Source organism: Anastrepha obliqua, chromosome 4 (assembly GCF_027943255.1).
Source record: "Anastrepha obliqua isolate idAnaObli1 chromosome 4, idAnaObli1_1.0, whole genome shotgun sequence".
NCBI lineage: Eukaryota > Metazoa > Arthropoda > Insecta > Diptera > Tephritidae > Anastrepha > Anastrepha obliqua.
In genome coordinates, this window is record NC_072895.1 from 51,762,996 (window position 1) to 51,897,761 (window position 134,766).

A 134,766-nucleotide genomic window follows, 5' to 3' on the forward strand; every position below is an offset into this window, starting at 1 on the left:
TCTTAGTGATTTTATTAAGGTGCATAAATCTAAGTTTAGCGATCGAAAAAAATATGGCACTCAATATTTTGACAAACTTTGACTGTCTATTTATTTTTCAATTTAAATTATTTTTTATAAAGACCGGTTAATTCTATCACACATATACGCTTGCGAGTATATACTTGGCGCCCTGTTTGCTGTTTGGCCAAGCTCCTACTCATATTTGTAGTGTGAGTCTTGCTGTTTTCCACAAATCCAGTTTTACTATGCGTAAGAATGGCAGATAGCTCTTTAAAAGGAGTTCTTTCATGGCAGAAATATACTCGAAGGTTTATCATTGAGATTTCATGCCCGAGTTTTCGAGTGATAGTTACGCACCAACCCATTCGACTAAGGCGGCCGCTTATAACAAATACACGAAATTCGTATAACAAATCTACAAAATGTTTTGTTAGCTAAAGAAAATACGGAACACCGTCAGATGCTGCATTTTATAGAACTAAAATTGAATGGGTCATAAACGTGCATGCTCTGAAATTTTTCTAAGAAATTTGATTAAAAATGTTGAAATTTTGATGAAGATATGTCGAATATTTATAAATTTGAAAGTTGGATTAATATGGCACTTATTATAGAATTAATTATATTTTGACAAAAGAAAAAAGGATAATATTGATTAAAAGAGGAATAAATAAATATTCAAAATTTTGAGGTGCCATATTTCTTTCGCAGACTGTGCTTGTAATTAAGAGGACAGACACCTGTAAAATCTCGAAACAAAAAGGTTTTTTCATAAAATGTAAATATAATCCTTTACGAATATGTCAAAAAATTTTTAGAACGTAAATTTAAGTATTTCTTATATCAACCGTCAACCGTGACGACTCTATTCTTTGCGTTCGAGCGCTGGGAGAGGTATAGTTACGTTGCCGACTTTAGACGCGTTTTTCTTAAAACTATATTTTTCGAATTGGCGTACACGATAACTCGAAAAGTTATTAACCGATCTCCCTGAAATTTTGCACACATCTTTTTTATGATATTCCTTTCTATGTGACTACAAGTTTAAGTATTTTTCGAAAAATAGTAGAAAAATTGGGCCCAAAATTCATTTTTTTAAGCATTTTATTCCGCGAACTTTTTTCTTTTTTGTTTAATTCATATAGAAATTATAACACTAATAAATAAAAAAAATTTTTGGTTTTTTGTATTCAGGCCACTGACGCCGATGCTACAATGCCCGCCGATTGAGAAGCTCCGCTGCGACTTCCTGGAAGAATTGAGTGTACATCCGTCATTTTAAATGATTAAAAAAACAAAAAAAAAATGTTTATATTATTTTAATGTATAAATAAACTGTATGCCAATTTTAAAAAAAATATATTGACTTCTTCATTTTAAATAATTTTAATGAAAATCAGGGAAAATATGGCCGTTTACAAGTATCTGTCGCCTTAACTGACCTAGAATTTTGTATGTATGTATTCGTCAAGCTTACGCAACCTCATTGGACATTTTTACAGCTATGCTATTAAATTGGGGAATTGCTAATAATTTCGTAAAGCCTAATAACATAACTTCTAACTAAATTTAAATGTCCATTTAATAAATCCATTTTCGTACAGCTTCTCTTCTTCTTCTTCTTCCAGCTAACTCCATTAAAATATCACACATCTGTAACAAATCGCTTTAATATAATTAACTGACTACAATTATACATCCGTACATATGCACGAGTACATACATTTTTTAAATATCTATAAATACTCACAACTTCTACGTATACAAAATCTCAATTTCACGTTTGCCATAAAAAAATTAAGAATGCTTAGGTTGCGTACAAGTCAAATGGGCTTAAAAAATAATTGTCTACATACATACGCATCTATGTATGTGTTTAGGTATATATTTACAAATAATTGCATTAAATTGTATTCGAGTTACATTGATTTTTAAAAGTGCTAAGCTACTGCTTGATTTTTGTAAATAGTGAGATTTGTCTGCAATAAATACATATACATACATACAAGTATATAATGTATGTATATTATCAGTGTATATTTGTAAGTAAAAATTTCAATTGTTAGTTAGTTATCAGTTAATTGCATAAGTTTGAGTTTAATTGTGTGAGCTTTGGAACTTGGAAGTGCGTTGTTTGTATTTTCATTAAATTGCTTAAGTTTTCGAAAAAACAACACTAAATTCATTTACTAATTACTTTAATGAATTAATTACTTTATCTACTCGATTTTATGTTCTATCATTATTTTTTTCTGATATTCTATAGTATTTTGTCTATGAACATTTGTTTAACCATCTAATTAATTTATACAAATTCCGCTAATTCGATTTTTTTACACCTTTACCGTAAGCCTTGTGGAGCTGTTGTTTCAAGTTCTCGCGACTCGCTTTGAACATGTTGCGCACGGAGCGTGTCGACACGTTGACAACATGTTGCGGCAGCATGGCGGCGCTACTGCCAGCTTCATTGGCTCGAATGTATTGCTGCGCCATCGACGAGTCCTGCAAATGTTGTAGCGCAGCTTCGCTGATATCTACATTAGCAATGGACTATGAGGCTTTGATTTTCTTCTTGGGATTATTGCGCGACTGATCGGTGGGTGCGGTGGGCGGCAGTTCGCGGTATTGATTCTGTAAAGAGAAAAGTGTGCAAATATTCGGAAACAATTCTAGTAAGATGCATCATTTTGAAACTTTTTTACTAAAACACAAATAAAAATAGTGCATACAAGGTAATTCGGCGTCGCTGAGTTCGAAACGTCACTTAGTTTTGGTTCTAAAGGCCACAATAAAAATTTAATGATCTTTTTTTTCGCGAAACCTTATACGGCGTGTCTATTCAAGGTGATATCAGTAGAACAGCTGATCTGACTTTTTTATATGGCTTGGCTTGAGGATTGCCAAAAATGAGATTTTTATTTACATTTTAATTTGAAAATTGTGTACGATTTTGTTTGCATTTTTCAATCCAATCATCAATAATGCTCTGAAAATAAATTATTTTTGCTCAAACGAGTTCAAACGCAAAAGCAAGAACAAAATATATTTAACTTTCTATCGACTGGAATAGATTAGCCGTGTAACCGTACTTAGTTTTTCCTTTCCTAGCCCGGAAAAGAAATTTTGCATGGAATTTTTGTTTTCATTATGTTACACTAAAATGTAGGTAAATGGGATTACTTTTTATGCAGTTAAATTAAATTAAAAAGTTAAAAAAAATATATCAAAAATATTTTACTTCTTTGTTTTGGAAAAATGTTATACTAAATAAAAATTAAATCAATTTTTTGAATAAAAAGTATAACTTTCACTTAAGACATCTCTTTTTTTAAATTTGTTTTAATTCATTTTTAATATGTGAGACTATTTTTCGCTAGTTAAAAAGTTCAGTTTTTTAGAAAACAAAATAAAAAAAAATTTTTTTATAATTTATCATAAATGAATGTTGTCAATGAGAAAAGATTAAATTATTTGCCATCTTACAAAAAATAAATTAAGAAGAAAAAACACTTGTTGTTTTTAGAAAAATGCCTTAGCAAAAAGGTTCTTATTTAAAATAAATTATTCGATTTTTTTAGAACATTTTTGGAACATTGTAAATTTTCGATTTTTTTCTTTTGTAAAGACGAAACATAACTAAAACATTAAAAATTGCATTAAAGTTGTACTTTAGAGTTAAAGAAATTGAAAGCCCTTGTTGCAGTAGTTTAATGCGATGCAAATTGGTTGACATTGTTGCTTAACATTTTAGCGTTTACTTTTATACACTAGTGCTCACATAATTAAGTGACTTTATTCCTTTACAAAACTTGTAAAATTTTTATAGAATTTTTTTTTGTTAAAGTGTTTTTTAGGTATATAGTTGCTAAATTCAAATCTTGTAAATTAAAAGTTCGAAACTTTGTTCAAAATTCACAAAAATTTAGCAAATCTGAAAGCATTTAGGTGAAAATATTCAACTTTTAAAATTTAGCATGCGAATATTGTTAAAAGATGAAGTGACTTAATAATGAAAGGGTGGCTATTATTTTTTTATTTAGTGTTATTTCGGTTTTATGCACATTTGTGGTTTTACTAGGTAGCTGTAATTGCCCAGAAATCTCTAAATTGGCAATGAGAAAAGCGCCCGCACCTTATATTGTACGTAGCACTTTGAAAGCGAAATAAACCAACAAAACAAAACAAAACATTTCTTAATATGGGAGGTTGAATTAGTTTTAAAGGTGACACACAGATGGCGCTATTTATCACTTTATCGCGTTGGCAATACTGAATATATATTCATGACAAAGCCTCATCCCTAGGCTTTGTTTATCAGTATCTCTCATTTCGCTGAAGTATAAACAACGCAGTGTTTTCGTGCTCCGAGTATGTCAACTTTCGTGCCGTCGAAACGCAATTTGCGGGAAGCTTTGCTTTTCTGCTTCAATTTGAAAAAAAATACAGCCCAAGCCCGTGAATTGCTGCAGGAGGCCTACCCAGACCATACTCCGTCGATTTCAACATGTGAGTACTGGTTTCGACGATTCAAAAGTGGTGATTTTCACACCGAAGACAAGGAGCGTCTTGGCCAGCCCAAAAAGTTCGAGGACGCGGAATTGGGGGCAAGAAGAGCTTGCTGAATCATTGGGCGTTGATAAATCAACCGTTTGCAAGCGTCTAAAAGCGATAGGAATGATCCAAAAGCAAGAACATTGGGTCCCGTACGAGTTGAAGCTGCGCGACGTCGAACGGCGATTTTTTACGTGCGAATTGCTGATCGAGAGACAAAATCGGAAGGGTTTTTTGCATCGGGTGGTGACTGGCGACGAAAAATGGATCCACTACGATAACCCAAAACGCAAAAAATCATGGGGTTTGCCCGGCCACGCATCAACGTCGACGGCCAAGCAAAATATTCACGGCAAGAAAATCATGCTCTGCATTTGGTGGGATCAGGTCGGCGTCGTATATTTTGAGCTGCTCCAACCAGGCGAAACAATCATGGGGGATCGTTACCGACTGCAATTGATGCGTTTAAGCCGGGCATTGAAAGAAAAACGGCCGGAAACGGTAAAAAGGCACGACAAGGTTATTTTGCAACATGACAACGCTCGGCCGCATGTTGCTCAACCTGTCAAAAAATACCTTGGAACGCTTGGCTGGGAAGTGTTACCCCACCCGCCGTATAGTCCAGACATAGCTCCCTCCGATTATCATTTGTTCCGGCATATGAGTCTCGATTTGGCGGACCAGCGGTTCTCCTCGTACGAGGCTACCAAAATATGGGTTCAGTCATGGATAGCCAAGCAGCGGCCAGAATTTTGGAGAAACGGCATCCGGAAATTGCCCGAAAGATGGGCGAAAGTTGTAGCTAGCGATGGCCAATACTTCGAATAAAATATTTTGTACCGTTTTTTCACAATAAAGCCCCAAATCTTCGAAAAAAACCTTTAAAACTAGTTCAACCTCCATAAATTTTCAAAAAATTCTAAATCTAAACGAAATTAACAGTAAAAAAGCTACACTTAGGAAAATAATGTTTTCAGAACATTTTTTTATAAGATCAAAAAAAATTGTAAGTTAAATTTTTAACTTTTCAGTGTAAGAAAACTTTTCAGTGTACATGTTTTTTTTTGTGAAAGGAAAAGTAGGGATTCGAACTCAGAAACTATGAATTATTTATTGAAAAAAAAATTAAAAAAAATATAAAACAAATATTTATGTTAAAATAAAAAAAACCGTTTTTAAACACAAAAAAAAGTTTGTTAAATTTTAATTTTTTAGTGCAATAAAACCTTTCCGTGCAAATTTCTTTCATTTAAGAAAAGTAAAAAGTTTAAAAGTTAAAGTTGAATGAACAAAAAACGTACGATAAGCCACGTTTTTGGATAAAATTTTAATTTTTCAGTGTAATAAAACTTTTACCGTGCAAATTCTTTACATCGTAAAAAAAATTCTTAAAAAAAAACGAAAAACTACATTTCTGGACCAATTAAAAACATTTAATTTTTTGTATATACAAATTCTTATTGAATGTTTTTATCTTAAATGAAAAATTCCGAAAACAACGTTTTTAGGCATTTTTAATATAAAAAAATTATGTTAAATTTTAATTTTTCAGTGTAATAAAACTTTTCCGTGCAAATTCTTTATGTCTTAAAAAAAAATCTTTAACTTAAAATGAACAAAAAAATGTACGGAAAACTGTGTTTCTGGATCAATAAAAAAAATTGAAAAATTTTATTTTCTAGCTTTTAATTTTTTTAAACTATTTTAGTGAAAATTAAAGAAATAACGATAAGCAACCTCTTTAAAATAAAAACAAGTTTTAATAATTAATTTTAATTTTTGACTGTAATAAACCCATTCGGTGCGAAGTATTTTTACCTTAAAAAACCAATTTCATAAAAAATTGTCTGTGTTAAATTTAAATTTTTCAGTGTAACAACATGTTTCGGTGAACTTTTTTATCTTAAGAAAGAATTCTATTGGTTAAAATGAAAAAATAATACGAAAAGACGTTTTAAGATAAAAAAATATATGTTAATTTTTTTAGAGTAATAAAAATTATCAGTGAAAATTTGTTGTCTTTGAAAGAAATTATTTAAGTTGAAATAAAAAAAACTTGCGAAATTACAATATGTATATTATTTAAGATAACATGCAATTATATTGTTAACTTGTTCAGTATAAAGAACTTCTCAGTGTAAATTTATATATTTTTCGGAGAAGTGCAGATTTGAACTCAGATATCCCAACCTACTTTATGTGCTATTTACTATTATTTTCACACTATTTTCATTTTCAAATATTCAAAGTTCAGAGTGGTATCTGTCGACAAACTTACAATTTGTTCATCATCTGGCACGCGTGATAGGAAATCCAGCAACTCGTTGTTGGGTATTGTATTTGGGCGTAAAATGCGGCGTGAGAATTTCATGATACCCCAGAAGAGCAGCAAGAAGCGTATGGGAATAAAATGTAAAACAACAATAGCGCCAGTCAGCAGCACCACTGCCAGCCACGTCAATTCCGGGACGGAAAAATTTAAAGTACTAAGTCGACATATTGCATAAAATAAAGAAAATTAAATTATTTTCAAATCGATATTACTGTAATGATTCATTGCAATTTAATTGCATGCAAAAAATACTTAAAACTCATACTTTTTAGTGCTTTCGCCCAACGAGGCCAGATAACCAATGGTATTTTGCACTGTCTGCGATACTTCCTGTATGGTTTGCAGACGCTCCTTAATCGATTTCTTCCCCTCCTTCTCCTTATCATCGTCATCATCCTCATCGTAATCGTAATCATAGTACCCAGCGGCAGGATCATTGCTCGTACCGGTGATCATGCGCACCAGCCAGTTTCTGTAAAGCAGCAAAGGCGTAAAGGCTTATGAATTTGTAAAATATTTCAATGAATGCTGCGTAAACACACTTGACTATGATGAGCAACAACACTAATGGCATGGTTGCCAAATTGCCATAGACGCATGCCAATATCCATAGAGTAAAAGCAATCGCCGAACGCAACGGTGACTCCCATTCGAAACAGCTTCTGTGAATGCAAAGAGTTTGAAAAATTAATGAAGAGTTTAGTAAAAATGCCAGATGTGCTTAAAAATTGTGTGCTTCTCCTTTCTTTTTTATTTACATATATATATGTACATATGTGCAAATGTGTTTCAAAATAATAAATGTGTTTTCTTCTCATTGCTTACTGTACATAACGCGCCGCGTCCAAGATATTCATTATGATCACTTTCAGCCGGTTCACGTTACGCAGAAAAAGTTGCCGTTTGAATTTCGCTTCCTGCTGTATGAGTTTCTCCTCTTTCGGCTGCAATATGCGGCAAACGGCGCGTACATCATTCCAAATAACAGTCATCTCAAGGCAGATCTGTGGTTAAGATTTTTTAAGAAAACTATTAAATTGATTGTAAAAAATTAGTTCAATTAAATTAAGATTTAAGTGTGCATAGGAGGGAAGTAGAAAAATCACGGCTGGAGTGATTGGAAAGAGTATGAAAGTGTTTTTATTTAGGACTGCTTTTCAGTTCAATAAAACTATTTATAAGTACGAAATTTCTGTAAAATTGGGAGATTGTGATATCACCAGATAAGCAAGTCTGTTGAGAGGAAATATGAATAATAAAGAAAATTTATTGATTAAGTTACTCACTAAGCGAAGAAGAATACCAGAGACAATTATGGAAGAAATGTATTTTCTTTATAAATAATATGACAGCATGCAGTACTTTCAAGTAATACAGAAAGTCAACGCTCAGATTGAATGATTTATGAGACGTCTTCAAGCTTTGTTGAAAGAATTTATTAGTTTATTTTAGGAGAAATGCGCTCGAATACGAAACAAATCGCAGAAATGGTTGCACTATCCTTTATTAATACTTTAAACATCATCTACAATCATTCTAGTATGTCTAAGGCTAGCGCAAAATTAGTGCCAATAATCTTAACACCTCTTCAGAAGCAATAGTTCGCCAAGTATTCGCACGAGCTTTTGAATCTGCAGACGACACCTAGAGCCAATGCTATGAATCTGGTCCGAAGTAGGCCTCCACGTTGCGGCAGATTAGAGTTGCAGCACAGCGTAAGAAGTTCAAGGTATTCCAATCAGTTAGGAAGAAGATGAATACAGCTTTTTGAACTCCGAAAGAATTCAGTTATGAGAAAATGTCACGCTATACTTGTATAAATACCTTTACTAACAAATGATGATGGGTGCAGATTCAGCCCCCTTAGCTTAATGGATGTATGTATATTCTAAGAAATGAGGAAACAGTTTCAAAGAACGAAATTTTCTGACAATGAATAAGCGAAAAAAGTTATTTTTTTTGGTTGTAATTAATAATTTTTATAAGATTTTTCAAAAGTGTATTAGACTTTTCCTTTCACTGCGGCACAGATTCTTTACGCCACCCCCTACTCATTGGCCTTCCTTCATATGCACAGCCTGTATCACTAGAATAGGTATAGAACTTTTCTTAAAGCAGACTTATCATTACTTATAGGTTTCAGAAAATGTTTGCTTATAGGAAAGATTAAAACAATAGAAAATCCACAAAAGTTTGCAACAACACTTTTAATCAAATGCTTTAGTATAGGCTGGGTATGCAATTTTATAGCCCATGAAATTTTAGTATTTAAAGTGTGTGTTTAAAGTCACTCGAAAATCGCATATATTTTTGACTATTTTTGGCAAGGCTATAAGATGTTGCGCTAATAATTATGAAAGACGAAGCCTCCTATAGGAACTTTGTTGAATGCTTGTCAGGAGAGTCGTATTTTTATTTCCAAGAAGGGTTAAAATTATAAAATTTAGGTTAGAAGTGCAAGTAATTTTTTGAAAAACTGAAGTTCAAAACGATTTGAAATAAAGTTTCTGTACTCAGTTTTTCTCAGTAGATTTTAACCAGGATGTTGTACTTTGTTTTTTTGCACCAGATTCTAACTGCCTGACTCCTAATTAAATTGGAAATTTTGACCAGCGGTAATGAAAGGTCATTAAAAAGTTCAAATAAGGGGTTAATATGGGTCTTTAAATAGATATCTTTATATGGTTTTTGTGGAACAATGGACTATGTTTTCATAAAAAAATTATCGAAATTAAATAAGAAACAAATAAATTGTAAAAATATTTTATTATATATCAATAACTGTGCTGTAGCTATTTATTGCACTGTACATACACATATATATTTCCGCCGTAGCCGAATGGGTTGGTACGTGATTACCATTCGGAATCCAGAGAGATCGTAGGTTCGAGTCTCGGGGAAACACCAAAATGAAGAAAAAGTTTTTGCTAATAGCGGTCGCCCCATAGCAGGCAATGGCAAACCTCCGAGTGTATTTCTGCCATGAAAAAGCTCCTCATAAAAAATATCTGCCGTTCCGAGTCGGCTTGAAACTGTAAGTCCCTCCATTTGTGGAACAACAAATACGAGGGGGAGCGCGGCCAATTATATATGTATGTATATATAATCTATTTCATTATGAGTAGTAACAGATTTTCCACTCAAGTGCATAAGCTTACGATAACTACAGCGAAAAATTCGATATTAGGAAGAAATTGTTAGAAATTAGGAAGAAACTGGTACCAACTACTGTTGTAATTGGAACAACTTACGTTGTCAGCAATGTTATTGAAATTAAAAAAAAAACTAAAAATAATCTTCCAAGATAATCTTCAATATAAAAAAATCAGCTTCCAAGAAAGTTCGTAAAAAATATTATATAAAATTATGTTCGTAAAGGCTATTTGAAAATATTGGTGTGGTCTGTCTATAAAATATTTAATTAACCTTATTAAACAATATTTGAAATAAATAGACTCACTTGTGGTGATAGTCCCTTAGCGCGAACGCACAGATTTTTATCCTTCAGCGTATACCAGCGCTTCACGCCATTTTTGATTCGAAGTAATGGTATGACTAATTTGCCGAGAAATTCTACACGATGATCACGATCTTCATCATACACGGTGATTTCAAGTACTTGGGTGATGTCCTTTACGTTGCTGGGAATAAAAATAGTAAGATTTGCCAAATGTACGATTTGAATATAGAATAATAAACCAGGCATTGGAAGGCATACTGGCAATTAATATAAACGTATGGCAATGAAGGAGGTTCAATGGTCTTAACATAATTCGGTCGCAGCGCCCATCTGAACCCTAAAGCCACAGACCGCTCAAAATACCACTCTCAGTTGGGGCAAGTGAGAAGAGAAGGTTAGTGTGGCTTCATATGCAGCTGATATGTAAATTCTGAATAGACAGAAGTTTAGCCAGTTAAAATATGAAAAACGTAAAGGTATAACAGTGTGTCTCACGAGTCAACTGGAGCTCTTTATGTTTCTATGGAACTCATGTTTTGATTGGCCTCCGATTGTGGACGAAAGTTGGTAAAAGTGGAGGTTGTCTCTGGTTGAATGTCGTGAAAGGCCTATCGACATAAGAGCCGGGCCAGGAGTTGTCGAAAGTACTTCTGGCTCTCGTCAATAACCTCAAAGAATTATCTTATGATATATTTGGAAAGGAGTTTTACTTCTAGGAAATGTCTGAACTTAGGGGCGTAACTTGCTTCACTAGGTAAGTGATGCTCTGGGTTCATCAACAGGAAACTTGTTTTTGTCATCCCTGTTAACAGATTCAGATATATCCCACACTTTCATTTATTTGTGTTTGTCCCAAGTACGATCGCTTTTTTTTGAACAATATACTGCACGCTGAGAGCGTTTAAAATCGGGAACCTGCAACTCCTGTACTTAATATAGCTTAATTATTATGAGCTTTATTTAAAAGGCTTAAGTTTAAATATTATTTTCTGAGTTTTATTATATTGTTCGTAAAATATAATCATATTTCGAGTTATATTTCTTTGATCAAAAATAAAACTCATTTTGTATGTATACGGTGAGTTGTGGTGATTAGTGAATGTGCTGTGAGTTTAGGTGAGGTGCGTTCAAGTTGTTAATTGAGGTGCGTTTAGGTGGGCATAGTGTGGCGTTTTGAGTTTCTCAATTTGCCAAAAATATTAAACTTAAAACTAATTTTTATATCTCAAGAAATGAATTATTTTCGATCAATAATTTAAAACTAAAAACATGATCCTTATTTTGGACGAAAAATCTGAAACTAAAAACATGATGGTTATTTGAAATAAATTGCTTCACATTATTGGAGACTTGAGCTTATTTTCATTGAAAATTTTAAAATAATGGTAATTTTCGATTCCTGGCTTAGAGCGAACAGATTTTGCGTGTCGCGCTTCCCTATTTTAGACGTTCTCTGCTGCAGCTAAAGGCTAGTAAATTCACTCCCCCATAAGGAAAAACTTTGAATTTTCTTATAAATTAAATTAAGTTATATATGTTTGTAGGCATACAGGGTCTGCCTCGGAATACTATTTTTTAAATGATATATTACGTATCAGCCTACAACATTTTTAGAAGTATTAGAAAGCATTCTTCACCTGCTTCGATTCGTCGTTGCCAATGCTGCAATCAATTAATGAAGGCGACCTCTATGGAAAACTATGTTTCTTTCTCTACTTTTAATAAAGGGTGATTTTTTAGGTATTATCTTTTTAAACAGTTGGTTTAAACAGCTGACGCACGTTTCGTGTTTTGTCTCATTGTCAAACATCTTCAGTTTGGTCTATAATTTTACTATGAATCGTCTTACAAACGAACAACGCTTGCTAATCATTGAATTTATTATTAAATGCGTATTCTGTTAAGAAAGTTTAAAGTCGAAAAATTGTGTTCAGCGACGAAGCTCATTTTTGGATCAAGCAGAATTGTCGGTTTTGGCGTGAAGATCGGCCAGGAGAATTGCAAGAGCTACCAATGTATCCAGAAAAGGTCAGAGTTTGGGGCGGTTTATGGGCTGGAGGTATCATTGGACCATACTTCTTCAAAGATGCTGCGAATCGTAACGTAACATGCCACACAGCAGGCGTAACAATGGACTTGTTGAGAGGCGAGTTCGGTGAGCATTTTATTTCACGTTCGGGACGTGTCAATTGGCCACCCAGATCGTGCGATATAACGCCTTTAGATTATTTATTATTTTTTGTGGGGCTATGTTAAGGCTAATGTCTATTCAGACAAGCCTGCTTCAATTAACGTATTGGAAGACAACATTACAGCATTTATATGTGAGACCGGCCGAAACATTGGAAACAGTATGCCAAAATTGTACTAAGCGGATGGACCATTTGAAGCGCAGTCGCTGTCAACATGTGCATAATCTTCAAACGTTAAATTATATGGACTGTACTATCGATTTAAATAAAAATGTCATGCATTTTTCTGAATTTTATGTGTGTTTTTTGAAAATCACCCTTTACTTTCAGCGTCATCTGCCGATTTCCTTTCAGGGTTCCTTTGATTACTGGGAACAAAAGAAAGTCAGCTGGAGCCAGAGCGGAGATAAATGGCGGCTCCGGTAGCCAGCGCTTGCCAGCTACTAAAAGTAATTGCGGAAACTTTTCGGACACACCTTGTATTCATTAATTCAAGGCATTCTTCTATTATATAAGGTAATACTTTTAAATTGTAGTAAAATACTTAGTTCTGTTAATTATTTCCTAAGATTCGATCCTTACAAACTACATGAAATTATCTCCGTGGCAGTGCCGTGTATGAATATGCACAAATCCAAGAAGTTCTACTCTACTTACAAAGTAAATATCTTATTCCATGTCGGCGTCAACGTCTTGTATTCCGTTTGTGTCTGCAAACGCGCATTTCCCAGCTCGAGCACACAAAATGGATCGGACTTGCCACCAATGTCGGCTGCCGCCAAACCTATCGCACCGAAAACTTTCACCGTCAGATGACCAACATCGCGCAAATTCTGAAAACAACGATGCCAACGATAACGATCACGCATAATTTTCATCTCGCGCGGATCCTCTTTGTACGCCTTGAGATCGGTTATGGTTTCTAGAGCAGTGGTGCCACTTATCGTCAACATAAGAAACACTTCGCCGGAACAGTCTTCAAAGGCACGCCAGATGCAATGCGTGGTTTCACGCTGGAATACACTCAAATCGATGTTGACCTTGCCGTAGAGTGCATTGCGATTCCACAGTGAGATTTCAAGATTTTGATCCTCATCGAAGAGATGCAAATCGAATTGCTCCAACCAACGTTCGGTCCAGGAAGACTTGCTTTTGTACTTCTCATTGCCGAGTCTAAACGACGGTGGTGGTGGTGCGGTTGATTAGATTAAAAAAAGGGAGATAATGAATGTTGTTATAGTATATTGGAAAATGATGGCGGTAAATAAATTGTATTTTTAATTTACCTTTTTTAGTTATTGCAAATATTTTTTTAAGACAATGCAAATATTTGGTAATCTCATTATTGGTTAAGTGCGCATGGCTAACTCACCTGAATTTAATATGTATGTCGGTGAGTTTGCTGCCATCGTCGGCCAATGGCAGATCTTTGGCTTTGACCAACAATATCGTGACGACCGAGCTCCAGATTTGTGATTTCAAACGCTTCGATGACTCGGCCAATTTGGTGTTACGCTGGAAGTGCTGCAAACAAAAGGAGTAGGAGTTGCAAAAACTTTGTTAGCCATCAGACGTTCAAGATGTTATGGATTGTTGTGAAAAATTGTGCGCGTAACCAAAATTAATGAATCGCTTGTTCAGCACAAAGATCGACGGCAACAAGGTCACTAGTCAGAGTTTTGTCAACAGCTAACAAGAAAAAAAAAAACAAAAACTGATCAAATGAATCATTAACGCTTACAGCTGGCAGTTTGACCGACTAACTGACTAACCGACTACCAGCTGTCTCGTCATAGCTTTCCCTCCATGTGCCGTCCCTCGTTCGTATTTGTACCTCCATTATCTCGCCAAACTCCATTTGTAGTCGCTGCCGCACAATGGTTCGTTTGCGACGAAGCCGTTGTAACAACATCTCCGACGTGCATTTAACAAACGGCTTGTTTTTTTGGCTGTTGCTTCTCTTAAGTTTGTCCGCTGACCGAATTGCATTGTCTTTCCCGATTTTGACGCTATTCGAGCTGCAATTGAAGGTGACGCTCTTTTCCGCGCTGCTATTACCACTGCTGTCTGTCCGATTGCGCTCCATTACAGACTATCAACAATAGGCAAGGCACAGAAGTAAAAAAAAATAAACGGATGCAAAAAAAGCACACAAAAAGTAGCAGCTTTTGGGAAGATAATTTTAAAACACACAAACTTCGTTTAACAATTTTTTCCTCGTTCTTTTTCTAAAACTTTTCCGGCATTTGTTACTATTTTGCAAAGCGCTACAACTTGTACCGACGTCTGTATGCTTGCGCGCAACACTAATTTCAAGCAGAACTCATTTGCTCGCTTAGTCAGCCGCTCAGGCGGCGAAGATAAAGCTTTGCCTTACAACGGCGGTTAATTCATACTCTGGCGATAATTCATACGATACAATCATACCCTACAGGAAAAGTGACTGCATTGATACTCTAGTAAGAAGAGTAGATGTAACAAGCAAGGAATGTTATTATGAAAATCTTTATAATTTATATAGCATTTACACTCTATGGAGTGTCTTAATTCGAGATATGTATGAGGGGTAGGAAAGGAGTTTTTTTTTTACTTCACACTACAGTGCACTCGCGATAACTCGAACTAATTAAAACAGGCGCTGTTCGATTTATCGAATTTGTTCGACTTATCAATTGAGTGTGCTATGTTAAAAAAACAGTCATCGATATCGATTTTTTTCAATTAAATTTATTTATTTATTTACATATGGATATGAACATGAATATGTTTAAAATAATTAATTCGTTTCAATATTTTTCATCAAATATTTGGCAGTCTTTGTGTCAGTTACACAAAAAAAGTCAGCTTTAACAGAAAAGTTAGGCCGAAAAGAAAGTTGTAATGTGTGTTTGTCTTTTCTTGCCTGCAGCAATGTTGAAGAGTGTTAACCTTTGCGGGCTTACTTGTTCAGTTGTGGCCCACTGAATTACCTTATTGATAGAGCTAACTGCCTCCTCAGATGATATCCGCTTACATGTCTCAGTTGTGTTGTTAAACTCAGACTCAGAATCACTAGTTTCAATTATTACTTCTGTGTCGGTAAATTCGGCACCATCATTCCATTTGTTAACATCATAAAGCGTAAATTCGACCTGTAAATTATGTTTTTCATGTTATGTTCTTTCAAGATGAGTCCACTTATTGGGTAATTCTTTTTTCTTTGGGACAGAAACCATTTGTATAAAGCGGCTTTCATTTTAGGAAACTCAGAAGCTTTTAAAGTTCTCCTCTTCCCAGGACCCAAAATCGTGTTGTTTACTGCTTTTAAAATTGCCTTGTCTTTCTTTTTTATGAGACTTATGGTGGACTTGGCTACCCCATATTCCTTCGCTAGAGAAGTAACACTACATCCACGTTTAATTTTGTTAAGGACTTCAGCCCTCTCTTTTAATGTTAAACACTTCAACCTTTTACGATCCATTACTCACATGCACTGATACACTACAAATGACAAATTTAAAGCAATTTGGTCAATGCAAGATGTTGTTCCCAGAAAACTAACGGGATATTAACGTCGAAATATTCATATGGACAATACACTAGTATACATATAATTTATATACATATACTATTACGTATGTATGTATGTATGTACAAAATGTACATGTTTGAAAAGAATGTGTGTACAAATAAATTTGTTTTTTTTGTTCGAGTTATAGCGCTTTAATATTGTTCGAGTTACAAACTAGTCAATAGGGAAAAAAATGTGTTCGAGTTAGCACGTCGTTCGACTTAGCGGCTATTCGAGTTACCGCGAGTGCACTGTATTTGGTATTCAAAACAACTGTTAAGACTAAGTTTCAGTCAAATTGTGAGATTGGGAGAGGCTAGGTGGCCTAATCTAAAAAAAATAAAAAAAAAACTGAAAATAGAAAGGACGAACTATGGACAAAATTGAGTTCGTTAAGTTCTTTACTGAGCAAAAAAATCTACCATGGACAATTACAGAAATATGCAATCCATCTCCAGTCTTATTAGGAATTAGGAATTAGGAAAAACAATGACTTTTGTGAGCGATTCCATGATAAGTATTCCAAGTATTTTGAATATTGTCGTAAAATTTTCTGAAAATTTGATAGTTTGGAGGAAAAATTTCGAAAACAAATAATTTTCAGATTTATTCAATGTTAGATATTTTGGTACAGAGATTTTTAAGGTCTTCGATTCATTTTAGCATTTAACCTTTTTTTTATTTATATTTTCATGATAAAACATTCTTTTTAAAAATTTTGGTTTGCCACCAATTTAATTTTTTTGTTAAAAGTGTTTATATATTTATGTAACTCGCATTGTAATATAACTCGCAAATTTATGGGAATTCCACTATGAAACTTTCAGGAATTACTAAGCATAGTCCCAGCTATTAATGAAAAAACAAACAAAAAATTTGAGGGTAAATGTTTTTCAAAATTAAAAAAAAAAAATTTTTTTTGCCCAACAGTTTTTAACCAAAAAATATTTTTTTTTCAAAATTTTTGTTTTGGCCAAATAGTTTTTAAAAAAAATAATTTTACAACATTTAGTTTTTTCTAATAGCGGTCGTCCCTCGGTAGGCAATGGCATGCCCCCGAGTGTATTTTTGCCATGAAAAAATTCTCTCATATGGAATTATTAGCTACCCTTTAATTGTAGGTGGGATATTTATAAGTCTTTACAATAAGAAAACTGAAATGTTTTTTTAAAGAAAACATAAGAAAAAGTTGGTATGGATATATTTTAGTTTTTTCTCGGCAATGGGCGCTTTCTCAAGAGCACATATGCCAATGACTACTAGCTTAGAAACACTTAATTCATAAGTTAAGGATTTTATTTATTAAATATTTGGGAATGTAGTTAAATCGTTGAAATTCAGTTACCACTAAACTGATTAAAATTTTGTTTCAGCACACTTTTTCTGACCTAGCAAATTTTTTTATAAATAATTGTTTTCCCTGCAGGGTATTTGCTCGTGCATAAATTTTAAAATATGTGACAACATACATATGTACACATTCGTACATAAGTCAACATTTACATACATGTATACAAAGCAATAACAATGGGAGTTATAATAATTACGCGCTCGTATCTTGAAAGCGAAGAGTCATGCAATGGGTTTTTTTTGTTTATTTCCTTTTGTACTTTCCTATGAAAATTGTAAAATTACACAAAAGAGCACAAATTCCCTCCAGCCAATGTAAGAGCGCCCCTTTACCCTTGAATTCCTCAATTCTGGGCAACTTATTGTGAACATCGTCATGTTTTTACTATTTTAACAAGGGGTGGTCGTTGTACGCGACTGCACTCAGGCGAGATATATCGACAAGAGCACCTGAGTTCGATCCCCTCTGCAACAAATGAAAGAATTTTTTTTGGAATTTTTCAGTTTTTTCGTAGTGTATTTGATGGAGGGGGTCAAAATAAAATTTTTTTAAGAAAGATAGGCCATTTAATATCGTTCAATCGATTCAATGTGAAATAAATATGTGAAACAAGTAATGCTCTAATATTTTTGAGTACTCGGTGTGATCTGAAGCAAAAATAATTAAACTTGCCTGTCAAATACTCTGCTAATTGCGAACTATCTGCTCATCGTTCAATTTTACGCTCATATTTTTTTCGAAAATATATGTATGTTTATACATTTAAGAACTTCTCACTCCATATGTCTTTTCTGGCGAGGTGTAGTACATATGCACCTATTTACACCAGTAGAAAAAAAACCACACCCCTCTTGTGTTTATAAATTTTGACACCTCTTTTTAAATTTATTTTTAACTAATTTTCAATAAAAATATAGTTCATCCCTTAACGAACGCCATATAAATTAAAATTCCAAACTTTGTGCAAATTCGAAAATTTCCTACCTTTTAATAAAAATTTCCAGGAAACCTTATCTAGTTGATTTCGCTGTGTCCAATATCCTCCTCGTCGAAAAATTTGCAGGAAGTTGCACTTTAGTGTGGGCAATCAGACCTCAAGAGAGCTACATACAATAAAGGGTGATCAGATTGGAGATACTTTTTCCAATAAGGATTTTTTGACAGATTACGCCTTTCTACTGCCAAACTAAATGCATGCTCTTTTCAGTATTCATTGACATTTCATCACTAAAGACTTACGCCTCAACAATGTTTACAAATCGTGCTATTGTATTACGAAAATCAAAGCTCTGTGAAAAATGTTCATTACGCTCAGGTCAACTTATGGTATTCAGCGATGAGGCCCATTTTTGGATTAATGGCTACGTCAATAAACACAATTGCCGTATTTGGGCTGAAGAGCAGTCCAAATCCGTTCAAGAACGGCCTCTACAATCATTGAAAACAACCCTTTAGTGCGGCCTATGGGCTGGATGAATCATCGACCCATATTTCTTCAAAGACGAGTCTAGCGCCATCGTAACAGGGAATGGCGAAAGCTATCGATAAAGGACCTTTTGATAACGGAAATTGAGGCCTGTGATTTCCACAATATATGGTTCCAACAAGATGGCGCTACTTCCCATACAGCCATACGGCCCGTCAAGCAATTGATTTACTGCGTCGTCGTTTCGGTGAACATTTTATCTCTCGTCTCGGACCGGTGGTTTGGCACCAAGATCGTGTAATATTATACCCTTGAACTTCTACTTGTGGGGGTATGTAAACTCTGAAAGCTTTTTGAATAAACCAACTTCTATTGAGGTATTGGAAGCCAACATTACTAAAGTTATTCACGAGATACTGACTGAAGTCCTCCAACGAGTCATTCCAAATTGTCGTTTACGGATGGCCGAATTACGGTGCAGGCGCGGACAACATTTTAAAGGGATTATCTAAAAAAAAAATAAACGTCGTGAAGGATTCTACATAAAACTAATACCCAATGCCCAATCAATATAAATTTTCGTTGTTTCATTTCAATTTAAAACCCGATACCCTATATTTTTTATCTTTTATAAGACTAAAATTCACAAAATATATGGATGTCGATATCGCTGCGAAGCTCAGGTTAGCTCCTCGCTATCTTTACCATCTCTCTCCCTAAGGTCATCACAACTAAATTCGGATGACTAAAGGCTAAATATTTTTTCCGTAGATATTAATGGGCAGAGCCCACAAGCGTGATCTCTGCCAGCGACTGAAATCAAAAAGTATTTTGTATAAAGTCAAACACTTTTGCAAGGCAAGCGCCAAAAAGTACTAAGAAGTAGTGCTTAAGTGGCTATAAATAAGTTGATATTTCAATAGGCTAATGATGCGAAGTACTTGAGAGAAATCGAAGCAGTTTTTTATGTCGAAAGTGTGGGTAAGAAATTTATAAACCGTTAAAAACGATAGAACTGCATTCAAGATTCAAGCAGTTAACCAGCAGTTTTCCTGAAAAAGGATGCAGATATTGTGAAATTCCTAAGGATACTTGAAAAGTTTAACAGCCAGTAAGCAGATTAGCAGTAGGGAATAATAAAGAATAATAAATACTAAACACCAAGAAAAACCCTTTCCACACATGTATTGCACTTAAAAAAAAATGTACTTTATTTTCCCTAAATAAACCAGTCTGCTCGCAAAATACAAAATACAAAACAAAAAAACTTAAAAAAATTGAATTCAAAATTTGTAGACTTCTGTTATACATTTAATGCAGTCTTCAAATTTTAAAATGTTTGCTCGATATTTGCCGTATTTGTTGCAAACGCTCATGTTACCTTCGGTTTGTCAAGCCATAAGAACCGACTATTTAGCGCATTCAGTGTCTGCCACTAAGAATCGTACATCGTTTTTTGCTGTTTGGCCGAGGTCCTCCTCCTATTTGTGGCGTGCGTATTGATGTTGTTCCACAAATGGAAGGACCTACAGCTTCAAGCCGACTCCGAATGCCAGATATTTTTTATGAAGAGCTTTTCATGGTAGAAATCCACTCAGACGTTTGGATTGCCTGCCGAGGGGCGACCGCTATTAGAAAAAGTGTTTTCTCCATTTTGGCGTTTCACTGAGTTTCCAAGGTACGTTCAAAATTTCAAAATTTAAACAAAATTACAAAACTTAAAAGAATTTAGTAAACCCTTAAAAGATAACGTGTTTTCCATATTTTGAAGGTAATATTTGCCGTGTCTACGAAGTTATTTTTACTCTGCATTTTTTTTTTAATGAAAAGTGTAGCACACGAGTTTGCTTCACAACTTTTAATGACAATAAAGCTTAGAAATAAAGTAAATAGCGCCCAATGGCAAGAAAATGGTGGAAAAAATGGAAAAGGAGCAACAGTATTACGATGAAAGTTACCCATTTAAAGTTAATATTTTTTAGAGTATTCAGTTTTGTAGATAATTTCAGCTTAGTAAAATATAGTGATTTGGCAGGAACAGTAAGATGCATCCGAACTACAAGTTCGCATATCTAAAATTTAAATAGAATTTTATGACAAATATTTTTGTGGAACATTTAAACCCACCTTGTTCCTCTTTCCCTTTTCCAGAAAAGAGATAAAAAACAGCCATTAAGTGGGGAGTTAGAGTGTTAAATGTTAAAATGTTGCGCAAAAATGTTCCCGGTTGTTTTTTTATTAAAGAACTGCTGTATACATCAGATAACTAAAATGTAGTGAATTCGTAAAAAAATTGCATGAATTGGAAATCTGACCCCCCTCAAAAGAATTCTTACGTAAACTTACAAATCGCCGATACAGGCATAGCTTTTTCTTCCCTCTTTTCTTCCCTCATGAACCAAGTAAATTTTGTTTTTGTGTTGCACAGTTTAAGTTAATAAAGAAACAGTTAATTGCGTACACATTGAAAAAAAAAAACTGTTCAATTTTCAATGAAACTCACTGTATGCACATATTTAAATACATATGTATGTATGTACGTGATATTTTAATTTTCTTTCTGCTCCCAGCTACTAAAACTCGCTCGACTCGCCTGGCCGATCGTAGTGTAAAGACAATTACTAAAGGAGATACAAATGTTCTTGTCTTTTTTCATACAAACATACATACATAGATACTTTTCCACCTGTAGCAAGCTGGATAATATAAGCAACACGCCAGCACGACCCTAAATATCGACTCATACAGTACGGCTGCAAATATTTATTTGTGCGGTTAGTCAATATTTTTTCGTGCAAATTTGTAGTTAAGATTTTGTTTATATACAATATTAGAGTTTCCCTGCTACGTATCTACCATATGCCGACGGGAAATAGCATGCGTAGCTGTATTTTGAAATATTCGAACTTAAATGGGAACATACAGTAGTAGACATAAAAATTCGTGCAATAAAGATGTTGCTCTATTCACAACAGGTATTTATTTATAATAAAATTGAACAATTATTTCACTGCCAAGAAATAGATTATAAACTGAGCATAATATCAGGTCAGTCCATAAGTACGTACTTCCAAACTCGTAAAATAATAAGTTCTGAATAATATTGTAACTTTATAGATCAGCTGCAGAAAAAGGTTCGTGAAAAGGACACAGTTTGTTAAAGAAAAAATTATTTTTCACAAGAGGATTTTGACAATGGCTAAATTCCATTAATTAAAGTTCGAACTCTTGGATCATCCCCCCTAGTGACTTCCAAATGTTTCCAGACCTAAAAAAATTCATGCGGGAAAACCGTTTTTCGTGAAATGTTGAGGTCATAACACCTGTGGAAGCACATTTTGCAGCCATTCCAGATTCTCACTTCAGGGTGAAGGAGATTATAAATTGGAATCTCGTTGGAATAAGTGAAGTGATGTTCAGGCTAACAGAAATAATGTATACTGAAGTGTATTTCAAATCATAAAATTGTATTTTTCTTTTCAAACCACAAAATTTATTATACAACGTAGTATTTGTGTGATAATATCTACCTCGATAAGCAAATATACCTAATCTTTTACGAGTAGTGGCATGCCCATCCAAGTGATCGAAGTATTTAAAAATTTCGTTGTCAATTTTTCAAAAAATTGGGTTATTTATATGCTTGAGAATAGTGAGAAATAAACAAAACAAAAAAAAAAATTTATAATTTTAAGATTTATTCAATGCTGAAAATTTTAGTATATGTTCTTTTCAAGTATTTGTTTTACATTATTTTTCTCTATTATTAAGGATAAAATATTAAAAAGAAACATTTTCTTGGGGAATGGTTTTGGAAAAAAAAATATTTTTTGCTTAAAATTTTTCTGAAAAAAAAAATTATTTATGTAATTTTCGGAAAACACAGTTTTTTTTATTTTATTTTTAATTATTTACTTTTTTTTGTTAATAGCTCATACTCAATAGATAATCCCTACAAGTTTCATAATTTAACTTTTTGAGTTATATTCAAATACGTACAGCGAAACAGTCAAACTATAAAAATTTGTCAAGTTTTTTCTGGTTGACTTTTTTTAATACCCAAACCTGCGAAAAAACAAATTTTTAGAAGAGTTGATGTGAATGTATAAAATATTTGTATCATTTTACATGGAATAGCTTTATTGAAATCGCCTTAATCACCGACTGCCACTTCCACCCTACCTACCTAGATCCCTATCAAACACACAATTGCCTGGTTAAATGCTAAATAATAATAATTACAATATTTATTGATTTGAGTTCAAATAAAAAATTAAACGTATACAAAGCATGTATGTCGCAACCAGTTTTGTTATTGCCAAGGCATACTTACTTTTTACTACAGTAAAAATATTTAATTGTTGCTTAGAAATATACTAGGTTTATGTTAGACATATGTGCAGTGTACAGCAGAAGTTTTGATACCCTACCACTTCGAAGATATTTTATAAAAAATATCACGAAAGTGTTTGAGTAGTTTATTATTTTATTAAAAATTAAATAAATCCAATTGCTCCTGTGTGAAATATAAGAAAATAGGTATGAAATAGAAACTATCTTATTCTGAAATAAGAAGGAGAAAACTATAGATAATCCGAAAATTCGTATAGCACAAGTGTTGATACTCTTGCAATAAAGTACTTATGTATGAAACAGTTTAATAACAATTTGAGCAAAATTACATTTAATATTAAGTAGGATGTCCTCGTAATCGAATAACCTCTTTTAGTTGGTCAGGCATTGAGTGAATCAAGTTTTTTGTATAATCCGAATTTTGCCATTCGACTTGGAGCAAGCTTTTAAGTTGATTTTTAGAACTTATGTTGTGTTTCCTTAATCGATTTTGCAAATGATCCCATAAATGCTCTATAGGGTTCATATGTGGGCTCTGTGAAGGCGTTGATAACAATTGCCCTACTTTATGTATGTATTAGCCACATCTTCACTATGTGCGCGGTGTGTTTGGGAGCGTTGTCCTGCTGGAAATAAAATCCACCACACCATCCCATTTTTCAGCGCTTTGTAACAAGTTTTCTTGAAGGTGTTTGAATTATTCTTATTTCATCAATAAAAACAAGATTGCCAACACCTGCCGTGATCATGCAGCCCCAAACCAAGACGCCTCCACCTCCATGCTTAGCCGAGTAAATTGTATTTTTTGGATTTAATTTTTCATTTCGCTTCCTCCACACTTTAGGTCGCCCATTATATGCGAAAATATTATATTTCGCCTCGTCGGAGAAAATTACTTTGTCCCAGAAGTCAAATTCTTTGAGTTGATAAGTTCAAGTAAATTCGAGCCTTTTATTTTTATTAGTATCACTGACAAAGGGTTTTTTCTAGCAACACATGCATTATAGTATATCCATTTCTCTTGATTGACCTTCAGACTGTATCCGATGAAACAATAGTGTTAGAGATGTTTGCAATATAGTAGCTATATTTGGAGCACTTTCGAAAGGATTTATTGTTATTGTTCTCTTGATAAGGTGTTCATATCCCTCAGTTAAAGTCCCAGGGTGGTCTGATTTCTGCTTATTTTCGTTCCTTTTCTCTTTTTTGAATATTTGTATTACATTTTGCACTGTTGTTTTACTCTTGTTGATGGTTTTCTCGATTTCTGAGCAAGATTTTCCATCTTACGGTTATTTCGGGCATTGGCTACTTCACAGTGCGAGCGTATTTCTTATTTATATTTAGATTTTTGCTTGCCGTTGTTGATGCAGCAGACGAAGTTGATTCTCTTATTTGATTACGAATGAGTACAAAGTGTATTGTTCGTATATAAATGAAGTTTTTCAGAATCTATAATAATGTGTGAAATTCCTTAATATTATACTTAGAAATGGTAGGGTATCAAGGTTTATGCTGTGCGCTGCATGTAGGTGTTTCAAATTGACCAGGGGTATGAAAAAACCTCAAATTTCATTTAGGCGCTAAATAAATCTGTCGAAAAATGCCAGGGTACACCAAATTTCAAAGTAACTTATGGAGACTTAAGTTATAGATTTTATATGACATGTATAAGGAAGATACGACCACCATTTTCGTATATTTAGTTTACATAGCCATTTCTGCGCACCAAATTTATTAATGATGTGGCTTATATTTACCGTTATAACTTGGTGCAACACAATAGAAATTTCAAGTCTTATACTATATATATCATAGAACTGAGTAATGTGGCAATACTATCTACCATTTTACAAGTGAATATCAGAATATTTAACGGAAGTATCAAGATTGGAACTTCAATGTCTGATTTTTCTGTGCACTCATATTTTATATGGGAGGAGAAAATAGTCATTTCGGGATTTATTAGAACTGTATTACATTGTCGATTTTTAACCTTTATGTTTCTGATTGAGAATACTACATTTTAGAAGGTACACTGATTTATTCCTTTTTCCATCTGGGCACTCTAATTTGCAAGCATATCATTCGTGAATACACTGCAGAGAAATTTAGTGATACTAAAATTACTCGCACGTGCTTCTAGTGGATTCAAAGAAAGAGAAAAACAAAGTAATTGCGCTCATTTTTTTTCATCTTTAAGCTAGTGGTGAAATTTACAGAACATTTTTCCGTGTTTCAAAAAAAGTACTAAATTTGGCAGAAAGTAAGCCTACCTAGTAAGCTTTGTATTTCGTTTGCGACAACAAAATTGTATTAGAGATGGCACTATTACTGCAATACAGCGGATATATACAGCTCGCGATAGATTATAGCACATCAATTTTTCGACCAGTTCTTGCTATTTTTGTGTGTATTTTTTTTTTTTGTTCTTTTGTTTTTTTGTTTATTTACTTTTGTTCGATATGACCATCTTTTGCCTTGAATAAGGCCTTGAGACGGTCCAGAAACGAATCGCAAGCTACCCGAATTTAACTTGCAAGTATTTTGGACCACTTGCGGCCAATGGCTTTTTTCAGCGCCTCGAGACTGGTGAATCTTTTAGTTCGGACCTTGCTCTCCAAAATGGCCTAAAGAGAAAAAGCCAACGGACTCGTGTCTGGTGAATTTTAGAGCCATTGAGCTCTTTTTGCTTCACTTGAGCTTTGTGAGACGGTGCCGGGTCCTATTGAAACGTCTATGGTCTGCCATCGACATTTTTGTCTGCCCACAGCTTCAAAGAAACCTCCAGAATACTTTACCGATAATATTTCGCATTTACCTTGAAGGCAGGCTCGATGAAAACGATTGGAGAGCGTCAATCTGCGATTACAGCGGCCCAAACCATTACCTGTGGCGGGTGCTGCCTCCTGGTGGTCAATCGATGACTCAAATTCTCGTATGAATGTTCGGTCAAATAAAGGCTGAGAATGGCAAACTGTGTTCACATTTCCGTTCCGTAAGGTTTGACAGGTCTACATTAATCGTTTAACGGCAGAAAAACGCTTCCAAGTTACGGAAATTTACTTTGAAAATAAGCAAATCCGCATCAAAAATTAATCCTCGGCATATTTCGCGCCGATCCAATGTGTGTGAAAGTTTTGCAGGATTGGTATTGTCTCTGATTGATTTTCACACGGCTTCACTTCAATTATTTGGTCGTTCAAATTACCTCAAAACTGGGGGGTTGGAGCCGACCTTTCCAGGTTTATCTACAGAATGCTTAGCGACAGAACGGTCATGGCAGAGTGGGGCGGCGTCTCTCTCCGCCGGCAGGTGAGCAGGGGCACGCCGCAAGGCGGGGTTCTCTCACCATTTCTCTGGTCTTGTTATCAATAACTTGCTGGAGGAGCTGGTGAGGAGGGGCTGAAGGGTGATTGCCTACGCGGATGATGTGGCATTAATTGTTAGAGGAAAGTTTATAGATACCCTGTACGATTTAATGCAGGGATATCTGAACGGAGTTGTTCGATGGGCAGCACACTGCAGCTTATTGGTGAATCCTCTTAAGACGAGGAAATATAAAATACCCCGAGCTCAACTCCCCTCGATGGGGGGTGCTCCGCTGGTGCTTTCTGCCTAGGTTGTACAACCCGCCTAGGGTTGTATTTTAGCTCTATAATACCATAATAAAGCCAATCTTGTTATATGGAACCATTGTCTGGGGAAACTCACTGGAGAGGTCGACATTAGTTAAAAAGCTAGAGAGAGTCCAGAGGTCTGCACTCATTCAGAAACTTTGAGTTCACCCCCTTGTCGACGGATCAGTGTGTGCCCTCGCTTAGACCAAGCGGAACTTTCTTTACCATATTCCCCCAAGGGAGGAGTGGACTGGGGGCAACACTTGAGGACAGGGCCTCGTCAACCTGTTCACGGATGGCTCGAAGCTGGACGGTAGGGTTGGAGGAGGAGTATTCTACAAAGCGCTCCCCATCAAACTCAAATTCAGGCTACCGGATCACTGCAGTGTGTTCCAAGCAGAGGTGGCCCCAATTAAAGAAGCAGCTGACTGGCTACTTACTTGCGTAATAACTGTTAAGAAGGTAAATATTTACTCCGATAGCGAAGCGGCAATTAGGGCCCTAGGCTCGATTATGGGGCATTCGAAGCTGGTCAGGGAATGCCTGGTCTCTCTCTCGATTGCATGAGAATTCTTCGACATAAAGATAATTTAGGTACCTGGTAAGAGTGACATTGCAGGAAACTGCGAAACCGACGAGCTGGCCAGACAAGGGACCTGTGAGGTAATGTGCCCGCGAAAGGAGAGGATCGGGATCCCCTTGACAACCTGCACTCTACTCCTGGAAGCATGGGCTTTGCACCAACTCATCGAGCGCTGGGCAAGTACACGAACGTGTAGGGTCGCGAAGTCCTTCTGGCCACTTTTGGATAGGAGGCGTTCGAGGGATATTCTGGGGATGACAAAATCTCATCTCTCAAATTTTGTGGGCATCTTCACGGGGCACTGCCCGCGAGGTATACATGCCGCGAGACTCGGAATTACTTCGAGTCCTTTTTGTGTCAGCTGTATGGAGGATGAGGTGGAATCATCTCAGCACCTGCTCCTTAGCTGCCCAGCTTTCGCGGGACTATGATTCAAGCATCTTGGTTATCACTTCTTTTCTGCGCCTGTTGATATAGCAGGTGTTGATAACAAAAATCTGATGAACTTTATCAGCAACATAAAGAGGTTAACACAACCGCAGGCTAGTCACCGTTCGTAGTCCACAAACACTCAACCTTCCCCATCCCTTTCCCTTTCTCCCCTTTTTCCTTCACCTCTTTTTCCTCTCTTGCAATGGTATCACAAAGGAGGAACCAAACTTCTTTCGTCCAAGTGGGCCCTACTCTCTGGGCAACCATCACTACCTAACCTAACCTAACCTACCTCAAAAATGCGGAAATATCTCTCGGAAACGTTAAATTTAATTTTTCCAAGGAGACTGGGCCAGTCGATAGTGCCAGAAGCAACATAAAGCATGAAATTATAAATTACGTATGCATTTTAAACCGAATAAATGTACTTTATAAAAATATATATAGATATTTAATGTCAGTGGGCCATAAGTTCACACTGAAGTTTTTGCAATATACAACTAAATAAAACATGGTCCCATAAACTAAATTACACAGAGTGCCTACTTATTAATTTTCTAGTGTCGGAAGCGTGATATAATTTTCCCTAAATACATGACACCCTTGACAGCGTCAAATTCAATGTCAAGGGAAACAACCAAATATCTACAAAAGCCTAGAGAAATTAATTTGTGTAAGTAAAACCGCAAATAAAAAATATGCTGACGTAAACTAAATTAATATTTTATGTTATAGTCGACCACCAATTCAATGAGAGGAGAAATATAAAAAATGTGATAAATCTAGACACACACAATGCGAAGTATGCACACAAAAACACACCTGTATGTACACAACAACAACACACATAGGTACTTAAAAGTACATGAAAACACAGGAACTTCGAAAATACGCCCACAATTGCTCGGAAAGTCACTCCCGCACTTAACACCATTTTCTGAGTGACTTATTTTTTGACAGCTCTGTGAATTGCTCTCACCAGTAGCATTTAAGTTTCTTCGCTGCTTAGCGAATTTTATTCTCACACGCATAATAAGAAAATACCAAAAACATCAAAAAAGTGATAAATCACTGTCTGAGGCGTCTCTCGCGGTTCGCGTCGCATTTCGCTTGCCTTCTTCCTGCTCACTTCGCTCACATATTCATTTTCACACCAATATAATTCCCACAGATAATCACTCACTTAGCTCGCACAATAAAATTTACTGACATTTCTTGTATTTTTTAATTTTTGTTAGCTTATTTTTTTTTTAATTTTTTTTTGTTTTTTGGATTTTCCCACATGCTCTTTTGCTGCTCATAGGCAAGTCTAATACGAATTTAATTGCAACTTACCATTTCCTTATCCTCTTGACTGCGTGGCCAAAGTGTTAGATTTACGAGTATTTCGCCCATCTGACGCTCTGGGTGATTCGTATCATGTAATGGCAGGCAGAGATCTTCTGCTTTACCCAATTCCAGTTGGGTTAAGTCTATTTGTGCGGAACCCATGAAATCATCCTGCAGGCCCCAATCGTAATCGAATACCTGCAGCGTTTTAGATTGAATAATTAATTGAATAGTTAAACATAAATACACATTGAATGGAATTGGAAAACTACTATGACATGATTTAGTGCTAGCGGGCATAAATTTGATATGATAATATTAATGATGAAATATGACTCCGGGATAAATTGTCTTAGCATTTAAGAAAATTCATTTGATGATATTTAATTTGTTAGTGCTAGTCGACCGCCGTAGCTGAATGGGTTTGTGCGGGACTGGCATTTGGTAGTGTCCAGGCACAAGACTCCGGGCATGAAACTGCAAACAATAAAACAAGTTTTTTTCCAATAGCAATAGTGAGTGTATTTCTGTCATGAAAAAGCTCCTGATAAAAAACTATCTGCCGCTTGGAAACGGCATAAAACTGTAGGCCCTAAATTTGTCGAACTACAGTAAGACGTACACCACATATTGGAGGAGCAGCTTGGCCAAACACCTATCAAAGGATGTAAGCGCCAATTACATATATGCATACAGGGTGTCCGTTGGCAAAATTAGGTTTAATCAGAACTAAGCTAAATTAAAAAAGAATTATTAAATTATTAAAAAAAACGAATTATTTAATAACTAAAGGGTTTTCAAATAAGAGGTGTTAGTTTGATATTCAAAGAAAAATGTTATTTTTTAATATAACTGATCGGATGTTTATTTTATTATAAAGAGGAAGGTATGCCATTAATAGTGGAAAATAACATCAGGCAAATGACCACCACGACCACGCTTACAGGACAATATACTTTTCATGAAATTTTCCATAACCGACATGCAAAATGGTTGCCCTATGTCCTCGATAGCCTCGCGAATTCCATCTTTGAGGTCTTGAATCGACCCTGGGCTGTTGGCGTAGACCTTCTCTTTCACGTGACCTCAAAGAAAAAAGTCACAAGGTGTTCAATCACAAGATTTCGGTGGTCAATTGTGATCACCTCTTCGAGAGATAACACGGTCCGGAAACTTTTCCCGTAACAGATCAATGGTTTCGTTGCTTGTGTGGCACGTAGAAAATAAACGTTGTCCAGATCAATACCATCTCGATAGCGCAATCCATTCGCCTGTAACACCTGTTATTGGAAAACCTTTTATTACAAAAAAAAAAAACAAAAAACAAGTGTGGATTTTTTTCTAATTATTTCTTCTTAATGTTGACCATTACGTCGGCTTTACTCTTGGAATCTGGCCTCTGTACTCCGTACCACCTATTGGACAAGTGATGTCGGGATGCCATTTACCTCGCGAACGATAACTTCTTTTAGCGTTGTATTGGACGCTGGGTTTGTTTCAGAGACTTTACTTTGGAGTTACCTCCAGAGAAAAAAGTCTATAGGAGTAAGATCGGGCGACCTGGATGGCCATAATATGTCACCGAAAGGGTTTAGTAGTCTGTTAGGGAAGAGATCACGCAGTATTGTCAAGTTCTTTACCCGTGTGCAGCGTGGCGCCATCTTACTGAAGCGGAAGGAAGGATGTTCTCTCATTATGGGCAGAAAATAATCGACCACAGAAATTGCTTGCGCTAGACTATTAAATAAAAAAATTATAGTCCAATTATTCCACAGCTGGGCACTGCACACCAACCGTCACATTGGGACTGTGAAGTGGGTGTTAATATTTTAATAGTGGACTCTGTCCCTCAGCTGACCAATAACGGAAATTTTATTTGTTTACACTAACATTTATGCTAAATGAAAATGCGCTTCATCACTCCAAAATTTTCTTCCAGTAATTTTTACGCAAATTCTAATCATTAGGCTTATGCGCTGGCATGACTTGGATTTGAAGGTGTGAAGTCTAAGATCCTCAATATTTCATGCACATTTGTTTTCGGAAGTCCCAGGGTAGCCAATCTCTTGCACATGAACTGACGCGGATTATCGTGGCGCGAGCTTGTAGCGACGATATTTTGTTCTTCCGCCAACTGTGACATCGTGAGAATAAGAAAGCTAATGCAACCCTCTCCCGATCATTTGCTTAGCGATTAGGGAGAAACCTTAAAAAATATTTTGCGACCGGGGGGGGGGGGGCGTGTCCCTGTATATCAGCTGCTTAATGCAACAGAGTTGTCTTAGAGCAACAGGGTTGCGGTATTGCAACAATGATAGAGTAGCATGAGGAATACCATACTTTCGGTATAGTAAAACTCGAGGGCGGTTCAATAAGTATCCGTGTTTGATAACAGAGAGCGTTTCTGAGAGAAGTTGGTATTACTAGTATCGTATGCTGCCATCTATCAAACGACGGCAAAACAAACTTCAGACTGATTGATAGGGTAGTTTAGATTTGGCAGCTATTCCAGTAAGACCTGTTTCGTGATTTTTGCTAGGATGGAAAAAAGACCAGTATCGTTAGGTAATTCGTTGGATGGATGCCAAAAAATGTGAGGAAATAAAATCAGTGTTGGATGCGATCTATGGGGACGCTTTGCCATCTATGGCCACTGTTAGATATTGGTTCAACGAATTTAAACGCGAGCTAACATTCGTTTTTGATGAGGAGCGACCAGAACGCGAGGTAGATGTCGTTACCCAGGAAATCATTCAAAAGTCCACGGCATCATTCTCGCTGATCGACGAACGAAAGTGCGCGAAATAACTGAGGCCGTAGGTGTGTCGACCGGAACAGCAATTAATATTTAACATCATAAGTTGGCGATGAAAAATTGTCGGCACGATGGGTGCCGCGATTGCTCATCGTGGGCAACAAGCAAATGCAGCTGTGAACTTAGAAGCAGTGTTTGGAGCAATTTAAGCAAAATCGGAAGGAATTTTTGCGTCGATTTGTCACCGTTGATAAAACCTGGATTCATTATTGCTCACTAGAAACTAAGCTACAATCAAAACAATGGATATCTCTCGCTGAATCTGCTCCAAAGAAGGAGAAGGCAGTTCCATCGGCCGAAAAGGTCATGGAGACGATTTTTTAGGATGCGAACAGCGAAAAGGGAAAAGTTATCACTTGACCATACTACAGTGAGTTATTGGACCGATTTCATAAAAAATTGAAACAGACACGGAAGCATTTGACAAAGAAGGTGTTTCACCTCGGTAACCTATCAGTACATCCATCCCGAATTGTCGCCGCCAAAATGCATGAATTGCTGCCGCACACCCGTATTCACCTGATCCGGCTCCTTGCGACTTTTTCTTGTTCCCTAACATAAAGAAATAGCTAGTGGGAAAAAAATTATTTCAAACGAGGAAGCCATACACTTGCCCGCGCCACCTAAATAGTCCAATCAAACCCATAAGTCGTTTCACATGTGACCAAAAAAGCTTATGAAAATGTCAGCGTCATCGGATGAAAGCTTTCGGAATCTACAGGGTGGGCCATATAGCGTTTGCTTTGTGAACCACCTATTTTTTGAGAATGGTAACACAAATGACATGTCAAATGTGTTCATAATTTACTTAAAGGTTTGACATTTTCGGAATGGGACGCTATACGCTTGAACAAAATTGGGAAATATTGAAAACCTATTTCCAAAGGGGTGTGTCTTCTTCTTTTTTTCTGATTTTTACATCGGTGGCTACGCCAATAAGCAAAATTGTCGGATTTGGGGCTCAGAAAATGCACACGTTACTGTAGAGAAGCAAATGCATCCACAAAAAGTCACTGTTTGGTGCGGATTTTGGTCTGGCGGCATCATCGGGCCACTTTTTTTCCAAAAAGAGCGAGCAGCCGCGGTTACAGTAAATGGCAAGCGTTACCGTGACATGCTCAACGAGTTGTTTCCAAAAATTGAAGAGGATGACATGGACGACATTTGGTTTGAACAGGACGGTGCAACTTGTCACACTGCCAAAGTTACACTCGAACTTTTGGCTACCGTTTTTGAAAACCGAATAATCAGCCGAAATTCCGATATCAATTGGCCACCTCGGAGCTGTGATTTAAGCCCGTTGGACTATTTTTTGTGAGGAGCCGTTAAGGACAAATGCTATGCGAACCATCCAGAGACGATTGATGCTTTAAAACACGAAATCGAAGTTGCGATTCATGAAATAGGAGCCCAAACAATCGAAAATGTGCTTAAAAATTGGGTTGATCGAATGGCCTACTGTAAAGCCAGTCGTGGCAGTCATTTGAACGATATTATTTTTCATTCATAAATGACAATGTTAATCTTCAAAATCAAAAAAAAAATTTTGATTCGCTTTTTGTTTATAGCCGATTCAAAAAGCAAATTTTACATGGCCCACTCTATATAAACCATAAACTTTCAAATTTATTTATTGGTATGCAAATTTTTTTATATAAATATAATTGGCGCATACACTATTTTTGGGTGCCTTTCTTGCCATTGCCTGCCAAGAGACCACCGCTATTAAAAAAATGTTTGCCTTAATTTTGGTGTTTCACCGAGATTCGAACCTACGTTCTCTGTGTGAATTCCGAACGTTAGTCACGCACCAACCCACTCGGCTACGGTGGCCGCAAATTTGATTACTTTTCCAATAATAATAATTCTTATTATTATTCTAATCCTTATTATTAACCTAAAATAACTAGAAGTGTTTTCAAATATGTAGAATGCATTACTCACCTTTATATTGATTGGCAGAAAAGGGTCTTCGATGGGTACAATGAACACTTCATCCCACACCGGATTCAGGTCCCGATGAATGGTACGTGATTTATGCAGGAGGCGACCGCCAACTTTGAACTTAACATAAGGATCACTTAGACCTACATAAATGGTTGAACATAAGAAAAGAAAGAGAAAAAAGAGCATAATTAGTTTTGTGGTTGGACAAAGCGTTAAGTTAAAGTGCTTACAGAAATAATTATTGAATTAAATTAGATGGCGATGGATGAATATTTGTTGGCGTTTGTATGCAAGTAGATGTGTATGTATGTATTGCAGTTGCATATTACTCACCATTTTTGTCCATGGCCATCAAGTCGCTGCCGCTCTTCAGATGAACGCGTAACTGAAAAAAGACGTACTGTCGTAATTGTGCTTCCTTTTTGCGGCGCAACTCTTCCGCCTGGCAAATAAGAACGTTAGTATTGTATGTTTGGAATTAGTAAGAAGACGGTGGCAATAGTTGTGAGCGAAATTAGTTTAGCTAAAGCAGTGAAAATCAGTCCGAAAGAAAGTGGAAATAATGCGCGTAACATAGAAATGCAAAGCAGATTAAATTTGAGATAGTGCCAGCAATGCAGATGCGGAATAATTAAGAATGGCAGGATGAAAGAGGAGAGGAGCCAGCATGAGAAAGATGATAGCATTTGTTGGCGAGTGTAGTTTGAAAATATGGTGTGTTATTGTGTGATAAGGGGAGAACAAAAATTTTAAATGTAGTTACAATAAAGTGGAAGAGGAAGGACAAAACATTTGCGAAATTAGCTATAATATTTTATTGAAAATTCGCTGGATTTGTTTAAATTTAATAAGTTGAATAAAAATCAAATAAAAAAATTTTTAAGTTGACTAAAAGGTTGAAAACAATTTTTTCTAGATTCATGAAAATAGCCTTGATAAGTTAAGATTTAAAAAATTTTGTTATAGTAATAAGTAATATTTGAAGTTTGATATGAAATTCGTGAATTGTAGTGTTGAGTGATCGAAGAATTTCGATTATATCCGTAAATTTTTCTGAAAATTTGCAGGCTTAAGCTTACAAGAGTATAAGGGGTTAGTGGTGATCAGAATTAAAAAAAATGATTTTTTTAAGTATAATATCTTAAAAATATTCTAAGAAAATTTGAAGTGAATCCGACAAATAATTTTCGAGTTATTCAACAATTAACAAAGGACACTCGGGCGCTTGATGGCAAAACTTTAAATGCGTTTCTCTCAAACCTATGTTTTTTGAACTGGTGATCACTGAAACTTAAAAACTGTTTGGTAGATAAAATAAAATGTATACTGCTTTTGAAAAACATAAAAAACTCGTGTCTGATCGAAGGATTTTTTTTTTTTTTTGCTGAGGCCGCCATATTGTTCATTTTGAAAAAAAAAGCTTCGATTAGGCACAAGATTATCTATTAATAAAAATAATTTCTCCAATAATAAAACTAGTAATCTCCAAGAATTTGTGATGATCACCGCAGGAAACTTCTGGAGAAACGAGCTAATAAAGGAATTGACTAGGAAACAAAAATTATTGAAAATCATCATTTTTTCGGGCATCTGAATACCTCTAACCCCTTGACCCATAGGAAACAAATACCCAAATAATTCGAATAAAAGAAGTCAAAAAATTTGAAAAAAAAGTTGTATAATTTTCAGATTTTTTCTATGTTGAAAATTTTGGTATGTAGTTGTATAAAATTAAATAACTTTGGTTGTTTTGAACAATTTTATTAATCTTTTTTTCATTTTTAAGGATAAATTATGGTTGGTTGGTTAAAGTGGTGATTCTTCCAAAATTCAACTAGCGCTTCCGCACCATTTTGTTGCCACATCCTCGTTACCAACTTCTTTAATGGTCGTTTGCAGCAAGACTATACCCAATCTGTGCGGTTTAGGAAGCTTATTAGGTTGTTGGCATTCACAGAGGAAATGGAAGAGTGTTTCCTTTTTCTCCGGTTGTTTACAACTGTGACAGTATGTGTTATGAGGAATGCCCATTGGCCAATTGGCAGCTTGTTCTCCGATAGAGCAGAAGCCAGTTATGACTGCCGTTAGTCTACAGGCGTTCCGTCGTTTCATGCTTATTAATGTCAACGATTGCTTGAGGTTGTAGGTAGGCCATAGCGTTCTACTAATTTTGCATTTCGTCTGGTCTTTACCTAATGGTGTGAATACCGATTCTGCAAGATCATTATTCATGGCAGATCCCCCTCTTACCAGTTCATCTGATTTGCGTTACCTTCCATGTTCCGATGTCCCGGCACCCAGATTAAGGTAACTTTATGGTTTACACTCAAGGTGGTGAGTCTTTTCCTACTTTTTTCCACCACTTTAGAGGTTGTTGTAGCCGAACCCAGTGCCTGGATTGCAACTTGGCTATCCGAAAGAATAGCGATATTGCCCTTAAAAGAGAAATCTGCGATTAGTACCCTACAAGCTTCCTGAATTGCCAGACATTGCTGGTATTATGGAGGCGCACAGATTTCTCAATTTTAAGAAAGTCCATTTTACTGACATCTGTCTAGACTGTAGTGCCGAAGTTGTTTAGAGAGAGTACCTTATTCTATTTTTCCTTAGATGGGAAAAGAGTGGCAAAATTCCTATTGAATGTTAGCGTCGGGACGATGTAGTCAGTCTTCACCGAGGTTAAGTGAGTTTGTCGCAAGACTGGCATGACCATAAGTTTTTTCTTTCCAGCGACCCGCTTCATTTAACCTAAGGCAAGGTTAGGTTAGGTTGATATGGTTGCCCAGGGAATGGGCACACTTGGACGAAGAAGGATTCGTCCTTTGTGATACCATTATGGAGGGGTGAGGCGGGAGAGAAAGACCGATGGGATACAGGGAGAGGGCGGGGAGAGGTGGTGCTGGGATAGTTAGGAGCGTGCGGATTACGAACGATGACTATGTTTGCGTCAACCGCTTTATGCTGCTGATGAAATTCATCAGATTTTTAATGTCAGCGCCAGCTATATCAGCAGGCGTGACAAAGAAGTAGGAGCCAAGATGCCTAGATCTTAGCCCCGCCAGAGCAGGGCAGCTAAGGAGAAGGTGCTGAGATGATTCCACCTCATCCTCCATACATCCAGCACAAAAGGGACTCGAGGTCATTCCAAGTCTCACAGCATGCATTCCTCGCGCATTGTGTCCTGTGTGCATACAAAATTTCTTTTTATTTTTTTGCAAATTTAAAAAAAAAAAGAATTTTTCTAAGTTTTGTTTTATTTAACTTAATTTTCGTTATTTGCTGATGCTGTGCTCAGTAATCCCAGTAAAGTTTCATTCTGGGTTTTTTTTTTACTTTTTGAGTTACAGACATAGGATTAAGTACGTACAGTGAACCAGTGACAAATCAATGCAAAATACTGCTCTAGTGAAGCGTTAGATATACGTCCGTTTGCGAACCGATCGAGGCATCCTTGCAACTAATGTATACATATACACGGTATTTTTCGTTGATTCGTTGTACGGATTCGAAAATAACTCGAAGAGTTATAGAAATCTCACTATGAAACTTTTATGGATTACTGAGATACCTAAATCTCAAATAATGATGGAAAAAATTAGAGAAAAGCTGAGGGGAAAGTTTTTCAAAAATTAAAAGAAAAAAATGGTTGCCATCTTCTTATACCCATAATCTTGGGGGGAAAATGATAAATAAAAAAATAAAATTATAAATAAAAAATATATACATAAAATTTTAAATAAAAACATTAAATATATTAAAAAAAAATTGTTTTAAAAAAATATATTAACATTTTTAATACATTTTATTTCAGAAAAAAAAAAAAATTTAAGTAACAGAGGTTATTTCACTCTAAGAAACTGCATCCCAAAATTTAAACATAGAATACATCTAAGTCATACATTTTTTTTTAATTCTTTCACTTAACATTTTATTCTACACTACCTACAAGTAAACCAATTTTCAGAAAAATTTACTGCAATTTTCAAAATACTTGCATCCCTTCACGTTGAATTGCTCTATTGTGGAACAGTAACTTAAATGCATGCAGCAGTGCTTTCTTTAAGTGAATATTCTGACTGACACTAAGTTTCCCTTCTTTCCTCATTTTCCATACTCACCTTCAGCGCTTCTATTGGATTCGGTGCTGCATAATCCTCCATTGTGGCACTTCCACCACCAACACCATTGCCACCAGTAGCACTTCCATTGCCGCTACCATTCTCAGGATGCTCCTCGATACGTCCCTCCATGGAGCCACCAAAGCGATGTACCATTTGTGCCATTCTCGCCGAAGCGCTAAAATCTTTCGCCAATGGTGAACCACCTATCGTCGTGGCACGATGTCGTGGACTTTGCGTAACTGAACTGCTCTCGGAACTATAATCAGCTGCATAGTCGGTGCTCTCTTCAAGAAAATCACTGGGCGATTTACGACCACTACGATCCTTACTCTTCGCGCGATTCCAACGATGTTTCAGCGTATTGAAAAAGCCATGCGTCTTATGGAAGACACCACCACTACTGCTGTGGCCCGATCCCGAACCGCCACCACTGTGCGCTGTGGCGGCGCTTTTGGCACGTTTCGGCGATGTGCGTGGCGAATCACGTTCACCGTGGCAGTCGTGTCCATTCAATTCCGTTGCGGATTTACTCAGATGACGGCCTAGCCGTTGTGTGAGCTGCGGTGAACCATGCGGTGTGGCACCCTGTGATACTTGACCGCCGTTATTCGTGTAGGTTTGGCTGTATTGACCGCTCCCGGTTGGTAAGTCTTCGCTGTAATGGATACGCGCTAAAAGTATATGAAAAAGAGGGGAAAAGTACAGATGTGTATATAAATAGATAAATGGGTATACGATGAAGGCATTTGAAGGTGCTGAATTATTTCGTAACAGGCCTGAAGCGTTTGTGGGAAAAGCAATAAATTGGAAAGGGCTAAATTGTTTGCTAAAATATATGCTTCTCACAAGAACCATCAGCCAGCCGTTCGGAGGCGACATTAAATAAGGCAAAAAGAACATAGAAAAACACTGTATACTATTTTTGATTGGTTTTGTTTTTTTGTTCGTTTTTCTTTGTTTTCTCATTTATACTTTTCAAAATTATGTCTCAAGCCTTTTGCACTCAATACAGGCTCAGTTCACACACAAAGCAACCAATGTAAATGCTTTACTTGCTTGTTATCTCAAATATAGTCGAGCCCCAGACCATTTTCTTTATTTTTGCTTTCGTTAGTGTGCATTCTCCACTCATAAACTCATAACTCCGTTCTGTGGTAAATTTCGTTTGTTAACTTTGGAGTGAGGAGCTAATTAAAATCGTATTGCAAAAGTGTGGTAAAAGTTGAAGTGAGATTTGCAAATTGCTGAAAAAATCTTAATATTTCCTGAATGTTTGTTTACCGCACGATCTATCGTTTTTCCCAAACGTCTGAAGTGACAGACAGAGAAAGAAGTGGTCGTCCTCGTATGGTCCGAACCAGTGCAGCCATAAAAGCCGTTCGAGAAAGAATTCGTAGAAATCCTCTCAGAAGGCAGAAAATCATGTCTAGGGAAACGAATGTACCAACCAGATCCATGTCAAGACTAATTAGAAATTACCTCAACATGAAAGCCTTTTGTCGACAGACTCGACAGATGCAAGCAGATTCTTCGGTGGCACGCGGTCAACGGCCATGAAAATATTGTTTTTACGGATGAGAAGAAAATTTTCACTATTGAAAAAGTTTTTAATATGCAAAACGACAAAATCTATATAAAAAATATTGTTCCAAAGGAGCACCGTGGCCACCATCCAGCCTCCGTAATGATTTGGTGGGGAGTGCCTTGTAAAAGCGTTTTTGTGAAAAAGGAGTTAAGATCGGGGCAAAAGTGCAGCAGGAGGATGTCCTAGCAGGCGTGATGCAACATTTGAGCAGTAAGAGAGTACTGGAGAGCGTTGGATCTTCCAGCAAGATTGGGTTCCAGCTCATAAAGCAAAAACCGTCCAGCAGTAGCTAAATTCAATATTCCTGGGTTAATAGCCGCTGAAGGTTGGCCCAGGTCTGAATCCATTAGGCTACAGTTTGTGATCAGAATTGGAGAACATGGCCTGTCGAAACCCTCACAGAAATTTGGGAGAGTTTCAAATAATCTTTGGTTCGAGCAGTGACGTAAATATCTATGGAAACCGGGTGTGCTGCAATAGCGGAATGGCTTAATCGTTTGAAGGCTTGGGTAAATGCAAATGGACACCATTTCAAATGAAAGTTTACACTTTTTTTTTAAATATTTACATTATTAAGTGAAACTGACTTCAATAAAAAAAAGTATTATTATTTCATATCTATAACGGACTTAACTTGTAACAGAACTAACATGCAAACGAAATTTCATATATCTGCATTGAAAATAATAAAAGCAGAGATAGGTTAGGTTAGGTTGGTATGGTTGCGCAAGAGTACACTTGGACGAAGAAAGATTCGTCCTTTGTGATACCAATATGAAGGAGGTGAGGTGAAAGAGAAATCAGAGAAAGAGCGTCAACTTGTCCCACAATATGCGTTGCCAACCTGTTTTTTTGTTTTAATACCGTATGTGTACAGTTAAAACACAGCATAATTTTAGGCTGACTGCTGAGCCTACAAGCTTCTGTATAAAGCTATTCGCAAATTAAGAAAAGGCTATTCAATCATATTACTGTGCTCATCGTGGTATATTCGTAGTTTCGGATCTCGTAGAGTGATGTCATTGAATCCAACAGTAGTTTAGAATTGTTGAGTATTGTAAAACTTAATGGCAACCTTATTCCAACATATTTTCGAATTAATGCTATTTCAAAGACCATTCTCTTGATACTTGCATTTTGATATTTGCTGGTATTCCGTTCAAAGCTAATGGCGAAACTGCGTGACAGAATTTTGCATTAATATGAAAGAAATTTTTTTTTTTTTCAATTATAAGCAAGATTATCGTTTATTTTCATTTCTGTAAGCCAGAGTCGAACTTCACTTGTTTTCGAACTTCAATTGCAGAACATGCTTGTTCACGTTTAAATACTGAATTGATCTGATAGACTATTGTTTCGATAGGCCCATTTCCCATCATTATAGGTATGTTAGCAAATTTTATGTATCTCACTCCATTTTGCAGTTTGGAAATTTCTTCGCAAGAGAAACGAAATCACAAACACGCACTCCATTTTTATTATGAAAATATGAAGCTATGTATTTTATCTACAAATTATCCTCTTTTGCTTCAAGCTTGTTTCTTTGGCGGCATTTCAATGCCTATTCAATCAAGTGCTTTTGTTACTCGAGTGCCCTTATACTTAAATACGGATAAACCTGTACTTGGAAATCTGCAATGGCGCTACATTTTTGTCTTGTAAGAATGTGCTTCTGTTCGAACTACTGCATACATACATATGTGCCAGTATCATTTGGTGCCCAACCAAAATGCAAAACAATTGCTTACACAAAAAAAAAAAAGAAAATAACCAAGAACGCTCTCACATTGACGTGGCTATGGCTTTTGTGAGAGAAACATATGCAACCTTCTCATTCATTTCGCTTATGCCTTGTAAAGCATTTGTTTTGTGCTTGAATGGCAAGGTAGCCCATTGGTTATAATTGTGTAGGTGTACATATACGAGACCACATACAAGTATGTAAATACAGTTTCGGACACTCTAATCTGGACAAGTGCGTTGCAGTCGAAAATACTAATTCTGAACCAGCTTAGTAACAACTTTCTTTGCAGCTGAAGATATCGGTTTTTTTGTATACTTTTCAATGGCAGCCTTGGTATCAGCATTACATTGGACATTTTGCAAACTTGCACTGGTTACGCTAGAACTAGTAGAATTTCTTCCATCAAAAGCCAGCTCATAAACTAGAAGTGGTTAAAGCAGTTTGAGAATAAAAGTTACCGTTATATTTCTCCAACTCTTGACAGACCTATTGCTATTATTTTTGTAACAATTCCCGTTATTACATTTTACTAACTTTGACTTGCGGAGGACGTTTGTTTTGGAAATTCGGGTTATAAATGTTGAATGAAATACTTGTAAGAATGAAAGGCCAACCGTTCAATGTTTACATTTTGACAATTTATTAGCGATTGATTTCAAAGCATAAAGAATATTACTATTGTAAACACATGGTACCCTTCTATGACAGCGATGTATGGCAACTATAAGCGGTTGTCATCATATTTTAAAATCGTCAACGGCAGTGAAGGAACGAACGACGAGCTCGACGGTCACTAACGCATCTACGTACATATTTAACGTTAGTTTATTTTTGTATATATTTTTTTTTGCTAAAGTATAATTTGAAAGTGAGTTTATTTTTGTTTCGACGTATCGTGGCCATATTTACATAAGTAGAAAAGTAATAAGTGCGAAATTGGAAAATATTTTAAAGGGCGATCAGATTGGAGGTACTTTTTCCAGTAGCGTGTTTTTGACATATCACACGTGACTACTATCAAGCTAAATACATCATTTTTTCAGTCCGAAGAGGAGAGAATATTGCGGCTGCAAATGGGAGTTTTGCCGAATACCCGGAAGAATCGATTCGGCACTGATCTTAACAACTTGCTCTATCTTATGGCACTACTTGGGCGTTTTTACGCAAAGATTGGGGTTTGAAAGCGTATAAAATAAAACCAGTCCGAGATTTGAAACCGGCCGATCTTCCAAAGCGTCATAATTTCAGATATTGGGCTCTTCAAAAACTTGCCGAAGAGCCGCATTTTGGGACCCGAATTTCGTTCAGTGATGTGACCCATTTTTGGCCTAATGGCTACGTCAAGAAACTGAATTGCCGCATTTGGGCTGAAGTACAGCCATTACATGCATTGAAAACAACCGTTTGGTGCGGCCTGTGGGCTGGAGGAATCCTCGATGTTTCTTTGCGCCTATCTACATACAGAATGCAATATGTTTGGCCTCGACAAATTTACTTGTTTGACCTTTTTCAACTATCAGAAAAATAGTAGAAATTTGCTGCATGAAGAAAAACCAATGTCTTTCAGTACCTTCTCAAGTCTGGCGTTCGAAACTCTGCCTGACTGCTTTAGGTCATACAATGCAATTAACATACAACTGTTGTCTTGCTCAAATATCTCAGATTGAATCATATAGATGCCATCTTCGAGCTTCCCGTTCAGGTACACCGTCGACACGTCGAGTTGAAAGGGTAACTCGTATTCGGCCTCTACAGCCAACACCATTTTTATTGTAGCATATTTCAATACAGGTGAGAAAATTTCGTTGCAACATTTTGCCCCTAATCTTGCTTTGCCACCATAAGAATTTGTTTTCCCTGCAAACATATCTTGTTCTTCATGCACGATACCCGAACAATACAGGCTTGCCCATATTCGAAGGATCTTCAGCCATTTCGATGACTCTTTGGCAATCGACTAGGCTTGTCCCCAGGCAACAATCTTTGCGTCAATTGAATCTTATACGGGAATAAATGCAAATCAATGCGGATAATTCGTTGTAAATTGGTCCGAGCAACACCCAACTGCTGAGAACGGCGATTTTGGGATGTCCTTGGTGACGCCTTGGTCGGTTTTGATTTGGCCTCTTTGGATTAAAAAGAGCATCACCAGTCGAAAACCTTTCGTACAAACGTTTAATGGTGTTCTTAGAAGGCGCACTTTTCACATTATTTAATTTTTTATACGCACGTTGAGTTTTCACAATTGACTTCTTTTGTTGAATGTAAATTTCAACAATTTGGGGCGCTCGCGTGGCGTGCACTGTTCTATGGTAAAAATGATGGGTCCGTCGAATATTAGCAACGCTTTATCATTATTTGAAAGTACACTTAGGCACTGAAAATGAATATTCTTCCCATATCTGTTATGCCACTTTATTGTATTAGGAGCACGCGATAAATTACACTAATGTATAGTTTCTTTTATTACGTTTGCATTATTTCATTTAAGGGCTTTAAAAATAATATAATTATCATCCTTCTCTAACCTTGCACCACTACACAACTATAAGCAAATGCTGCCCGAAAACGTTTTTCATCAATTTTCGGAATTCAAATATCAAATTCATATGTAAATCTGGTTCGTACAAACAGTTCGTTAACTTGAAGTTCCACCTTGCCGATTTAATCGTAGCATCGTCAATACCCTTCGCTTTTCATAATATTTTTCCAGTCCCAACTCAATATTTTCACTATGTGCTTATTCTGACGAATATGTTTCTGTCAATACGAGTACACATTGACAACGTCGCGCCGCAGTCACCATACACAAGAATTGCGCTGCTGCCCTTTTCCTACTGTGAAAACTGTAAGCGACGTCTACTTTCCTTCTTCTTCTTTGCACTTCACAGTTAAAGCACTTGAAGCTTCGCTTTCCCCTATTTTTACCGTTTTCGTTTGCTATACTTGTTCTTTCCCTTGCTATACACCTGTTAGCGTGTTATTTGTTCTTTTCGTAGTTTTTATTCTAATTTTCTCGAAACGCGAATGCTTATGGATTTTCGACGTCGTTGTTGCAGTGGCTGGACAACTAGATTTTTTTAAATCTTTGAGCACCTGCCATATTTGTGAAGCTGTTTTTTTATGTGATTCAGGGTCGTTGCCTCTACGCACCAATTATTTTTCCGATTTCTTTATTCTTTTTTTTTTACTAACCAATCTACCGTTTTGCTGCTGTTTCTTCCGGCTCACCCGACTCCACCGACCATAAATCTTGCAGGCTGCGTATTTGTAAAAAACAAGTGTCTTAGTTGTTCGCATCAAGCTTTTCAATATTTAAATACAACTGCGTTAGTTTAGTTCACTATCTTTCCACAAAGTTACTGCACAACCAAGCAGTGGCCTGGGCCCATAACCTGTTGAATGAATACCCGCAAGAATTAAAAGCCGGCCTATCAATGTTTACAGTTGGCAAACTATTAGCTATTGATTTCAAAGTATAAAGAGTATTAACATAATTAAAAAAGGGAGATCTTCTCGCCATACCAGAAGCAGGCGCGTAGACAGATAGACTAACCCGAATACCTGCAAAATAACTGCACAAACGTGGCCCAATTTCAACAAATCCAGAGCTGACGAGTTGTTAAGAAAACCACGAGAAGACATTTTCAGAATTACGTGAACAACAACCGGCCACTGACCTTTGGGAGACCAAAGGCCAACGATGGATGTAGAAGCTGCAATCAAGCAGAATCTAAAGAAACAGTCTTTCACTATCTGTGTGAGTGTCCCAGTCTGGGTGCTCAAAGGTGAATTCTGAATGGTTAACATGGGCAGATTCATAGTCTAAGCAAGATGGGTCAACTAATAAAAATCACTGGTTCTATAAGTGGTGCCTCAAACTGACATTTTTATGCAATTGGCTCTGGGCTGTTTCAATCAGAAAGTAACAAGTTCGAAAGTCGGAAATATGTAAGTGTTGGAATCATTTAACAATAAAGTTTCTGGAATATATTGGGTATGGGATTAAGTTTCCGTCCTTTCTTAGCTAAAGTTACGAATTATTTCAACAATTAAATAATACATGATATTATGTGAAGCATGTGCCATTGGAAGCTACAACTTTACTCCACCTTTCAGCCAGCATACGGATTCCTATGACGGAAAATTCGAGTTCTTTCGACTTGATCCATTCATTGAGCCAGTTTGCGATGCTCTCGTAGGAAATGAACCGTTCTCCAATAAGAGCTGACTGCATTGATCGGAACAGATGGTAATCGGAAGGTGCAATGTCTGGGGAGTACGGCGGGTGCGACAGGGTTCCATCTTCAGTCTCTTTAAATATTTCTGGTCCGATTTAGCAACGTGTAGCCTGGTGTTGTCATGCAGCAAAATCAGTTTGTCAGGCCTTTTTCTTTGAGAGCTCGATTCAAACGCATTAGCTGCAGTCGGTAATGATCGTCAGTGATGGTTTAAGGAGTTCATAATAGATGGCACTATTCTGATCTCACTAGATGCACAACATAACCTTTGAAGCATGAATATTTTTTTTTTTGCTGTCGATAGATTTGGTTCACCTGGCAGGCTCCAATTTTTTCGACCCTTAGGGTTATCATAATAGATCCATTTTTCATCGCTAGTGACGATGCGATACAGAAAACCTTTTTGCTTTCTGCCGTTCAAGAAGCATCTCAAACGACACCAAACATCTCTCAATATCCCTCTCCTTCAATTGATGTGGCCCCCAGTTACCTTCTTTCTGAACCATTCCCATCGCGTGCAAACATTTACCAATGGTTGATCTGTCAACATCAAACTCTTTAGACATATAATCAAGGGTTCGACATGCGTCTTCATCCAATGATTCATGTAGTTGAGGAACTTCGTATTTTTTCGGTGCCCCTTCCCGATCTTTATCACTCACGTCAAATTGCCACTTTGTGAGCGTCGAAACCACTCTTTACAAGTTGTACTTTATAGAGCGTGATTAGCGTAAATATTGATCAATACGAGTATACCACACGTTTCAGCTGCACTTTCCTTTAAAAGGTAATAATGAAGCTTGACTTCCCGCAAATACTGTTTTTTTCGGAATGAACGTAGACATTTTTGGCGGCAGATAAAAAAGGATCTTTACGCTTCAAACGAATATCAACTACTGCGATCGAGACCTCACATATACATACATACACCTTCAAATCACCAGTATATTACTAGAGCGAACACAAAAATAGTATCAGCACAGGCACCTCTTTAAACTGTTATTTGGTGGTACTTAAAATATTTGGTTTTGGGTTTTTTTTGCGAGTTCAAGCCCTTTATTAAAATAAAAGTATTAAGCAAAAGATACACGAAAAGTAATGCCTTCAGTAATGCATCTAAGCAGTGCAAATTTTTATGACCGCAACTGTATTTTCATAAGAAAGTAGTGACATCCACTCGACATACACACACATATGCATATTTACTCTTAGGTAATAACTGCTTTTATGATAATGATGTAGTTGTTCTTAGTGGCTTGGTCCAAAATTTACCTTTCGGCTTTAATTTCTAAAATGTGCAATTTTCTTACATTTTAGTATATTAGTTTCTACATTTTCTGAAATATCTATAATGGAAATTTAAAATAAACGACTTAAGTGTTCATTGCAAGAGTCCAGTGAAAAATCTATACTTGGAACATTTTTGTAGTACACTAATTTGTTATATTTATATATATTTGCGGATGCAAGGGGATACTATATTTATGCACATATACACACACATATATACAAATATTGTTACTAGAAAATGCTTCTTCTTCCACTTTCTAACTTGGCATGAGGCCAGCTTACATTCTAATGAGACTTGAGCATCGCTACAGAAATGACCTAAGAAGTGTTTACTTTTTAACAAATAATGCAGCGAATTCTTGAATTAGTAGGTATTTTAGTATGTGTTGGTTCTAAATTCTATAATTCCCTAGAACTGGGGGTTTTTAGCTTTAAATTCACAACTTCACAACTGAAAATTAGGAAAACACAGACAATTAACAATAAGAATGGCTTTATTGTTTTTCAAAATTGTCTCCTTGGAAGTCAATATACTTCTGCATTTGCTTGAACGCACTTTTGCACTCAGAAGTGGATACCTCCAAAGAGAGGAGTTTAAAAGTTTCAACAGCTTCTTCAGGCGTTGAAAAAAGTTGGTCTCGTATTTTATTTTTGATGTTGGGAAACTAAAAGAAATCATTAAGTGCCAAATTTGGACTGCAAAGCGGATAACTCATTAACTCGAGTTTTTGAGTGTTCAAAAACTCTCTGCCATCCGCCGATGCGTGAGAGCTTGCATTGGCTTGGTAAGATGATTCATCTTCGGCTTTCCTTAATTTTTGGAAAACTTCTGACAAACAAATGGCTGTCTAGCACTCAGAATTTAATATTTTTAGTTTCTATTTCTCTAGTAGTACAGTTGCGACTTGACCAAATTTACTGAAACAAATCGGCGACAATTTGCTTTGAGGTGCTTCTTCCACGAATAACTTTTATTGTATGAACCTCATCGTGGAACGCCCGGACTGTCGGTTGCTGTTTAGTTTTTGGCTTATCCAAGACTGCTCGCCTGCTACGATGTCACAGGTGTGGTTTGAACCTCTGCGGCTGAATTGTTTCAACATTTCTTTTCACCACCAATCGACATAAGTACGTTTTGGGCAATTGCCAAATTATGTGGTATCCAAAGAGAACAAATCTTATTGACGACCAATTGTTCATGCAATATTCAACGTGTGCTGATCCCACTAATGTGCGAGGATGCCTCTATCAGGCGATATGCCATATGACGATCTTGCGTTATCAATTGTATGCACAACATCGATTGTTTCTGAAAAGAGTCTTGAAAGAATCGGTGGGCGCATTGGAACTCGTTGTACCTTCGTTTCATTATACAGGGTGGGCCATATAGCGTTTGCTTTTTGAACCACCTATTTTTTTGAGAATGGTAACACAAATGACATGTCATAATTTACTTAAAGGTTTGACATTTACGAAATGGGACGCTATACGCTTGAACAAAATTGGGAAATATTGAAAACCTATTTCCAAAGTGGTGAGTCTTCTTCTTCTTCCGCGGTTACAGTAAATGGCGAGCGTTACTATGACATGCTCAATGAGTTGTTTCCAAAAATTGAAGAGGATGACATGGACGACATTTGGTTTCAACAGGACGGTGCAACTTGTCACACTGCCAAAGTTACATTCGAACTTTGGGCTACCGTTTTTGAATTCCTATATCAATTGGCTGCCTAAGAGCTGTGATTTAAGCCCGTTGGACTATGCCTTGTGGAGAGCCGTTAAGGACAAATGCTATGCGAACCATCCAGAGACGATTCTAATAGTGGTCGCCGCTCGGCAGGCAATGGCAAACCTCCGAGTGTTTTTTGGCATAAAAAAGCTCCTCATAAAAAAAAATTTACCATTTGTGGAACAATATCAAGACCTACACCACAAATTGGAAGAGAAGCTCGGCCAAGCACCTAACAGAAGTGTACGCGGCAACTATTTATATACAGTAGAGCGCCGATTATCCGAAACAATTGGTGCAGAGGGTGTTCGGATAATCGATTTTTCGGATAAACGAACATTTGCCAAATTCCAGTTCTTTGTTGAGGGTAGGGTAATAAAACATGTCATTGGATTAGGAATACATATTATGTATGTAATGCTTTTTAATGATACTCTAGAGTACAGTACATATTATGAATAGTCACATTTAAGTAGGGATTGAACACACGGTACATAAATACATATATCTAAACATTTTTTAATAGTAAAAAACTTATCTAAAAAAAAAGTCGAACATATATGTTTGCTTAAGTTTTGAGACTCGTTTTTTTGCCGCCAAATCCCTTAGGCGTTTTAAAGACTGCACAGAATCGCATTCGCCTTGGTGTCCCAACCATTTAATAGCAGTCTCAAATCATTTAAAGGCTTCTTCATTGGACGGACATTTTTCAGCTGAGACGATGTCATCACTAATTTCGTCTTCATCGTCGTCATCTTCAGGAACTTGCACCTGTGCTATTATATCGTCGTCTGTCAACAATTCGTAGCCAGGATCATCCTCGTCAAATTCTAGCCATTCATGCACGTTTTCTTGGTCACATTCTTCAAATCATGAAACCTCTTTCATCAGCTCAACCATTTCTGAAACAAAGTTTTCATTTGTTGGTTCTTCAGATGTAAGGCTAGCTTTGGATTCAACTGCCGGACAAAGCTTATTCCAGGATTTCTTTAGAATAGTCGCTTTGACATAAGCCCACGCTTCTGCTGCCATGTAAACAGCATCCTTCAACTTAATATCTTTGTAGATTTGAAGAATTGTTTTATCTTCGTCTTGGCCGATTAGTACACTACGAAGCAACGTTTTTCTGTTGTAACGTTGGAAGGCTTCGATCACCCCCTGGTCCGTAGGTTGAACGACTGAGGTAACATTGGGTGACAAGAAAATCACCTTAAATTTTCCATCTTCTCTCTCAAGTGAAAGGTTTGAGGGATGACTTGGAGCATTATCAATCACTAATAAAACATTTCCAGTGTCTCCAGTTTCTATCTGATGGTTTCTAACCTCTGGAATGAATACAGCGTCATACCACTCGATAAATACTTGAGTGTCCATCCTGAAATTAATGAGAGATTGTCCAAACAAAACTGTCGGCGTCGGATGCGCGTTCGTTTCGCGCACGATAACACCACCGACGCTGTTATATTTAGGAACTGCAATACTAACTTAAATTCATAAAGCGCGTGACAGAAAGCAAGTATGTACATATGTACAACGCTGTTAATACCTATGAATCATGTTCTAAATATAACATGCTATCGATGAAGACACGGAAAATGCCATCATGACGTTCCCTTGCGTCGCTCTCTGAGTCATTTCTATTAAACGTTTCTATTTCATTTGTACATACTTTTTTTTATTCTTTATATCCGAAAAAGGCGTCATGTTTCCTTTCGGTTAACCGACGTTTCGAATGACCGGCTTTCGGATAATCGACGCTTTACTGTATTCTTAACAACATTTTGAGGACACAAAAACGATGATATGATCCTGAAATAATATTGTTCTCTATTGGAAATAGTGGTGACATTATTCTATAGTAGAATTTTACGAGGACAATTTTTGTGGGACATTTTAACATTTTTCAAGGATCACTAAGTCTCAAATGACCATTTAAATAGACTATTTGAGGATTTCCAGAAAAATTTTGAGCATTTAAATCCATTATCATTTAATTCTAGTACAATAAAGGGCAACTATGAATTGGCTCAAAAATGCGCTGATTTTTGGAAATATTTTTTTTTATATGGAAGAAGATACTTAACACCGTCATGGGCACAATTTTATACGAAAGTTGAAAGGGGCTACAAAAGTGCGTACCCAGAATTTTATTTTTAATTGGACGAAAAAGCTTGAAATTTTTATGCAAATTTATTGAATTTTCTAAAATTTTGAGTTATAGGGTTTTTGTTGTAATATCAATCATATTTTTACAAAAAAAAATTATGCATCAATACTTATTTGTGAATTTTGTATTTCTACATATCATTAAAACACAGCAAGTATTACAGGGTGGTCGACCTAGCATTTGAAATTTAATTCGGATATAAATAAAAGACACTTGAATATTTTCCAATGAAATATTAGTGTGAAATCCGTTATTTCCTCGGCAAATGGCTATCGTGATCCATATTTCGTAAAGTATCGATGAATGAATTTAAAGTTTATGCTCGTTGTCAAGATGACATTTCACACTTGTTTCATTAAGTTGTGGGTTGCAGGGTGTGAACAATGGAAGTCAACAAAAAGAAAATTCGATATATTTTACACTTTTTCTTTGATAAAGGCGAAAATGCCAAGCCGCTAAAATTGTGAAAGGTGTTTATGGTGCCGATACTGCAACAGTTAATTATGGGCAATGCCGTTCAGGCATTTCTGATGTTCAAGAAAATGTCGAAAATATGGATAAAATCACAGAAATAATTAAAGTTGACCGCCCAGGAGCTAAATACCGACCATAAAACAGTTTTAATCCGTTTGTTTAAAAATTGTGCGCAAAAAAATGAATTTATTTTCCCCCAAGAGTAAACCTTCAACTACTTCAACGGCTGGCTTTACAGGAGCATGTATTGAGATACCGTTACTTGCAAGAATGATAGAAACAAGATTGCGCCCATTAGAGAGTGCGTGACGTCACATTGACTGAGTTGTGCAGTGTTGCCAACCATTGCTCCTCGCAATAAATTTAGCGCTTTTTATATATCAAAATGAGAACATTTTTAAGTTTGGTGTTTGTTTCTTATTTTTAATTTAAAGCTACCGAAACTATAAGTTAAAAAAACTATATTATTAAACCAAAGAAGGTTAAAAAAGGTCACTCTGAGAAGATTTTGTGCTAATGAAAATTTGTTGATTCTTATAAAATTTGATATTTTGAAAGTGTAAATTTAATTTTTTGCTCCTTTTAAGATTATGCAAGAATATTAAATGTTATTCGCTCAACTCTTCTTAACATTGAAAAGCTTTTTCTACATTTTAAAAAGCGTTCCAATTTACTTAATGCGAATTAAAACCAAAGAGGTGCTCAATCCTTAGTGGGACATATGGCATCAAGAGGTGTATTCATAGTTAAAATAAGCAAACAAATACAGAAAATACTGAAAAAACCATTTTTACAAAAAGAGTACCTTATCTTGTTACATAACCTCAAATATAGCAAAAATGTCGTTCTCTTGGCAAAAAACTCCTAAATTAAATTGTACATAACTATAATACATTACATACAAACTATACATTTATTTAAAAAACGCATATTTTAAAGACAATTTGTCACGCATACAAAGTTCTTTAAGCAGTTCAATAAAAATTTGGTATTTTAATCTCTTTAAATGGGCATTTTAGTGCGCTTTTATATCCAAAGCTAGCAAACACTGCAGTAGCGAGAGAGAGAGTTGACTGCTGAAAGGAGAAGAATACCAACAGTAACCGCAAGCGGGGGCAATGCGACCAGATGTTGAAAAAAAGTAAAGCTAAATAGAACTGAGTGAATTATTGAACTAATTAAAAAAAAAATGTATATTTTACAAAATTATAAAAATTACTTTTAATTAGAACAGGCTACAAAAATGTCATGAAGAAAGAACTAAAACTCCGAGACTGAATATTAATAAACATGCTAAATCAAGTTACGAAAATGGTAATATGGTCATACTGGTGCTAAAATGACGTAACCTCTCGCAACTTGTAAGCCTCTTATTAACGACGCATTAATCAGTTCTGCAAATCAATGGTGGATTAGCGTTAACACCTGTGAAAGGTGTTAAGGCTAAATCTACGTCTGTCCAAGAGTATTATAAAATTGAGTAGACTTCAAAATAGAACCTTAGTAGGGGCCCTCACACGGCATTGTCTCAGAGGAAATCATGCAAGGAGATTAGGCGTTTACACGCATGACTTCTGTCGTAGCTGCAGAAATGAGCAGGAGTTGGAAACAATTCAACACCTTCTTTGCACATGCCCAGCTCTAGCCAGAAGCAGGAACCGAAGTTTAACGAATATACGAATACTTCTTAACGAATAGAGATAATCTATAGATTTTAGGTATCAACAACCTTTTACGCTTTGTCAAAAGCTCAGGATGGTTCAATATGGAGAGGGAAGTGTAGCCCAGTCCCCGCGGCTTACAACGGACCTATCTCATGGTTTAAGTGACATCGTTGTCTCTATGTGCGATGTGGCTGGCTAAAGTAACGGTACCACGATAGGCACCATCTCATTATTCTTTCCATCCAGTGAATTTGACAGAATCAGCTGTTGAGTTAACGTTATGGAGCTTTATTCACATTGTCTTGCTTACAAGCAACTTTTTTCTTTCTCTCCTATTTTCCATTATTTTCATTGTTTCTACTGAGCTGACCTAACTTTTTACTTTTGCTTACAAAACTTCTCTTTTTTGCTGTTCTATTCATCGTTCTCTCACACCACTCATCAGAAATTCCATCAGGCCAAAGTTACGCTCATCTTTTCACTTCAATGAGCGCAATCTTGTACTCCTTCATTCCCTCAGACATAATTTATCTCATTAAGGTACATAGGTATATATCAATTAATTTGTATTGTTATTTATTATTCATGTATACTTTCTTTTCGTTTTTCCTTTCGCTACTAAAGCCATGCTTTTTACCTGGATGAATTTTGTTGGGCCTGCAGCAAGCACAAAACGCAGCAGGACATTTGAGTGTTTTTTTGGGTTTTTTAGGCAATACTTCGTCTGCCATACAAACGTTTGGATGTCAGCATTAAATGTAGATTTATTGGCAGACGCTATTATTTATTATTGCGTCTATGTGATTAGCATTGACTGCGGCACGACTATTAAGACGAAACATATTAGTTCGAATTTTTTTTTTTCATTTTTTATATGCTTTGAGTAACTTTTCATTTTGTATCTCTCACTTTGTAGGTTTTGGTTTTCTTATTATTGAAAAAGTTTATTCCCTCATAAAACAGTTCATTGTATTTTATGTCTCTGAAATGTCAAAGTTGGCCAATAACTTTTTTAAACTCTTGGCCACAAAGCTTTCAATTTATGTACGTTCGTGAAATGGCAGGAAACATTCTGGTGTTGTGGTTATATTTATTTGCTGTTTATATTTATGTTGTATATGTTTTGAGTTCGTTGCGCATTTCACAACAATAAATCCGTGCACTTACATGTAAGTAGGTATGTAAATATGAACTTTTTATTGGAATATGTGCAAATTGGAGACTGCAACCGAATCGTGCGTAGATACTTAAACAGCCCGCGAAGGAACTACAGCACCTTAACATGTTCACCAGTTTTGTTAATTTCTTGCTTTTTTGTTTTTGAAAGTACATTGTTTTTTTTTTATAAAAGCATCGCCATTGCCTAACAAAAATCATATATGTGCATATGTAGATATTGTAATAGGTCTATGGATAAGTTCGTGCGGTTTTACAACAGATGGCGTAACTTGATTATTATTCCATCGATCCACATTTCCAAACATTCATTGGAGAGCTACTGTCGTAAGGCACAAACGTCAGTATAAGTTTTTTATTTGAAGCGTAAACAACAATATTTTTACCACACTTGAAAATGTCGAATTTCGTGCCAAATAATGTGTTTTTGCGGGGAATTCTTCTTCATTATTTTAATATGAAGAAAAAAGCAGCCGAAAGTCATCGTATCTTGGTGGAAGTTTATGGTGAGCATGCTCTAGCTGACCGAACGTGCCAGAAGTGGTTTGCACGCTTTAAAAGTGGTGATTTTGGCCGCGCCGCCAAAGTTCATGGATACCGAATTGGAGGAATTGCTCGATCAAGATCCGGCTCAAACGCAAGAAGAGGTTGCAAAAACTTTGGGAGTTGATCAATCAACCATTTCCAAACGTTTAAAAGCCATGGGAATGATCCGAAATTCAAATTTCGAAAAAAAACCGCACGAACTTATTCATAGACTTATATATATCCAAATTTCAAACCACATACAAACCTTTTAGACAAATTTGGGTAGGCAGTTTTATAGTCTATTGATATTTATTACAATAAAGCTCAAGTTTAAAGTGGCCCAAAATTCTAGCTGATATTTGATAATTTTTCCCCTTACAGTGTTTCGTATTTTCTTCATATAAGCTGTGCACAACATTCTTTTTATTTGGAGAAAAAATTATCAAAAATCTACTAGAATTTAAAGTCACTTCAAAGTGCACTTTTTCATATTAAAATTTCTTAGTGTAAGCAGTAAAACAATCATTGGCCGAATGCGTATTTGACAATTTGTATGCGAAGTGATTTATATGTGATAGTAGTTTGCTTCCATTAAGGGGTTAGGGGTAGTCAGAATTTTCAAAAAATTTTATTTTTTTCCCATATTCTTACAATTGGATTTTTTTTTTGATATCTTAAAAATATTGTTTGAAAATTTGAAGTGAATCCGACAAATACTTATCGAGTTATTCAACAATTAACAAACTGCGCTCGGGTGCTCCGGAGCCGATAGCAAAACTTTAAATACATTTTTCTCAAAACTATATTTTTTGAACTGGTGATCATTGTAGCTTAAAAACCGCTTTGGTAGATTCGAATAAAATTTATACTGCTTTGGAAAACATAGGTTTTTTTTCAAAATTTCGATTTTTTTTAACAATTAATTGTCGGTTTTTTTTTTTGAAAATCTGAAAAATATTTCCTGCGGCCGCCTTTGGGTTTGCGCTATGTTACTGCAAAGTTGGTTCCAAAGGACCTGAATTTCATGTAAAGAGGTACCGCGTTGATATCGCCGAAGACTTGATTTCCAATGCTGAATCCGACCCACTCTCATCAAATGCGTCATTACTGGAGACGAAGCGTGGGTTTATGGGTACGAGATGCAAGCCAGACATTAGGTGATTTAGTGGAGGTTTCTAAGACTAAAATATCCTGGCCATTTTTAGTTAAAAAAGAAAGCGATGTTCACGATTTTTAGGGATTACACAATGATGTTTTGCCAAAAGGTGAGACAAATTATTAGGACTATTTTTTGGATGTTATGAGACGTTTACCTGAAGAAATACGTCAAAAAAAGAACGGATTTCTTAGAAAATAACTCTTGAATTTTGTACCATAATAACACAATCGCCAGTGCCCACATTCATCTGATATGATTCCCTCGGATTTTTTGCAGATCGAGTCAAAAAACCACTAACGTGTTTTAACGGGCGAAAGGAAGTAGTGGAAAACTCGAAAATGGCTTTTTTGTCTGTACCGATAATAGAGTTTCAGAAATGCCCATTAAATGAGAGCTGGATCAAACGCTGGTGTGCGTTGCAGTTGGTGGGGAGTACTTTGATGACGATAATATCACTTTTGAGGAATAAACTTTTATTTTGAATTTTCCGAATATATTCTGGGAACCTTTTGATCAACACAGTTAATCAAGGAAACTCCAATCTTCTCTTTGCATGGAGACAAATTCTCACGCGTGTGCCTGCCTAACCAACTCATTAGATTTGAAGTTTACTAAAATGTTTCTGTGACCTGGTTCAAATGTGAGCTTGGATCGAAATGTACAGATAAGGCCGTCAGTTGTTGCTAGTCAGCAGCTATTCGACTATTTCATTGATAGCAGCTACTTCTGCTTGGGCCGAACTATAGTGATCCTAATCTAAATTTAACCTTAGTGAGGAGTTGAGACCAACTTCGAACCATATCTGTAGATGCTGCTTTCTGCCTAATCCACCCTTGTGAGGGAACTGGATGCGAAAGACCCATTCGAGTCCACCATTAGTAAGCACTGATCAGTTGTTCCGGCGTTGCACTCGATGCTTTTGCTAATCCAAGAGTGACAATAGTTTGAGTCTAATTGAAAACTAATTTTTGGTTTTGAGTTGCGATTTTACTTTGGAAAACAAAGAATTTGATTAGTCGAAATAAGGAAATTATTTCTGTTGTGCGGATAAATTGAAATATTCAATAAAAAATTTGCATATTTAACCAGAAAGTGGACAGAATTATATTGAATGTGCAAAGGATATACTCTAAACTGTACAGTTGACTTTATTTCTTTGTATCTAAAATTTATTATTTATTGGCTTTGCTGTATTAAAAGGATTTGTGGTATTTTTTCGACAGTAAATTAAAATAGAAGCAATTCAAGCGGCGTAGGAAAGGGTTATCCTATTCACATGCCCTCTTAAACTTATTCACTTAACACCCCCCTCCCTCTGGGCTGTAACTCCCCTGTGACTCTGGGCCCAACCCATTGAAACAGCACGCTTCCTGGGCCTACCGTTAGATGAGTTAGATGAGCGATCGGTGATTGCAACTCACTGTCAGAACTTAGTAAACTGCTACAACAACAATAACAACAGAGATCTTAAGGGAAAAATAATGCTTAATATTTTTAGTAGGAGTCGTATCGTCAACTGGAGCTATTCAGAATATTGCGATTATTAGGGGAGTTTTCGGCTGATTCTGACCCTACCGGCGCTATCTGTGGTGTCGCACTCTTCGGTAAAAATATTTCTGAGACTACTCGTAATACTATTTGTATAGACCTTTATGTGTGTGTGCGTGCACTCATGAGAGTGGATGACCTTTCATGGAGGTCAGCGAGAGTTGTTAGTTACCTGAGTGAGGGGAAGAGGTTATGTTAATTCTAGGGTATGGGTGTGAGCACATTGACGGCGAGCATAATATATTTGTAACCATTAAACTAATAAATAAACATATTCGATTATTGTGTACAGATAATACAGGGTGGCTGATGAAAGCCGCTACAAAAAAAAAATTGAATAACTTTTTTTCTTTTTAAGTTATCTGTTCCATTTTTGTTTTAATTTGCAGATTGATCTTTAAAATTTATTAAAATGGATAACTGGGACACGCAAACAAAAATTTGGATAGTCCGCCGCTATAACGCACTGGAGTCCGTAGTTTTGGTACAGAGAGAGTACAGGCGGATGTTTGGCGGCAATCCCCCGAGCAGATGGACCATAATGAGACTGGTGAATAATTTTGCTGAGCAAGGAACAGTCGCAAGAAGGCCTTATCATCGAAACCCACCAGTTCGGACGGAGGAAACAATCGCTGCTGTAGCTGCAGCTATACAAAGCAATCCAAGGGTTTCAACAAGAAGCTTATCTGCTCAACTTGGTGTCAGCCGACAGTCTTTGCAAACAATAATGCACAAAGATTTAGACTTATTTCCCTACAAAATTCAAATGGTTAACAAACTGAATGCAGCAGACTTGCCGATTCGCTTGGAATTTTGCCAGAAGATCCTGCAAATGGTGGAAGAAGACCAAAACATTTTAAACTGCCTTTTCATGTCTGATGAGGCCCATTTCGATTTAAACGGCAATGTGAACAAACAAAATTGTCGAATATGGAGTACTTCTAACCCACAGATACTCCACGAGACGGAATTGCATCCTCTTCGCGTGACAGTGTGGTGTGCGGTTTCTTCACGCTGTATTGTCGGGCCTTATTTTTTTGAAGAAAATGGTCACACCGTTACGGTTACTCGAGACCGTTATTTGAAAATGCTGAAAGAATTTTTCTATCCAGAACTACGCCGAAAGAGAATTCCTTTCAACTCTGTGTGGTTTCAACAAGATGGGGCAACGTCTCACATAGCCCAGACTGTTATGACAGAGTTGCGACGAAAATTTCCCAATAAACTGATTTCAAGAAACTCCGAATTTCGTTGGCCCCCCAGGTCGCATGACCTTACTGCACCTGACTTTTTCTTGTGGGGTTTATGTAAACAAGAAGTTTATAAAACAAAGCCAACAAATTTGGATGAACTAAAACAATCCATTCGGGCAACAATTGCGGCTATTCCTGTCGCAACTCTCAAAGCAGCAATGAACCACTTTTTACTAAGATGCCGCACTTGTGTCAACGAGCATGGGGGGCATTTAAATTCAATTATTTTTAAAACTAGTTAAGCTACATTTAATAAAATTTAATGACCTTCAACTTGAAAAAAAAATAAATGAATTCCATGCACTAAAAAAAAAGTTATTTGAGTTTCTTAATGTAGCAAAATTCATCAGCCACCCTGTACAACAGGTGAGTTATTACACTATTCAATGTCTCGGCCGCGACGTTTGTTAATTGTAAATTGCGAAAATGCACTGCATTCAGTTTCCAATTTTTCTTGTCGGGGCTTGAGCTTCTTAAAGTAATTATTTTCCATTAGAAAGCTTTCTTATACGAAATTTTGGGGCAAAGCTGTCAAGCGACGATGCTAAAGAGAACCCAAATGTAAGTTTTCAGTTAGTTTTTTATATCTTCCTCTTGCTTTGCAGCTGGCTCGAAGTGTGGTGATATATAGGCAGTGTGAACATGAATGACCTGGGTTGGCCTGTGTTGGGAACAACTGCGATACGATAAACCAAACGATCGAGAGCACCAAAACAGCCAGTGAGTAAGCGCGAATGCTTAACCTTATCGGACGTCGCCAGGAGCGCATATACTTTCAATTCATTGATATTTGTATATTTACTATTAATTTTATTGTAGTTGTTAAGTAATTGATTATTGTTTTAAAGTAAATGAATATTATTTTCATGTACTTGGAGTAATCAAATTTTTGTTTTGCTTTGTAGTTTTCGTAAGTTTGATAAAAAAATATAATTTTGCTTTCTTTGCCCACCAGAACAATTATTTCACCATTCAAAGTACTCGCTAACAGCAAGGAAATGAAAAAAGTTTAAGCCAATATCGCAGTAGATGAAAACATTAAAATTCTTTAGAATTGAAATATATGTATAATATCTCGAATGCCCGAGTTGAGGATTTTAAATATTTATTTTTTATTTATATTACAATTTTCTGTGCAAAGTTTAGCAGCGAAGTAAAGAACTTTTACCAGTCAGTTTAATGATTTTTGAATACTCACAAATTTCTCGCACGCTTTGAGTAGTTTATAAATCATTCAAATACATACAGGGTGGGCCAAATAAGATCTACTAATGTTAAGCACAAATAACTTTTTTATTTTTTGACATATTTATTTTTCTCTTTTTGTAGGTTATAATTAAATTGTTGCATATTTATTAACGGAGCCTAAATATCCGCATATGTCGGATGAAGCGCATTTCCATTTAAATGGTTATGTTAACAAACAAAACTATAGATTGTGGGGCTCTGAAAATCCAAGGGTAACACACCAACATCAGTTGCACCCATCTAAATGTACTGTTTGGTGCGGTGTTATGGCCACTAGAGTTATTTCTTCAAAAATGAGCATGAAACGCCGGAATCGATTTCAGGAGCTTCTTACAGAACATTGATTGAAAACTTTTTGCGGCCAATGGCGGAGCAGTATCTTAATTTGTGGTTTCAACAAGATGAAGCAACTGCACATACTGCTGGGCAAACTATGGTCCTGGCGTGAAATTTTTGGCGAACGTCTGATTTCCAAAAATTCAGATTTCCATTGGCCCCCTCGTTTGCCAGATTTGACTGCGCCCGACTTCTTTTTATAGGGATATTTAAAAGACAAAGTGTATCTTAATAAACCAGAGACTATTAGATAGCTGAAGCAAAATATTCGAGACGAAATACTGAGCCTTCAATCAGAAACATTATGTGTGGTAATGGAAAACGCGTTAAAAAGAGCCAATCTTTGTATCGAGAAAAATGGTGGACATTTGTCTGATGTAAAATTTCATACATAATTTCCATAAAATATATTCAATGTATAAAAACAATTAACAAAAATAAATGATTATTGTAAAAGTTATTTGTGTTTAATATTAGTAAGTCTTATTTGGCCCACCCTGTATAAACCATGTTTGAAACTTGATTACTACTGACTACTGATTGTTTTTAATTTCAATATAATATCTCGAAGAAAATGCTCCATACCTACAACAGAAAAAAAATCAACACGATTTTTAAAGCACTTCAAACCATCACTTTATTATACTAAAATCGAAGAAAACTGCCTACTCAAAAATTTTATAAAGTTTCTATTTAAAATTCATTGAAGTTTTCTGATTCTGGAACCGAAAATTCACTTTTTGAAGTCTTTTATTGTTTACTACAACATTGCGCACATGTAGGCTTCCCTATTAAAATTCACTCAAACGTCCTGTACCTGTAAAACTTCACACTCTTTGATGCAAAACGCAAAACGTTCAAGTATCAAATCTTTTCACAAATTAGTCCCATAAACTATTTTGACATTCTTTGCAGCAAGTCAGAAATTTGTCAAAGTTGGCTTTTGCCTAAGAGTTAATGTATGCACATTGGCGCGCTAAAAATGATAACAGCGCACGCAGTGTTGAACCGTACGAGTGCTTCGAACCGGTTGCCAGCAAAGCGCCTAAAAGACTGCTTGCAATGTACACATAAAAGTGACGTGATGTTATGATGACGATGACGATGTACACGATGGAATGTGACATTGAGCACCCGCTGCGATTCCCACTAAACGCCTTGCCTCGTTGTCTGACAACTCAAATGTTGTCTGCGCTGTGTGTATGTTTCGATGTGACGAACAGCTTTCGCTCCAACAATAATTTATAACATATTTAATACAGATGTTCTCATTCATTCGAGTATATGTATGTATATGTATATAGTGCATATAATATATTGTAGCATAACTGTAGGCGTTGTATGTAGCTACTAGTGTGTTGGAGTAGCGGAAATTGATGCAAGTACTGCGTATTATAAATGCAAGTACATTCACACATTCACACACACATACATATATATAAAGGGTGGTTAAGTTTCAAGGGCCGGTGCTGATTTTAAATAAAATACAATTTTTTTAAGAAATTATTGTCATTTCCCTTTATTATGATAATATTGGTATGGCTCAATTAAGTATGGAGCAAAATATCGGCCAAATGGCCGCCGCGGCCTCGATCCGATACTCCAAATTTTTGATGACTCTGAGGCATAATTGAGGTTGTATGCCGTTAATGTGCCGAATTATCTCATCCTTTAGCTCTTGAATTGTTGCTGGCTTATCGACGTACACCTTTTCTTTCAAATAACCCCAAAGAAAGAAGTCCAACGGTGTCGTTGACGTTTAGGTATGGTTCACATTCAACATCGGGGTTTGAAATTTAACCACCCTTTATATATATGCTTAAATACTTCTCTGTACGCTTGCAGTTGGTGCGCAGTGCTCATCACAAAAGAAGCTGCGCTGCTCATAATGTCGTGCAGGGACACATTATTTTTGGCGTTGGTGTTAGCTGGTGCTGGTTAATGGGATCATCGCTGTGCCTTTCTCAAATGTGTACCTTGATGGTATGCGTGTTATTGTTGGTTGGTGAGTGCATTCACCGTTCACTGGATGTACCAATTTCGCAAAAGTACTCATACACGAGCCACACATGTATGGTTATATATAAGTATGTATATATACATATATATGTATAGTTATGTGAACAACTGCATATGCATACATGGGTTAAATATTTAACTACTTGTCGCCAGGCTGACTTCAATTATAAAATGCACCGGATGTGTGAAACTTTTACGACCGTAGTTTTGTAATTTTGCTATTCACACCTCAGAGCACCTGGTCGCATATGTGTATACATATATACATATGTAAGGTATGTATGCTTAAGTATTCAGAGTGAATATTCACATATACAGCCACAAAGTTCTATGTGAATTAAATAGCCTGCAGGAAATAATGACGTCTCCGACCAATGGGATAAGTGGGTTGTAAACTAAAAAAGCTGCGCTCAAAGTCGACTAGACTCAAATATCTTTTGATGTAGATGCCTGCTTAACATTTACCAACCTTTTGAACTACACCCAGTGACGGATTTACCGTATAAGCCATATATCAATACACTATAAGCCTTTCCTAATGGAAGTTGTTATGAAATGGGGCTAATCAAATTCCTTATCTGCATATTCGTAAGCTTCGCCTGCTTTGTCGTGCTATAGCTAGGCTGAGAATTTTCTTCGCCAAGGCAATACTATGTACTTATACGAGGGTTGCATTTCTATTTCCGACTTATGCTGTTGGAAAAAAGAACAATTTTATAGTTTTTGAAAAAGTACTCCGTGTTGATTAACATACCCTTGCATTGTTTTGAATAAATTAACGAAGCACTTTCTCCAGTCCCGTATTCAGGGCGTTTTTAAAATTGTGTGGGATCCAACGCGAAAACGCCTCTTTTACTATAAGCTGGTTATGCAAAATCTTATCGAAGCTAGTCTTTGCGGTAGGAAAAGCTGCAGAAATAGCACTAGCAAGGCCACCGAGCAACTCCAACATAAATATATACGTTGACAGTCAAGCGGCAATAGAGGCAATAAACTCATATGAGATTTCATCTAAAAACGTTCTTAAGATCAAGGAAGCCATAGAGAGACTGGCCGTAGACAGGCGATTACACATCTACTAGGTACCTGGACATAAGGGCATTGCAGGAAACGAAATTGTAGATGAGATTGCCAAAAGCGCTGTTTACATACCATTCGAACAAGAAAACGGCGTACTGAAACCTTTAAATACGATATACAATGGCATCGCTGCGAACCTGAAAATACGGATAGACAGGTGGTGGACTAATCTAGCCACTTGCAAAACCGCGAAAATCATGTGCACATAGAATGCAGATAAATACATTCGATTCGTACTATTTAGCTCTGTCCCGGAAAGAAAGCTGAACTATCGTAGGTATGCTGACACGCCACAATTTGCTAACGACGCACGCATACAAGATGGGAGTTACAAATAACGACAGCTACAGATTTTGCAATGAACTGGAAGAGAGGGAAACGGTAGTACACCTTCTATGTTCTTGCCCCGCATTAGCCAGAACCATATTAAAATGCTTAGGAGCTCTACAATATGAGAGGTTTGAATGCCTCTCCGGGCTAGAGCTTCAGAGTTTACTTAGATTCGAAAAAGATGCAAACGTATTACAAGATGTCTACTACAAAGAAACGTCTAGAAAGATCTAGCTCCATCTGGTAACACTAAGGGCCAATAGGTCTATGTGATGGTTTTCAGCCGCCCAGGTCAACCTAACCTAACCTTGTCATACTAATGCCCAAGGATGCCTAAATCTTGCGGTCTATCACAAGAGGATCTTGCGCAATAATTTCGCGTACAGCTCAGATATTTTCTAGCACAACAACTTTTTTTGAGCGACCTTTACGGAGTTCGTCGGTAAGCGAACAGCGACCACGCGTTTATGGTAAGATATGCCAAACTATGCCATGGAAATACCAGATGACATTTAACCAGTCTAGAAGTACCAAAGGCCAAAAATAAAAAGTGGCGCAAAATTAATCACCCTCTCGAAAGATTTATAGTTCTTGCAAATGGTTTCATACGTCAAGCATATTTGATATTAAAAATATTGTTTCACTTGATTTTATTGCGTGTAGCCAATAGAAGATTATAGAGGCTGTAATGAGCGAACTCAGTTTTTGTGCCACCCACGGCTTTCCACATGGTTTATCCATTGAACGACAACTTTTTATTGTTTTCATTTTTTTTTATTTGTGTTCTACCTATTCTGAAATATTATATCATATTCACTAGTATTATGAATATTATAAAATAAATAAAATACTACTACTACTAAACGCATATGGCGTTAAAGAAAATACAACCAGATGCCTTATTGCGTGCGGCGTTTTCACACCCCACCTTGCTACATATATAAAGACCGATTCACATTTACTCTATACATACAGGGTTGGCCATATTAAACTGACCCATGTGATTATTAAAAAAATATGGAAAAAGAAACATTTTTTTGTGTTTCATTGTGAAAAACATTTAATTTAGTTCAAGGAGATTCGTTTACATCACTTTTTGAATATGATATCGCGCAAGTGGTCGCCCTTAGCTCGTATAGCGTAATGTGCCCGTTTTTCGGCGTTTTCCATAGTTTTGGCCAGCGTCTCGGCCGATATGGCGGCTATTTCCCGTCGGATATTGGCCTTAAGTGCGCCTAGTGTCTTTGGCTTGTTGACGTAAACCTTAGATTTCAAATTACAGTAAAAAGTTATAGGGTTACTCAATGGGTCAGTTTAATATGGCCAACCCTGTACATTATCGTTTACTTCTTTGACTAAAAATTGTTATTATACTAGGCTTTTGCTGACAAGAAATGTTCCCTTATGTGATTGAAGTGGATTTTGCTTTGATTACGCGCCGTTATAAGCGATTAAGTACACGTGAAAACATCTAATAGTGAAAAATCATTGACAATCCTACGTAGTCAGAAACAAAGATAGTTTCAGTGTAGAAGTTATTATAAACAATGAGTGGTAGTGCCATAAAGAGGAACAAAGGTGCGTTGAGCATTGATGAAGCTTAAAGAAAATATAAGAAACTAATGTTAATGTTAATAATGTTCCCAGAAAATTCCGAATACAAAGCACAGCGCGGCGAATGCGTCTAAGTACGTGATTAAAATCATACGAGTATTGCGCTGTAAAATATTCAAACAATGTACGCGTTCGTTTACTGTACGAAAAAACGTTGACAAAATTTAAAAGCTTTGTTATATGCGCGTTTCCATGTTAAGTGATCCAGGTATTCGGACATTGTCGTCAGATTTTCTAAAACTATTTTTTATTTTTTTATTTGTAGGCTTAAGTACAGGGCCCGCCATCTATCGTTACGGATTTGAACTAGGTATTATTTGAAGAATGGTAACACTTAGCTGTCATCTGATTTGACAGAAAATTAGTTTTATTCTTCCGCTGAACGAAAATGGATGTGTACACGCTCAAAGAACGCTGGAAAATATTGCGACTTGAAAATCATGGTAATGTTGTAAAATGTGTACGAAAATTACGTACGGCAATGGGAAGAAGAAAAGCACCGAATGAAGCGTATGTGCGTTACTTTGCGAAAAAAGTAAGAGAAACTGGGTTGCTTATTGACAAACCAACGCGTGACCGACCAAAAACCGTGCGTACACCCGAAAATATTGCTGCTGTGTTCGTGAATCACCAGGAACATGAGTTCACCGTCGTTCTGAACAATTGGACATTTCGGAGACATCATTGACGAATTTTGCGTAAAGACCTTGGTATGACGCCGTACAAAGTCCAATTGGTTTGGCAGCTGAAGCAAACCGACCACCCAATGCGTTTTCGCTTCGCTTCATGGGCTTGGGATCGACTTGAAGAAGATTAAGACTTTTACCGAAAAATCATCTTTTCGGATGAAGCTCATTTCCATCTCGGCGGGTATGTTAATAAGCAAAATTGCCGCATTTGGGGCTCAGAAAACCCGCACGCACTCAAAGAAAAGCCGATGCATTCACAACGAGTCATTGTTTGGTGCGGATTTTGGTCGAGAGGCATCATTGGTCCATTTTTCTTCGAAAATGAGCGAGGAGTGGCCGTAACCGTCAATGGAGAGCGTTACCGGGCCATGTTGAACGAATTTTTGTTCCGAGAAATTGAAAAGGAGGATATTGGTGGCATTTGGTTCCAACAAGATGGCGCTACTTGCCACACAGCGAATGCTATGATCAATCTTTTGCGCACTGTCTTCGAAGATCGCATTATCAGCCGAAATTCTGATATCGCTTGGCCGCCTCGGAGCTGTGATTTGACGCCGTTGGGTTATTATCTTTGGGATGCCGTCAAAGACCAGTGTTATGCCAACAAGCCAGCAACAATTGATGCACTGAAGACCAACATATGCGATGTCATAGCTGAAATACAGCCGCATACAATAGAAAATGTGTTGAAAAATTGGACCGATCGTATGGGATGGTGCATGGCTAGCCGAGGCAGCCATATGAATGAAGTTGTGTTCCATCACTAACCGGAAGGATTGTACTTCAAAATAAAAAAAACAGTTTGGAAAAATATTGAGTAATTTCTTTTTTATAGCATTTTTAATTCCGTAAAGTTATATGGCGGACCCTGTATAATTAGGAGAAAACTGACTTTTTTTTTAATTTAACAACTTTGAGGTTTCTTTAATGCCGAAACTTTTGGTAAAGAGCATTGTGCTCTTCGTTGTTTGAATGTTTTGATTGAAAATTTTCATTAAGCATCAGTAGTTTTAACACGAAACTTTGGAAAATTGGAAAATAAATATTTCGTGCTATATAAAAAAATCAAATTAAAAAAAAAGCAAATGTTGCAAAATATGTAACTTTAGGGCAAACGCACTAAGTAAGCTGACTCGTGGTGTTTTTTGTTTGTTTTGGTTTCCTGTGGAGTGTTAAAAACTTAGTATTGACCGTTCTCAAATTTCAGACGAGATTGGATGGACATGAATGTACCAAAAGCGGGAAAATGTGATCAATTTTCAAATGATCCTAAACTTTTGAAAAATGTAGTTTTAGAAATTAACGGAAACACGATTAGCACTAAAAAAATGTGTGTGATGTGTTATTATGTAGGTAAAAACAGTAATGCCACAATTGACACAGATGTAAAACGCTTGTTTTTTAAACGCAGAATTCATTTCAAACATTTTGAACAAAGTTTTGAAGCAATGCAAAAAACAAAGGTTACTATAAATAAATAAAAAAAAACTTTATAAAAAACCTTCGAAAGCTAGTGAGCTTTATTTCAAACGTATTTATATTATTTTAGAAAATTATGTTTGAAATATCATGTGATATTCTTAGGTACTTTTACCTCATTTGCTTACTATGGGTTATTGGAAGCAAACTACTTACACATATAAGTCACGTATCATTCTCAAATAAGCACGTTGTGAATGGCTGGCTGCGGTGTACGCTGTGGTAAGGAGTTCTATTACGGGGTTATATACAGTAACAAGGTCAAAAAAGCAATTTTTCCAGAATTTTTTCTGAGAAAACTTTTTAATTTATTGATCTAAAAATTTTGTACACATATTATGTTATCTTTTAAATGTACTTAGTATTAGTAAAAATATTTATTTGGAAAGGAGCTACAGCTGATCTTCGAAGGCTCCTCTCAAAAAAGACGTTTTGCGGTGACCACTATATCTCTGAACTGGACCCTCTGAAATTAAAAAACCAAACAGATTTCCTCAAAGTAATGCTAAATCTAGTAATTAATCGAAGGAATACGCAAAATTTTTTTTTTAATTTTTTTTGACAAAATGGCGTATTCCAAAAAAAATCGATTTTTGACCAACATTTCGGCCTGTCGGTGAGAAAAAATCTTCGATTAATTACTAAAAAATATATTTAAGAAGCTCGTGTTAAAATTTGAAACTAATCGTTTGAGCCGTTTACGTGTAATGTTGGTCACCGACGTTGAAGACACCATTTTGTGAAAAACGCGTTAAAAGCTACGCCTTGTATTTTCAAGCACTCTTGCGTTTTCAAATTCGCGTGTAACTTCGGAAATTTTAACCGGAACGATATTACATTTTCTGTGTGTATTCTTAAGTAAACATATGTACATTAAGAAAAAAAAACACGATTTTTTGAAAATTCTAACTGTATATAACCCCTTAACTGCAATATCTTTTTAAAATTTTTTGAAATTTATTTTAAATTTTTTAGTAAAAAATATACTTCCTTATACGTTATGAAACAGATTCTGAATATAATGGAGGTCATTATTCAACTTCCAAGGACTACTCAGCTTAGAAATTTTTTTTAAGAATTAAAGGGTGGTTAAATTTCAAGGGCCGATGTTGAATGCGAACCACACCTAAACTTCAACGACACCTTTGGACTTCTTTCTTTGGGGTTATTTGAAAGAAAAGGTGAACGTCGATAAGCCAGCAACAAATGAATAGCTAAAGGATGAGATAATTCGGCACATTAACGGCATAGAACCTCAATTATGCCTCAGCGTCATCGAAAATTTTGAGCCATACCAATATTATCATAATAAAGAAAAATGACAATAATTTCGTAAAGAAATTGTATTTTATTCAAAATCAACACCGGCACTTGAAACTTAACCACCCTTTAGATAGATCAACGACTTTTAGATGTTTGTGATTTTGGGCAATAAATGAAATGAAATTAAAAATATTTTTTTTTGTTTTGAAAAATAGAGGATACTAAAATTTTAAATTTTTTTTACTTAAAAAAAAAGTCCGCTTCTTGAAACAATTGAAGAGATTAAAATTTCTACAATTTCGTAAAAAAAAAATTTTTTGAAAAATTTTGTACCAAAAAAATATTTTTCCTGTTCCCAAAACTTCTTTTTTTCTTTTTACATTTTATCAAAAACTATTTTTTAATGCGAGTCTCGAATGGAATCGGTTATGCACCAAAGGCCACATCCGTTGTTTGTCGCAACGAGCAAACTTAATTCATTTCCTTTTGAACATTTCTTTTCAACTGTTCATCAACCACTTCTATATCTGATAGAACTTTTTTACTCCATAAGTCGCGCATGACTCGTTGGAAGTAAATAAATGAACACATAATATTCTTTTCAAACAATGTAGCTATTAAGTAAAAATAATTATTGTTGAAAAGTAATGCAAAATAACCGATTTTTTTTCAGTGACCGCTTTTTAATGTCCGCAACTGTAAATTAAAAATGTTTCTATGTACGCGTGTATACCGCTTGTGCTTGTAACCTCTTATGTGCCAAGTACCGCAACCTTGCTAAGATTCTCTTCATTTTGGCAACGATGTCAACAACGCAAAGTCGAACGCCAAAAGCTTTACCTGTGGCCGCAACTGCAGCATAACCACACAATTTGTGAATAAATATATATATATACTATGTACGTACTTAGGATACATATGTACCCACTTATGGACGACATAAAGAGTTCTGTCATTTCAGGAGACAACATTAAAAGCTCACATTGCTAATCAAAAGTTGTATTAATACTAATTTAAATTTTTTATAATATTAGGCAGAAATGTCTGTGACTCGTCAGCCGTAATAAGGTCAGCTTAAATAACTGCAGATGTTTGCTGTTTATTATACACGTACGAGTATGATTTCAAAGTATGCTAATATATGATATGGGGCATGCTTTGCCAAACCGAATAAATTTTGAATTCTTTTTAAGGATTCTATACATATCGAGAATTTTCTTCTCCTTTTCTTTTGTCTTTGTTTGGAATTCCGGATCATTTTCATGCATTTCTACGACCCAATAAGCAAAGACACGACGTTCTTGATGATCGGCCGGCTTGAGTTCTTGTGTTAACTGGACTTTAAAAGCCTTATGACCCAAATCTTTATGCAAAATACGGTGTAATGACGTTTGTGGAATGTCTAATTCCAAAGAACGACGAGGAATGGACAAACCTGGGTTTTCTTCAACACTTTTGGCTACAACAGCAATATTTTCGGTCGTTCTCGAGCGACGTGCACGGGTTTTATTTTTCACATCACTAACTTGTCCCAAGAGCTCGAATGTTTTCCCAATTTCTGTATGGCGGTCCGACAAATTGCTTCACAAATGTCTCTGCTAAATTTTCACCATCTTTATAGTGAATTTTAATAATTTCAGTGTGTTGTTTAAGCGTGTATCGTTCTATTTTTATGAATGGCGTAGTTTGTACTGGTTAAATATCAAAAAATTACAGTTTCAAAAGAGACATCTACCGAAATAGTGGGTTATTCAAAATAACACCTGTTATGGGAAAACCCTTTATATGTCCCACCTACTGAAAAAATCATAATTTGTTCGAGTCAGCTTGTTGTTGTTGTTTTGACAGTAATAGAAGCCCCGTCAGTGTAGGTTATTTCAGCGGTCGTCTTCCTCTGGCTCATCTAAAGGTAGGCCCAGGAAACATGCGGTTTCGACGGGTTGGGCCCAGAGGGAGAGGGGTGTTAGATGAGTAGGTTTTAGAGGGCATGTGAAAAGATGGTTACTGTCGTACGGAGTATCTTCACATGCCGGACATATGTTAGGTATGTCGGGGTCAATTCTGAATAAGTAGGAGTTTAACCTGCTACAGTATGCAGAACGTAATTGTGCCAGTGTTACTCGTGTCTCACGGCGAAGCTGAAGCTCTTCATCAGCAATAGGTGATGGTAGGACTCCGATTACGGCATTCGCAGTCAGCTTGTGCTGTTTTCTAATGCACATTGGTTTATACTTTTGCAGAATATTCTACGAGTTGAAACTCAAAAAAATTATGAACATACCTGCATATTATTTATTTATTATATTATAACTTTTTAAACAATTCTGGTTACAGTGATACCTAAATAAAGGTGCAGTAATCTAATAGTAAAAAACGCTGAGTCTCAGTGGTAGAAACCAATAATCAAAACTCCTGTTATGTAAAAGATTTCTGAATATGTTTTAAAAATCCTTACAGATTCGCATGTAACTCTGGTGGCTTTACCACTTTGAGCGTAAACCATAACGTTACCTTAATCTGGGTCCCTGGCAAAAACCGTCAACATTGACAAATATGAAACGAAGGGATGCCTGCAGACTCACGGCAGTGGTAACTGGCTTCTGGTTCTTAGGAGATCAGGTACCAAAAATTAGTATCCATTACTTTATACTATACTATCTTCCACTTCTTCCGTGAATGCTCTGCCCTATGGAAGGCAAATATATTGGCCCTTGAAAACCCCGAAGAGCTAGCCGGTATAGACGTAAATACTCTTCTGAGGTTTCTCAATCACACAGACAGGATACAGTCGTGAAGGAATAACCGTATAGCTGTTGGTAGCAAGGATGTGCCACCAAAATCGTGCGGAAACGCGAAATGGATCCCTAGTGAATAACCACTACAAACAATCAACCAACCTGGTGGTTAAAATCAGAATTTAGACTCGTAATCAGTAACCTCGGAAACTCCAAATTGTTTAATATATTTTTGGAGGGATATAAGAAATAAAAAAAAAAACTATTGACAACATATTGGATCCGCTCCTTTGAATTTGTCAAATCTAATCACAGATTTGAAATCAGCACATCAACAAACCTTGACAATAATCCTAATCAACCTAATCTGTTTTACAGTTTATCAAGCCGAAGAAGGGATAAAATAAAAACACACTTTTTTGAAAGATAATAATAATTCTGCATTGAGTAAAAGTATAGCTTAGATCTAAAACCGGAGGGACAATACAGTGGCAAATGCAAATTTCTTCTTTTTTTATAGGGAAATAACTTCTAAATTAAACAAAAAAGGGGTTTCTAGCTCCAGAACCAGAGTAATAATTTTTATTTTAAACTCGAGCTAAAAATCATAGAGTTCTAAAAATTTCGATTTAATTTGCTTTCCAAAAACCACAAAGAAAAAATTATTAAATATGTTAACTGTATGTGTAGATTGCTTTTTCGAATCCGCAGATTTACAAAACTTCGACATTCTCTATTTTCCCAAACAAAGAAAAAAAAATCAAAATCAATACTCGAATAGGTATCACTTTTTTCGAATCTCGAATTTATAGAAATCTTGTTCTCCTCAATTTTGTAAAATAAACAACATAAAATAGTCTCTTCGAGCCTTTTTCTTTTCGAATCACGAAATTTTCAATTTTCGATTTTCATTTCAAATTCAATTTCCTTTTTCCTAAACCAAAAACTTTCGAATATGTTTATTTTCCGAATCCGAATTAAAAAAAATGTGTTCTCTTATTTTTCTAAAATAACAAATACAAAATAGTCTTTTTGAGCCTTTCTCTTTTCGATTCATAAAACTTTAAAAGTCGCTATATTTTCCATTTTCCAAAACCAAAAACTTTCGAATACGTTTCTATATTTTTTGAAATACAAAATTCAAGAAATTTAAATCTCTTCAATTTTCTCAAAAAGCGGACTTTTTTCAAATTAAGAAATTTTGAAAATTTTTGTATCCTATGTTTTCCAAAACAAAAAAAAATTCTTTAATACGTTTCATTTTTCTTTAATCACAAGACTCTATACATCTTTCATCTATATAGTGCCTAAAAACACATATAATTACAATTATATTAAAAACATATAATTAACAATTATAATTACAATTATATATATATAATTGGCGCGTGCACCCTTTTCGGGAGTTTTGCCGATCTCCTCCTCCTATTTGTGGCGTGCGTCTTTGTGTTGTTCCACAAATGGAGGAACCTACTTTTTCAAGCCGATTCCGTAAGGCAGATATTTTTATGAGGAGCTTTTTCATGGCAGAAATACACTCGGAGGTTTGCCATTGCCTGCCGAGGGGCGACCGCTATTAGAAAAACCGTTTTCTTTATTTTGGTCTTTCATCGAGATTCGAACCAACGTTTTCTCTCTGGAATCCGAATGGTAGTCACGCATCAACCTATTCGGCTACGGCGGCCGCGTAAAAATACATACAAAGCCATACATTCTTCAAATCTCAAAATGATGCTATCTCCATTCCATATCTTATATTTTCCAAAGCAAAAACAAAAAATTCTAAAACTTTTGACCATCTGAATTTTCTAAAAAAATATTCGTAAATACATATTCACCTTTTTATTTCGAATCACAAAATTTGCTAAACTTCGATATCCTCCATTTTCACAAAACAAAAATAATAACATCCTTTTTGACGAGTGTAGAAATTATAAAGTTTTCAATTCTTAAAGTTTCTAAAGGCAATAAAAAAATCTTCGAAACTCTTTTATCGAATCACGAAATTTTTAAAATATCGATATCGTCAATTTTCCAAAACAAAAAATGAGAAAAACGAAAACAAATACTTTTTTCCAAATTACGAAATTCTAGAAACTTTGATCCACTCAATTCAACAAAAAGAAATCTTCGAATGTTTATCGCATTTTTAATTACATTTTCGATATCCCTCATTTTCCAAAGCAAAAAAAAAACATACGCACAGAATCTTCGAATTCTTTTCGAAGCACGAAACTTGAACACTCTAAATTCCAAAAAAAAAAAACGAAAAAATCCTCGAATATGCATCTATCTCTTTTGTTCGGATTCCAAAATTTGCTAAATTTTCATATCCTCTATTTCCTAAAACAAATTAATCTTCCGACCTCATTTTTCTAATCAATTTTGAGTTTTGTTATTTTCCATTTTTCAAAAAACAAAAATAACAAAAAAATCTGGATTACGTTTCTCTTCTTTCTTGATACTCTACAAAGTATATCTCCTTTGCTTCTAAAAGACATCGAGTACATACCTGTTTTTCTGATCAAATTTTCGAAAATAGAGAATTTTTAAAAGCACAAAAATGAAGTCAAAATCAATAGTCCTTGCATAGGTAATAATTTATATTCCTTTTCTTTTTCCATATGAAATTCATAAGGCAATACTTCAGCCAAGTCTAAACGCCTGTACAGATCTGTTTGGTGTGTAGGGGAATGCCCCATGCAAATAAAATGTGCACTGCACTGCATGTGTGTCTCGTTGAAAATACATATTTCTACATATACATACATATCTTTGTACTCATAGTGATGGAGCAGCTTGTTTATTATCTTGGCATTAGGTCATTCTCTGTTTTCAGCAATTTTTTAGCAGCTTAATTTTTTTGCATATGCGATCACTCAGTTGCAAAAATAGACAGTTCTAGTTTTATGGTTATGGTATGTATGTACTCGTGGATTTCAGCATAAATGCATCTGGAGCCCATTAGGAGCACACCTGTTTTCACTTTTATTTCTGCGAAATGTTGTTGCAGATAAACACATTTTTTCTGAATTTTGGTGTTTAATAAATAAAAATTTTCTTATAAGTTGTATTTGGCAACAAATTTATTTTCGCAATTTTAAGTGAAATTTTTTTCTAAAGTATTAAAACACAGGGCGATTAAATTATTATACTCAAGCTAAAAAATCAGTTTTTATTAGCACGGTTTAATGGCTTATTAAGGCGTTTATTGAGTTTTTATTTTATACTTAAATATATATTTAGTAGAAATGTTTAAAATAACATTAACCACAACAGAAGTGGTTTACTCTTCAATTTTACTCTTTTTCCTGTTATAAAATATAAAAAAATATTTGAGCTATTCTTTTATTAAATAAATAAAATAAACACAATGACGTTAATGTTTAATAAAACTTTGCTAAATTTTAGCTGGTGTACCTTAGAATAGTATAATAGGCTCAATCCTATACTTACTCTGCACCCACGATTTACCAGCCACCGAGGAGACTATCATCGGAACTTTTGCTGTTGATACCGCTGTTCTCGCAACTCAGTTTAACGACCAGAAGGTTTCACTTAAACTCCACAAAGGACTTGATATTTTAAATCAATGATTAAAAGATTGGAGAATAAAATCCAATGAGACAAAATAAGTTCAAGTAACTTTTACACTCAATCGAAGCATTTGCCCTCCCGTGAAACTCAATAATGTCAATCATAAACCAAAATAATGTTACGAAATATCTTGGCATGCACCTCGACAGCAAACTTACCTTGAAAATACAAATTTTCACTAAATGTTAGGCTTTTGGAATCAAACTTTGAAATCTATACTGGTTACTTAATCGAAATTCTCATGTTTCTCTCAAAAATAAGCTCTCATTCTATACAGCCATATGAAAACCAATATGGACCCACGGCATACAGTTTTGTGGCACTGCAGCCAACTCTAACAACGAAATATTCCAAAGATTTCTTTCAAAAATACTTAGAATGATCACAAATGCCCAAATTCATCGTGATCTCGAATTTCTCACAATAGCTGAAGAAATAAAAAAGTTTGCCACATCACATCATATAAGACTCTAATCGCACCCAAACTTTTAATTGCAGAAATAACTCTCAATCCGATCTCCTTTAACAGACTGAAGAGTAAGTCAACAACGGATTTATTATGCTAATAAGCAAAAAATTAGATGGCATTACTTCTGGGTGCACTACTGCTGAATGTAAAAAACAAAAAAAAAAAAAAAAAGAACTTGTCCCTGCTCTCAAAGTGAAAGGAGCATATGCGAAGCATTATCGCACAGCAGACACAAGAAACTCATGTCTTATTAAGATATTTTAGTGCTCCATGACTAGTGAAAGTAGATTCATCGACGAGTTCACGTCGAAGGTTTGAAAATAATAACGGTTCGTGACAACTGGATATAACTGAAGTTCCAGGAAAAGTGTTCAAAATGATGCTTCCCGAACATATGTAGTTTTAAACAGAGATGTTAAATAATGATTAGATAGTACTAATGATTGCTAATTCACCTTCTTTTGTGAAATTCTCTAATTCATCAAATAATTAGAATGAGTTCAACTAATTCCCATTAGATAATTGAAATTTGTATTCCAATGGTAAAACTAATTGCAATTTGTTGCCATTAGCAAAAAAAATTGGTTGACCTTTACAATTAGAAATCTAATTGACTTCTGCTAATGCAATTAGATATTCAATTAGCTCGAATTAGAATCAATTATTTTGATATTTTGAAAAACAAAAAAAAAAACTGAAATATTCATAATATGAATTTCACACATATATGTATTACTTATGTACATAATATGTACTACGTATATTACATACATGAACATCTATTTAACGTATGTACTTACTGTTTATTAACTAGAATGACGGGGTATATTCGCTTTCAGCAATACGAGCTTTTCAAAAGAAAAGTCAGTCAAGCGACCTTGGACTATTAATAATGCCCGCAAAGGAAAATAGTCGCTCCACAGGGCCTTAAGACGTAAGCGGCGTGTTGCAAAACAGTACTATGTCCTTTAATGTGGGATATTTGGACCATATATTGGAAGTTTTATCATCATCATTCAAATATTGATGTATCATATTCGAAATAAAATGCATGCTTTCACCCTCCTCCAGTGACTTACATGATGTAAGTTACATCATTATTCGTTCACTTTAATAATTCTTTGCAAAAAATTTATTCAAAATTCAATATTCAAAATAATTAATTCTAATTCGAGCTAATTAAATATCTAATTGCATTAGCAGAAGTCAATTAGATTTCTAATTGTAAAGGTAAACCAATTTTTTTTGCTAATGGCAACTAATTGTAATTAGTTTTACCATTGGAATAAAAATTTCAATTATCTAATGGGAATTAGTTGAACTCATTCTAATTATTTGATGAATTAGAGAATATAAATCAATTGCATCAATTGCTAATTCTAATTAAAATTTAACATGTTTGGTTTTAAAGTAGGTGTATAATGGCGTATATAATTTTTATGGTGGTGTGATGAAAGACAATTTCCAAGTATCCAAAAATTATAAAATAAATTATTAAATATGAGGATTTGTTAAAATTTTCAATAGTGGCTACACTAAAGAATCATCTGATCTTTCCCCTGTTACTACAATTCTTTCATTTTTATCAATTCGAACGACATGACCCAGCTAATGAAGCTGCTGGATCTTTTTTCGCTGCGCTATATCTATATCGCCGTAAAGCTCATACAACTCATAACACCTACGTCGCCACCACCCACGTGCAAAAATCTTCCGCAGAATCTTTTTCTTAAACACCCTAAGGGACGCCTCGTGGGATATTGTCATCGTCCGGTACTAGCATGCCGAAATCAAGAGTTTGCTACATATCGAAAGAGATATTCCCATCACTCGCAGATTCACTTGCGAAATTGGAAGTAAAGAACACAGCGAAAATGTTAGCAACATTAAAAGGAGTATCATCAGATGCGTCGCCGAGGAAGAGTGCCGCCGGGATACTGATGCACGAATTTTTCGAATACAAGTATAACAAATACTAAAATGCGTTAGTATTGGATTTTATGTTGGCCTCAAAATATATACATACATATAAAACTAAATGTCGTGCATTAGTGCTTAATGATGCATTTTCTGTTTACTAATAGAAAAAAGTACATTCAAGTAAAGAAAAATGTACAGCTTTGCTTAAAATTCTAAGCCAAAAAGTTTGTTAGGAAAACAATTAATTTGAATGAGTTCAACACTTATAAAGTTATCTACTAGGTAAATTTCACTAGTTGAAATAGTGCGTGCCCACATAGCATTGCATAGGGTAAAGCCATCCAGCACACAATGCTGATCGTCGCCTACTCTATTCAAAGCTAACCTATTAAACGCTAGAGTAACATTATCGACATGGGCTGCATGTCATGTAACCTAACCCATATTGAGGTAAGTGCACATTATTTTCATAGCCACTTAGGCTTGGCAACATGCCACAACAAAAAAAAAAAAATTCCTCAGATATGGTTAACAAACATCTTTCCTTTCAACTACCTATTCAAGTAGAAAATGGTCATCGTGTGGACCGCCCAAATCGCCAGTTTACATACACACCTACATACGTGCATAGACCATTTAAACAGGCAATTACGCAGGAAGCACTTTGACAAATTAACTGCGACAAAATTTTAATTAACTCTCACAGTACAGTTATATCATTTTTATTACCAGTAGCTACAAATGCATTACACGTTAATCATTTGCGTGGAATTTAAAAGTTTGAACACGAAGGAGATGTATGGCCAGTTCAACCTTGAGAACGCAAAGAATTTTATATTCATTTATATATGTATGTATGCAGGAATATATTTTAATATTTTTTTTGTGTTTTTCTACAATGGAAGACTCAATGCTGATATATTTACAGAATATTTGAGTGTATATGTACATTAGCGGAGATGAAAATTCGGACAGCGGAAAAATAAAAATTTCTGTTTTTGCTGCATTACTTATTCATATAGGACTTATTGCTAAATATACCGCAGCGCTGTTGTAGAGTTTTTGATCCTTTCTGCGAAACATTTTTTTCCAGTAAGAGGTTAAAAAAGTCACAGGATAGAGAATCAATCACCTTAACTAAAACCTCGTTTGGTATCAAACGGTTCGGAGAGGTTACTTCCAGTTCTGACGGAGCCTGCGGTACCGCCCAACGCCATTTTACACAGCCGTATTAGTTTTGCGGAGATACCAAACTCAGACATAGTGGCATAGAGGTGATTTCTATCTGTACTACCAATGACGGCTTTCAAATCAACGAAAATACAGTGTGTATCGAGTTGTTTTTCGTGGCTTTTCCCCAGAACTTGGCGTTTTGTAAAGATCTGGACTTACTAGATCTGAAGCCGCACTGATAAGGCTCAATCAGTTTTTTGTCGTTACTAAAGTAAATACACTGCGTTAAATAACTATAGGTTAGAAAATTAACTGATTTCTTGATCAAGTTTAATCATTCTTTTATGAAAATATATTGGGTTTGGCATTAAGTTCGCAATTTAAGCAAAAAATAATAATTATATCAATAAGTATTCGTCGTTGCTAAAGAATTTTTCAATTGGCGCGGGTCGATTTTGGCGCCCTGTGGCAGCCATTTCGTTTTGGTGACATCTGTCAAATCTTTTGTTTATCATTCAGTTGTTTATGCCAAATTATCATGGCAAGTTACACGATTGAACAGCAAGTTCAAATGATAAAACTTTATTATCAAAATGAGTTTTCATTAACGCAAACGTTGCGCGCATTGCGCCCATTTTTCGGTAGACGTGGTGGCCCTTCCAATTTCTTATGGCCCATATTGAACCATATGGACCTAGACGACATGTGGTTCCAGCAGGACGGCGCTACGTGCCACACAGCAAACTCCATTTTATTCCATTTCAACATCTACCCGCCCTTATTGAAAAACCCATACAACCTCTTCCCGCCTCTCGACAAGTTTGTTGGTGCCGTTGCGCCAAAAATCGTCTGCTCTAGTATAAAAGAAGTTGTCGAGCCAGTTTTTAGAGACCTCTTTGTTATCGAAGGTAACACCCTTCATATGGATTGACAGGGAGCGGAAAAGATGGTAATCGGTCGGTGCAAGGTCCGGAGAAGCGGCGGATGCATAAGGACCTCGCATTCGATCTCTTGGAGTGCGGCTTTGATGAGTTGTGCAACATGGGGCCTGGCGTTGTATTGAAGGTGTATGGTTTGACCATGTCGATCCGTCCAATAGCTTCATTCACGCGGTGTAGCTGGGCAATGCAGAGTTCCTTGATAACCGTGGCATTCTTTTCATTTCCTAGTGAACCATGCCCTCCCAGTCCCACCAAACGCATATAATGGTATTCTTTGGATGAAGAGCGGGCTTAAGTCTCGGTTTCGGCGTATCTCCTGGAGCCACTCACTCCGTTTTTTGCTTAATACTGATGTATATGCACGATTTCTCATCCCCCGTAACGATTCTGTACAAAAAGCGCTGTTTATTGGTGCGTATTGCTCGATGTCTGGCGAGATGCTGAGAAGCAATTTGTAGGCGTCTTTCTTTGTTTTTTTTCGTTGAGCTCGTGAGGCACCCAGGCTCTCAATTTTTCGGTAAGTCCCATTGTATGAAGGTGATTGAGAACTGTTTTACTACATGATCACAGTTTATTTTTCGCCCATTAACGATGGTTTTGGCGATCCATTCTCCTTCAAAAGTTATTTGAGACGTTCTTCATCGATTTCGGAAGGCCTTCCGCTGCGGGACGTGTCATTGACGTCAAAGTCGCCATTTTGAACTCTTTAAGCAATTTCCGTCCTGTAGACTCGCCCATGACACCTTCTTCATACTTGTCGCAAATCTTCCGGGCTGGGCAACTTTTTAACCTCGATGACAGGCAAAGAGGAGCAGGTGTCGAAATGTTTTTTCCTCCTGGCCATTTCATTTCTAAGCCTCAAAGTTTTGGCTTTGTAGTGCAGAAAGAGTTCTATCGATTGAATACTTACCCTTTGCCAAACAGCAAACAAATCTTTGGAAAATAAAAGAAAGTATAAAAACGCTTTGAATTTATTCTTCAACCAAATAGTTAATTCTCCCACAAAATCCATATAAATTGAAATTCTGAACCTTATGGAAATGAAATTTTTTTTTAAATTTTGAAACAATTTCGCACTCTTTGTTATGAATTAAAAAAATATTGATTATGTACTACTGTGGGCAAAAAGTAAGGTGAATTTATTTGTCAAACTTCGCGGTATTAAAATTTCGCTCTAGTTATTTCTTTCATGAGTTGGCAGCACTGTTAATAACATCTGGGCCAACTTTCATACGAATGTCATTATCAGTAATATATTTACGCTTGTGTTTGCCAAACGACCAAGAGTGCATTTTTCGATTTTTACAATGTCTGATTAGATTGAGCAGAGAAGTGCCATCAAATTTTGTTTGCGGAATGAAATTTCGGCTGCGGAAACGTTTAGCATGTTGCAGAAAAATGTTTATAAGTAGTACAAAGACTTCAAAGAGGGTCGAGAACGTGTTGATCACTTGGAGCGCTCCGGACGACCATCGACGTCAACAGATTACCAACACGTCAATAAAGTGAAGGAGTTAGTGCTCAAAAATCGTCGGTTAACTGTTAAAGACCTTACTGATATGATCGGAATATCAGAAGGATCTGTGAAAACCATTTTGAAAGACCATTTGGGCCTACGAAAAGTCAAATCTCGTTTGGTACCGAAAACTCTCAATTTCTTGGAAAAAAGTCGTCGTTGATGTGTGTGAAACAATGCTTTCAGACTATCAGGACAAGCTCAAATGCATCATTACGGGAGATGAGACTTGGATTTATGCTTACGACCCTGAAAACAACCGACCAATCAAGCGAATATCGTGCTAAAGGCGAGGCCAGACCGAAAGCACGAAAGAGCACATCAAAGTCGTTCAAAAATAAAGGTCATGATGACAGTTTTTTTCGATTTTCGTGGTGTGGTGCACTGTTAATAAAAAACTGTTAATAAGGAATAAAAAAAATAATAAGCAAAAAAAAAAAATACCAAAAATCAATGTACTTTTTGTGCCATTTCAACGGGCAGTTAGTTTACCAAAATTCTATAAAGCTGCATACTCGACTTTTTTTGGAAAATGATGATTAAAAAGAATAAGATTTGAATGTAGATTTTTGAAATTTTTTAAATTTACATAAATCTTCAAACTTCGATTCATATGGTTTTTGTAGAAGAATTAACTATGTTTTCACAAAGAATTATTAAAATTAAGTGAGAAGCGAATAAATTGCCAAAACTTGTCAATAAGTCCCAATGATATAAGAGTAGTTATTTAATGCAGTCTATATGTCTATCTACTTTAACATGGTTATATCAAGGCTTCACTGTATATGTAATGATAACATGTTTAATATGATGAACTAATAACCAAGTGCTTCATTATCTTGTTACTAATTAAGCATGTACTTTGTATTTATAGTATATGAAAACTTAATATTACAGACAACTTTAATGCAAACGTCGAAAAGGGATAAAATGCAGAAAATAAATATTTATTCTGAATTTCTCCCAAAGGAATGCGATGCGACTGAACAACACAAGTGCACACATTAAATTACTTTCCTAGCTCATTTACACACACAAACATATACATGTGCACACAGGCATGTACATGTGTATGTGAGCATGCTCATATGAACGAATACAAGTTGATGTCATATTTCTTTTTACCAGTTTTATCACGCAGTGGCAGGATAACAAACAACAAGCCAAACAGCAGCTGGGTATACAAATGACTGCGTGCACATTTGCCAATTCCAGTGTGTTAATGCTACACAAATATGAATATGTGAGTAGGTGTCCTTTGCATTGTGGGTAATTTTGCAGAAAATATAAGAAACAACCAAAACGTAGAAACGAAAGCGAATTGCATACTAACTACGTGATCAAGTACACGAAGAAAAAAATGTATGTACGTATGTATCTGTGCATGTACTCGCACATGTCGAGCAAGTGGATTTCCTTTTCGTCTTTGACGTTACTTCGTGTATTCCTGCGTCTTCAAGTTAAGCGTGCGTTAAGCGGTATAAAATAATGAATAACGGTAATTGAATACTGCTGGATGTTTCTGATTTTTGCTTTTACATTTGACACACATTTTATAATCTGCTTACACAGCTTAAGGAAATTTGTTGCTATAGCAAGCAAGGATTAGCCATGTATGTTGAATATTTTTCCACTTCACAAATAGATGTGTAGGAATGTAGGTATATAAAAAAATAAATCAATAATTAGCGCATATAGGTGTTTGGCTGAGTTCCTTTTCCTATTTATGGCATGCGTTTTAATGTGGATTCTCAAATGGAGGGACCTATAGTTTGAAACCAACTCCGAACGGCAGATTTTTATGAAGAACTTTTAAATGGCAGAAATACACTTGGAGGGTTGCCATTGCCTGCCGAGGGGCGACCGCTATTAGAAAAAACTTTTTCTTAATTTTGGTGGTCATGCACCGTTCGAATGAACTTACGGACTTTCGAATGGTAGTCACGTACGAACCCATTCGGCCGTCTATATAGGTCTGTAGGTATATACGTAAGAATAAAAACGTTGGGCTTCAGTGATTGTCACTCATCATACATAAAATGGATTGAATATTCGTTGATGAGTATCATGAAATCACCTTTTTCATTTAGCCTGGGACCATATATCCTCCTCGTCTTGGTTCATAAATAAAGAAGTTGTCAATAACGCCACCTATCCGAATTTCCTGCAAGAGCAAATAACAAGCTGACCAAAATTTTTCTAAACAGTGTGCGTAGGAGCTCCCAGAGAAAATCGTTACGTATAATTCAGATTTTAAATCTTTGTTGTAAATTAGTTTGCCTACACTTCCTTAGTCAACGCAGTACGTTGGTGTTATTTATTAAATTAGAGGCTCAAGGATTTGCATGAATAGTAACATTCTTAGTCTAGGATTAGTACTAAATTATGCAGCTATTATTTTATCGAATCAGTATTTGGTACAAGAAGTTCTCGTTGTATACTTGTATGATACTTCAAAAGATTCATAACGCACTCTACATGATTTTTGTTTCTTATATCTTATTTATAGTTTCTTGGACTGATGTCAGAATCGTCAGTTTTTATTTATCGTTTGTGAAATACTTCACACTTTACACTTAACATTTTGCACTTTAAATTTTACGCTATAAATTTTACGCTTTAAATTTTACACTTTACATTTTACACTTTGCACCTTTCCTCTTCTGCATAAATAAAACCATTTAAAGAGCTATCAAGTAACCACTTAGCTGTATTTTATGGTATTATCTTAATCGTGCAGTGAAAAGCCAACCTACTCAACAAAGATTGTAGTTCATGAACTTGTATTTTCTGAAAGAAGTCACACCAGTTCGAGAGTGGCTAGAATTGTACCAGTTGCAAAGTGGCTATTTACAGGTTTTTGGAAAACAAAGATTAAGGATACATGCAATGATGCATGACGAATATAAATGTTGGCAATTTTTTTTTAGATAACGAACTAGAGTATTAACTGGAAAAAAGACACAAAATCTGAATAGTTCATTAATTGATGCCACACAGATTTAGAGATTTACTAATTGATTAACTGATATAATGCTCATGAAAAGTATGCACGCTCCAACCGTTGTATCCACATGAGCATGTTGGATAAGCGGTTGTATCATGTATAGTCTGGTTGTATAACCGATTTCCATGTAGGTCCAAGCGGTTGTACAATATGTTGGAACGTGTATACGCATATTGTACAAGCTTTTGAGTTATTTGCGCGGAAAAAAATTAAACTAAAATATTTAAAAGTATAAAAAAAAAATAAAAAAAATAAAATAAAATAAAATAACAAATAATAAAAAACTATTATTAAAAATTTCATCAATGTTTGAAGTTAGCAAACCATAGTTTTATTGTTGTTTCTGGTGCTTCGCTTGAACGGTATAGCTGTCTTTTTAAGGTTAGTATTAAGAAAAAGAGATGAACGTAATAAAACTAGTACCATCTATGTGTTCGGGCACTACCTAGTTGCGCTCGCTTACAAGCTAAATTTAACTATTAACGACGTTTGCAGGAAATGCCGGCCAGAAGAGAAACCCTGGATCTTCTATGCTACTGTCCGGCTCTCTTGAAAACTAGACTATGCTACCTGGGTGCCTCACCTCGTGTGTTACTTGGATTTCTCGATATTTCTCTACCTTTCATATTACTGAGGTCAATGGCAATTTTCCTCATCTGCTTTGTAAAACATAGGTTAAATGAGTATTTGATAGAAGAGATGTGAAAAGAGCATATGGAGTAGTTCCAGTTTCTCCTGGAATTACAATTTTTCTTCTTGCCGTCAAATCTTTAAAGCCAAATAACTATTACAAATATTCAAATCATTCATATGCGGAATACAGAGCTGGCATTTATGTTTATGTTTCAGGTCACCGTTTCGTTATGAACAACAGTCGATTCCAAATGCTTCGGCTGCTTCAGTGGCTGTCTGGCTTTTAGGTAGGATGACTTTAAATTGTTTCTTTATTTAAATGTGAAATCATAGAGTTGAGAATACAACAAATATATGTTAATAATGCTTGCCATTTGGGAGACACAGTTCATTTTATATTAAAAGGGTCCTGCAATGACCTTAACCCTGCTTTGACAACCCGCGTTTGAGAGACGTATGCTTTCTGAATTTTTTGCTTATTTTTTATGCTTTTTTTGTTATTTTCATTTTGCTCAGTCTTTACAGCAGGTTGCCGGAGGTGGTTGTTTTTTCGTGGTAAATTCGTTACGCTTTGAGTTTTGCTATAGCATACGTCTCAAAGTCGTATGGTTAGCTTTTGTGTAACACACTCGATGAAAATTAATTTGTTTTGTTATTGTTTTAGCATTTCTCTTGTTAGAACAAGAGCAATGGTCTGAAAAGGACGTTTAGATGATACACAAATTGCTGCAATTTTACAAGGTTTATCGGAATATTCAGATTCATCTGATAATAACAGTGAAACTGAAAATATAAAAATTGAATATTTGAGGACGATATTCATAGCGCTTTAGCAGATGAGGATACCGCTAACCAAAAACCAGATATAAACACAGCTTTATTTGAGAATCAATCTAATTGTGTTTTATCTTGAAATAACTTACGTTCTCTCAGCCTACTATTAAAAGCAAAATTAAGTACTGCTGGACAACATCGAAGGGTAAAGAAGCTGGCAGACTTACTACTTGTCAGAGTGCCAAGAGGTACTACAAGACCATGTAAATCACTGATTAAGCCTCTTTCCTGTTTTAATGCACTTTTAACTGACGATATTATTATTGAAATTATGAAATGGACGAATGCGGAAATATCCCATAATCGTAAAGATAACATAGCAAAATCAGCTTTTAGGGACTCAAATGTGCATGAAGTTGAGTAATGTTTCGAATCGGAATATTAAAAATGCATTGTCACAAGAGCCCTAAGACAGTAATAATGAAAACAAAGAAGAATCTGGACCAAGCGTAGCGTAGTACACATAACAGAAGTGAAACTTTCAGGGCAGACAAAAAAAGAGGGAGAGACCCGAGAGAGTATGAGAAAGAGAGAGAGAGAAAGAATATTTGTCTAAATATATTCACAACATTTGCTGAGAATACAAATAGACAAAATTTACAAAAAACGGAGAAGGGTTGACCGGTGTAGGTAAACGCCGGACACAAACCATGGCAACAACGCGCACTACTCCGAGCGTTTATCAACCCCACAAACACAGCGTTTCCAGGACCGCAACAACGGCACAAATTACCGCAAGGCAATACCTATAAATCCGACGCCGAAATGGATAGCACTTTATAGTACGCATAATCACTAGCCAGGAAACGCAAATAAGCTCCAAAAAGTAGACACCAAATAAAAAAACGCCGAAAAATGGGGCCAAAAAACGCCTCAAACAGTAGGCACTAAGGAAATGTAACGCCAAAAAGCAGGCACCAAAAATATATTCCAAGTTTGCACCAACAAACAAGGGCCAAAAAGTAGGCAGTGTTATTTCTCACTAGAAATTAGCAACCACAAGGAAAAACTCAAGAAAATAGCTCAAAGTGTATCTAAGATATATATATGATTTTATTGTAGTTTCTAAGCAAACGGCAGTTCCTTTTAAGAATTTCTTTCTAAGAATTCTTTGTTTATTTTATAAGAAGACTTAATTTGTTGGCTTTTTTCCCTAATAAGAAAAATGCTAGTAAACATTTTCTTTAAACATAAGTGCTTTTAATTAATAAGGAAATATATAAGCAAGTACAGAAAAGCTAAAAGACAGTTAAATAAAGAAAACCCATGATACGTCTCAAAGACGTATGCTTATCTTCTTAGCAACTTTCAATAGGGTTATCAAAGCAGGGTTAACGACACAGAATGCTTAATTTAAGGCTTTAACGCTACTAGTATGACACTTAGAATTTCACATCACACTTAGAATTCCACTCACTCACATGGACATTACCCTACTTCAGCTGCGAAGTAAATTGGCAGTATGGTAGTTCAGAACTACTCGTTTTATTGCACGGAATTTGCCCACACAATACATACATACACATGTAGATAATATTGTTGTTGTTCCTTGTATTGTTTTACAACCCTTGAGCGCTAAGCGGAAAAAAGTACTAGCAAGGCGGAAATTGTCAGTTTATGGAAGACAAAAAAGTACAAGTCAAATGAGGTGACAGACAATTTGGCCACAAAAACTTACCTGTTGAGGAAGTTGGTGTTACGAAGTGTTCTGGCGTTGACATTTTGAGGTTGGCGTGGTGATGAAGTTGCTGTGAAACGGTGATGCCGTCAAAGTCACTTATGTTGGGGCGGCGCTGATTATTTCTCTGAATGCATTGTTTTTACGATATTTTAGTTTTTTGGCGTTTTCCATATAATCAATAATTCATATAATTTTAAAATTCGTTTTCTATTCTTAGGGCATGTCTAGTTGATTGTACAACTATCGAAGCTATTTTTATTACTATTTGTTATAATTTTATTTCTTTTTTTTTTGAAGTAACCCTTTTTCACTATTGTGAATATTTAAAATTTTTCATTAATATATTTTCTTTTGTTTTTGCATTTCATACCAGCTTCTAAGTGACTACTTATACACGCCCACTACTGTTGCTTACTAAAACTATAACTAGACTTATTTCTTAGAAAACTTGTTGACACATTGCATGCCACCATGCGTCATATTGTTGGCGGACAGCTAGTCCAACCACGCGTTCGTCACTTTTACTTCAGTCGCACCTTTCATGGTTTTTCTTTGCTTCACCATCTAATTGTTGGCCTAACTATTATCACGATTTCTGTGTTGTTTTGATTTAGCCTTTCAGTTTGATGTGTTGTCATCACGCGATAATTACCACTCATAGCGATATTTTTTGCCTTTGAGCTACTGCGCTGTTATTTCTTTCCTTTTCACGTTCACTTTGTATTTGTGTTTGCTTGCGTGTTCTGAAGACAAACACTCATTGCATTTCCACCCTCTTCTTAGTATGCAAATATTTGTTTTTGTTGTTACCCAAGTATGTCAGTTCCGCTTTTTTCACCTTTGACTTTGCGTACGTTGCTGAACTTTATAATGGCTGTGAATGCTTTTCTGCTGCTGGTCGTTTTTTAAGCCTGGTGTGCCTTGATAGAACTGCAAGGTGTGAGTGCGAGTTCTTATTGCTCCTCTTCGAAATTTAAGAACATTTTAATAGACTGGTAATATGGAGCTTTGAATTTGCTGATTGTAGTATATCATTACTATAAATAAATAAAAACAAAATTGTGACTAGTTTGCTGGAATTAATTTTTTTGAAATAATCTATGCTGAGAGTACAATAAAATTGTTGAGCTGACTTATCTATATATTGGATATTGCAGTGAGTGTAAGAGAATATAAATAATCGTTTTTAAAAATATGCCTACTTGTAAGCGTTAATCTCCGAAATTGATAAACCGGCCTCGCCGGAAGTTTCGCCTTTATTTATAAAAGTAAACTGACTAGGTCATAGGCTTATTTTTATTCTGAAAATATCACTCACCAGATGGCGCTGTTGTATCATAAATTATTTATAAATCTCTGATTTGGCTCAAGTTCAAAACGTATAGAAGCTAAGAGAAAACAAATACTTTTTCATAAAAAAGTGACACGATAGGTGTCACAGTTAAGAAGCTGGAGAGAACCTCAATGTGTGCTCTCGTTTGTGTTACAGAAGTGCTTCGAACCACTATTACTCTACCAATTACGTAATACAAAATAAGATAATCTTGGCCATCTCAGGCATAACTACGGCTGCGCGATCAAAAATAAGACTGAAAATAGCAAATAGATTCTGTATCTTTACCCCAATGTTGAAGCTGCAATTTTGTTTGCTCTTAATTGAACTTCGTGGAGTGTACTTTTACAAGTATTCTACACAAATTTTTACAAAGTAAAGGTTTCACAGCATCAAATAACAAATTTAAATTTGCTTACCCTTTCACTTTTTACCAGACCACCTGAAATGATGAGCAGCTTCATTAATCCTAAGCCTTTTTAATCCTAAGGATATTAAAACTTCCGAGCATTTCATCCATTTAAAATATTTCACTTCCTTCCATCTGATTCACATACCCTCACACGCTCTATTATGTGCTCAAAATTTATAGCCAGAAGCAATTTAAACAACACTTAATATAATAGTTGAATTGGTCAATTGAATTTATGCACGCCACATGGGCATAATTGAGCACACAAGCAAAATCAATAAGCGCCAATGCATATATGTACATACACACTCCCTGCAAATACACATGCAGGGTCTAATTTAAGCAACTGCGTAAACACAAAATACGCCGCCTAATTTGGTAAAGTCCCTTTTGATTGCTTGAAAGTAATTTATTTTACAATTTTTCTATAAATAAAATAACACAGAACAACAAAAATATTTTTATAAACTTTAAACTTCAAAAGATCGAACTTTGGATTTTGTTCGATAATTTTTTCAATGCGACGCGTATTAAAGTTTACTAAGTTATTGATTGAATATACTCTGAGATGTGAGTAAAAGACGTTTCCTAAAAATTGCGAGTTTTCGCATCAACAACAATTTTGACTGACAGCATCAAATCAGGAAAGAAATATTGGCTAATTTGTCGTATAAATATTTTCCAGCTTCTCATAAAAAACCATGGCAAATTCGGAGTCGGCTTAAAAGTTGTAGGTCGCTCCCACATCAAGACGCACGCCAAAAATAGGAGGAGAAGCTCGGCCATCTAACAGAAGTGTACGTGCCAATTATTTATTTATTTTCACGTGTGTCTAGAAATATTAGGGGTGCCGGGATCTTAGTCTTTTTTAATTCGTAAGTTTTACATATCGTTTGATTTGGAATCAGGAAAACCCATTAAAGCAACAAAATCAATCAACATTGTTTTAGTTTTGAAAGTTTTTTTTTTGTTTTCTGTAAATAAAGTAATGTAAAAAGTAATATGTGAATATGCGCGCCTCTGTTGTAAAAAGTTAACTAATCCCGTGTTTCTTAGGTATGTAGAAAGGTCAGATAGCAAAAGTATCACAGGCACACTTCAAGTAGCACTGACGTGCCGTTTTGATACCATAATGTGGACCATTAGCTGCGAAAAAAAGTTAGGGAGGAGAAAACCCTCTACAGCTATTCAGGCCTGTTGATGAAGTGAAGCCCCAAAGGGCACGCTAAGGAATCCCAAGCGTCTAGCCGGTCATTTGCAGAGAAAGCATCATTCCCATATTTCTTGTTCTAACATAAATAAATATGTATTAAGGCCTTCTGCTTTCCGCTTATTGCGCAAAACATGTACGAGATTTCTGAACTTTTTTCAACCACAAAGTAGATTTGCATCGATCAATGAATTGCATCATCATCAATTAGAGTGCAAATAGAACTATTTTCCTTGGTTCTGTACAAGGTACGACACTCGAAGTGTAACCAATTAAGCGGACCATAAATTTAGTTTGGAAAATTACTTTCATTCAATTCAAAGTAAAAAATGTGTGAAAATAATACGAAATTAAGAATCAATTTACTTTTGCTCGATATGATCACCTTTTGCCTTGACTATGGCCTTGAGATGGTCCAGAAATGAATCGCAAGCTGCCTGAATGTGACTTGCAGATATTTTGACCCACTCGCCGCTAAAATATTTTTTCAGAGCCTCGAAATGGGTGAATCTTTTAGCTCGGACCCTTGCTCTCCAAAATAGCCCAAAGGGAATAATCCATCGGACTCGCGTCTGGTGAATTTGAGAGCCCTTGAGTCGATGTTTTGAAGTTCGTTGTTTCTTAGCCATTCTTAGTTCACTCGAGCTTTGTTAGACGGTGCCGAGTCCTGTTGAAACGTCCATGGTCTGCCACAGAAATGTTTGTCTGCCCACGGCTTCAAAAACAACCTCCAGAATTATTTTCCGGTAATACTTCGCATTTACCTTGAGGCCAGGTTCGACGAGAACGATTGGAGAGCGCCCATCTGCGGTTAGAGTGGCCCAAACCATTACCTGTGACAGGTGCTGGCTCCTGGTGGCCAATCGTATGAACGGTCGGTCAAATAAACCCTATCGTTTTGGGTGTTTTCTCGTCAGAAAACACAATGTTCGGAAATTTACCGTTTTCGGCCAAATGAAGCAACTCGTTCGCTCTCACAAGTCTGACTTGTGGCTGCTTTGGCGTGAGATCATGCGCCTTTTGGATCTTGTAAGGCTTGACTTTGAGATCATTTTTCACTATGCGGCGGATTCTACGGTCAGATATTTTCAGTTCTTACGCCATTTTATTAGGACTTCGTCGGGGATTTCGCCCAAGTCGCTTCTACACTTTTTGAACCTTTTCATTTTTATGTAACCTTTGTTATAATCAGCAGCTATATATTGTACCAAACGAGAGAAGACTGCTTAAGTCACCAAAAACCATCGCCCATTATTTATTATAATGCTCACAAAGCTGGCGTCGATTGAATGGATCAAAAGACCACAAATTTCTCATCAAAACGGCCTACTAGTTGATGGACCTTTGCTTTATTTTTCAACATCTTGGATTTTATGGCATTAGCAACGTTTCGTATTTGCGAGAAAGTTAGAGGGCTTAGAAAAAGTGATGGGAGGAAACATTTTTTGATGACTTTATCGAACACAATGACACTTGCAAACATCAAGAATCGTATGAATAATCCAGCCATTATTTATCAATTCACTACTCGTGAGGCTATAGAATCATTTTTGAACAAACCAATCGTTTCTATACCTGGGAATATTGTTGCCAACCAACCAACCGGAGTCGATATACTCACATCGAAAATCTTCGTCGAAAAACTCCTTTCTATTGCGTTGCATGCAAGAATCCAGTATGTCAGCAGCACTCAAAAATCTTCTTATCCCTCCGATGTTCATATGGGTCTGGCCAGACCCATTCGATCTTTAAATGTATGTAGATCGTTTAGTTTTAATATCTGAGGCTTCTTAGTCTATGACTTCCTAAAATGTAGTGTGCTAAACACAATGAAGTAGCAAAATTAGGATTTTTGCTATATTTGTTGTCAAAATAATAATTTTAAACTAATTTCGTTAATTAAGCTCACATGGGTCTGTGCAGACCCATATAAGCTTCTCATGTAAATTGGTTAACCGTTAGGTGTAAACAACTAAACTGTTAGCGGAGGCAGCGGCAGAGATAATTTTTTAGTTGACATTTGAAAATTAAAGTGAACACGTGTTTTTTAATTAGTGGGAAGTGTTTTTTTAAATAAAATGGAACAAGTAAATATGGATGAATTTGATGTGATGACGCGTTTGCTTCGTAAGCTAAGTGCAGCAAATATGAGTCCGGAAGAACGTCAGCGACTTCAGGCACAAACTGAAGAAATTATGGGACAGGAGTCCCATCCATTTGAAACAAGTGGCGACGTAGAAGATGACGAATATTTTCCAGATGAAGATGACTTCGGTGAAGCATTAGATATAGAACAGGAAATCGAGTTAGAGGCTGTTCTGGATGAAAACCATAATGATATTTAGGATTTGTATAGAGAAGCTATCGCCCTTCAGGCTTCAACCACAATGGAATCATGCAGCACATCTATTACCCAGGGCCTTATATACAGGTCGAAAGATGGTAAGATGTGGAATTCAAATCCTCCACCACCTGGGAGGCCTCGTTGTCACAATGTTATAATTTTTACTCGTAAAGGGCCACTACGAGGAGCGTCACCGAGTCATAAAGCTCTTTTCAAGCTATTGCTGTTTCCTGAAATCGTAAGTATCATTGTGCGGGAAACCAAAAGAAAAGCCGTTGAAGCGTTTCGTCTATGGAATGAAAAGCATCCCAGTAATAAACAGCGTTCTTGGGTAATGACTAACGAAGACGAAATGTATGCTTTTTTTGGGATGCTACTTATTGCTGGTGTATTCCACTCGAATTCTCAGCCAGCGAAAGAATTGTGGGCCAGTTACAATATGCCAATTTATAAGGCCACTATGGCATTGAATCGGTTCAAGAGCTTAACTACTTTCATCCGTTTCGATAACAGTGGTACTCGTGCTGAGAGGTTGAAGCAAAGCAAATCTGCTGCCCTGGACGATGTATGGCTCATTCTGATGGCCAATTTAGAGAAACCATACACTCCGAATTGTCATGTAACCGTCGATGAACAGTTATTTCCATATCGTAGGCGCACTCGATTCTATGCTATGACGAGCTGAATCCGGCAAAGCAGAGTGATAAGAGGCGCTCCTTTATCATTGAATTGGTACGGCAGCTAGTTATCCCACATATGACGAAACGGGCGACTAACCCATTAGTATGGAGGTTTGCTCATATAAGACAAGGAATGAATCTTTTCAATATCAAGGTGAGTATGAATTATATACACACCTACATATATCTCCGCGTATAAAGATATGTGTATGCATGTATTCATATTTACTAATTTAAAATAAATTATTTCGCTACTTTTAGGTACCGGAATCTTGTCCATCGACATCAGATGCAGCACAGCAACAATCATATGCTCAAGTTGCTTCAACACGGTCTTCGTGCTACCATTGTGCTTCTTCTTCTTCGAAAAAGTGATGTAAAACTCGTTATAACTGCAGCAAATGTAATCGTCACATATGTCTTAATGAACATTCCATGCAACTATATAGTTGTAAACCCAATCGTAATTAATACTAATCCGTTCAAATAAATAAATAAAATTATTTTTAAAACGTATTTCTTACATTATTTGTATGGGTCTGGGCAGACCCTTATGATGCACTTACCGCATCATAAGGCACCGAACATCGGAGGGTTATACATGTTTTGCTTGCCTTTCACCGAATCCATAAATAAATATCATTGCATATTTTGCCATAAATTTCATTGTATTCAACTTTTTTTTCAACCCTCTTCGAAATGAGTCAAAATAAAGAACAAAACAAGAAAATTTTTTTTTTCACAAAACAAAATATTTTCAGCGATTATTCTGTATGTAGCTCAATGAAAAATGAATTATAATTGTGGCGCATTTGCAACATATTCCCATACGAATGCATGTAAATACATAGAGGTCCAGGCAGACCCGAAGTTGTAACTTTTAAAATCCTTTTCTTCGTCTACTTTGAGAATGCTTTTTAAAAAGTATTATCCATACATCGATAGAAAATCAAATTTTAAGAATCTACCTGGAAGCTCTAGTCGTTAGCTATAATAGAAATATGTTAAACTCACGTACAAAGTCGAAAAAGGTCTGGCCAGACCGGGTGATCAACGGTTGGTTAAAACCTATATGGGAATCTTGATCAAATCTCGAAAATCTCGGGATTATAAAAATCGAAAAACTTTACATCTGTAGTATGCAAGCACTTAAATGTATGTTTCTAAGTAAATGTAATATATTAAAACATGCACCACCGGTGCGATTCAGTGCTTAGCTTCGCACTTCCACATTTATTGGGTCATTTGCAGCGCTATGTTGCATGTGCGTCTAGCGAAAATTGAGAAATTGCTAGTCAATTGGGACAATAGCTGGCGGCAACAACTGACTTGAACAGCAATAGCAACTGCACTTTATTTACAATCAAATTACAAAGGCGCAATTTTCAATTAAAACGCAGTGAATACCAGCTTTCAGGTACAAGTACGCACACAATAAAATTGGAATTAACGTTGGAGCAGTGGGGGGAAAGGAGAAGGCAAGAAAAGTAAAATACTGAAGATGACTACGTGAAAATGAAGATAAAAATAACGAAATTTAAATACAACAAGCTCAACACTACCGCCGTTTGCTAGTGAGAAAACGTGCGATTGCTGCTGTGATAGGGATTACCGTGTCGCACACCACGGCGTATAAGTGACGTTCGCCCAAAAATAATTCACAGCGAAGCGGTCGCAACACTGAAGTAATTAAATTTCTAACACATTCTAAATGCATTTTTTGAATTAATGAATATTCGAAATATATAATAAGATGTTACGCAAACCGAGTAACAGTTAAGTAAAAAAGCATGTAAACTTAAAGAGAAGGAAAAATCGATAAATCTCAGCCAACTATGCTTTTCTCTCAATTGCGTGTGCATCCAATACGAGGCATTTGATAAGAAATCCCTTAGTGGCGCATAATTCACTTGATACCAATTTTCGCACATTTCTTATCCTAGTTATGTGCTTGTTTAGCTTCAATTGATGGTTACATAAGTGGTTAGGGGCTTGTTATTGCATTCTTTAATGCTTCTTTCACTCTCACTTAGCTGACTGCTCAAATTGTATTACTTCAGCTTCAACACTTTTGACACATATTTTTCTTTTCACGCATAGTTGAGCAAATTTGCATGAATAAATATTTTTACATTTATTAGAGTGAAAGTTAAATACGTAAAAGAGATGATTAGGAGCAAAACAAGTAAATAAATTTAAGTAAATATCATAATACAAAAATGTCGATTTTTGGAATAGAATGGAAAGTGTTGTTATAATTTTGAAAGTACATCATGAGCAAATCATTTCTATAGAACGAAGTCGTGTCTCAGTTCTTTTACAGATTTCTCATTTTGCTTCTGATATAAGTTCGTACAACTGTCAATATTCCATATGGTCAATTTTGAGCAGTACTTTGACTTCCTAACTAAAAGGTCACATTAACTCCCTAGTTTCTCTTTATGGGTTAATGTGCGCACTTTTGTATAAAAGTCTAAAAAATAATTTTTCATAAAACATTTCAAGACTAAAATGTTCCACGAAAATAATTGTCTGACAATTTTAGAGCTGGCTACGTAAGACAAAAAATAAAAACAAACTACGAGTAAGTTGAGAAAAGTACTCATTTAGCCGGAAATATATACAAATACTGCGTTGAATAACTATGACACTAGAACTTATTGAGAAGTATGGGCAATTCATGTATTTTTTTATGTTATTATTTTATTCTCATAATTTTATCAGAACCTAGAAAAACCATATAAATCCAAGTTTCAAACTTTGTGCAAATTAAAAAAGTCAATAAATCTTCATAAAAATTCTACCCCTTTTAATAATTTTTTTTTTTGGAAAATTTCGCGTATGCTTTTTAAAGTCCATGAGATTTTGGTGTAATAAAGTGCAAGTTTGAAATAGATGAAAATCGATTCGATTCTGACAATTTCAGTTACTTTTAAGACTGATAAATATGAAATTCTTACTTGAAATTAAAATTTGGTAACTTTGGTGCTCTTCAAACAAGTATAGACACGCTGGGCTTTTGAAGTTATACTTTAAGAATTAAATAAGAGATTTTCTGTTCAAAAAATGCTGTCGTGAAGTGTAACTATACCAACTCAAAAGCTTCTTTCTGTCTGCGATTAGCTTGTCCAAAGTAGAGGTTCCAAATCATAACGACATAATGATGGAACCAACATATAGGCAACACAGGAATCGGTTAGAGGGGATATGCTATAAATGCGTAGTCTTAACCATAGCGACCAATTGAGTTTTGATTTCTGGCCGTACTAGTTGCATTGTATGCATTCTACGCTTCGAAATGGAGAAATATGTCATAATATATGTGAATATCAGGTGCTTATAGCTACGGCACCAATAATTGATGTCATAAATATCGTTATGGTTAATACTATGGTTAAAGTTATGGCCTTATGGTATGGCACCCCTACTTTGAGGTTAACAGGTGCGCTCCGATCGACATCTCAGACGGCATTGGGAATGATCTTTCATATTCCATCCATTGATATATAATATTTAAAGGAATGGCGGTCAAGTCTGCTTCACGGACGGTCATGCATTACTTTAACTATCCATAGATAAACGCATCGAAGACAGACTATCTGGTTCCCAAGCTCGATCTGAAAAAAAGACTATAAAATAAGAATACCCACAGAAAGGATTGACACGTCAAAGACATCGTAGATGATAGTGGTCACCATATTTATATTGACGGCTCAAAGATGGACAATGGCACTGGATCGGGATTGTACCTGGAACAATTATCCTTAAATTGTTCCATTAGACTCGCAGACTGGTATAGCGTCTTTCAAGCTGAGATCTACGCTATAGACAAATCCGCAAAGATTTTTGTTTATAGTCAAGCAGCGATCAAGGCACTGGTCACACGATCAGCACACATCAATTCAAGATGTGTTAACGAATGCAGGAGGTTTCACTCGCTTATCCAACAACACAACCCCACACTTTGTTGGGTCCCGGTCACATTGGAGTGGAAGGAAATGAAAGAGCGGATGAGTGTGCAAGGAAAGACTCTGAACTGAACCTTCAGCGATTGGTAGAGGACAATACAATTCCTCTAAACGAACTGTACACTGCGTTTGGTGGGAGTTTAATGGCGGAAATCAATAGAAGGTGGTCTCTGACTACTAACTGCAGAGTATACAAAGCGCTTTGGCCAAAACTGAATCTTAAAAGGAGAAATGTTTGCTTGGAATCAACAGATCAACTACCAGGGTTTTCACAGGGTGTACCTCACAATGACTTCTGAAGGAGTCCTCCTCTGTGAATGCCCAGCTCTTCAAAGAAGCCGTGAAAAATATTTTGGGCATTGTTTCTTTATTGGGTGTTAGTCCGTCCTCCTCTTTCTATTTGTGGTATATGTCTTGATGTTATTCCATAAATAGAGTGACCTACAGCTTAAGCCTAATCCAAAGGTCAGATGGCTTTTTATGAGGAGCCTTTTCATGGCAGAAATGCACTTGGGGGTTCGTCATTGCCTGTCGAGGGGCGTCAAAAACTAAAAACTAACTAAGGTTTTTCTTTTCCATAATCTGTCCATTGATATATTTACCAGATGGAGAAAAATTTATTAAAATTTTGATTTTGAATAATTTTTTTATTAAATAAAAAGACAAGGTTTTTATAGATGGAAATCTTTATTTTAACCTTTATTGTATATCTGTATAAGTGCTGTAGCTATCTAGCTTACAAGTGTCAAATACGATTTGCGTACGACGCCATTTAGAAAAATTATAAATCTTCCGATAGAGTGATTAATTTTGCGCCGCCTTAGCATACCTCCTGCATTTACGAATAATAAATAGTGCTTTCTAAATGTACTCAGAGGCAAAGAGCTTCATTTCTGAACATGATTTCTGCAGCAAAATTGAAATACATCGCCCCAAATAATTGTTTTTAGTAATTAAAGTTTAAGAAGTATAAGAGTTTGGGAAGCGACACTTAAGTTAAATTCCTGCCAAATCATAATAGTGAAATTCGAAAACGATTTCCTTTTTCGCTTTGAACGCTCGCCGAGTGAGGATTATTGCCACCGTAGTTTTAGACATTGGAACGAAACAGAATCTCACTGTAAATGTGGGTGCGCCACTCTATAGGCCATAGGTATGATAATATTGCTTACCAACCTTCAGCATGGCACGCTAATGCTTTACTCTATCGAATTTTGTAACAACTACAACAGCTTTGATTTTCATAGTTATAATTCATCGAACATGAAACTGAGTCGGAAATATGGAATAATAAATGGTTAATAGGCTGTCCTCAAGTCGTGCGCAAAACGGAGATCTTCTCGCTATTCCAGAAGCAAGCCGTTGGCATATAGACTAACACGCAGATAACTAGTATAGACTGACGAGTTGTTAAGAAACCCACGAGCATACATATTCAGAATTACGTCAACAATAACCGCCCACTGGTCTTTGGGAGACCATGCCAGCAAGATGAGGTGGTCGTACAACGATAGATGTAGAAGCTGCAATGAAGAAGAATCTAAGGAAACAGTCTTCACTATCACCAAGTCAGGGTGCTTTACGACATAGAATGCTGAGCGAATCCTCAATGGTTAACTTGAAAGAAATTGCGAAAAAGAAAATAAACGACATAGGCAGATTCAAAGTCAAACCAAGATGGGTAAACTAAAAAAAGCACTGGTTCTAAAAGTGGTGTATCAAAATGGCATCTTTGTGCTAATTGAGTATGGGCTGTGTCACTCAGGTAACACCTCTACCACCATCACAAATAATACTAAGTAAAACAAATTAGAGATGAAAACATGTGACTCTTGGGGTATAGGCATAGTCCTTTATTAGTTGCTTACATGAAAAAGATAAGAAACTCAAACTACTTATGTCTCTAAATTCACTAGTTAAGAGGGAACCAGTTCGGTACAAGTAACTAAAATGTTCCCTAGGGTTATAAATATAAATACAACAACGAACTGAGAATACACGCAAACATTAATTTGCATAAATTTAAAGGGTAAAGCTTTGTGGCTACAGCTTTGGTGGCGACATCGAGGTTGGCTCCTATTCAGAAACAAAAAATAAAAAATAAAAACAAGGCAAAAAAAATTAAAAACAACAACACAATGACTAATATGCAACAACTGTTGGTTGCTTTTGAAACAAGCTTGTAATACACGCGTTTACTGAGCATAAGGCTTGACGTTAATACACAAGTACTTAACATGAAAAAGTCCCGTAATTTGCATAAAATTATAATATTTTACAGCACTCTTAATGTCTTTGTTTAAGTGATTTTTGCAAACACACGGCTCATGATCCTCCGTAAATAATCCAACACATGGAGACACTGGCAAACATAATCCAATAAATAATAATAAACAACAAGTTGACTCTGCCTTCTGAAGTTCAACATGGCAATCATAACGAAGGGCTTTTTGGACATTTGGTAAAGTTCAACATTATTTAATGCAGGTAAGTTTTTGGAGGAAGATTAGATCGAGTTTATTAACTTATTTGCTTATTGATGAAAGTCCAATTATTATTATCACGGTGAATATTTCTTTAAATATGATACCGATTCTAAATATGATTCAGGAGCCCAGACGCGAGTTTTCTAAATTCAAAAAGGCGCCTACAAAACTATCGGAGTATTAAGTTGATGAGTCTGGTTGAACTCTCTGATTTTGTGTCCGCCATATAGAATCTGACATTTTGAATTTTGAAAATTTTAAATCGGATTTGTAATCATCGTCCCTAAAATGCACAGAGTGGTAATTTTTATAGGCTTAGCTCATAATAATTTGCAGTTCGATCGCAATCGTTTGACCTTAAAGGCGGTTATATGTATATATGTATTGTGTTGGCAACTAAGTAATTTTGGATTCCACTCATAGATAACTTCAGTTGAATTTTTTGGTTTGCAGACGTAGTACAAATGTAAAACATATTTTGTTATTTAATAGTGGGCAATTCAGTTGTCAATCAGTTGCTTGTGTAGTTTTCGTTTGGCGTTCGCTGAAAAATTGAAAATCAGAAGAAACATTTTCGTCATATTTTGCTTTTTTATTTCCGCGAAAGGGAAAACCGCATCGCAAGCTCATAAAAAGTTATGTGCTGTTTATAGTGATGAAGTCTTAAAAGAACGACAGTGTCAAAATAGGTTTGCCAAATTTCGTTCTAGTGATTTTTCACTCAAAGATGAAAAACGCTCTGGTCGTCCAGTTGAAGTTGTTGTCGCCCTAACCAAAGCAGTACAACACGTGAGATTGCAGAGAAGCTTCGTGTATCACAAACCTGTATTGAAAACCACTTAAAACAACTTGGCTATGTTCAAAATTCGATACATGGACTTCATACGAACTGAAAAAAACGCATTTAACGTAACGTACTAACAGCTGCGATTTGCTAAAAAAACATAATGAAAATTATCCATTTTTAAAACGACTGATAACTGGCGATGAAAAATGGGTTGTTTACACCAATATCAGGTGGAACAGATCGTGGAGCAGGCCAGGTCAACCAACTCAAAGAACATCAAAAGCTGAAATTCATCAAAACAAAGTTTTGTTTTCAATTTGGTGGGATTACAAAGGAATTGTCTACGTTGAACTCTTACGACCCAACCGAACTATCAATTCGGATGTCTACATTGAACAAATAACGAAATGAAACAGTGCAGTTGAAGAAAAGCGGCCCGAATTGACAAATCGAAAAGTATTGTATTCTATCATGACAATGCAAGGCCACACACATCTTCGGCCACTCGGCAAAAATTTTTGGAGTTTGGTTGGGATGTTTTGCCACATCCTTCATAGACCATCTGATTACTTTTTGTTTCGATCTTTACAAAACTCGTTGAATGGTAGAAATTTCAATAATGATGATGATGCCAAATCGTACCTGATTCAGGTTTTTCCTAATAAAAAGCAGGAGTTTTATGAACGTGGGATAATGATGCTGCCTGCAAGATGGCAAAAAGTCATTGATCAAAATGGGCAATACGTTATAGAATAAAGTTATTTAGTTCCATGAAAAAATTGTCTTTGATTTTCTAAAAAAAATCCGCAATTACTTAGTTGCCAACCCAATATACAATTGGTGTTTTTGGGTGTATAGACGAGCTCCTCCTCCTATCTGTGGCGTGCGTCTTGATGTTGTTCCACAAATGGAGCGGCCTACTGTTTCAAAACGACTCCGAACGGCAGATATTTTTTATGAGGAGCATTTTCATGGTAGAAATACACTTGCAGGTTTGGCATTGCCCGCCGAGGGGCGATCGTTATTAGAAAAAAACTTTTTCTTCATTTTGGTGTTTCACCGAGATTCGATCCCACGTTCTATCTTAATTCCGAATGGTAGTCCTGTACCAATCCATTCGGATACAGCAAGCACCTCTATAATATTTTCCGATAGTTCGGTACTATCATAGGTCCAGATTCGATAGATGAACTCCAGCTATGCATTCTTTTTCGATAGTTCTTCAACAATGTTCAGTTCAACGAATTATGTTCATATACTTATTTATATATCATAAATTCACACTAATGGCGCTGTTTATATGCATTATATGAATGCATAGGTATTTCGAAGGTAACGCCCTTCATAGGGTTTGACAGGGAGCGGAAAAGATGGTAATTGGTCGGTGTAAGATCCAGAGAATACGGTGGATTCTGAAGCACCTCCCATTCGAGCTCTTGGAGTTCGGCTTTGACGAGTTGTGCAATATGGGGTGGTCTTTTCAGTCGAATAGCCTCATTCACGCGGTGTAGCTCCTTGTTGACCGTGGCATTCTTTTCATTTCCATGTGAACCATGCCCTCCTAGTCCCACCAAACACATTTCCTGATCTTCTTTGGATGAAGAACGGGCTTCAATCCCGTTTGTGCCGTATCTTCTGGAGCCACCCACTTCATTATTTGCTTCATATTGATGTACTTGATGACAGCAAGAGGAGCTCGGCTTAACACCTAGCAGAAGTGTACGCGCCAATTATTTGTTTATTTTAATTGATACTCGTATTTCCTAGGATATGGTTGCGTAAAGCTCACCATTTGCGGAAATGGAAAAAGAAAAGAAGGCGAACTAATTAAGGTTCTAAATTCAACGGAAACGTGCTAGTTAGACAATGATGAATTTCAGGGCATCTGTTATATCTAACTCATTATTTACATACATATGTATGTAGCGGTGTATGCACATGTTCAATGTTACACGGGATCTCTTATATACATAAATATGTAGTTGGGAGAAGTTGCAAATTGTTTTTGTAAATTGATACAAACCTCAACAGGACAAGCTTTGCAGCCCGTACACAAAGCAATTAGTCAATAACATGTCACAGTTGATAGGTTTGTCACTATTTGACACTTCGACATAAACTTTGATGTTGTAATTTATAAGAGCTTCTTTCTTAGGAAAACGTATAGTTGAAATGCACGTACATATTGTATATTGATGGTGAACTTTGCGTACGAGTGATTGCTACTCACATCACACATATGTATGTATGTACATACATAATATTGGAACTCAAGATTAAAGAAAATGAAGTCTAAATTTATCACTTTAAATCATAGTCCCGATACGATGAGCCTTGCACGCCTCAGTTTTCATTGGCCCAAACAAAGTAGAGATGTAACTAGTTTTCTTTCGTCCAAATATCACCAGTTATAAACATAAGCCAATTTGGACGCCACTAAATGGTTGCCTTTCTGCCGCAATAAACTATTGATGGAGATCTCATAGCATTGATATGGCGTGCAAGCAAAGCACACAAATGACCAACTAATTTGACTTATTTATGAAAACAACATTTTCCCTTTATTGTTTACACATTTTTGTTACACAAGTTCGCTTTATCTGACACATGTAAAGCCCATATTGAGGACACATGAATACTAAATATTTATTTTAATGTAAATGCGTGTGGCATTGTTTGCTATATTTGCTTCCATGTGCACAAATGTACAAAGCTGAGGGCAATTAACTAACAACAACGTGCCGGCAGTGACTTCTACTAGTCTAAAGTTTTAGAAGTAATTAGCTCCCCAACTCAGGGAAGTCTGTGGTTATTTCGAAATTCGAACACATAAAGTCCCATGAGAAGTTGGACGATATTGAAAAGAATGACTTTGACAAATTAAGGCCCTCGCCTCATTTTAAATTTCATTTTTCTGTGTTTCTTTAAAAGCGTGTAGAATGGAAACGAAAAAAGATTTTTGTTTTCGGTATTTTATTTTTCGATCTATTGTCAAATTTTTTTTTGGCTATACGAGGTTTGTTCAAAGAGTTGTCAGCCTTCAAAAAATTATTCAAAAAAGGTATGTCGCTGGCGACACGGATTCCGGGACTCAGAGAAGCCAGAAAATTTTTAGAATTTTTTCCGACCTGTAAAGAAAAAAAAGGGTCAAAAAGCGGTTTTTCATTTTTGAACATTCGCCATTTTGTCAAACTTAATTTTTTTTAAATATCGCAGTTCACACGATAATGACATTCATACTGAACAAGAACCTTTTGTCTTGTCTTTTTGACTTAAGACACCTGTGAGTTCCGGAATCCGTGTCGCCAGCAACATACCTATTTTTGGAAGACCAGTTTTTGGAGGCGAACCTCGTATGTCCAAAAAAAAAATATTTTTTAACAATATATCAAGAAATAAAATGCTCTAAACTAAAATAAAAAATCTTTTTTCGTTTCCGTTTGCGCCCTTTTAAAGAAACACCATTTCAAATGAGGCGAGGGTCATAAGTTTACTGTAGTGAATAAAAATATTGGATTCAAGGGAAGTAGAATAAAAAGAAACGTCTTTTATTTATATAAGACCTAGTTGTTGTTAATTATATTCGGGATATATTCCGAATTCCACCATATTTTATATTTGAGATACCTGAAAACAGACTTTTTACATATTGGTAAAGAATCTGGTATCGATTTTTTGCGTGCGCGAATTGGTTAAATAAGTTTCACAGTGAGTTATTTGGGGAAAAGGAAATTTATTTTTCGAACAACAGCTTAAGACTAAAAATACCGAACCTCAATCAATGAAATACTGAACCTCGGTAACCTGGTGTACCTCAAGGTTGTATATTGGGTCCCTTGCTTCTTGTTTTATTTATCAATGATTATTTATCAAAGTTGTTTTTGTTTTGTCAACTTTCTTCTCTATGCAGACAATTTAATAATAGATTCCATTATTTTAAACTCGGCGAATTTATATACACTTCAATCTGATATTAGCAGTTCAATTAATTGCTGTAAAGTCTCTCGATTATCGCTTGAAATTAAAAAATGCTTTAAACTAACGTATACAAACAGTTTTTTTGCATACTTAATACTTTCACTGAATTTCTTTAATCCGATTCCACCATATAAATCACGCCTACCTCTAATAAATCTTAAGCAATTAGAGAGTAGAAGATTGATTTTGTCGTTCTCTTTTTTGTTTAATTTTATCAAGGGTGAAATTGACTGTTCCTCTCTTTTAGAAATGATTAACTTCTCGGTGTCTACCAGATCTTTACGTAATAAATATCCGTTTTATTCGAATAGCTTCAGAACCAATTATGCCTGCAGTACTCCTATTGCGAGCATTCTTCATGAACTCAATGAGATCTCGAATGCTATTGGATAATTGTTATTTAACTATTTGATAGCTATATTTTGTATATTGATTTGTATATTAATTGTTTGTTAAATATACCTTTGTTGTTACTAGTCAGTAAGACCAATTGTTTACTGATTTCAGAATAAAAAAAAAATAAGTTATTACCTTAAAATATCAATTATATTAATTCCAGTTTTTTATTCAATATAATAATTTACACCACCTTTCAGTTAACTTCCAATAGTATCAAATCCTTCCAATCGTCCAATAATGTTTTCTGATTAATTACTAATTTATTGTTAGCAAATGTTTAGTTTAGAATTCCCCAACATCCATGCAGGTGCGTCCCCATGAACGGTTGTTACTATCTAACCTAACATTGCACTTGTATTACATAGCATCGACATCATGTAAATATTAACTATATTAACAGCATGTTATTAACATTATGCTCGATTACCATTATACCTAACCCGCACGACTAAACCAATTTCATCTGTCTTTTTAGACATAACGAAAGCATATCATTACGTCTGATATGCAGGCTTGTTTTAAGGGGGAGGTAGGGTTTAGCGCTAAAAAAAAAAACACTTTTTTTGTGAATTTTTTACAGAAATATGGCTTAAGATACTTTAATAAAATCAGTTACATGTTATTGTACATCTTTTCAATAAGTTTTTAAAAAATATTAATAATAAAATATTGACAAATAAGCCCATGACAGAGTTTTTTTGGAGATATGTTTTTCGAGAGGTGCTCTGCGGTGCCAATCGGCATTCGTCGTAGAATCATCTGAAACTAAAAAAGTCGAATTTTTCAGTTAAAGTATGACGTAATGCTCCCCCCTACATTAATAAAATTTTTTTTTTTAATTTTTGTAGTTTTGGTGGCAAAAAAACGTAAAACGAGCATTTTTGGCGAAAAATTTCGCCATATTTGTAAGTGAAAAACGACCTTAAAAACAAAAAATAAAAAAAAAAAAACAGTGTAGGGGGGAGGTATTTTTGATTTAGAAAACGTGTGCCAAATTTGAAAAGAATCGGTTGAATAGTTTCGGAGTTGTGATTGGCACCGACTTTTAAGAAGTCGTTTCGGGAAAAACGCGTTTGAAAAAATGACTCTGAGAAATTATCGATGCTCCGCATTCGAGGTAGAGTGCCTACAAAGGCTATAACTTTGAGAGTTCTGCTCCGATCCACTTAAAATTTTGACACAACATTCTTGAAATGATTTACTATAAGATGAGTGAAGAAAAAAAATTTCGATTTTGTGACCCTACCCCCCCCCCCCCCCCCCCCCCCTTAAAAGCTCAAACTGAATCTGCCTCACTGCTATTACAAGATATGCTTGTATCATAACTAGAGAGTAGACACTTTCTTGTGAAAATTAACAATGAAGCTACTAGTCTTCACCAAAATGAAGCAGGCGTATCTTAAAGTAATATTCTGGGACCGGCCCTATACACTTTAGTTACTGCCAGTCTATCCTTGACAAACGGCACACACACAGCTACATATGCGAACGAAAAGGTTGTAATATCCAAAACTGATCTTGCCTCCACCTATTCATCTCTACTGTAGCATAACCTCGACAAAGTCAGTACCTGGTGGCGTATAAAAGGCAACCAAACCTAATCAACACAAATGAATTTCACACTACGCAAAGGCCCAATTTCTCCAGTAGCTTTAAATCACTAGCAAATACCTAAAGCTGATTAGGCAAAATATTCAAATTTATAGAAGGCTAACATGGCTTTCACATTTATTCTTGAAATGTAAACAACTGGGTTTAAAACTTCGCTCGTTTTACTCACTACTCAATTAAACATCTGCATTATCACTGGATGACAAAATTTTTATCGACAAATTTATACTTAAGCCAATACAGACATGTGGGGTTCAAGTATGAGGCTCAGCCTCGAAATCAAACATAGAAATTCATCTAAGGATTCTATCCAAAGTACTGCCCATATGTCCAATAATACAGCCTGATTTAAAGTACCAACCGCCAGGTGACGCTCTAAGTCAACTGATTTGAGTCTTGTTTTTTTTTTTGTCAAGTTGCCACATCTGTGCTTAACATTCCTACCAAAATTTTATCGCCATTGCTGGGCATTTCCACAAGCTACATCGTCTTGAGTAAATCTATCTACGTGTTTTCGATTTTTTACAGTTTTAAAAATGGATTTGAATTTGCAACAAAAAGTTTGTATTGAATTTTGCGTTAAAAATGGATTGAATGGTGCGAAAATCTTAGAAATATTGGGAATCTGTTTCAGTAATGGAACTCTAAAAAAAACAGGCACAGAACACTTCAGAAGAGATTGTGAGTCCATCGAGGATGACGAACGTAGTGGCATCGAACGGCCTGACATCGATAACTAAAAACATCACCAAGTGAAAGAAAAGTTGATCAATAACCGTAGCCATCAGATAGCTGGCAGAGGGCATGAACATTACTTATGGACCAGTTAGGGACATTGTAGTTAATAAGTAATAGTTTGGGATTGTGTCGTGTTACTGAAAAGTTGGTCCCAAAGGAGCTGAATTTAATGCAAAAAATGGGCCAAACATGATTTCCAAAGCCGAATCCGACCCAGCGCATCATTGGAGATTGGAGACGACACGTGAATACGTGGATTTATGAGTACGACATGCATCCAGACATCAGACGACTGAGTGGAGAGCTCTAAACGAACGAATGAACCAAACCAAAAACAAACCACGTAATTTTCAGTCAAAAAAGAAAGCAATGCTCACGGTTTTTATGGATAACATCACGATTTTTTGCCAGGTCAGCAGTTAATAAGGATTATAGGTTAATAAGGACTATTATTTTGGTGCTCTGAGATGTTTATATGAATCAATTCGCGAAAAAAAGGGATTTGGGGGAAAAAACTCGTGGATTATGTACCACATATAATGGAATTTTTCCAATCCGCCAAAAAAGAAAGGATTTGTGGGGAAAAAAACTCGTGGATTACGCACCGTAGATAATATACCTTTGCACAGTGCCATCATTATCCTTGCAATTATTTACAAATAACGACATAAATACCATCCAATAGCCATCGAATTCACTTAATATGATTCCCTCTGATCGAATCAAAAATTAACTACGAAGAACGAGTTTTAACAGCCGAAAGGAAGTAATGTAAAAATCGAAGACGGCTCTGATGGCTATACGTAAAATAGAGTCCCAGAAATGTTCAGGAAATGAGAGCTCGATCGAACGCTGGCATAAGTGCGTTGCAGTTAATGGGGAGTACTTTGAAGGCGATGATATCACTTTTGAGGAATAAACTTTTATTTCGAATTTTCTGAATATGTTTCGGGAACACTTTGATCAAGGAGGTATAGCGTTTTTTACAAAAGTGGCATATTTTTTTAAAAGAGTATACAAAAAACAAACAATATAATATCAGTCGAGATTTGTTACAGTTATGAATATTGGGCAGCCGCCGTAGCCGAATGGGTTTTGCGCGACAGTCATTCGGGAGTGCATAGGTTCAAATCTCCGTGCATGAAACAGCAAAATTATAGAAAGAGTTTTTTCTAATAGCGGTCACCCCTCGGCAGACAATGGCAAACCTTTGATTGTATTTTTGACATGAAAAAGCTCCTAATATAATAAAATCCTCTACCGTTCGGAATCGGCTTAAAATTGTAGGTCCCTCCATTTGCGGAACAACATCAAGACGCCCACCACAAATAGGGGGAGGAGCTCGGCCAAACACTTAACATAAGTGTACGTGCTAATTTTTGTTTCTTTTTTTTATGAATTAAAAGTTGGCAATATGATACGCATCGGACGGAGAGATGAAGCGAAAATTTAAGAAAGAAATATTTACATATTTTCCCACCTTAATCCTTTCAGTATGCCATTTTTCAGGTATTAAGGTATCCCCTATATAAAAACAACACGTTTTTAAATCTCTACCCTGGCCTAACTCCTTAAATAGTATACGATTTTAATTCATTGAAGCTGTGATGAAAATGGAAAGGGAGATTTGCGTGTAACGCTTTATTGATTGAGGCGTGATATTTATTCAAGGTTACTCAATGGCCGCAGTACATCTTTTCGTACAAATATTTTTGCTTAAACCAGCAACTCAATCCTCCCTAATACTTTAATGAGATTTTGGCATTTAATTGCTTTATTTTTGCTCTTGTCATAAATTTATTGAGTCTTAAGATATTAAATACTTAAATATTTTATGCGACATAATCCAGCGAGAGGCTCGCAGTATATTAATCGCTATACAAACATACATACATGCGTAAATTTATTTTCGCATAAGCTGAACTTTGATGTGAAGCAATCAATTATCCAACACAAAGAAGATGATTCGTGAATTTAATAAAATTAATAAAGCTCATCCTTTGTGAAGAAGGCGACAACGCGCTTTAGTGACTTCAAATATCCAGAAAGTGGCTCAAAATGAAAATAAAAATAAATGTATCAGCTGATGGCCGTAGAAGTACGCTTCACGCCAGAGCAAGCAAAACAATTAAGTGACAGCGGAGGCAAATAAACAATTTACTGCATACAAAATAGTGAGTGAGTAAATGTCTGTGTCATGACCAAGGATACTCGTATAACGGATGCCAAACGGACATAAATATACAACCAAAATGAAATAAAAACGTTTTTGTTTGGCTATACCAGTTGAAGGCGCCAGTAGACGGCGACAACAAGGTTATTGGCACTGATGACGAAATGACTGTTCTACTCGGTTTTGACTGGTTCACATGTGCACTTGCATACCGTAAATATATTTGTGTATATATAAGTCCATTTGCACATAGCCTGTGTAGTCTGAGCGCATAGGTCAAGTTAGCGCTTGTAGTCAAATAATATATTATATTATATTTATAAATTAATATATTTGTATATACCAGTATTGGATGTGTGTGCGTGTTGTTTACACGAACGTATGCTCGTCCTCATCGATATTTTCTCTCGGTTCTCAATTATACATGAAATGACATACGCATGTGACTATATGCCAATGTGTATAAGCTCTTGAATTTAAGGTTGCATATTTATTTTGTACATTCATGCATGTAAAGGGTAGGACTAATTTGAAAAAAAAAAAAATTGAAAATAGAACAAATATTTTCTTAAATACTTTACAGGTCGTATATATGGAAGAAGTTCAAGAGCAACATATTTCCATAAACATTTGTTATTATTTTTATTAGGGTGCGTCACCAAAAGAAGTTGGAATATTGCCATCGGAATCATGAAATACCATTTAAGATTTTCGCCAAAATATTTCGAAAAGATTTGCGTAAGCTGAACCGATCTTCAAATACCTCAAAAAATCACAGTAATGAGATTTTTAGAAATTCAGTCCACAAGTTCGGGCGTTGCTTAAAGGTGGTTTTAAAATTAATAAAAAAGATATTTAAAGTATTTTTTAATTAATAATATATTTTCCTTCATTATTTACAATGTCTTCCCAACGTTTAGGCAAATCTTTAATTCCCTGCTCAAAAAATGTTTTGTCCTTGGAGCCAAAATACGCTTCGATATCCCTTTTTATAGCTTCTTTTGAGGAGTAGTTCCTGTTACTCAAATGGGATTGAAGTCTACGGAAAATGTGATAATCACAAGGTGCAATATTCGGAGAGTATGGTGGATGCGGCATTAGCTCCCATCCGAGCTCGTTCAGCTTTCCTAATGTTTGAGGTCTTGCGTTGTCGTGGTGAAACAAAACTTTGCGTCTATTCACTAAAGACGGTCGATTTTTGCTAATTGCCTCATTCAGGTTTGATAGCTGATGGGAATAATAATCAGCAGTTATCGTCTGGTTTGATTCGAGAAGTTCATAATAAGCAAAACCGGCCATATCCCACGAAACAGACAGTAGAATCTTCTTGGGGTGAAGGCCATGTCTAGGCCTTCTTCATTTTCAGCAGCAGCTGAGAACACACATTCACTCTTTGCTGAAGGTTAGCGACGGAAAGTCTATGCGGAACCCATTTTTCCAGCTTTGAAACCTTTCCCAACTGAACCAGCTGCCTCTGAACTGTTCCATGCGAGGAATTTAATCTCTGAGCTGTCATATCAACTGTTTGTGTTTTGATCGAGCTTCTCCTCCTATTTAAGGCATTGTGTGGTATTGATGTTTTACACCAAATGGAGGGACCAACAGTTTTAAGCCGACTCCGAACGGCAAATGGTTTTCTATGAGAATATTTTTCATAGCAGAAATACACTCGGATGCTTTGCTTTTACCTGCCGAGGGGCTACCGCTATTAGCTTGTTTATCATTTTGTGTTTCATGTGCGGAGATTAGATAATACGCGCTTCCGAATGGTAGTCAGGAGTTTTAATATTTTTTTACAATTTTAAAAACAAATTAGGGATGTGTATTACTGCACATATGTATACACGTTTAATATATATTTTTAACAAAATAGTTCATTAAGGTATTTCAAGTATAATATATTCAAGGATACATTTCGGTCTTGCGAAAAGTAGGAAAAATGTTTCCGTTTGCTATAAATATTAAAATTATGGAGTAATTAAAATTTTTGTTTCATAATTTAGTCCTTTATCTCTTTAAAATCCATTAAAAATTAAATTGTTGAGAAAATAAAGAACTGAGTATGCAGAATTGCTACATAAAATCTATGCTTTCGCGCGCAGAGAAATTTTTTGTGGATAATAAAACAAAAATAGACTTTTGTCGCACGTTATAATAATTCGAACAATACATTTGAAGAAAATGAAAAGATTTTCGTGATATTTTAATTTATAACAAAATATTTTTGATGTATTCATTTAAGAATTTTAATTTTTTTTTTTTTTCAATTCATCCGAGCCTGGTGGTTTTCACCACAGATAGGACTAGCATTTTTTCTGGTTATTATAAACTAATTTATCAACTCGTATAAAACTGGTTCATCGGCCGGCAATTAATATTTTGTCGCACAATGCCACGCTAAAATATACCCCGTTGCCAAATTATAAAAGCACTACCCATTGATAAGCGTTCACTACTTATTTGTCTAAATATTTTATAGATACAATTATTTTTCCAAAAAAATGTTATTCATTATACAATAGACATCACATAAAACGAAATTATGAAGCAGATAAAATTATCCAAGTAATATGCACAAACAGAATATTTGAACCACAAATATTGACTATAAATATTAAAAAAAAATAAATAAATAATTGGCGCGTACACTTCTGTTACGTGTTTGGCCGAGCTCCTCCTCCTATTTGTGGTGTGCGTCTTGATGTTGTTCCACAAATGGAGCGACCTACAGTTTCAAGCCGATTCTGAACGGCAGATATTTTTATGAGGAGCTTTTTCATGGCAGAAATACACTCGGAGGTTTGCCATTGCCTGCCGAGGGGCGACCGCTATTAGAAAAATGTTTTTATTAATTTTGCTTTCACCGAGATTCGAACCTACATTCTCTCTGTGAATTCCGAATAGTAGTCACGCACCAACCCATTTGGCTACGGCGGCTGCCACTATAAATATTAAAGTCATTAAATATGACACAAAAGCCAAATATTTAGGCAGAATAATTGATGCAAAACTAACCTGGAAGGAGGATATACTTCAAAAGAGAAATGAAGTCAAAACCATATTCAAAATTGATATCAACAACTTGATAACTATGAAAATTCATAATCTACCAAACTTGTACAGCAATCAATGCAGACGCCAAACGTGGAACTTCTTGCAAAAAGATGCACGAGCACTTCAAAGCTTGTTTCGCAAAATCATGGACGTATTCTGGCCAAATTGAAACTGAAATCATTAAACGTAAGCGGAACTAGCTAGGCCACTACATACGCAGATCAAACAACGACATCATCGGAAATGCAGTTGAGTGGAGCCGCAGGGCAGCCGTCGCAGAGGAAGACCGTCAAGCACATGGAGAAGGATGATAGAGATGGAGATGGAGAAAATTTAAATGGAACGAAATTTAATTACTGGCGCAAAATCGGGACTACTGAAAACAATTTGTTGAGGCCCTGTACTCCATATAGGAATGAAAGGATCAAATATATATAAACTCGTATAACTTAAGTCTGGAAATATGGCATCGAATTATGGGGAACAGCAAGCAAATCAAAACTTGAAATAATGCAACGATTACAATGAAAACTCTTAAGGACTATCACAAACGCAGGCTGGTATATGATCAATGACGATATACACAGGGACCTTAAAATAAAATTTACTGAAGACGTCATTCGAACATGCAGCACAAATCATATTCGCAGACTTTTAACACATACAAACGAAGAAATACTGAAAATTCTACATTAAGAACTCAAAAACCGAAGACTTAATAGAATAACTTGAGCCCTAGCAGATACTATAACATTTTGAAGCATTTGCTGCATCGTATTCGTCGAAATTCGCCCGGAATACCGTGAATGAGAAAGCTGGCGGTTATTGTATGATAATGCACCATCTCATCGATCCACTCTTGAGACTGATTTTTTGATTAGAAATGGTCTTTTAACCATAAACCGTATTCGCCTGATATGGCTCCTAGTGATTTCTACCTGCTCGGAAAATAGCATTCGGCCGTGCGAGGAAAACGGTAGTCCGTGCGTCGTAGAGGCCATCCAAAAGGTTTGTGCCGACATCCTGAAGGACATTCGGGTCAATTACAAGAAACACTCTTTCGAAAAGCTTTTAGATCGCGCCAAACAGTGTATCGAGGCCACAGCGTACTATTTTTAATAAATAAACTCGAAATTATGAGAACAAAGCACCTGCCGTTTCTATTTTAGCTCAGTACTGTTTATTTGGACTTCACTTTGTATATCAGATATAATTTTTATGTGGATTTATTTTCCATTTCATGTAATATAATTTTTATCCCTTTTATGTCGTAAATGAAAAAGATATGCATTCTAAATAATAATTTAATATTACGCTTACATTTTCATTATTGTTATGAAACTTAGTGTCGAAATTTGACAGATGTGGTAAACTGGAAAACAAAAAAAGAATATATAAATGAAAGTTTCAAACGTACAAAAGTTGCAAAAGCTCGACCAATTTTATTTAGAATTTCAAAACTTTTAATCAGAATTTAAAAGAAAAGTTGACTATGCAGTTTTATGGCCCATTGAATGTTGATATAATAAAATGCAATGTTTGTTTTTGTGCTTGCGGGCTTGTGCGTTTTCTCCACACAACTTATGAACGGCATTCTGTTAAGTATTTGCATATAAAAAAAATTCGTAACACCGTCAGCTAAATAAAATTATCAAAAATCAACTCGAATTTTGAGTTACTTTAAACTTGCACTTTATTATAACAAAATTCAATGAGTCATAAAAGTGCTTACTCGAAATTTTTCTAGTAGTTCTGATTAAAAAGTTTATGACATTTTGAGGGAAATTTATTGAATTATTTCTTAAATTTGCACAAGATTTGAGGCTTGGATTTATGTGTATGTTTTTTGAAGGATAATGAACGTTATTTTTATAACAAAATAAAGAAAATAAATAAAGAATTTAAAACTTGTCAATGTGTGGTGCTTTTGTAGTTTTGCAGAGGGGTGTCAATACCAATTTGCCTGCAGACTTACAACCGCCGTCGGTCGCCACTCAGGCAAAAAGCGTTTTTTGTCTGCTCCATTTAAGAGTGAAACACCAATTACTCAGATTTTAATATGTTTAAGGTTTTAAAAATGCCTTTAGGTAAAGCGTCAAGGCCCTAAATAAATGGTTTTTCAATAAGGGCGGGTAGATGTTGAAATGGAATAAAATAGCGTTTGCTGTGTGGCACGTAACGCCGTCCTGCTGGAACCACATGTCGTCTAAGTCCATATGGTTTAATATGGGCCATAAGAAATTGAAAGGGCCACCACGTCTACCGAAAAATGGGCGCAATGCGCGCAACGTTTGCGTTAATGAACACTCATTTTGATCATAAAGTTTTATCATTTGAACGTGCTGTTCAATCGTGTAACTTGCCATGATGATTTGGCATCAACAACTGAATAATAAACGAAAGATTTGACAGATGTCACCAAAACAAAATGGCTGCCACAGGGTACCAAAATCGACCCGCGCCAATTGAAAAACCCTTTAGATACATGAAGCAGTAGTCGATCATAATTCAGTGGCCAGAGGCTGTGCATACATGAAGCACGCACACATCTCTATATACATGACTCGAAGTCGATGTGAGGCTATTTATGTATTTAACATATTATATGTTGAGGATATTCCCGTACAAGCGCGGAGCGGTCTTTTGAAAGGCCCTTTGTATAAATACATATGTGTAGGTGTATATTTTCGTGCGAGTAATGTATGCACGAATACCTGAAATTTATTGAATTTTATCGAAATATAAAGCACTTTGATCTTAACGAATACCAAATGAACCGTTGCTCATAAATACATATTTTATACATTTTTATTAACTTTTTTAAAGCGCATTTAAAAACCATGTACACTAAGAGTAAAATTTAATCAATTATTTTCGCTAGAAAATGAAAAAAAAAATTACTCTTTGACTGAAGTGCAATGACTCGACACTAAATTTTTTATGGCATTTCAAATGATGTTTAAGGGAGCCGCACTATTGCGCGGGTGTCAGCATTTAATTACGGAATATTGCCAGTTGTGTTGTGGCAAGTGTTGCACTTTATTAAGGCATTTCAAATAAGTGGATTCTAAGTCAAAAGCGCACGAACCTTGCAGCGAACAGTTTTCTGCCAATGTGCAGGTGTATTTGTGTTAGTTCAAAAATCCATAGACTCGCGTGTAAATCATCCATGGTTTGCATGCCATTTAGCAATTACAAATATTTTCTCAATAAAATAAAAAAGTTGTTGCAATTCAGTAATATAAGAATCGACTTTGGCTAAAGCGAAAGCGAGAAGTCAGACAAATTTTATGAACGATTGGATTCCGTTTTGCGTGTAGAGTTCCTTAAGGGTTAAAGGAGAGTGCAGTGACTCTATAAAATTTTACAGATAATTGGAGTCTTTAAAATAAAATATAAATAATCATATAATTCAGTTTAAATGCAGCCTGTTATAAATAAAACATAAAATAAAAATACTCAACTTCGAATGCACGAAAAAATCGCAATACAGAAAAATACTTTTACCACAAGCTGAAGGACGAAAAAGTTCGGTTTGGGAGGCCATTGATAAACGTTTGGCTATCTGGTTATGTAGGTTTAAACTACTCGGTCGAGAATTTCGAAGAAACTTCGAACTTTCTGCCGTTGCAGGTCTCCTTAGCGTGGTTTCCGAAAGTAACTTTTGTATATAGTGGGCAACTCAAGTGGGCAATGTTGGTAAAATTTTTCGGTATCCGCCGTTCCAGCCGGATAGACAGTGCTCTGCACCTTGGAACAGCTAAGGCTAACTGTTTCTTGTATGTAGCCCGGTCTCGGACAATGAACCTGTCCAATCCTTATTTATTGTGCAAGAGTTTTCTTAGCAGAAAGATATTTCAGCTTATTCTAAAGACCCCGTGGCTTAGAATTTTTTCCAGAATGAATTATCTCAGTTTATACCCTTCAAGCTTATTTGTATTCTCGGTGGAAATGAGAGAGTAGATGGGTTCGATAAATCAGAAACATGCCTGAATGCATCTATATCGGGGAACGGGATATTTTAGTCTAATCCAAAAAGTAATTAATTTGCACGTTTTACTTACTTACCAAATAAAATAAAAAACATACAATACAATAGACCAATGACTATTGCAATATTTAGGGTATCTGCAGAGCCGATGAACTAGCGAGACTTGGCACCAAATTTACCGATGAGTACATAGTTAATGACATAGGCGTACCCTTATAAACATGTAAACTATAGGCTGGGCCATGTAAAATTTGCTTTTTGACTCGGCTATAAAAAAAAACTAATCAATATTTTTTCAAAATTTTTTTTTTTATTTTGAAGATTGAACATTGTCATTTATGAATGAAAAATAATATCGTTCAAATGACTGCCACGACTGGCTTTACAGTAGGCCATTCGATCAACCCAATTTTTAAGCACATTTTCGATTGTTTGGACTCCAATTTCATGAATGCCAACTTCGATTTGTGTTTTAAAGCATCAATCGTCTCTGGATGGTTCGTATAGCATTTATCCTAAACGTCTCTCCACAAAAAATAGTCCAACGGGCTTAAATCACAGCTCCGAGGCGGCCAATTGATATCGGAATTTCGGCTGATTATTCGGTTTTCAAAAACGGTAGCCAAAAGTTCGAGAGTAACTTTGCCAGTGTGACAAGTTGCATCGTCCTGTTGAAACCAAATGTCGTCCATGTCACCCTCTTCAATTTTTGGAAACAAAATTTCGTTGCGTATGTCACGGTAACGCTCGCCATTTACTGTAACCGCGGAAGAAGAAGAAAACTCACCACTTTGGAAATAGGTTTTCAATATTTCCCAATTTTGTTCAAGCGTATAGTGTCCCATTTCGTAAATGTCAAACCGTTAAGTAAATTATGAACACTTTTGACATGTCATTTGTGTTACCATTCTCAAAAAAAATAGGTGGTTCAAAAAGCAAACGCTATATGGCTCACCCTGTACTAGACCGGCGATAGGACACTGGTTGTACATCACCCTGATTAAACCCATTATTATGATACATACGGTGTAGTATGGGGGAATGCCTCAATTAATTCCAGAGTAAAACCCCTAAACAGGGAAGTGTGTAGTTGAGTATCACAGGTGCCATGAGTACGACATCTGGTGATGCTCTTAATGGCAATCTGAACTTATAATCTTTAGATCTTCAAATGCGAAAGGAAACGATGGAGGCGGTGTACAGGCTCAAGTTAAACGGAGTCTGGAGAAATAAAGAGAACACTAGCCTGTCAGATATACCACCAGTTGTCGGAGCGGTGCACACTGTTCTCGATGCCAGTGGGCAATCGGATGCCTGTTGTTAGCTTCGGTAGGAAGTATGAAGCTTTGATTTCAGATAAAGATCAATGGTTAAGTCCAAAGAACCTATTAACGGGATATCAGCACACTTTCTACACCGACGGATCCAAAACCAGTGATGGTAGCAGATCTGGATAGTACTTAGATGAAGACACTAAGTACTGCTACGCTACAAAACAGATGGCTACGGTATCCTGTGACTGTGCGGTGTTTTCCAGAATCAGACTTAGGATATTGGGTTGCGATATACTGAATATGGATAAAGTTTATACTCTTCCTCTTCCGGATCTCTTAGGATTCATCAATGAATGCAAAAGATTTGTGGAAGCGTGACCTGAAACTAATTTTTCCGTCTTACCACCCACTTTTTATCTTTCCTATCTCTATTCCTTCTACTGAAATATATCCGGGTGTAATACAATGCCCGCCTGACGGGGGGTTTGCACAAGATCAAGCAAATCTAATCGAATCTAATCTAATGTAAGCTACTTATCTTTGAGAAAATCGTACGAGCGCGAACGAAAGATGACGTAATGAAGCCACCTGTAGAATCGCCCGACAATTGCGGCCGTCTCTCAATGCTAAACGCACAGAAACTCTGCTAAGCCAAAATAAACACAGTATTAGCATATTTCGGTTTCGGTTACAACGGGACATTGCCTGATAAGTAGGCCCACCCATATAATGCCTAAATGAGGATGAGGAAGAGACAATATCGCACCTTCTGTGCCATTGTCCCGCTCTAACCAGACGTAGGCTTACTAATCTAGGTAGAATTGAAAGATCTTAGTTCTGCAGAAATTAGAGATATCCTAAAATTTTTGAGAAGCACAAACTGATTTTAGGAGGGGGTGGGGATCAGAATGGGCTATGATACTGAGTGTGTCATACAGGGCAACCGCTTCAACTAAACCTAAATATACCAAAGGTAGACGTATTCAGATTTTCAGGTACTATTACGAAATCATTTTTTTCATTTAAAAAACTCATGTATTGAGTCACTACTGTGACTGTGTGGCATTTGTTAGGTCTTGTAATCAGGAGTGGGATGAGAATCTAAAATGTTCTGCAGATCCATAACGGCCACGGTGACCGAATGGGGTTGTTCGTGACTACCATTCAGTAGAGACTAGGTCCGAAAACGACAGTGGACATGAAATGGCAAATTATAAAAAAAGGCTTTTTCTAATATCGGTTGCCCAACGTCGTATTTCCGTCATGAAAAACCTCCTAATAAAATTCCCTTTCGTTCGGAGGCGGTATAAAATTGTAAGACCCTCCATTTGTTGAACATCACCAATACGCACCCCACAAATAGGCCACACCTCCAGCAAAGTTTGTAGGCGCCGAGTGTAATTCGGTTAAAGGTTTGCCTCGATGGGAGTTCCAACTAATCACCTCGACAGATTTTGTGATCAGATATGGGATCTGAACTCAAAGCAAATAGAGTGGCTGCAGAGTATGAACGTCCATTCAAAGGTTGCTTAAGCTTTCGTAATACGCTGTCCGAAAGCACTACCGGAACCAAACCGCAGTAAAGCAAAGAGTTCCCCTTTAGAATAGACATTCTTGGAAAAATCCATGTGAAAAGACAAAATAGTCAAACCAAACGTAATCTTTCCAGACACATAAATGATGCAGGGTTCTCAGTGCTCGGGCTAAAACTAAATTTCCGGACGTAAATTGCCACCCCTCGTATTTCTAATCATGTTGCGTAAGATTGAATAACTAGCATTTTCTCGTGGAAGATGTTCCCGTGGTTTTTTAGCTTCATGGTTGTACTGCGGAGAGAGTTTTACAACGAGGAACTAACTTTATTGAAATGCTCTTCTGGGAATTGTATGCAAAAAACAAATCATGAATACATGAATAGATAAATATATGAATTCCCTCAGTAACTACCCTCCAATTTTGCATCCTTTTGCATACACTACGCTAAAGAAGTCTGCGTCCAGTTTTTTTTTCTACAATACTCAACTTGTTTATAATGTTAATTTTTTTATAAAACCGAAATTTTGGTATAAAAACTATGTAAATTATATAAGGTTGTCAAAAAAGTCTTGCGGTATTTTTATTGAATTTTCAATTGTTCATAAAATTGGTTATAATATTCCTATTGTCAAAAAACTCGGAGAGCCAATTTTCACAGGACTCTCTTGTGGACAACTTCCGACTACCAAGCTTATATTAATGCTCCAAACTTTTTTCGAAATTAAAAAAAAATTAAAAAATTTCTAATAAATTGTCAACAAATTTTCAAATTCAAACTTTTAACAAATTTCAAACTTTTTAGGTACGTAGTTATGTAGCTCGTTGAATTTAGTTATAACAAAATAAAATTTCTTCCATATACTAGGTTGTTCAATAAGTTTTGCGATTCGATAAGAAAAATTCAGTTTTATGGTATGAAATACACTGTATTATTCAGTATAGCCTCCCTGAACATCAATACACTTGCTCCAACGAGATTCCAATTTATGAATTCCATCCCTGAAGTGAGAGTCTGGAATGGCTGCAAAATACGCGTTATGAGCTAATCATTTGATGAAAAACGCTTACCACGATGGAAGTTGCTAGGGGCCATATCTGGTGAATACAGTGGCTGCTTCAACGAGTCGAACTTTAATTCATGGATTTTAGCCATTGTCAAATGCTCTTCCTACTCGGTGCAGTGTCCTGAAGAAACATTTTTTTTTCTTTTGCAAACTGGGTCTCTTTACACAACTTGTTTCCTTCAGCTCGTCTAAAAAGTTACAATAATATTCAGAATTTATTGCTTTAACAGTTTAAAAGAGGAATGCATGCTGTGAGACTTGGAATCACCTAGAGTCCTTTTTGCGCTGGATGTATGGAGGATGATGTGGAATCATCTCAGCACCTTCTCCTTAGCTGCCCTGCTCTGGCGGGGCTAAGATCCAGGCATCTTGGCTCTTACTTCTTTGCCATGCCTGCTGATATAGCTGGCGCTGACATTAAAAATCTGATGAATTTCATCAGCAGCACAAAGCGGTTGACGCAAACATAGTCATCGTTCGTAATCCGCACGCTCCTAACCATCCCATCACCACCTCTTCCCGCCCTCTCCCTGCATCCCGTCGGTCTATCCCTTTCACCTCACCTCCTTCACAATGGTATCACAAAGGACGAATCTTTCTTCGTCCAATTGTGCTCACTCCCTGGGCAACCATACCAACCTAACCTAACCTAACCTAACCTAACCTAACCTAACCTAACCTAACCTAACAGTTTAAAAGAAATCCATAAACAAAATTCCTCTCGCATCGCAAAAAACTGATGCTAACACTTTTGTGACCAATTTCTGGATACGAACTTGTATCGGAGCCGAAAAACCAGGTTCACATCACTCTTTAGGCTCCTGTTTTGATTTACTGGGTGATAGACCCAAGTCTCCTTCATAGTGATGAATTGACGCACAAAATTCCCTTTATTCTTTCGAAAAAGCTCAAAATGTTGCATTCGAATGTGTTGTTGTTCCATTTTTAGCGAATGCGATACCCATTTAAACACAGCTTTCTGAAACCCAACACTTCAGTCAAAATAATGCTTACACTGCCCTACGAGATATGTGAGGCTTCTACTAAATCTCTTTCAGTCACTCTACGATTTATGACGATCATTTGAAGGGTGTATCAACTTTACAAAAAAAGACAAAAATAGTTTAGTAGCAACCCCTTTTATATTGAACCGTAAAACTTATTGAACAACCTAGTACAGTATTTTTTTAATAAATGTGAGTTTTTGAGCGGCTTCAAACTTGCATTACTTGGAAAATTTCTAAAAATTTTGATTAAAAATTTTTGGGAATTTGTTGAATTTTTGTAAATTTCTTAAACTATATTTAAAAAAAAAATAACGAAAAGGATTTAACATGACAAAAAATTTCAATATTGTAGAGAGAAGAATCGAGCGTACACTTTTTTTGCCTTGTGTAAAATATTTTTAAGTTCCTTCCACATCGGCATAGTCAGCAAGTATCCCTTTGTATCGGTAAAGAATAGAAGGCAGCTACAAAGCTATGGGTATGTATGTGTGCACATACATATATGGGAGATTCGTAGTTTGTGGCTTTTGTGGCCGCTTCTAAAAAGGGGCTTGCTTGTTAAAGAGGATGAAGCAAAAGCATGTACACACACACTCACATATACATACATGTGTGCTGCTTTCACCACCGAAAACATTTGCCCAAACTTGTGTTTGCCGGAACTTACTCATAGGCACATATGGGCGAGTGTGCGTTGGGCACTGGCGCCATTGCGCTCTCCGCACCGCTGTCTGCTATTTTTATTACTCTACGCTAGGCTAAGCCTGACTGGCACACTGATTTTCTTGTTGTCGTGTTTTTGTTGCTGTACAATATTTTGTTTACGTAGGTTTTAGTTGTTGTTGTTAAAATAATATATTTCAATACTTGATGCCGCTTTATTGCTTGAATGCTATACACAAAGCAGTGCTACTAAATAAAAATATAATAAAACTTAGCATTGACGCTCTTATTCGAATTCGCACTTTTCACATCCTTTAAACAGCCATGCACACATACACGCATATACATATATAATTATATATTGTATATGTATATGTATATATATAGGTGTGCCTATACAAATCCACTCGCAGTAGCGTTCGCGTACATAATCCCGGCTATGAGGTAATTGGCTTGAGCAGCAAACTTTTGTAATTTTTGCAACACTATTTTTTTCTCACATTTCACTTGCCACTAGCCATTTGCCACTTCTTATGCATACTCGTATATTCTTATTTTTAACCCATGCATGCATTTATTTCGCATTTTTTAATACAAATTTATATATCATCTTTACTCTGCTTACAAATCATTATTTATTTATACCTATTTATATTTTTATCACTTTTTTATTCCGTTTTTTTATTTATTTTTGATTTTTTTTCTGTTCTGTTGTATCATACTCTGCGGCGTGCGCCTTATTTCGCCGCATACATGGCGTCCATCGAATTGGAGTATCCCTACGCTACTGACGGCATGGTTGGCTGCTTGGTTGTCCATACGCCTGCTGATTTGGTGGCAACATTGTGTGCGCGGTCAAAGCTTTCAACTTCGTTCGTATCGCTCACAGCGCACAGCAGACTACAACAACTCACATGTCTACGTTCTATGTGTTCGGCTCTGATTTTTTGGCTAAACTAATTTTGTTTTTTTTTCACTTCAGTTGTCAGCTGTGCTGGTGTTTTCGCTGGAGGCTTGCACTATAAGTAGAAGGATACTTTTATGAATGACAATAATTGCCAGCGGGCGCACTTTTATGAATTGAGAACAGATGGAGGTGCAGTAAGATCCAGCGGAAAAATGCTTAAGATGTATATGATTTTTTATCAATGGTGGTTTCTCTTGTTTTTTATAAAGTAGTTGTAAATGTTGCTGAAGTTAGTTGTGCGCCACAGTGTTTTAAACTAAAAGTAACAAATTCGATACATTCTTCAATACCACAACGAGCAGCCAAAAAGCCAAAGTTGGAGACTGAAAAAAATTATGCGATCTATAGGCCCAATACCGTATCGAATACGTCGAAAAATCGTTGGCTGTAAAAATTCAGTTCTAGTAATATGAATTTCGAAAATGATGCATGCGCTGATAAATCTAATTAATTGACCAATCGTCGAAAATGTCGATAAAATCATGAAAATCGTAAAGTCGGCCCGACACATGACGACATACCTATGCTATTACCCATAAACTGAGGATTCAAAAACAAAACACATTTGGCATCACTTGAATAAGGCTGGTATCTAGAGTAAGGTATTTTGCACTACTACAATTTTTTTAGTGGTACTTAAAATAAGGGTTTCATTATCAGTAAATCAGTTTATTGCACTAATTATTTGGTGCACTATGCCCAACCCTGCTGGTCGCAAGAAGGAGCTCGATGTAAGAGTGTCATACAAATTGACTCAAAATAACCTTCTAGATCGATAAGATACCTGCTCTTCTTGCTGTAACGTACTGAAGCCGACCTATTTTTATAACGATTGGTGACAGGCCACAAGAGAGGCGTCAAATGCCGAAAGGAATCTTGGCGAAAGTGCGGTGAATCGGTGCAAAAGGGTTTTATTATGTATTTAACTGCACTTGAATAGAATCATTCACTTTGAGCTACCTTTATTGGACCAAACATTCTATTCGGATCTCTATTACTAGCAACTGCAAAATTTGCACGCAATCAAACTTGATGATACAATTATGGTAGATTCGGTAAAAGAAACATGATTTTATGAATTTATTTTACACAGATACTGGTAATTTATTCAGCATAAAAATAATGAATCATTGGAAATTTTGGAATTCATTGGAAAATTCTGAAAATTGAGCGAGTGGCAGAGCATCTCCGGAGACGTCTCCAACATAAGTGGTTTTGCGGTGTACTTTTTTGCTTGTGGAAATCTTCAACATAACCTTTTAAAGCAAAAAAATCAAAATCAAAACAAATGAGTTATCCCTCAGGCCCCTTTTCACTTTTTAAATTTTTCGTAGCCAAAAACCGATTATTAAAAAAAAAAATCTACTCTACCTGGTAAATTTTGTGAAGAATTACTGTGAAACATTTCAATAGTGTTAACTGGGACTTCAAAAGAAGGACTTGTCAAAGTGAGGTAGGACGAGGATTTTTCCAGTCGCAGTATCACCATCGTGTTTTTTGAAAATTACCGTCGCGGTGATCATTACTTATCAAAAACTATTTGACCGATTTGCATAAGCTTTTTTTTAATTATTCGAAGTTACAATCTCGTGAATATGAATGGTTCACTTTTTATAAATACTTGCATAGTTCGCTGGAATTAATTTTTTTTTTAATTTTTCAACCCTTCAAAAAACTTTTTTTTGTTTTGTGCAAAGCGGTTTTGATATCGAGAAACACCTTTTTTGGGTAAATATTGTAAACCGTTCAGATTCACTAAAAAACATTTTTCTACAACAATCATTCAATTCTTTTGATTTCAGTTGAGCTGCTCATGAGCTACCGGCTAAAAAACGGCGTTTCGGGGGAGGGACGATATCATTAATAAATAATAACATTTTTTAACATAAAAACACCAAAATGTATTCTTCGAGAGTTACCCTTCAGTATGATATATGCCTCATTTGAAGAAAAGTTCTAAAACATATTTAAAAAAATTATGTCAATCGTCCATTTTTTCGGGCTCACAAGGTATATAACCCCTTAGCTGTATCAAATAACTTTTGATTTGTACAAATTCGACTTAAGAGTCCAATAAAATTAGCAGAAAGTATGATTGTAAATAGAAATATAAACATGTATAATATAAATATATTAACTAATTTTTACGCTTCCGCTCGTCAAATAAACTGAAAAATTCTACTACTTTGTCAGCTTAATTCTACAGTCGGAAATTCCAGCGCCCAAACAGAAAGTTCTCTGATCTCAACAATACAAAAACATTCAACATATTTCCCTTTTAAATCAAATTTTAATCAAAATTTTTAAGAAATATTTGGCGCATGCAGTTATCCAACCAATTAAATTTTAGTTTAGTAAAGTGTAAGTTTGAAGTAGTTTAAAAATCGCATTTATTTTTGGAAATTTTTCTTCGCTGGCAGTCTTACGTATTTCTCCATAAAACAAATGCTCGATATTTTTTGCACCGTCGGCAGAAAAAAAAAAAAATAAAAACCAATAACAGTCAGCCCGATGTCCAAGCCACTTGAAACTTTCACCTTTATTGTTGGGAGAATTTATATAAGAGTTATGATTAAAAAGTATGAAATTTTGATAGAATTCTTTTAAATTAGAATTCCAAATTTGCACATGGATTTTTATGGTATTTTGTAATAAAAATTAAACCGTATTTTGGTAAAATATTATTGAAATTAAATAAAAAACAGTCAATTTACCGGAATTTGTCAATAAATTCAAGCGCTTTATTTATTTAACGCAGTGCATATTTCAGGACTTTAAGTCTGGTCAAATACTCATTTCTTATAGATAGTTTTTAGGAATTTTTTTTTGTAAGAAAATAAATGCGATGGTTTTGATTTTATAGTATGTTATTATTGACATCAAAAAAGGTATGTTTTCAAAAGTCCGTAATTTTCTTATTTTTCAAAAAAAATTTTCCATTGACACACCTGCCAGAATAACAAGCCTACAAATAATAATCTGTTTAACCTTTTCGTATCAGATGTCCTGATCAACCAATATCCTGTTGATAAGCCACCCATCTTTTATTTAAGACGCTTATTTTGGTGCCACTCGCTACAAAAAAATATGTCAAAAGAAAAAAAAAATTGTTATTGTATACTACATATTTGATGCCAATAGTAACATACTTTGATATCAAAACAATCGCATTTTATTTTCTTAAAAAAAAATTCCTAAAAAATATCTGTAAAAAATTAGTATTTGACCAGACAACATCCTTAAACTACTACCCAACTATAAAGAAACGAAAGCCTTTATCGACTCATGAAAAGTAAAGACGTATTGAAAGTCCCTAATGAAAAAAGATTCATGTCAGCACCAAATAATTTGTGACATCGGCAGAAAGAACAAATCGCTAAAAAAGTGGCTTTGGTTCTAAGAAACTGACGAATATGAGACTAGTATGCACACACGAGTTGAGGAAAGCGTAGATTTCTTGGAGTCCACAAAGCTGACGAAGATACCATTTTCCATAAGCAAAACATTGTTCTATGCAGGCACATAAATGCCTGAATTTCTAAACTCCACCACCGTAGTTAATACATCCCGTACAAGTACCTTACAAAAAATCAAACCTTTTCTGTGCTGATTGTGACGAATTTTATGGCTTTGTGCTGCTTTTGAAAACTGAAACTATTACAAGGCAACGACGCTCCTGACTACAGTTCATCGAATTGTAACGTACTTTGCTCAAAAATCACCTTGGTGCGCGACTTTCATTCGGAAGTGTCCAGATTCAAATCTCCTGGCATGAAACACCAAATGATAGAAAGAATTTTTTCTAACAGCAGTCACTCCTCGGCAGGCAAAGGTCAATCTCTGAGCATATTTCTCCCATAAAAAAACTCCTTAATCATCCAAAAATTATCTGCCGATCGAAGATGGCTTAAAACTGTAGGCGCCTCCATTTGTGAAAAACATCAAGACGCACACTACAAATAGGAGGAGGAGCTCGGCCAAACACGTAATAAAAGGAGTACAAGCGCCAAATATTTGTGCATATATATCGGGTGTTTTTTAAAAGCTTCAGAATTTAAAATTATAGTACGAATCAGAAATATTGTTGGAAGGAATTTTTTTTATTATAATCTAGTAAATAATTTTATGGCATTTGATTCTTGAATTTGATAACAGGCATAAGTCCGATGAAAAGGATAGTTAGCGTGGTTCAGAAGGTAATTTTTTTTTTCAAATTGCCTTAAAATAGACAATAATGATAATTACTTTGATGAAATATTTTCTGTCATTCTCAAATGATAAACTTTTAAATCCGTTTTGATATGCATGCACCCATTAGTTCCCGTGCTTTTGGCAGGTCTACCATTCAACTATGTAACTTCAATTACAGCATTGTAGCCAAGGTTCAAGCCCGGCTCTCTAGTCTGCAGAGTTCTCAAAAGATAGTCGTCTCTGGATTCTCACAACTGTGCTCTTAGTGTTTTTTTGTTGTTTTGCAAACAATGGAAGCTGTCATCATACTAACAGACATATGTATAATATTTTCCAGAAGAGGAATAAAATGCACAAATGCTTACGTAGACCTCGAAACACAGCAAGGAAAATACAACAAAAGCAAGACATGGAATGGTGCGTTCACATTTGACATCAGAAAATATTGAAATGTAGTTAACGGTAGTAGAAGATATGGGAATGGAATTGATGACCTTTTATACATAACTATGATGAAGTACAAAGTCAGTAGTTACAGAGCAACTGAGAGAACTACGGAGAAAATTGACGGTCTGGTGAGTTTTTACCGCCATGACAACGGGACGCTATGAAAGGGCTGTTGATTGTTGAACGAACACATGCCTGTCTACTAGTGTGCTCTGATTAAAGTAAAAAAACGAACATATGTAGTATATTCGTTCTTGTAACAATCTACGATCAACAAGGCTCCGCAGTTACATACTTCCGGTTTATTTCAAACTACAAAATTTGAGGTCAGCAATGAAATAAAATAATTACCAAACTCTGCTTTCGATAACATCAATTAAAGAGTTCACAAAAAAAAGACAAAAAAATAAAGGCCGCATATCTAAACTGTTTTTCCTAACGAACATAAAGTGGGCCCCAGGTTCAAAACCCAAGTGACAGAAAAAGTTGTCTGACCCTTGAAGGCAGCGGTAAAACTTCATGAAAAATAATCTGACACTCGGAGCCGATGTAAAACTATATACTTGCATACAAACTCGCATTGTAGGTTAACATCACTACGCAAACCATAAATTTGATGAGAAGCTCGGTCAATCTACAAATCATGCATTTTTTTATTGGTGTTGTTGTAACAGCATAAACATTACCTTTACATGTTTGGCGAATGCTTTTGGAGTGGCAAACTTTTGCCGGATATAATTCCGGTAACGTAGACCCGACTGTCGTGGTCATAAATCTTGGTTTTGAAGGTAAATTTGAAAGTTTAAGTATGCAGTACTTTTCCTTTTTTCTAAATCTATAGCGCATATAAACCTTTTCTAATTGGTCCCACTGTTTTATTATGGCTTATAAAACTCTTGTTCTACTTTTGTTCTTACCTAAAAAACGGAATTAGACCTAATTGATTCTAACTGATTCTTTCCTGTGTTTTATTATATCAAAGGACCTAGATCACACCTTCTAGACTTCGCTCATTCTTTATCTTTAGTAACTGAAGCTGAATGAATGAGCTTCATCGCTTAGTAATAAAAAGCTTATACATATTTCTATATATGTACATATTTACGTATGTGAATTTAACAATGTTTTAGTGAACAAATTTTTACTAGTATGGCAACGCTTTGTATTAAGGGAACACTCTCTACTAACACACAAAGAACCTTGAGAAGCTTTAACTTGCCACTACCCAACAAATATCGTGAAGCCAAAAAATCTCCAACAAATGTGAATGCAGTTAAACAGCTGATTGGCGAAGCTTTCTTCTTCATGAACTTTTGAATCGGATGCGTGCCAAGCAGTGACTCCATCCATACATATTTATACCTAGTTCACAATCATACACATTCGCACCCTAATTCCGTACAACTGACGCTCTTTACTCGCTATTCTTCTCCCTCTCTCTCGCAAAACACCACATGCTTTCATTTTGTGAGAGAGGATAACAAATTGCAAGAAAAGAATTGACAGTTACTGCCAACAAATAAATTAATGTCAGAGCAGAAAAAAAATTTTAATACTTTATAAAAAACATATATAATTCTCTTTTATGTGATATGCTATTTAATATGTAAACAACAAATTTTGTATGTATGTACATCGAAAGAGAATAGCTGCCGGTAGATAAATTGTGGTGGCGCTTACAATTTTCGTACAGCAATAAGGCGGCGTTCGACTGTGAACGATTTATTAGTTCGTTCGTTCTACAACGTATACAATTGCTTGCGTATATAAAAACAACAATTTCGATTTAGAGAGAATGTTTATAGGTTAGTAAATAAACAAATTACAGAACATCTGTGTATTAACCCATTAACTGTACTGTAGTATGAGAATGCACAATTTAGGTGTCGATTTTTGTACTCTGAATTTTATTTTTATTTTACCTAATAAATTTTGTCTTTATACAGTTAGTAACAGAAGTAAGTATACACTGTACACGTTTTCAATTTTCCCCAATCGATTCTTTCAAACAACCTAAGTTTTAACAAAATTGTGTTTTATTTACATGTATGAAATACAAAAATCATATTTAATCCAAATAATGACAAAATTTTAAAAAGGAACAAAATTATAGCTTTTTATATTAAACTTTATATAAAATTCATGTCTCAAAAGTAGGTATACAGTTCATCATATTATTAATTTGTGAAACCAAAAACATAATTAAAATCAAATCCTGGTATTTGGTAGGATAACCATTAGACTCTACAATCGCGTTAAGTCGTGATGGCATTGATTTCACCAAGTTTTCAGTTACAGCTGGTGGTATTTTATTCTATTCCTCTTGAATGACGTTTTTCAGTTGTTCCTTATTTCTAATCGGATGTTTACGTATTTGCCGCTTTAAATGCTCCCATAAGTGTTCGATTGGGTTGGTATCCGGGGACTGTGGCGATGTTTTCAGCTGTTTTCGCACATTGTATAACAGCCACTCTCGTTCAAAGTTGGATGTGTGCCTGGGGTCATTATCCTGCTGGAATATAAACATTCCTCCAAGGCCCAATTTCGTAGCGCTTTCTTTTAAATTAAATTTCAAAATATTTCAATAACCATATTGGTCCATAATATTTCCGATAAATACCAAGTTTCCAACCCTGTTCGCAGCCATACATCCCCAAACCATCACAGAGCCCTCTCCATGCTACACAGTGCCGGTCATATTGTTTGTATCCAATTCCACATTAACTTTTCTCCAAATTTTTTCACGGCCATCAGATCCACAGATACTGAACTTACACTCATCAGAAAATATGACTTGGTTCCATAACGTTTGGTCATAGTTTTCATGATCTTTTGCGAATGAAATCCGTTTACTCCGATTGACATTACTCACGAAGGGCTTTTTCCTAACATTGCGCCCATGATAACCAGCACTATGCAAAACCCGGTGAATAGTTTGGATGCTAAATTGTTTTCCAGTCTCATTTTCCACTTCAGATTTCAATTTGGGGGCACTTATTTTGGTTTGTCCTGATTTTCCGTACGACTAAGCTTTTTTCTCTGGGACTTAAGAGCGGCGGACGCCCACAACGCTCTTTATAAGTGGTGCTTCCCGCACTTTTATATTTATTCACAATCTTTTGAACTGTAGCAAAACTCCTTTCTATCAAACGACCTATTTCTCGCATTGATTTATATTCCTTGTGATATATTATAATCAATTTTTTTAAATCACCAGAAAGCTCATTTCCTCTTGGTGCCATAACTAAAAATGTCGAAAAAATTAATACAAAACGTACTTCGCTAAATTTTTATACTCACTTTAATTATTTCCTTTTAATAGCGTTAACTTTTTTAATCAATACGTAAAAATAAATGTCATGCTAACTGAACAATCGTTTGCTGTATACTAACTTTTGTGACATGAATTTCGCTGGCATCAAAGACAAAGCAAAGCGTGGATAACGGTACCTAAAATTTACAGCTAAATTAAGGCGCATATGAAAGCTTATCCCAGTACATAATTACCATGTGTAAAATATTTTAATTACATATTAAGGAAAGCGTTAGCGTCAAACAATTCCATAAATCAGGCTCCTGCATACTTATTTATGTTACTAACTGTACATATAAAATAGTAGTAGATATTATGTTAGAGAAATACACTATTTTTATTGAAGCAGTGAGAAGTGATATATTATTTACTATACGCAGGCTGCTACGTTAATTGTCAGATGTGAATATGTGAAATCGGACTTCTACGGGCGGTTTCTGTAATTAACTTTTCGAGTAAATTTTATTGAAATTTTCCCGTAATTGCATTGAAATTCTCTTCGAAGTGAATTACAGAATCTGCCCGATATTGTTTTTTTTTTATTTTTTTTATTTCAAATTAGAATAGAACAAGAAAAATTCAACATTATTATTATAATTATGAGGATATTTAATACTGCGACCTGAATACCTATTGTGTCCCCTTCATGGATTCAAAGTACTCCACTGAGCTCAACTTTCACAATAAATTTTACTATTTGTAATATTTCATTGAGTTTTATTTCCTTCTCCTTGCATCTAATAAAATTGCATGATTTACTTCCTTTTTTTTAACAATTACAACTTTTGCACATATATTTTGACAAATTCATATAAATTGAATTCAGCTGGACAACGTACACCCTCCCTTTTTGTAGAGCATAAAAAGGCGGTAGTTTTGTCTGGTCGGAGTTCGAGAAAAAGTACACAACCTTGTGAAAATGCTGAAAGAAGAGCGCTAAAATTTGACAGTCATAGCTCAGAGCAGAATAAATGCGACATCAATACAAGAAAAGAAAACACCGCTAGAGTTCGTCATATTTAATGGCAATCGTATTCGGATCATTTTGTTAAAAGTGTGCCATGTGTTTTATGTACCGGTATGTATGTATGTGTGCATTCGTCTCGTTCAAAAATCCTTCTAGAAGGAGTTTAACAAAGCGCGCCAGACGTTTCTTTCTCGTGGTAACCGGCGCCAGCTCGAAACACCAAGTAAAGACAATATCTTCTCCATCTGATCTTTCCTCTGCTACCACCAGCTGGTACCGCATCGAATACGGTCCGAGCCGGGGCGTTTGTACCGTTAAATTTCAAGACTGTTCTTTATTACTTTAGTTCGTTTATAGGGGTCGTCATCAGAGTAAGCAGTTCTCATCGGAGGCTTTGTGTAGTTTTTCATTTGGGGAGATTCTTACGTGGCGTGTCCCAAATCCAGCGCACAACTTGATATCCTAGGATGCTTCGCCTTCTCACATTAGCTTGCTCTCAAACAGATATTAGGGAGCTATCAGAGGATACTTGGGCGAAGTCCGGAAGTGGTGAGCTGCTTGCACCGTATACAGAAGAATTGTTCTGGCCGCTCCCAAGTGAATGGCAATCAGGGACTTTCCCCACTTGCGTACTTGCGTGGACTTCCTAACACGGAGCCATCCTCCTATTAAACTATTGTAATATAAATAGGGTAACGTAAAAACGGTATGAGATACTAAATTCATTATTAATTTATTTTGAAGTTGTATTTATGCCATTATATTAGGTGCGCAACTAAGTTCTGATGAAAATACAACTTTATTCTGAAAAAAATTGTTACAAGTGAATCATTAAACGCATTGCCCATCGCTGGCTACTAACTTTTCCCATCTTTCTGGTAGATCTCGTATACCGTCGCTGTAAAACTGTTCATCGTTTGAGGCTATCCACAAATCAAGCCATTTTTTGAAAAGAAGTGCTGGTCAGCTAGACCATGTGCCATCGATCAGAACAGGTGATAATCGGATGGCGCAATATCTTCAGAATATAGCGGGTGGGGTAGGATTTCCCATTTCAGTATTTCCAGGTAGGTTTAATCGGGTTTGGCAACATGAGGGCGAGCGTTGTCATGCTGTAGAATCACTTTTTCATGTCTCTCCGCCTATTGCGGCGCGTTCTCGCGCAGTGCTCTGCTCAATCGCATCAATTGAAGTCGGTGCCGATCTGCAGGGATGGTTTCGCTTGGTTTTAACAGTTCATAATAAATAACACCAACTTGGTCCCACTAAATACATAGCATAACCTTCGCAGCGTTAATATTCCGCCGAGGCGACGACGTAGAAGCATGACCGGTAGGTAGGTAGGTAGGTAAGATGGCAAGAGTACCCCAGGCACGCTACAAGTAGCACTTACGTGCCGTTTTGATACCATAAAGTGGACCACTACCTGTGAAAGGATTAAGGGAGGAGATCAAACCGTCTACAGCCATCCAGTGCTATTGATGTAGCGGAGGAGAGAAAAGGGATCTAGGGTGGAGAATTTCATCAAGTCATCCCCAAAGGCGACGCTGAGGAATCTCAAGCGCCTAGCCGCCAAAGCCGGACATCTGCAGAGAAAGTGTTCCACAGTCTCTTTCTCTGTAGGATCCCCACAGCTTCTGCAATGGGGGTTGTACGGAATTCCAAGCTTCTCCGCGTGAGTGCCGATCACCCAGTGGCCAGTGATCACCGCAATAAGTTTGGAAATTGAATGGCGGGGGGTTCCCATCACCTTAAGCGTTCTGTTTATATCGTATTGAGGCCATAGTGCTTTTGAAATGGCACACGATGAGACAGACCTCCATCTGTCTTGCGCTTTTCTTATAAAGAAGTTGTGTAGTTTCTTTTTAACGACGGCCAAGGGGATACCGATGTCTGAGAAGAGGGCAGCTGGATTCGGTTCTGCCGCCCCCTTCCTGGCAAGCTCATCGGCAATTTCATTTCCCTCTATATTCCTGTGCCCAGGAACTCAGATGAGAGAATTGTTTCCTGCACGTTCGAGGCGTTTAAGTTCCTCCTTACAAGAGTTCACGAGAAGAGAGCTGCAATACGGCGACGACAGTGCCTTGATTGCAGCTTGGCTATCGGAAAAAATATTAATGTCTCCCTCCCAACAGCGATCCCGAAGCATTTTGCATGCCTGCAGGATCGCGAAGACCTCTGCTTGAAAGACGCTGCTTGTCTCCGGCAGTTTATAGGAGACCGAAATGCTGGCTGATTTGGAGTAGACCCCCGCTCCCACTCCAGACTCTATTTTGGATCCGCCAGTGAAAACAGAGGCATCTATATCCGCAACAACTTTCCCCTCTTTCCAATCTTGCCTGCTCGGAAAGATAGCCCTAGCACAACCCTCAAAGCACAGTTTGCGGATGGAGAGGTCGGTGCGAATATCAGAGAAGGAAGAGGAGATCTGCTTCAAGATGCTGCTATGCCCTATAGGGAGTTGTCTCCAAAGGCCAAACTCCTTCAGTCTAATAGCACTCTGAGCAGCAATGGATTTAACCTGCAGATCCACATGAATTAAGTTCTACAGGCACCAGTGATGCTCACACATGCAGTTCTCTGCACTCTCTCTAATTTAGTGAAGTTGTAGCCCTTCTGAAGAGCTAACCACCAAACTAGGCAACCGTATATCAAAATTGGCAGAACCACTAAGTTGTACATCCAAAGTACGACACGTGGCTTGAGACCCCATTTTTTGCCGAACATAGATTTACAGGCGTAGAAGGCTATATTGGCCTTCTTAACTCGATTTTCTATGTGCAGCTTCCAGTGGAGCTTGGGGCCAAGTATTACACCAAGATACTTGACTTCCGATGAAAGTGTAAGACACTGGTTGTTAAGTCTAGGAAGCTTAAAAGGTGGAGGCTTCTATTTTCTGGTGACCGGGCAGTCCCCACGACTTTTTTTTCTTTGGATTGCTGTAGTGAATCCATTTTTCATCACCCGTCACAATGCGACGAAGGAA

General features: G+C 36.1%; 1 protein-coding gene across 3 annotated transcripts; it reads right to left on the minus strand.

Annotated features, from left to right (window-relative positions):
- Window positions 1–1,655: 1,655 nt before the first annotated feature.
- LOC129246248 (multiple C2 and transmembrane domain-containing protein) lies at window positions 1,656–87,277 on the minus strand. 3 transcript variants are annotated; one of them, XM_054884912.1, is made up of 13 exons: window positions 87,185–87,277; window positions 38,063–38,736; window positions 34,278–34,329; window positions 33,942–34,084; window positions 29,189–29,380; window positions 13,911–14,062; window positions 13,196–13,711; window positions 10,347–10,527; window positions 7,712–7,890; window positions 7,429–7,548; window positions 7,152–7,358; window positions 6,833–7,040; window positions 1,656–2,634 (listed from the first exon to the last, which is right to left on the minus strand). In XM_054884912.1, the coding sequence occupies exons 1-13, from the start codon at window positions 87,225–87,227 to the stop codon at window positions 2,554–2,556; spliced, it is 2,748 nt and encodes a 915-aa protein (XP_054740887.1). In that variant the 5' UTR covers window positions 87,228–87,277; the 3' UTR covers window positions 1,656–2,553. The 3 variants fall into 3 exon arrangements, with proteins under 3 accessions (XP_054740887.1, XP_054740886.1, XP_054740888.1); XM_054884911.1 differs by having other exon boundaries at window positions 34,278–34,386; XM_054884913.1 differs by lacking the exons at window positions 29,189–29,380; window positions 33,942–34,084; window positions 34,278–34,329; window positions 38,063–38,736; window positions 87,185–87,277 and adding an exon at window positions 14,373–14,855.
- Window positions 87,278–134,766: the final 47,489 nt, after the last annotated feature.

Excerpts from the sequence above, each read along its gene's own strand:
- LOC129246248 (XM_054884911.1), bottom strand. The coding sequence starts at position 87,227 with ATGTCAACGCCAGAACACTTCGTAACACCAACTTCCTCAACAG. Across the intron at positions 14,063-29,188 it reads GTCAAGAGGATAAGGAAATG|CACTTCCAGCGTAACACCAA; the intron begins GTAAGTTGCAAT and ends TTTTGTTTGCAG. Across the intron at positions 7,549-7,711 it reads GACGCGGCGCGTTATGTACA|AAGCTGTTTCGAATGGGAGT; the intron begins GTAAGCAATGAG and ends TTGCATTCACAG.